Here is a 144,179-nt window from a genome sequence, read left to right as displayed (position 1 = left end):
TGAGGAAGCATAACCATCCTTTAATTTTTATATACTTCCTTTGTATACCTCATACAGCCATATGGTGGTTCTTGTTTATTGAATGTATCATAACATACCTACTAACCTTAATGATAGATTATAAGCAGGCAATGTGTTGAGAGACATTTGTACAGAAATGTCCACTCCCACCTCTAGACCAGTTTAAGACCAATTTGTGAGAATGTGACTTGAACACATTGGAGAGGAGCAAGAGAAGACATGGGTCAGAAAGCCCCACAGGTGATCTAGAGCAACTGTCCTGAAAGCCCTCAGAAGAGAGCTTCTTCTGGTTGGTGGCATGGAGCCTGCAGAGTGAGTGGCACAGTGACTGTGGGGCACACAGGGTAAAGGATGCCTTCCAGCACTTCTTCCTCTTGCAGTGCTGTTGACAGAGGTGACACCCTGAAGGAACATGGACAGGCAAGAGGCATGCAAGAGTCCAGACCTACAGCTCAAGCCCTTAGGGCAGTGGTCGGCAAACTCATTAGTCAACAGAGCCAAATATCAACAGTACAACGATTGAAATTTCTTTTGAGAGCCAAATTTTTTAAACTTAAACTATATAGGTAGGTACATTGTTATTAACTTAATTAGGGTACTCCTAAGGCTTAGGAAGAGCCACACTCAAGGGGCCAAAGAGCCGCATGTGGCTTGCGAGCCGCAGTTTGCCGGCCACGGTCCTAGGGCCTGCAACAGTTGATGGCTAGTCCAGAGCCTTGAACTGGTCCTGTGTCCAACAGGACCACCTAATAGATGTGTCAACAAGATTCTGATTGCCTAGTTGTGTGCAGCATCATTAAAGAAAGATTCACTGGCCAGCAGGGAGTGATCCACTGGCCAGGCTGCCCTCCTGGACATGTCCTGACCACAGGTCCCAGAACAAATTTATGGACTTGATCACCCAGGTTCATAGAAGCATCTCGTGGACTCCACCTGGAACAGCTTCACAAGGAAGGGAGTAGATTTTGTAGCGTAGGGATTGGGGACTGGATTACAGGAATCCTTTTCTGGAAAGCTTGGCAGATCTCAGGCCTAGACAGAGGAGGATTTAGAGAATTTTGAGGAAGGCAATTCAAAGAATGGCAGGGTCAGAGATATACACTCTTTCATGAATAAATAGAATACCCGCCACCCCCAAACAGGGGTAACAGGAAGAAGCTGAGCCCGTCATAATGTATTCTTCCCAGCTTTGACCATTGTTTAAATTGCCGCATCTACTCTGGGGCTGAGCGAGGGTTAGGGAAAGTATTCAAGACAATTTAGTGAAAATCCATCCTTATGGAATCTCAAGAAATGTGGGGAAACTGTTTGTCCTTAACAGTAGAGATAGCAACCTTTTTCTTTATCACCAAAATGAACTTGAGAAAATGTATGCACTTCTACTGTTACCTGCTAACACCTTGGTCCCTGTTATCCAAAGTGAATCTCAAAGCAATATGTTTATGATACTTGTTCTCTTTTGTTCACCTTATAAATAATACTGAAAAATCTGGTTTACATAAATTATAATTTTTAGCTTCCCCACTACCCACCTGAAGGCACAAATACCTCAGTTGTGCATGTCCACCTTCTAGTCAACAGAGAGTGTGATGCATATGAAAAGGAGCCTAATTAATAACCACCTGGAAAAGGCTAAATCCTACTTTTTTCCCTGCTTTGAAGTCCCTGCTTTATGACTGATTCCAGTCACAAAACACCCCTGACTTGTGAGAGGAGGGTAGCCTTCAAACTGAAATTTTGAATGTTGTCACACATTCCTGAGATATAACTCCCCTCGCCCTGTTTGGGGCTGTGCCACAGAACCCATAAACAAGGGGTCACACAGGCTCTCTTACTGCCTAGGGAACAAATTGTAGAATATAAAATACCCAATGCCATTTAAATGCATAAATATGCATAGCAGCTCAATGTGCTTTTCATTGGATTAACAACATGCTGTTACAACTGTGATATTGGCAAAAGGACCTGATATTTCAAAGCAGGAAACATTAGTGCTGGAGAAAGGGGCAGTAACTCTAGGTTATATCCATGATCCTTTTGTGAATATGTTTTCTGCTTCTTTGCCTAAAGCAGACAGAAGAGCATGTGGAAAACAACAGGATCCTGGATCAGCCAAGCCCAGGTCCTTCCCCTCAAACTATACCCTTTGTGATTATGTTTCCTTCTCCGCAAAGCAAATGTCATTATTAACACCTGGCACAATTCAGAGGCTTGAATGAAGTAAATTAATCTGAAGCACTTAGGTCACAGCCTGAGCCATCTACACTATAAAAGGCAGGGGCCGTCACAACCTAAATAACCAGATGGACAACCAGTCACCAGGAAGTGCATGGAGCACCTCTCAGTCCCTCCTCCACAACCCATAGGCTCCTATCACGGCAAGGCTGGTGGCTGGCGGGTGGGCAGGTAGCGGGGGGTGGGCAGGGTGAAGTGGGCACGGCGAGGTCATTAGCCTCTGGCCCAGGGCTGGGCCAGAGGCCTAACGACCGAGGCAGCTGCGGATCAGGCCCAGAGATAGGCCCAGAGACACTGACTGGCATAGAAACCAACCAATCAGAACAAAATCTGGGTGAACTGCGAAGGCAGAACCTAAGTTGGGGGCTGAGGAGGGGTTTTAAGGGCAACAGCTGTTTGGTGTAAGGTGTAAGAAAGCGGTTCAATTTTTTAATGACCGCATTGGCAGTATAGTGCATATGGCAGGCTATCAGTCCAGATTATGTATTTTTATCTGCCAAGAGCATCTCCTCCTGCTAAAAAAAGGCTTTTCCCTCCCATTTAAGTAATCCTATCCTATATAATCTATACTAATAAAAGGGTAATATGCTAATTAGACCAGGTAGACTGGCCATCTTCTGGACATCCAACTTCCTTCCAGACAAAGCCGTGGTTGTGGGGGCAAAGGCAGAGACAGTTAGGGGTGATCAGGTTGCCAGGGGAAGGAAGTTGGGTGCGAGATCAGACTGGCAAGGGAGGGTAGTTGGGGGCAAGATCAGGCCTGCAGGGGAGGGCAGTTGGGGCAACCAGCCTGGCAGAAGAGGGCAATTGGGGCAACCAGGTCGACAGGGGAGGGCAGTTGGGGGTGACCAGGCTGGCAGGGGAGGGCAGTTGGGGGCGATCAGGCAGGCAGGCAGAGGGGTTAGGGGCGATCAGACAGGCAGGTAGAGGGGTTAGGGCAGGGGTGGGCAAACTTTTTGACTCGAGGGCCACAATGAAAATTTTTTTTTTTTTTGAATGTTCAGCCACTTGTATTAGAAGGGTAATTCAATAAATTTAGTCTAGTGTTAGTTCAGAACTTAATTGTCTTTACATACATATCTTAATCACACTTTAAAGGAAACTTACACAGAGGAATAGGTAAGTCACAGTTCTTAAGGTTTTTAAAATGTTTACAACAAAATGATTACTAAAAAACTAAATGTAGGAATATATCAATATTAAACAAAATATAAGAAACATAGTAAAATGTTTTTCATGATCACTTTTTCTTTTCAAAAAAGAAACTGGACCGGAGGGCCGGAACAAAAGCATGGATGGAGTGTTTGTGTGAACTAATATAAATTCAAAGTAAACATCATTACATAAAAGGGTACAGTCTTCTTTTTTTTTTTTTTAGTTTTATTCATTTCAAACAGGCCGGATCCAGCCCGCGGGCTGTAGTTTGCCCATAGCTGGGTTAGGGGCAATCAGACAGGCAGAGTAGTTAGGAGCAATTAGGCAGGCAGGCAGGTGAGTGGTTAGGAGTCAGCAGTCCCAGACTATGAGAGTGATGTCCAACTGCCTGTTTAGGCCCAGGGATCGGACCTAAACCAGCAGTCAGACATCCCCCAAGGGGTTCCCTATTGGAGAGGATACAGGATGGTCTGAGGGACTTCCCTCCCCCCTGTGCACGAATTTTGTGCACCAAGCCTCTAGTCTATCTATCTATATATAAAAGGCCAATATGCTAAGTGTCCAACTGTCTGACAGGTCGCTATGATGTGCACTGACCACCAGAGGGAAGACACTTAATGCATGAGCTGCCTGACACACACTGGCACTGCGGACCCTGTGCCCACAAAGCAACACTCAGCTTCCCCCAAGTGGGACACAGGCCCTGACACCACCCCAGAGTGACAGCCCACCAAATCGCAGCCGATGCTGCCAAGACCCCATAGGGCAAAATGCATCCCACAGCCCAGCCCAGCCTGGAAATGGTGGCTATGGGCACCAGGTAATGATGTCACATAGCAATGCCTGGCATCCTCTTCCTCGTGATGACTAGCCTTTTGCAGTTTCTTCAGCCCAGGAACACGACTTGCTTCATAGCCAGGTGGAAACATTTCATACTGTAACCAAATGTCTGTGAAGCGTTTTCATGTGCCTCATCTCATTTGATCCTCACAGAAGTCCTGGAGTAGGTAGACAGGAGACTCTGTGGAATCCTATTTTCTTTTCATTAGCCAGAAAATGGATATTTAGAAAGCTTAGAAACTTGACCTGACTGAAAAGAAGTAAGAAATGGTGGACCTTGAAAATGACTTCAGGTTTTCTCACTGCGCAGAATGTAGTCAAACACCGCTGCAGTTAAATATTTCACCCTTTGTTCTCCCTGTGTGATCTACAATAATCTGCTTTGTGCTGATATTTACTGCTGTGTTGCTGACAATTACCTGAAAGAAAAGTTGGGGTGCTTCACTGAGCTGGAAAAAGTTTAGCTACATCAGAAAGCAGGTCTAATTAAGCAAGTTTATTCTATATACATAAAAGGCTAAGTTGACTCACGCATGCATGATGCATATAAAGCTCTCACTGGCGCCAATCGCATGATGTGTTTCGATCTGTCATTGTCAATCGTGAATTTGATTGACACTTCTATCATAGAGAAAGGGTGAATAGTGATGTTAAAATATATCTTCTAATTAATTTCCTTTCAATGTGCATGAATCCATGCACTGGGCCACTAGTAATAAGATACAAATAAACACTTATTACTGGTGTTATCGATTGCTACTTTCATTTGGGTACTGTAATGTTAGTATTTATAGCTTACATATTCATAGGATTAATATATGAAAAAACAAATTTTTATAAAATAGTCTAAGGTGCTAAAAGATACTGAGATTAAAGTAGTAAAATTGTCATTTACCTTGTGTTTATTTGACGTCAACCACCTGGACATTTCAGTCAGTTTAATGCAGTGATTCTCCAGGGTGGTTCTCAGTCCAGCAGAAGCAGCATTGGCTGGGGAATGATTTAGAAAGGCACATTCTTGGGCCCCAGCCTTGGCCCACTAAGACCCACTGAGTTGCGCTAGCCAATTTGGCTCAGTGGATAGACCATCGGCCAGTGGACACACGGGTCCTGGGTTTGATTCTAGTCAAGAACACGAATCTCGGTTGCCGGCTCAATCCTCAGTCTGGTAGGTACAACCAATCAATGTATCTCTCTCACATCAATGTCTCTTTCTCTCTCTCTGTCTCTCTCCCTCCCTTCTACTCTCTCTAAGAATCAATGAAAAAATATCCTTGGGTCAGTATTAACAAAAAAAATACTAAAAATAAAAAAGAACCACTGATTTAGTGTATTTAGAGGAAAATCAACCAAAACACTTTACTTAACATCATTTGGGAGAAAAAAAAATTGTATAAATGTTTCTTCTTCTAGAAATCAGATCTAACTCTATTGTTATAAAGTTGTAAATCTTTAACTATAAATGTTTCTTCTTCTAGAAATCAGATCTAACTATATTGTTATAAAGTTGTAAATTTTTCCATAATGCATTTCCTGTACTGTATTCTATATATAAGAAAATACTAATCCTTGGACCTTAATTACACCCAGGATCAGCCGTTTTCTACCCATATATCTTTCTTCACACCCCTTTCCTCCTGGACCCTCTCCCCCCCCCCCCCCCCCGCCCACAGCCCCCCTCACACACACACACTTTTTCCCTGCACTCACAGAGCTCTTTTCCCTGGAGTCGTCCTGCCCTGCTTCACCTTCCATCCAATCATGCTCACCTAAACAGTCCTCTTCTCTTTCCCCATTCAAAGAGTTGGAATCTTCATTGCTGCTAGGGAACCCAGAGAAGCTCCGAGTACCTGTAAAGACAAGTTTCTGTAATGAATGAAAATCATCTTAGCAGTGGTGGCTCTGTGTTCATGCTGCTCCTTCTGCCTACAACATCTTCACTCCATCTCTTCAGTAGAGTCACTCTTTAGATAGCACTTTCTCAGAAACCTTCTCTGACCAGCTCATCAAAAATAGCCACTATCCTGCCTCCAGGAACTCTCCAACCCATTCCTCTATTTATTTTTTAATTAATTACCTCTGTCCTATATTATACTAGTGATCCAGTGCGTGGATTCAGGCACATTGAAAGGAAATTAATTAAAAGGTGGCTAATGGGGCAGGACTGGGCAAGACAGGACAGACACTCCCTGGAGCCAACCTCCCTCGGTCCCTCCCTGCACCTGGGGTGGCGCCATGGCTCAAAAGGCATCTGTGAAGTGAGTGGGGTCCCTCCCGCAGGTGGGGTCCCTCTGCCCAGCCTGCAGGGATTGGGCTGAAACCCGCTTTCCAATATCGCCCAGGGGACCCAGAGTGCAAGAGGGCACTCTTCAAAGTTGCTGTCATACAGGGTGTGGAACACAAACGCAAGTGTGCAGTAAACCAGATTCAGGGTCAACAGTGCCCCAGCAACAACCTAACCCATGGCCAGAGGTGGAATCATGCGGCCCCACGAGGAATCGGGCTCCCTCCTCTCTGGTTTCAGGGTGCGTCACCCGAGAACCGCTGCTGCCAAGTCACTGCAGGTCTGCAGCTCCTGTGTTGAGTGTCTGCCCCCTGGTGGTCAGTGCGCATCATAGCGACCAGTCAGACGGTGTGACACTTAGCATATTAGCCTTTTATATAGATAGATAGTATTTTGACTGCCTCTGACCCTAGATTGTAAACAAGTATTTGCTCCAAACCAGTACATGGCACGAAACAGACACAGAGTGAACACCAGCATTCAACTTAACACTTTGAAAGACCCTTTTCTGCAAAAATAGTGTATACACAGTGCTGCTATCTAGGCATTTGACTAAGCCCTAAGTAGAAAAATAGTAGGATATGTTTCCAGCCCAGGTCCTTCTCCTCAAACTGTGCCCTTTGTGATTACGTTTTCTTATCTGCGAAGGGAGAGAGTGTGAAGCAGAGCAGTCAGGGTTAGTAACAGAAAAGTACACACAGTGGCTTGTGAATTCCAAGGCCAAATTCACAGCTCAGTAAAGGTTTTTAATTGGCGATGATAAAATTTGAATCTATTTAAAACTACTAAATTTGTTTCCAAAAGGCAGTAAATGTTCATATGTCCTATAAGTACTATAAATGGCATGCTTTACTCAAATTAGGTCAAACAACATTTTCATATGTTCAGTAGCAAAATAGATTTATCTCATTTATTCTTTCTTTTAAACAAAAAGCTTATTAAGTTAAAAGCATTACCAAATATGTCTTCCATCCACCTTTTTGTTGGAGTCCTTTAATATCCTCAGATACTTCCAACATAAAAATCAAAAAGCCATTCTGATTTCTCTTTGAGTTTTCACATCCAATCTATCTTAAATCAGATCCATTGCATTCCTATGTTTCTCAAATCCATTCTCTCCATGTGCATTCCCATTACCAGCGCCTTTTCGTTTCTTTCTAGACAATTATAAAACTTCCTAATTGGTTTCTCTGACTGTAGTTTTTATCCCTCCTCCCCAAAAAACATCTACAGGATAAATCAGAATATATTCTGTAAGCACAATGAATCAGATCACATTTCTCTTTTTTTAAACTCTTTATCATTCTCCCTGTCACTAGAATAACCATCCACCCTAGTTTGTCCAAATGTAGACAGCTCAGTTTTACATCTGCTTTCCTAGAGTGATTATTTGTAGTGCTCCCTTTTGTCTTACAAGTGTCTGGTTTGAATAATAAATCATATAATTACCCTTTTCATTGCCTTCATCATTTAGTTTGAATTCTATAATTTTACATACAAAGCCTTTATATATAATCTGAGTCCTTCTATTAAGAGAAGCAAGATTGATTTCACACCCTGATTTCTCTGCTATAAAATCAGAGTGCATCAAAATCATGGCTTGTGCCCTAGCCGGTTTGGGTCAGTGAATAGAGCATCAGCCTGTGGACTGAAGGGTCCTGGGTTTGATTCTGGTCAAGGGCACATACCTGGGTTGTGGGCTCGGTCCCCAGTAGGGGGCGTGCAGGAGGCAGCCAATCAATGAATCTCTGTCATCATTGATGTTTCTATCTCTCTCTTCCTCTCCCTTCCTCTTTGAAATCAATAAAAATATATTTTAAAATAATAAAAAAAACTTTTTAAAAAATCATGGATTGTGTCTTAAACATATTTGTACTTCTAACATTCAATACCACATCTGCCATTGACTAGACACTTGAAGATTATTGAATTCAGAATAGTTTCATTTAAAGTTAAAGTTTTTGTTATTAATGTATTCTATGTGTATCATCTTTATATTATTGGGTATAGCTATATTTTTTACATTCTTTTTAACATGTTAATTTACTCCTTCCACAAACTTCTATTGGCCACCTAATATGTACAAATTGAGCAACGCTCAGGCAATGCTTGAAGCCAGAGAAACTTTAAAAAAAGAGACATTGAACCTAATAAGGACATATGTGTTATAAGAAGATGCTGAAATTAGATTGAAGGTACTGTGAGGGCACAAAGGAGGAAGTAATTGAGTGTGAGGGGATAGAGAGAAAAGAATGGCTTTATGAAAGAAATTACTTGCTCTGTTTGAGTATGAGCAGTTGTTTCTCTGACAGACAAGTTGGGAGAGGCTATGCCAGGCCTGGGCATGAAGATATGAAATTACCATGCACATTCAGGAAGATGTAACTGTTCAGTAGAACTGGAGTAGGACAAAAGAGAAGCCATGGATGAAGCTAGATGAGGGCATAGAGCTCAAAACCCAGAGAGAGTTATTGGTCCATTCCTATAAACGATTCTCTGACGAGTGTTAGATGAGGAAAGGGCATGAGTAATATAGAAATTCAGAAGGACCAGCCTGGCCTCAGTGGGGTGGACATGTTGGAGGAGGGAGGTATTGTCCTTGCACCGGAAAGATTCTTTCAGAGATCCAGAAAAGTGAAAAAGAGTGTGAAGTTAGACTCTGCTATTGACAATGGGAGGTGATTACTGATAGGCAAATATTAAGAAGGTAGATTTGAAATACTTCCTCACTAACTGGATATGAATGGTGAAGAAAAAGATAACCATAGGATAAATTCCAGGTGTTCATTTTGGGGAGTTTGGTGTTGATGCTTCCATTCACCACAATAAGGACATTAAGATGAGAATAGAGTGTTAAGGGAGTAGAGACTAGAGAAAGATAGCCTATAAAGAAGACTATCAAGAAATAGTTGTAAAAATTTAGTATTGGAAGATTTCAAACTATAGAGGGTTATCAATCATTACAGGGGCTACAGACCAGTCTAGTATTGTAAGGGCTGAAAAGAATAAGAAATATATTCATTTACAGGCCTCTGAGTTCAATAATGCCTTGGAAAACTGTGTAAAAGTCTATTTGGTTATACCCTGCACTTACTGGGGTTCTTCTCTGTTTTAGGGTCTGGGCTAGGGACTGTGACTATTGATATGAATAGGACCAAGTCTGCCCAAAGGACTCATGGCTCCAGAAGGGCCAGGCAAACATGTAAGCCATGGTAGCCAAATTATGGAGCAGTCTCACCTTGACTGAACATAAATGGGAAGCTTTTAAATTTTTTTCTTTATTGCCTTTGGACCTACTGCATGCACTTTCTCTTTCCCACCTCTTAACAGAATCTGGGTAAAAATTATAAATTTCTGAAAAACTTCAGTTATTAAATTTAGTCCAGGAGACTAGCCAGATGTTATTCTGTCTTTACAATTCTCTGAAGAGAGATGCTGAGTAGCTGAACATATGTCCTGAATCCACTGCTGATCTAATTACATAAGGCTAGGGTGTAACTGGAAAGGGCACAGAGCCGTTCATGGGGGGAGGCTGTGGACAGAGAAAAGTCTCTTCCGTGGGGTGTAAATGGAAAGGAAATGGCAAGGCCACTTTCAGACATGGAGAAAAGAAACTTCAGAAAAATGAAGGATTTGGGCTTAAGTACAGGCTTAAGGAAATTCATTCTATGTTGTTCTGGGAACTCCAAATTATTGTTTGTTTGTTTTTTCAATTGTTGGAACATAAATTGCAAGGATGATGGAATGGCAGTAGATGTGGGAAAAGGCACAAAGCTATGCTCTAAAGTACTGTTTCTGAATTTCTATATTACTCATGCCCATTTTGAAATTGTGATTGATTTTATTTATGAAGACTTTTTTACTTATAGTGGGGACTGGCTCTATTAATAGGCAGAATAAGTAACTATCTACAGAGAATAATGTGAGAGCATGCTCTAATGGTGGTAGGTAACAGGGTTTAATTGCCAAAGATGGGCCCCAAAATGATCTACTTACAAATGTAGGTTTTATGGTCATAAAATGCTACAACATGGCAACAACATTAAAGTACGTAAAGCACCAGAGCCAAAGATCATCTCCCCAAAATGGGTCCACATAGGTCAGCCATGAACGCCTACTGGGAGTGAAAACAAACAGGGAGCATGAGAGTCACTATGACTCACAATTTTTTAAAAAATAAACACTTTGCCCAACAATGGCTAGTTCCAGTGATCCTGGAATTGGCCTTACCTGTGTAGAGTAAGAGGTCTGTCTACCTGCATGTCTCTGACACCTGGCCAAGCATGAAACATACTGATTAAAAGTGTTGCTCGTATAACCATGAGTCTGAGGTAAGTTTCAGAGGAGTTTTTATTAGATTGTCAGCATTTTTTGTTAATAACTGTGAGATTTATTATTTCCATCTAATCTCAGTGAGAACCCTGGAAAGCTATACCACTGGGGGTCATTACAGAAAAGAATATGTCTATGTGACTAGCAGAGTATAAGAAACCCAACCTACTTTCCATTTTATGCTTCCTGGTTATGAGGAATTCTGTGCACGTGTAGATTGTTCCTAATGCAAGTGAGAAAGTAGACAGACCCTAAAAAAGGAGGATAATAAGAGCCTACATCTGACCACTTTAGACACTTAAAGATACAGTCTATGGCTTTGATGCATTTACTTACTTTAATGTTGTTTCTATCAAATCACTTTCCTGCAATAAAACATAAATTTGTAAATAGTATCATTTGGGATACTGTCAGAATTTTCTGACAGCTAGAGTCAGTGACAATGTTGAGTTTAATTGTGGTAGCAAGTATTTCACTATTCTAAATAAACATGTGAGCTTATGTTACCTAAAGGGTCATAAAGCTTTCCAATATATGTAAATATTTCAAGTTGGTTGATAAATTGTTCTGAGCTGCTTTGAATCTTTTGTTTGTTTATCTGTTTGTTTGTTAACACTCATCCAAGGATATTTTTCCATTGATTTTTAGAGAAAGTGGAGGGGGACAGAGAGAGAGAAACATCAATTTGAGAGAGACCTCATCAAATAGTGGCCTCCTGCACAAGCCCAACCAGGGCCGGGGATCGAGCCTGGAACCCAGCTATGTGCCCGTTACTGGAATCAAACCTGGGACCCTTCAGTCTGAAGGCCGATGCTCTATCCATTGAGCCAAACAGGCTAGGGCTAGGCATAACATACTGGAGGGTCAGTGCCAGTTAGATATAGGGCTGGGGAAGAAGGTGTCAGGAGATGGAGAAAAGATACTTCCTGATGATCCTGGGTGATGACACCATCATGAGGGTGTTGAGTCAGTAGTCTTACAGGAAGTTATTACTTCAGGGACAAACAAAATCCTACCTTAAGCACTTGAAATGTTATTTTTATTTCTTGTGAACATTTCATGTTTACTGAGAAACTTCCTGGAACCGGCCATTTATCATTTCAGTCACTTAAAATCTAGCTTTAAGTCTAGCATTATGAATTTAAAACTTTTACTGCTAGTTCCTCTGAACTCAGCATTCTCCCTGAATAGAAACCACCTGTCACTTTGTCCAGTGGAAATTCCCCATATTTTAAGTAAACACTGAGTATTAGTGCATGTCAAATCTCCTTTTGCCTAATTGAGGTTTAAAACACCTGCTGGCTCTAAAAGTTAAATGTTAAATCAGGTGAAAACACTGCAAGTTTTTAAAAATTTCAATGTCAAAGGATTGAAGACATAGTTTAAGAATTTTAAAAGTTCAAGTGTTTTGTCAATAAGTAATAAACAGTAATTTGTTATTTAAAAAAACAACAACAAAGAATGTGTGAGACATCTAAAGCATTCAAGCGATGACTCTATTAAATTATTAAAATGAGTTCAAAGAAACATAAGGACTACATATTAATATCCTTGATGTTTATGAAAAGAGTATGAATTAAAACTTTTCTCAGCAATTTATACTAAAAATGTTAGTTCAGACACAAATAAGAATTTAATTTGCTATTATTAATTAAAATCATGTACTTTAATTCAGACTGTATGCCAGTTAATAAGCAAAATGGATTTACTGTGAGACTGGCCATTTTAAAAACTAATATGAATGATGAAAATGGCTATTGTTATAAGTTCCTACTGGTCACTGAGTTGACCATAAATATATGTACACATGTATCTATACACCTCTCTATATATATGTGTGTACATATGCACACACATATGCATATCCTATATAATAAAAGCCTAGGTGGCATCACGCATGATGTCATCACAAGATGGCCACCACAAATAGGGCCACCACAAGATGGCTGCCCTCACGTTATCACAAGATGGTCACCACAAGATGGCTGCCCTCGCGTTATCAAAAGATAGTCACCACAAGATGGCTGTCACAAGATGGCTGGCAGGGGAGGGCAATTGTGGGCAATCAGGCCAGCAGGGGAGGGCAGTTGGGGGGTGACCCGCCAGCCCCGCCCACCCACAGTCATTACTGTGACACCGTGATGGACAATTTGCATATTACCTCTTTATATATATACTAGAGGCCCGGTGCACAAAAATTTGTGCACTTGGGGGGGGGGGTGCGGAGAGGAGGTCCCTCAGCCTGGCCTGTGCCCTCTCGCAGTCTGGGACCCCTCAGGGGATGACCACTGGCTGGCTTAGGCCCGCTCCCCAGGGGATTGGGCCTAAGATGGCAATCAGACATCCCTCTGGCAGCCTGGCAGCCCTCGGGGGATGCCCACTTGCCAGTGGGGAGCAGGCCTAAGCTGCAGTCGGACATCCTTAGCACTACTGAGGAGGCAGGAGAGGCTCCCACCACCACCGCTGTACTGGCAGCCGTCAGCCTGGCTTGTGGCTGAGCAGAGCTCCCCTATGTGAGAGTGCCCTGACCACCAGGGGGTAGCTCCTGCATTGAGCGTCTGCCCCCTGGTGGTCAGTGTGTGTCATAGTGACCAGTAATTCCCAGTCCTTATACTGTTAGGGTCAGTTTTCATATTACCCTTTTACTATCTAGGATAGAGGCCTGGTGCACGGGTGGGGGCCGGCTGGTTTGCCCTGAAGGGTGTCCGGATCAGGGTGGGGGTCCCGCTTGGGTGCCTGGCCAACCTGGATGAGGGGCTGATGGCTGTTTGCAGCTGGTCACACCCCCTTCAGGGTAGGGGTCCCCACTGGGGTGGCTGGCCAGCCTGGATGAGGGGATGATGGCTGTTTGCAGCTGGTCACACCCCCTTCAGGGTGGGGGTCCCCACTGGGGTGCCTGGCCAATCTGGGTGAGGGGCTGAGGGCCGTTTTCAGGCTGGCGGGTGACTGAAGCTTCCAACCTCTCCTTCTTTTCTTTTTATTTATTCTGGGATTTATTTACCTTCTATGGCTGTCACTGGAACTGAGAGCCCACTTTAGCTCTGAGACCTCGGCTGATGAAAGCAGGTATCTGGGTTTGTTTGGGTTCTATAATTGTAACACTGTTGCAGTCCTGCTAGCTCCAGCTCTGACGGCTGAAAGCAGGTTTCTGGGGTTTATTTACCTTCTATAATTGCAACATTGTTTCTTAGGCTGCAGTTCAGAGGCGGGCAGCGGCAGACGGGGAACCTTGGCTTCCTCCATCACTGGAGCAAGCAAGCCTCCTGTTCACTTCAGTTGCCTGGCTGCTGGCTGCCATCTTGGTTGGCAGTTAATTTGCATATATTTCTGATTAGCCAATGGGAAGGGTAGCGAAGTTACAGTTAATTACCATGTTTCTCTATTATTAGATAGGATACTAGAAGCCCGCTGCACAAAGATTTGCACAATAGGCTTTCCTTCCCCTGGCTCCTGGTACCAGTTTTCCTCCAGCACCCAGGACACAGGCCTTTGGTTCAGCCTCAGCAAGGCTTGGCTTCTCTGCTGCAGCTGCAGCGAAGCCTCTTCAGTCTTCAGCCTTCAGGCTTCACTCCAAGCTTGTGTATGCAAATTAACCACCATCTTTGTTGGGTTAATTTGCATAGTTGCTCTGATTGGCTGGTGGGTGTAGCAGAGTGACACCAATTTGCATGTTTTTCTTTTATTAGTGTAGATAGACTAGTGGCCCATCGCATGATATCACATGCAGTAGGCCATCCATCGCTTCCACAGTATTGGGCCTAAACTGGCAGTTGGACATCCCGTAAATAGACCAAATAGCGGAGCACCTAAACAACTGAACAACCAGTCGCTATGATGTGCACTGACCACCAGGGGTCCCAGATTGGAGAGGGTGCAGGCCGGGCTGAGGGACACCCCCTGCCCCCATGCACGACTTTTGTGCAACAGGCCTCTAGTATGTAATAAATGCTATGTACTACATGAATTTAAAAAACAAATATGCAGCTCTGGCTAGGTGGCTCAGTCAATTGGAGCACCATCCCACACACCAAAAGGTCATGGGTTCAATTCCCAGTCAGGGCACAAACTTAGGTTTCAGGTTCAATCCTATGGGAGGTGGTAGATTCTTAATCTTTGTACATTTTCTTGTTTTACATGCAGGTGCACATCATAGTGACTGGTAGTTCTGCTGGTTGTTCAGTGAATTTGCATATTAGGCTTTTATTAATAGGATGTCAAAACTTTAAATATTTATTAATAAATTATATCTTTTATTTTAGGACTCTATAAAATAGTTTACTATTATTATAAATTATTATTATTATTATTATTATTATTAATAAATTCTTATCTACTGCAGATATCCTGTGGTGTTTATTCATACAGCAATATCCTGTATTTTGAATCTCCCCAATGTTGAAATCAAGATCCCTTATTTACTATATCCAATGGTGGAAAATGTGACAGTAATTTTATTATAAATATTGTTTTTAGTATATAAGGAGACTAGGCCTTCATGTTGCCATGAGGTCTGTAATCATCTCTATTTCTGGTGCTCCTTTTTAGCACTTATGAGGCTGCAATTATTTTAAAGTTTCACTTGAATCACCATTTTGTCACTGAGTATACCCAACATGACACAAAGCACATTCTACTGTAGTTGTAAAGACAAGAAATTTGAGAGATATAGTATCAAACTAACATGGTACCTAGAGAAGCCTAATTTTTCCCAAAGGACTCATGAATCTACTGGATGGCAGCTCTCAAGTTTTCATTTTCTTTTCAGGGCCCCAGTAGTTCTGTCTTTAAAAAGTGTTTTTGTTATGATTGATAGTTCCAGAACTGAGTCTAGGAAATGAACCATCTAATATCCAGGTAATAAAAATGGAGAAAGATGAGTGAGTTTCGCCAACTTGTTCTTTCTTATTCTAGTAATTTTCTTCACCTGACAAAAATCAATAATTCTACTGTCTGGATAAATTGGTTTCATTAATAGAAGAGTAAGAATAATAAATTTAGTAAAGGTGAAACGTGTGGAAGAAAAGGAAAAGAATTAAAGTGAATGGGTAGGGTCTCTAGGTCTGTCTGGTAATCATGGTCGATCTGTGGGGTGACCAGCGGGGTGATGGGGGTTGCAGGGGCGGGGCACTGACACTGCCTTGGCTGGCCTGGGGCCTGTGGGCTGGGGGCAGCTCCTGCATTCAGCGTCTGCCCCCTGGTGTCAGTGTGTACCTCTCCCCAGCCACCCCCACCCCCCTAGTGTCTGTGTCCATTGGTTATGCTTATACTAGTATGCATGCATACAAGTCCTTTGGTTGATCTCTTACCCACTCCCCTGCCTTCCCTCTGAAGTTTGACAGTCTGTTTGATGTTTCTCTGTCTCTGGATCTGTTTTTGTTCATCAGTTTATGTTGTTCATTATATTCCACAAATGAGTGAGATCATGTGATATTTATTTTTCTCTGACTGGCTTATTTCGCTTGGCACAATGCTCTCCATGTCTATCCATGCTGTTGCAAATGGAAAGAGTTCTTTCTTTTTTACAGCTGCGTAGTATTCCATTATGTAGATGTACCACCGGTTTTCAATCCACTCATCTACTGATGGGCACTTAGGCTGTTTCCAAATCGTAGCTATGGTAAATTGTGCTGCTATGAACATAGGTGTGCATCTGTCCTTTCTGGTAAGTGTTTCTGATTTCTTGGGATATATTCCTAGAAGTGGGATTACTAGGTCAAATAGGAGTTCCATTTGTAATTTTTGAAGAAACTCCATACTGTTTTCCACAGTGGCTGTAACATGCATACTTTCTACTTAATTGCCTGGGCAGTTTAGAATGGAAAGGCCTATAAGTTATGAAGTTCAGAAATTAATAATGGATGCTTATGATCTTCCAGCTGGTTATAAAAAGGATGGTAGAATTAGAAAACACATTCTTTATAAACTTATTATAATTCAGTTCTTTAAATTCTTAAGCCTTATTATACTAATGATTTTTTTAGGTTAACTTCCCCACCATTACTTTTTTCAAAGAATGAGAGCTGAAATGATAATAGTCATGTGGTACTGGTGTGTCTGGGTTTGGAGCCTTAAATTTAAGCTTTGAAACTTTATTTCTAGTTGTGCATATTTATCTGAAAGTATTCACAGTGCCAGCTTTTGCTCTGTACCCCCAGGTTTTGTTCTCCAATCCCTGAAGTCTGCAGAGTACAAAACAAGCATTTTTTAAAGGAGAGGATGGGATGGTGCTAATTCTATGTCTTCTATGTCCTGAAATATTTGGTTATGAGAGAGTGGACAAAGGGACTAGTATATATGGTAAAAAATATGGCCTCCACATCATCTATGGGTCTGATAGTGGGTGGTCAATCTTGGGCCAGTCACATAGCTTCTACACACTTCCCTGGACAAGGCTCATCGTGTAGCCACACCTTGAAGAATTAGTTTGCTAGGGCTACCATAACTAAGCATCACAGAGCAGGTGGCTTAAACAACAGAAATGTATTTCTCATGATCCTGGCACTAGAAGTCCATGATCAAAGTGTCAGCATGGTTGGTTCACTGTCACATCTGTTCTTGTTGGCTTGTGGATGGTCATATTCTTCCAGTGGCTTTACATTGTCTTCCGTGGGTGCCTGTGCTCTGATTTTTTTTTATATGGACACTAGTCGTATTGGATTAAGCTCACCCCCACGACCTCATTTAAACTCAATTACCCCTTTAAAGATGCTATCTTCAAACAGGGTCACATTCTGAGGTTCTAAAGGTTAAGGCTTCAACAGATGAATGTGAGAGGGACACAGTTCAGTTCATACGCTTGGGATGTTACACCCACTGGTTATCCATGTCTTGGTAAATGAATTTCTACCACTTAAATCAAGACCAGTACATTTATTTTAGAAAGAAAAAAAGCCATGAGAAATAAAAGGAAAATACTGAAAGAATAAGATGAAAGAGGGAAGTAAAAATCCTGGTTAAATGAGAGCCTCTTTAGTTATGTGCAGCTTCTAATTTCTGTCTTCTGTGTATTCAGAGAGACTTCTGTATCGCTCTTCACCTTCATTAGGTGTCTCAATATGTCAATCAGAAAATGCAATCCACATGTGGGAAATTGTCTCATAATCGCCCTCTCTAAATCCATAGAAACAAATTAATTTGCATATTTGGCAAGGGTGCAAAAGCTCAACACCATTTCAACATTGACAGAATATTTGAAAGGATTTCAGATGAGATTTGTCATATTATTACTGGCTCTAATTAGCGCTCTAAAAAGTATAACATTTTTTCTATGCAATTAGGCCTTATTTGAGAAGTGTTAAATTCATTTTTCCCTCTTGAAGAAAAAGAAAAATGTGGAAGAAATCTTGAGAAGTAGGACTATAGTGATCATGAGAGTACTAGTACCTGTCATCCAGGCCATAACCAATGCCTTAATAGAGAAAAATATTATGTATAAAATAATTCCACTGATGTTGCTAGCTAATTATTATAAGCGGGAATCAATAGAATACCTGTTTTGCAATGTTGTCTTGTTTGGGTAGGAAGTAAAGAGCATGCTCCTCTTTCTGATAGGGACCAGGGACTCCATACAGATATTTCTCCTTGGAGATCAATTTCTGAGATGCTGACCCTTTCCACAATGGAGAGAAACACGTGCCCTGTGTCACCACTTCTCTCCTCTGCCACTCCGCTAGGTCAGTTTCAGGCCATGATATTCAATACAAGATGCCCGAGAGCCTCTACTCTTCAGATAAGTCGCTCTGTACCACTGCAAGATAATTCCTGCAGCTTTACAGTAAAAATAGGGGAACCTCCCCACTTGCAATATTAGCAGTCAAGATTCAAAACGTCCTGAAATAAAACACTGTAGTTTATATGCAACTCTTTTAATTACATATATATGGTTGTTAATCAAATATTGTACACTTTAAAACAAAGTTGTAAGCTCATTAACTATTTCAGATGTTGACAGCCAAGATGTACCTGACAATACTGATGCAATCTGATAGGGTTTTTTTGAAACTATTCTAGTAGAGCTGCCTTTTCTGAAAGAGAAGGGAAAATAATTATTTTAGACAGAAGAGATGTTAATGCTTTCAAATATTGTCATCTCTGATTTAACTTTGGCTCTTCTAATTTGTTTCAAATATTCACACTTGCTTAGATTTCTAGTTGAACATATGATGGTGTATGCTATATGCTATAAATGATTGAATTCTCCCTCTCTCAGCCTCACATTCTGATGCCAATCATTTCTTCAGGAATTGTAATTTTTAAGACAATAAAATGGAATGTTTTTAAACAGATTATTTTGAGAAATAAGTAATAAATACGAGATACACTCGGGCCAATTCTTCTTTTAGGTAGAATCTTCTTGATGTATGACCTTTGTTTTTGTGTTTTTCTAGCTAAATGAAAGTTTTTATAACCTCACTCTCTTTTTATCCAATAGTAGCTTTTCTGTGTACAGAACTAAATCAATCCTTTATTTCTGCAAGCATTATTTTGTCATATGAAGCATTTGTTATAGGAAATGGGCAGAAATAATAATTATTCTTCTTGTTTCCCCCCTAAAATATGTTTTATAAGTAGAATCAGTTCTTTCACATATCATCATAATAGTTATTTACAGGCATTAGTTCCATCCATTTTCACAAATTTATGAGGTAGATTTAGCTAACCTCTATCTCTTAAAGAGTAGAGAGAAAGTGGGGAAAAGGTCAACTGCAAGTATTTGCAGCTGTATTGTGTGCTGTTTAGAAGAAAGAGTATGGGGGAAAATGTACCTCATCATTTACCAGTTATGTCACATATCACATAAGGAATAAGTGGCCATAGATAAGTACTTAATCAGGAACTTTTGCAATGCATTAATAAAAACATTTTATTTATTTATTTATTTTTAATAAAAACATTTTATAGAAAATGCAGGAGCATTCTTAAAACTGCATTTTTAAAATACATAAAATACATCGTTGGGTATATAACGTTTTCTTAGTATATTTCCAGAAGTAGAATTGCTTAGTCAAAAGGTATGGGCATAGTGAATTATTTTGATACATATTTTTAAATTAATTTTTAATAAGAAAGTCAACAGGTTATCACATGTTGCTGGACATACTGATATTCTACAGGCATATCTAGTGGCTTTTTTAGTTGTTTTTAAGTATGTTTTTATTGATTTCAGAGAGAGGAAAAGAGAGAGAGAGAGAGAGAGAAATATCAATGCTGAGAGAGAATCATTGATTGGCTGCCTCTGGCACCCCCCGATTGGGGATCAAGCCCATAACCCAGGCCTGTGACCTGACCAGGAATTGAACCTCCATCTCCTGATTCATGGGTAGATGCTCAACCACTGAGACACACCAGCCAGGCTACACCTCATTTTATTGTGCTCTAATTTATTGCTCTTCACAGGTGTGTTTCTCACAAAATATAGGCAATACCCTCCAAAAGCATATAGATCATGACTCACTTTATAACAATGCTTGCTTTATTGCTGTGGTTTGGAATTAAACCTGCAGTATGTCTGAGGTATGCCTGTACTTGCTTATTTCAGTTTCTGGAATTAAATCTTCAATATGTCTGAGTTATGCCTGTATTTGTTTTTTTCCTTTTTCCTATATACATTTACGTACTTAAAAAAATGAGCATGTGCTACTTGTGTAACAAAAAATAAAGGAAAGTCATATTTATTGAATGTTATTTCAGTCAGTCCTGTCATGGAAATCCAATTCAATTTTTAACATATCTCAAGAGTGTTATTTTTAACAATTTAAAATGTTCCCTGCTGGTGAAGACCATAATCCAAAATGATTAAGGAGATTAAATTCTCATTTAATTGATTGCTGATACTCATCCAGAGAAAAACTAAGCCACTAAACACAGCCCCCTCTTACATTTGAAAAGTCTTGGCAAATCCTTTCACTACTATTCTTCAGCTGCATTATATGTTAATGTGTGTGTATTATATTCTTTTGTCTCTATCTTAATGATCATGTAGGCATATGCTAGCGCCTTACTTGAAAATCAGCAGTACAATTTGAGTGACATCAGAGACATTTTTATATGAATTAATTTTTCTTTCTTTCATTTAATCTGTTGATTAAATGATGTGATGTTTAAACACTATATTTTCTTTGTTATAAATGTATTTAAAGACATATCTGTGAAATATGAAGTTAAATTTTCCTGTAGAAATTGGAGACATATATTTAACCAAATCTATTTCTGAACTTTAAATATTAATAATGTAAAATAAAAACTTAAAACTTTATTTTTTGACCATTCTGATTACTTGTAGTTTCTCCTGATCCTGACCAAAAGTACCCAAAAACAAAACAGTTTTTAGTCTAACAGATAATTTAACAAGAATTCAAATAGGAGTAGACTGATAAAAGAATCAGAAACACTTAAAGAAAGATCATGGTTTATCATAGAGAAGTTGATTTAAGGGGAACTCAATAATATTTAAATATTTTCAAGAATAATTAGACTGGCCCTGGCTGGCTTGGCTCAGTGGATAGAACGTCAGCCTGCGGATTGAAGGGTCCCAGGTTCGATTCCAGCCAAGGGCACATGCCTGGGTTGCGGGCTTGATCCCCAGTGGGGGGCATGCAGGAGGCAGCCGATAAATGATTCTCTCTCATCATTGATGTTTCTATCTCTCTCTCTTTCTCCCTTCCTCTCTGTAATTAATAAAGAAATATATATTTAAAAAAGAAAAAAAAGAAAAAGAATAATTAGACTGAATATTCAGGCAAGCTTTTGTCCCATTCTTGTGAGCATAATTAAAAAGAAATTGAACTCAAGGAATTTTCATAAAATTTAAAAATAAATTAAAAATAGACAACTGATTAATTGTCTACATCATACAATGTAATGTTTTATAGTAAAATGACACCACAAATCTGTATTTGTTAACGTAGATATGTTTTAATATTAAACTATTTATCAAGTAACCATTAAGAAGTAATTTATTCTTTGAATAATTTCCTTTTCTTAATCTCTTAATAAGGTGGCATAACAAGCTTTTAAAACATTACTGATAAGCTTTTTTAAAATATATATATGTTTTATTGATTTTTTACAGAGAGGAAGGGAGAGGGATAGAGAGTCAGAAACATTGATGAGGGAGAAACATCGATCAACTGCCTCCTGCACACTCCCCACTGGGGACGTGCCTGAAACCAAGGTACATGCCCTTGACCGGAATTGAACCTAGGACCCTTCAGTCCCCAGGCTGATGCTCTATCCACCGAGACAAATCAGTTAGGCATGATATGCTTTTTAAATAGTGTTGAAGATAATTTCTTAAATGCTACTTCATGCTCTCAAATCTAAAGAAGGAAACACATTAGATGCCTGGGTAATTTCGATGTTATATAAAACATGCTCATATTATTAAATTGCCATGATTTCCCTATTTACAAAGGCATTATAATTTTAGTTCAAAATACTACAGAAAACATTATAAATTCCTTTGAAATTATTTTTTATCAATTTATTTTTCTGCTTTTCTGAACATAGTTTCAATTAAAAGAAGAATTAGATCTGTCACTCTCATCATTCTTTCCGTTCTCCACTCGCCTGGAACATTAGAGGCTGGTTTATCTCTGAATTGGATATTCCTTCTGAAGCCTTTCAGAGCCACTGTCACGACAAGTCTGGCAAACTTGGAACACGATTTGTTACATCCTTGATTTTTCTACCTTGACAAATAAGCAGAATTCACACGGAGCTCGGCCGCTGCCCCTTTAAAGAAACTAGGTCCCAAGAATGTAAAACAGTTAATAATATAAAGAATTCTAATTCTATCACTGTCTCTATATTTCTTGAGGCTACTGATGCAAGCTGCTGGAGTGATGTTATTGAAATCCATACATTAGGGAGAAAAAAGAATACTTGGCAGATTTTACATTAATAACTCCTACCAATGCTCCTTGAATCTCCCCACTCTATCTCCTCACAACTTCCATTCCTGGTTGGAAATATTTTACCTACCATAGGAAGCCAACGTTAGGGAAGGAGAGGCATCAGATACCTGAGGTATGTTTGGGGTGGGATGGGAGGTTGGGAAGGGCTGGGAATAAGGTTGAAAACTACTTCAATAAGGAAAGCATTTTCTAGGGCACCATGAAACATGGGGGCTAGGTTATAATGACTATTTGTAATGAGAGATTCCACTGTGCTTCTTCTTTGCTAACATTACATTTATTCCCTAAAACCATATTACAAATTCCTGACAACAATCACACGCAAGTAAAATATTATCCCCATTTTATAACTGAGAAAACGAGAGATTAGAGAGGTTAGCTACTCACTCTGATCACTGCTACCAAGTTTAACTTGTGCCAAGTTCCTCCACTCAGAAGTCTACCATGCTCCCCAGAGTTTAGTGAATTTCTTGAGCTCATAAATATGTGTTTCCTTCTAATATTAAAGTCATTTGAACTTTTTAGATCTTAAAATATTTAAATATATTTTCTATCTGACTTTAAAGTCTTTAATCTTGGAATCTTATATGTCTTCATATTTTTAGTACCACAAAAGTCACAGGGATATTTAAAATTATATACAGTTTGGCCAATAGACATATAAAGATTCTCAACATGGAACAGACTGTTGAATCTCAGGTGGGGGGTTGGGGGGTAGGAGGGTGGGGGGTAGATGGATGGGAAGAGATCAACCAAAGAACTTCTATGCATATATGCATAACCCATGGACACAGACAATAGGGTGGTGAAGGCCTGGGGCAGGGCGTGAGGGAGCGGCGGGGCAGGAGACTGGCTAGAAGAGGTCAATGGGAGGAAAAGAGGGACATATGTAATACTTTCAACCATAAAGATTTATATTAAAAAAATAAATATATACAAAAAAAAGATGCTCAATGTCATTAATCATCAGAGAAATGCCAATTAAAGGCACAATAAGATATCACCTCACACCAATCAGGATGGCTGTCATCAATAAGTCAACAAACAAGTGTTGCTGAGGGTGTGGAGCAAAGGGAACCCTCATGCACAGCTGATGGGATTGCAAGTTGGTGCAGCCACTATGGAAAGCAGTATGAAGGTTTCTCAAAAAATTAAAAATATAACTACCTTGTGACCCAGCTATTCCACTTCTGTGTATTTATATAAAGAAATCCAAAACACCAATTTTAAAAGGTATATGCATTCCTGTGTTCATTGCAGCATTATTTACAACAACCAAAATGTGGAAGCAACCTAAGTGTCTTTCAATAGATGGTTGGATAGAGAAGAGGTGGTACATATAGACAATGAAATATTACTCAAGCATAGAAAGGAGTGAAATCTTACCATTTGCAACAATATGGATGGATCTAGAGCAGCGGTTCTCAACCTGTGGGTCGCGACCCCTTTGGGGGTCAAACAACCCTTTCACAGGCGTCGCCTAAATACATCCTGCATATCAGATATTTACATTATGAGTCATAACAGTAGCAAAATTAAAATTATGAAGTAGCAATGAAAATAATTTTATGGTTGGGGGCCACCACAACATGAGGAACTATATTAAAGGGTCGCGGCATTAGGAAGGTTGAGAACCACTGATCTAGAGGGTATTTTGCTAAGTGAACTAAGTCAAACAGAGAAAGACCATATGATTTTACTTATTTGTGGAATCTAAAAATAAATAAATAAATGAACAAACAAAACAGAAACAGACTCATAGATACAGAGAATAAACTGATAGCTGCCAGACAGGAGGGGGATTGGAAGACTGGGTGAAAAGGTGAAGGGAATTAAGTACAATATGGTAGTTATAAAAGAGTCACAAGAATGTAAAGTACAGCATAGAGAATATAGTTAATAATATTGTAGTAACTATGTGTGGTGCCAAGTGGGTACTAGACTTATCAGGGGAATCACTTTATCCTATATAATAAAAGTGTAATATGCAAATTGACCAAACGGCAGATGGCAGGGGACGGGGCCAGTGAGCAGGAGGTGCCAGGTCAGCCAAGGCATGTGTCAGCAGGTGGATGGAGGGGATGGCAATGGGAGGGGCGGTGGTGATGACCAGCGGCAGCAGAAAGGCAATTGGGGGGGTGGGGCTGGCCACTCGCTGGCTGGTGCTATCCCCTGATCAGCCTGCCCAGTCACCTTCCACAGAGGAAGGCCACTGGCAGTGGTGCAGGGTGATGGGGGGTGGGGCCAGTTGCTCACCCGCCGGTGCCATCCCCTGATCACCAGCCATCCCCTGATTGGCCTGTTGGTCGCCTCCTGCAGAGGGAGGCCAGACTGTGGGAGAGGGCCTAAGCAATCAGTCAGATATCCCCTGAGAGCTCCTGGTATGCAAGAGGGCGCAGGCCAGGCTGAGGGACCCCCCCCCAAGTGCACGAATTTTCATGTACCTGGCCTCTAAAAAGCTATATAAATGTCTAACTACTATGTTACACACCTGAAACTAATATAATATTTAATGTTAACTGTAATTGAAAACTAAAAATATATATAAAATGATATGCAATTTAATTTTACATATTTTGCATGGCACATTCTTGTCACAATTTCTACATTGTTGAGGATATACTAAAGTACTATTTGCTAAATTACATTGTACTGTAACAAATGTCCATTTACTCTGTGCTGCCAATGAATGATATTATGGGAACATGAAATTGTCCATGGGATCAAACCAGAGAACCTTTTTTGGACGCTATACTCCCTTATCATTGCTCTTCATATTTATTTGGAGTAATCCTATTGCCCTGTTTGAAGCTCAGCCTCTTTCCACCACCGTACAAAATGTCATCTCATCTGTATGCATTAGGCTTTCCCTCTGTGCCCACTATGAAATTATAGGAGAACCTGCTGAGATCTCACTACCACATGTTTTTCATACATTTGCAGATGAGAGGAAGATGCAAATAGAGGATAAGAAACAGATTAAAGCTTCCTTAATCACTTGGTCATATGCAGCTTCCTTATTTTTCTTTTCTTTTTTAAATTTATCTTTAGTGTTGAAAGTATTACAGATGCCCCCTTTTCCCCACACTGATACTTTCTAGCCTGCTCCCACTCCCCACCCCAGGCCTTCACCACTCTATTATCTATATCCATCAGTTATCCATGTAAGTTCTTTGGTTAATCTCTTCCCATCCACCCATCCACCCCAGCTTTCCCTCTGAAATTCATCAGTCTGTTCCAGGTTTCTATGTCTCTGGATCTATTTTGTTCATCAGTTTATTTTGTTCATTAGATTCCACATATGAGTGAGATCATGTGATACTTGTCTTTCTCTGACTGGCTTATTTCCTTAGCATGATAATCTCCAGGTCTCTCCTTGCTGTCTCAAAGGATAAGAGATCCTTTTTTTTTTTTTTTTTTTTTTTTTTTTTTTTTTTTTTTTTTTTTTACTGCTGCATACTATTCCATGGTATAAATGTAGCATAGCTTCTTCAGCTACTCATCTATTTATGGGCACTTGGGCTGTTTCCAGATCTTAGCTGCTGTAAATTGTGCTGTTATAAGCATAGGGGTACACACATTCTTTCTGATTGGTGTTTCAGGTTTCTTAGGATATATTCCTAGAAGTGGTATCACTTGGTCAAATGGCAGTTTCATATTTAAGTTTTTTGAGGAAACTCTATACCAGTGATGGTGAACCTATGACACGTGTGTCAGAGGTGACACATGAACTCATTTTTTTGGTTGATTTTTCTTTGTTAAATGGCATTTAAATATATAAAATAAATATAAAAAATATAAGTCTTTGTTTTACTATGGTTGCAAATATCAAAAAATTTCTATACGTGACATGGCACCAGAGTTAAGTTAGGGTTTTTCAAAATGCTGACACGCCGAGCTCAAAAGGTTCACCATCACTGCTCTATACTGTTCTCCATAGTGGCTGCACCAGTCTGCATCCTAGCAGTATACCAGGATTCCCTTTTCTCCACATCCTCGCAAGCACTTTTCATTTGTTGATTTGTTAATGGTAGCCATTCTGACAGTGTGAAGTGATACTTCATTGTTGTTTTAATTTGTATCTCTGTGATTATTAGTGACAGCATTTTTTCATGTCTCTTGACCAACTGTATGTCTGTCTACTTGGGAAAAGTATCTATTTAGGTCCTCTTCCCATTTGTTAATTGGATTGTTTGTCCCCCTTTTGTTAAGTTGTATGTGTTCCTTATATATTTTGGAAATTAACCCGTTATCAGATGTATCATTGGCAAATATGTTCTTTTTATTTTGATATAGTTCCATTTCTTTATTTTCTCCTTTGTTTCCCTTGGCCTAGGAAAGCACATAGCTACTAGAGGCCCAGTGCATGGATTCATGCACCGATGGGGTCCCTCACTTGGCCTGTGGGGATCGGGCCAAAACCAGCTCTCCAACATCCCTCAAGGAGTCCCAGATTGTGAGAAGGCAGTTCTCAGGTGACACACCCTGGAATCGGGCTTCCTCCTCTCTGGTTCCTGGTGCGTCACCTGAGAACTGCTGCTGCCAAGTCATCGCAGCTTGGCAGCTCCTGTGTTGAGCATCTTCCCTGGTGGTCAGTGCATGTCATAGCTACTGGAAAGTCAGCAGGTCATTTAGGCTTTTATATATATAGATGAGAGATGTCTGATATTTTGCTGCCTCTGTTTTCTTCTAAGATTTTATGGTTTCATGACTTATATTAAAGTTTTTTATTCATTTTGAGTTTACTTTTGTGTACAGTGTAAGTTGGTTTAGTTTCTCTCTTTCTCTTTTTTTTTTTTTTTTTCTTTTTTTTTTTTTTTTTTTTTGCATGTATCTGTACAATTTTCCCAACACCTTTTAATAAAGAGACTATCTTTACTCCATTGTATGCTCTTGGCTCCTTTGTCAAATATTAATTGAGTATAATCACCTGAATCAATTTCTGGGGTCTCTGCTCTGTTCCATTGATGTTCCAATGCCTGTTCTTGTGCCAGTACCAGGCTGTTTTGATTACAGTGGCTTTGTAGTGTAACTTGATATCTGGTATTGTGATTCCTCCAACTTTGTTCTTCTTTCTTAAGATTGCTGTGACTATTCAGGGTCTTTTTTGGTTCCCCATACATTTTTGGAGTATTTGTTCTAGATCAGTGAAATATGCCATTGGTATTTTAATAGAGATTGCATTGAATTTATAGATTCAGTGGGTAGTATGGACATTTTAATGATGTTAATTCTACCAATTCATGAACACAATATATTCTCCCATTTTTTTATATCTTCCTCTACCTCTTCAATGTCCTGTAGTTTTCCAAGTACAAGTCTTTTACCTCCTTGGTTAAGTTTATTCCTAAGTATATAAGTGGTAAAAGCAGACATCCCTCTCTTGTTCCTGTTCTTAAGGGAAATGGTTTTAGTTTTTGCCCATTGAGTATGATGCAGGTTATAGGTTTGTCATATATGGCCTTTATCATGTTGAGATGTGATTCTTCTATTCCCACTTCACTGAGAGTTTTTATCAAAAATGGGTGTTGAATTTTATTGAATGCTTTTTTCTGTATCTATGAGATGAGTATGTGATTTTTGTCTTTCAGTTTGTTTATGTGATGTATCACATTTATTGATTTGTGAATATTGTACCAGCTTTGTACCTCTGGAATAAATCCCATTTGGTCATGGTGTATGATCGTTTTAACTTATTGCTGGATCCAATTTGCTAATATTTTGTTGAGGATTTTGGCATCTATGTTCATCGAGGATATTGGCCTATAATTCTCTTTCTTTGTAGTGTCTTTATCTGGTTTTGGAATTAGGATAATGCTGGCCTCATAAAAAGAATTTAGAAGTGTTCCTTTCTCTTAGATTTTCTGAAATACTTTGAGGAGTATAGGTGTTAGTTCTTCTTTGAATATTTGGTAAAACTCCATCTGGACCTGGGCTTTTGTTTGCCTGGAGTTTTTTTTAATTATTATTTCTATTTCATCAGTTGTTATTAGTCTATTCAGGTTTCCTGATTCCGTTTTGGGACACAGTATTTTTCTAGAAATTTGTCCATTTTATCCACATTGTCCAGCTTGTTGGCATATAGTTGTTCACAGTATTTTCTTACAATCCTTTGTATTTCTGTGGTGTCAGTGGTTACTTCTCCACTTTCATACCTGACTTTGTTTATTTGGGTCCCCTCTCTTTGTTTATTGATAAGCCTGGCGAAGGTTTATCAATATTGCTTATCTTTTCAAAGAATTAGCTCTTGGTTTCATTGAACTTTTGTATTTTTTTTTTGTATTTTTAGTTGTTTTAGTTTCTATGTCATTTATTTCCACTTTGATATTTATTATTTCCTTCTTTCTACTTACTCTCAGCTGTTATTGTTGTTCTCTTACTAATTCTTTAAGTTGTAGGGTTAAATAGTTTATTAATAATTTTTCTTGTTTTTTGAGGTAGACTTGTAATGCTATTAATTTCCCTCTCAGAACTGCTTTTGCTGTGTCCCATAGATTTGGAGTTGCTATGTGTTCATTTTCATTTGTTTCCAGGAAGTTTTTTTATTTCTTTCTTGGTCTTATTGGTAACCCATTCACTGTGTAATAACATGCTATTTAGTCTACACATGCTTGAATTTTTTTGAGTGTCTTTACTATAATTGATTTCTAATTTTATGCCATTGTGATCTGAGAAGATACTTGATACGATTTCAACCTTCCTGAACTTGTGGAGACTCCTTTTTTGTCCTAACATGTGGTCTATCTTTGATAATAACCCATGTACATTTGAGAAGAATGTATATTCTGCAGCTTTGGGGTGAAATATTCTATAAATGTCAATTAAATCCATGTGATCTAGTGTATCATTTAGAGTCACTGTTACCTTGTTGATTGTTTTGTCTGGGATATCTATCCAGTGAAGTCAAGGCAATTGCTCCCCCCACCCTTCAGGCAAAAGCTACTTGGATAGTAAAGGTCTGCCTGAGAAAGATGTCCTCTGCAGTATGGGGCAATGTTTCAATACAGGAAACTGGGGTGGCTGCCTTCGGAGCTCTGACCCCAGAGACCCCAACCCTGAAATCTCCTCCCACAGCTCCAGTCCACTCTGTCCTCCTTCTGCCAGAGCTCAAAGTGAGTGGTTGCACACACAATTTTATGTGTTGGCCCTTTAAGAGGCCCTGCAGAGAGCAACACCACTGGTTTTCACAACTAGATGCTATGTGGGCACCTTTCTCAGTTCTGGTGCTTAGGGCTGGGAATACCAGCTTGGGGTTTAGACCCCAGAGCTCTCAGTGGGAACTCCCACAGCTGAGATATGCCTCCTGAAATTTAGCTGCTGCCTTTGGGATCCTGGGCAGCCCCCTCTCTTGCCTCTGCACTTCCTACCAGTCTCTGTGGTCTCTACTCTCTGTCCTTGGTTATAATAGTTCTCTCCAGTCTTCGGTTCATTATTCAGGATGTTTTTCCTATATTTTAGTTGTAATTCCAGTTTTATCCTGGGAGAGTGTCAATGTAGCTTCCACTTACTCTGCCACCTATTTTCACAGCTTCCTTATTTTTTATGCCATTTTATTCTACAGCACAAGCTTACCTCATGGCACATCTAAAAATCAGTTGTTTTATGGGGAAGACAGAGAGAGTTTAGGTTTACCTATGCATTTCATAGAATGTTGCTCTGTTAGCTAACTGGCTATATTAAAACCAAATAAAACAATACTATGAAAGAATAACAAAATATTCAGAATTTATTTATCAAAGAGGAAACCAAACATGTATGATTGTGATGATGCTGTTGTAATAACCTAGTTATTATTTAACAGCAAAGGAAAAAAAGGAAGACTGGACACAGGCATACCATTTATACAGCTTTGCCAAACATTCTCCAAGTCTGTTCCCTGCTGATCGATGGTGGAAGGGCCCAGACAAAGGCAGTTTAGAGGCGTGCCCATTCGGGTCTAAGTGATGTGGGAAGATGCCTGCCTGTTTGCCAGTCACACCTGGGAACCAATTAGTGGCCATGATTGGCATGGCTACTGCAAGCCAGCTAAACCTGAATATTTAAAACTTCCAAACAAAGGGAGTTCCTGCTCTTCACTTTCTCTTGGCTCCAGGGCCCTAGGCTCCTGTGACTCCTGTGCAGTGGGCTTTGCTTCCCTGTGTGCATGTAGCTCATGGCCATGTGGGACTCCACACATGGACTAATGGACTTTAATTAGCTTGGATGCTGAACCACACCGGCTGCAACATGGAATGGAAGCTCTGGACACTGGCCTTGTGTCTGGCTTTGCTGAATACCCAGCTGCCCCACTTTCAGGACTGGCTTAAGGGAAATGGGACATTGCAGTCGGAAGAATGTAACTCCATGCCAATAAAATCACCTCGCATTCTCCTGTGGGGACTTCTGAAAGTGCCAATTTCAGCAGTGCCCTAAGAACCTCACTCCCACGAACAGTGGAGGATTCCCACTCATGTACTCCTCTGGCAGCAATGGCATTAACAAAATGTGCACATTAGTAATACTTCCCAATAGGTTGTTCTTCCATATTCCTTATGAGGTACAAACTATTCAATTAGATTGAAGTTTAAAGTTATATTTAGAGAGTTAAAAGTGTACTCAAGGACATGCTTTTAATCAATGAAAAAAATCTTTATTAATTTCCAGTTCTTTTCTTTATTCTTGAGTAGTTCTGCCTCCTTAAGTATACAGAGCTAACAGTCTATAGTTAGAACAAAAGCAGTGTCATTATCAGTAATTAAAAGTGTATTGAATGCCTACTGTCTGCAATGCACTTTAAGGGGTGAAAAGGAGAATAAAACATAGAATTATAATTTAAAATAACAAAAATTGTTTTACAATTCTTTTTTCCCCTTTGTTGTGGGTGGTGAGAAAATCATCTCCCCCTACTTAAATTAACAACATTGAAAAGGCAAAATTTCGAATATGAATATACTGTTTTATAATAAAATAAATTCTTGATTTTCATTGCCATATCCAAATTCAAAAGCCAATTCTAACATAGTAAGATCTCACATTTTTTCTCCTATCCAATATTACACCCATTCTGTAAAGTTTCAGAGAGTAACAGCCATTTCCAGAGATAAATATGCCTTCTGGACCAGTTCCTGCTATATTATCTCAGCTCTGCCACTTTAGAGCAAGAGAGTCTAGGCCTGTTACTGAAATTCTTTGTGCCTCAGATTCCCTGTGTATAAAAGGCACATGATAAAACTTAAACTTACCTATTTGTTATGAATACATGATACGGTGCACTATTCCTTTGCCAAACATGAAGTACTATTTAAAGGTGTGGAATCATGCTGTACTATATATAATAAGCACAAAAAAGTAATTTCTCAATGGATTCAAGACAGTCTCTTCAACAAATGGTGATGGGAAAATTGGACAGGTACATGCAAAAAAAATGAAGGAAGACAGGAAACCATAAAAATATTAGAGGAATCCACAGGCAGCAAGAGGGCTCCTGGACTGCAAGAGGGTACAGGCCAGGCTGAGGGACCCCACTCCAGTGCATGAATTTTGTGTACCGGTCCTACTAGTCTGTCAAGGTACCTAGTCATGATGGGCTACAGTGGAAACCACTTATTATTGGCAATAATAAAAAGAAACATATGTCATAGCAATATCTTTACCGATACAGCTCCTAGGGTAATGGAAACTAAAGGAAAATAAACAAATGGGACTATATCAAAATAAAAAACTTCTGCACAGCAAAAGAAACCATCAACAAAACAACAAGAAAGCCCACTGCATGGGAAATCATATTTGCCAATGTTATCTCCAATAAGGGTTTAATCTCCAACATTTATAGGGAACTCATACAACTTAACAAAAGGAAGATAAAAAACCCAATGAAAACATGGGCAACAGACCTAAATAGATACTTTTCGAAAGAGAACATACAGAAGGCCAAGAGACATATGAAAACATGCTCAAAGCCACCAATCATCCAAGAGATGCAAATCAAAAGGACAATGAGGTACCATCTCACACCTGTGAGAATGGCTATCATCAACAAATCAACAAGTGACAAGTGCTGGTGAGGATGTGGAGAAAAGGGAACCCTCATGCACTGCTGGTGGGAATGCAGACTGGTGCAGCCACTGTGGAGAACAGTATGGAGTTTCCTCAAAAAACTAAAAATGGAACTCCCATTTGACCCAGTGACCCCACTTCTAGGAATATATCCCAAGAAACTAGAAACACCAATCAGAAAGGATATATTCACCCCTATATTCACAGCAGCACAATTTACCATAGCTAAGATTTGGAAAGTGCCCATCAGCAGATGAGTGGATTAAAAAACTGTGGTACATCTACACAATGGAATACTACACTGCTATAAAAAGGAAGGAACTCCTACCACTTGCAACAGCATGGATGGACATGGAGAGCATTATGCTAAGCGAAATAAGTCAGTTGGAAAAAGATAAATATCACATGATCTCACTCATTTGTAGAATATAATGAACAACATAAACTGATGAAAAACAGATCCAGAGTCAAAGAAGCATTGATCAGACCATCAAACCTCAGAGGTAAGGCAGGGGAGAGTGGGGGTAAGGGGGAAAGAACAACCAAAGGGCTTGTGTGCATACATATAAGCGTAACCAATGGACACAGACACCATGGAGGTGAGGGCATGAGCAGGGGTGAGGGGTGGGGGGTGGGGGGAGGCAATGGGGAGATAAGGACACATATGTAATACTTTAATCAATAAAGAAAATAAAAAACAAAACAAACAAAAAAAGTAACTGCTCAAAATAATATTTTCATTGGTCTTCAGTGAGTGGGGCCTAAAATATCTATTGTATTCCCCATCTTTGTTTTAAAGCCCTGGGTCTCAAGGAGGTCCCTGTTATACTATAAATATGCCATATGAAATAATCTATATCAGGGGTCCTCAAACTTTTTAAACAGGGGGCCAGTTCACTGTCCCTCAGACAATTGGAGGGCCGGACTACAGTTTAAAAAAAAAACTATGAACAAATTCCACACTGCACATATCTTATTTTGAAGTAAAAAAACAAAACTTCAAAAAAAAAAAAAAGGCTCTCCTAACTTCAAAAAAAAGGCCCTACCAACTGCAAAATAAAAAAAAATAAAAAAATAGACCTCCTAACTTCAAAAAAAAAAAATCCTAACTTGTTCTTACCTCGGTCCTCAGGCAGCAGCATGCTCTGCACAGGCAAACTCGTGACTCGTCCGGTCACACCCAAGACTGAGAGGAGGAGCGGAGAGACAGAGAGAAGGAGGGGAGTGGGAGAGTGCAGTGCACATTCCACACCTGCGCACTGCGGGCCAGGACGAGTCGGCTGCTAAGCAACAGGCAGTGGCGGCAAAAACACCCGGTGGGCCAGATAAATGTTTTTGGCGGGCCACATGTGGCCCGCGGGCTGTAGTTTGAGGACCCCTGATCTATATAATAAAAGCCTAAGTGACCAGAATGACCAGTTGCTATGATGTGCACTGACCACCAGGGGGAAGATGCTCAATGCAGGAGCTGCCCCCTGGTTGTCAGTGCGCTCCCACAGGTGGAGCACAGCTCAGCCAGAAGCCAGGCTCACGGCTGGCAAGTGCAGCAGCAGTGGCAGGAGCCTTTCCTGCATCCATGGCAGCGCTAAGGAGCAGGAGCCAAGCAGTTAGGAGCAAGGGGTCCCAGACTGCAAGAGGGAAGTCCGACTGCCTACTTAGGCCCGCCCTAAGCTGGCAGGCAGACATCCCCTGAGGGCTCCTGGACTGCAAGAGGGTACAGGTCAGGCTGAGGGACCCCACTCCAGTGCATGAATTTCGTGTACCGGTCCTAATAGTCTGTCAAGGTACCTAGTCATGATGGGCTACAGTGGAAACCACTTATTATTGTCAATAATAAAAAGAAACAAGAGCAATAAATGGAAACAAACTACTGATACATGCAGCAACATGAATGAACTTCACAAATATTATGCTGAGTGAAAGACACCGACGGATACAAAAGAAGTTCATACTGTATGATTCCATTTTTGAAAGTCAAAAATACATAAAACTAAGGAGGGCATGAGGGAACAGTCTCCAGTGATGAAAATCTCCTATGTTTTCAAAATGATGTGGATTACACTAATGCATGTATTTTTGAAAACTGATAAAATTTACTTAACTTTTTTAAAAAGACCATCTAAAATTATTATGGTTATTTTTTATTCTTATATTTTGTGGGTGCCTGCTGAAATACATACAAATGCAAAAGATGTAATTCTTGGAATTTAGTAAAAAATGTAGAGGGGGTAGTGATAAAAATTGGGGAGTGGGTGCCTATAAAGATGAAACATGACTAGCCATATGTTTAAAAATGCTGGAAGTTGGGAGACATACACAGGGGGTCTCCATTCTCTCCACTTTTGTATATTTTTGAACATTTTCCATAATAAAAAGTTGAAAAGAGAGGCATCATCAGGGTTCATTGCATTATAAGAGAAAACTGAACAGGAGGAGGACGGAACTTGCTCGAGGTCTCAAAGCCAGACAGCAAAGCCACGTGCAAGTTTAACCTTCTTCCTCTGACCCCACTGGAACAAAACATGAGTCTTTTGGGAAAGACTAGTTTTAGAAAGGGCAGGTCCATAATAGAAGGCATTGTTTAAGCATACATATACTTATTTCCTGTCCCTGTTGCTTTCAAACAGGTTTTTTAGATTTAAATTGCATATGATTCGAATTTCAGACCCAAGTGACTGCCAGGGTCAGAGAAAGCATTCCTCCACCCCCAAATAAACACAAAAACGAAATAAGAACACAGCGGAGGATTGGCTTTCTTTCTTCCGGTGCTGAAATCATCCTCCCAGGCAAAGCAAGCAAAGGCATTGGGTGAGAGGGAGGAGCTTGGTTCTCCGTGCTGGTGTGATGGGAACAGCTGCGTTCCCTCCAGCTCCCAAAGGGTGAAAACGCGTTAAGCGATGCAATGATCGTCCTGAAACCTGCGCGTGCGTGTGTGTGTGGGGGTCTGTGTGAGCGAAGGGGTGGGTGTCAGCTAGCTCCGAGGATCCGAAGTCAGGAAGGTGTGCAGCGTCTGGGTTTCAGAAGGGGCGAAGGGTAAACTGGCTGTGGCGGTTCAGGAGGACACACCCACGCTGGATCCGTCTCCTCCACGCAGGCACTTGAGCGTGGAAAGTAGTAAATCCCATTTCGAGAACGAAAACCCTAACGACCGCTTGGTTTCGACGGCTGGGGAATATTTATTCCTGGTTCAGCTGATGGGAAAACCTGTGCCTGGCAGCCCCTGATTGGTGGAAAAGAAAATGGTGATAGTGGGGTGGAAAGAGGATTTGACCAGCCTCCTCCTGCCTCCTCCACCTGTAACTCATCCACCCGCGGGACCCTTTCAGGCTCAGGCCAGGTGAAGAGCAAACGGAAATCTGGAATATATTTAAGCAAAAGCAGCCTTAACCTTGTGTCCTATGACCATCCATCAGATCTGAGCCACCGGAGGGAAGCGTGCTCCAGGTGGTGCGGCTGGGAGCGCCTTTCGGAGCCTCCCGCCTCCTCAGCAGCTCCCCAGAGATCGGCTCTACCTTTGGTGGTGGATCCCCAGACCCCGCGCCCCCAGGTTGGCTCTGACGTAGGGGTCCCCGTGAGGAGCCAGAAGGAGAGGCGGAGAGGGGAGGAGGAGGTGGGAGATGTCAGCCCAATCCTAACCGCTTGGATCGCCACGAGAGTCCCCGTGACCCTGAACTTGAGGCGAAGCGCAGAACACCCCCACCTTCCTGCCTGGAGCTGAGGTACAGCCTGCCCCCCAGCCACACCCCCACCCCCATCCGAGGAGCGGAGTGAAGCGCAGCTGGCGCGGGGCGAGGGGCGGGGAGAGGCGCTGACAAATCAGCCGCGGGGGTGGCGAGTGGAGGGGAGGGAGGAGGGAAACGAGGAGCAGGAGGAGGAGGAGGAGGAAGATCCCGACGAGAGAAGGGGACCCAAGAAAGGGAGCGAGCGACCGCGAGCGGCGACGCGGGGTGAGGTGGGTGCTGGCTTTAGAGCAGACCCGGGACCGAGCCTGGCCTTTAGCATCCTTCGCTCTCTCCCGCCTTCCCTCCCGACCCCCGTCTGTTTCTCCGGGACCCTCTCGTGCTGGGGACAGGGAGTGGCAATTCGACGACCGGTTCGTGGGCTCGCCCTCCGCGACCCCAGCCTCTCCACGCTGGGCTGTGCCGCCTGCAGCACGCTCTGGGGACCACCCCCTCCGGGTGCCGCCTCTGCCCTCCTGATGCGCTCCGAGTCCCCCCTCTTCCCGTGGAAATCCTATTTGGGGATTGTTTAATGTTCTGAAGAGGGAAGGGGGAGTCGGACGCCTGGGCAGCAGAGGGACCGAGGTAAGCGCCTGTGCTTCCGAAGGGGCAGCTTGGTGCGTCCTGGCGCACCCTGCCCGCGCGGAGGGGCGTCTCCGCGACACCTGGCGGGGGCTGCGCGGCCGGAGGACCCCCGGGGTCCTTTTCCCTGCGCTGAGCCTGCGGAAAGTAAGTTGACCAGGCTTTCCTCCCGCTACCGACATTGCCTTCCTCTCCCAGGCTGAGAGGTCAGGCTTCTCCTAGAGCAGCTTTTCCTTCGGGAAAAGCGAGGGTGCTGGAGGGAGCGAGAGCATCCAACTTTCTCTCTCGCCTTAACCCCCCGCTCGTCCCTCTCGGTTCTCTCCGAAAACGAGCTGTGTTGGGCAACTAGTTAAATGGAAGTGCAAGCAGGGTAAGTCAACAGGTTAAGGGGTTAACAGGTGCGGGAGCGGTTGGACGCGAGCTCGGAGAACGCCCCCTGCGGTGGCGGGAGCGCGTCTCTTGGCTGCGGGCGGGCGGGCAGGGCCCGGCGCCTGTTCTGGGTAGATAGCTGGGGCTGGGGTGGCTGGTGGGGTGGATTAGAGCCAGTGCGGGTGGGCTCCCCGTTGGCCTGAGGTTCAGCCACACCCAGGGTGCGCAGGTCTCTTCCCTCCCCGTTCCCGGACTGCCAATTAGATCTCTTCTGGGGTTCATTTTCAGAGAGTCCCTGACCCCACGCCTCCAGCTCCCTTTCTTTCCCTGTGATCTGTCTTCTGAACGTACTTCTAACTCACACTGTCAGCTTTTGGACCCTGGGAAGTTGAGAGAGGGGTCCATCTTTTCCTGCAACTCCACTTGGGAAATGCAGTGAGAACAGCTGAGATGATTCATCCCAATCCATGTCTAGGCAGCTAGACTTGGACTAGCCAAGATGGATGGGGTATGCTCAATTTTTAATGCAAAAGCTAAAAAAAGGCTTTGTCCAATGGTGGAAATAAGGGTGCACTTCAAAGAGCCTCACACTTTTGGGAGTTCTACTGATCTTTCAGGGTGTTTCTAGTTTTGTTTTACCCCAAAGTTCTCTTCAAAATGTATTTTGTGTTATGCAGAGTGGTGTAAAGGAATTCATTAGCCATGGATGCATTCATGAAAGGACTGTCAAAGGCCAAGGAGGGAGTCGTGGCTGCTGCTGAGAAAACCAAACAGGGTGTGGCAGAAGCAGCAGGAAAGACAAGAGACGGTGTTCTCTATGTAGGTAGGTGAGCCCCGAGTGTCATTTTTATATTTATTTATGACTGATGAGTTAGGATGATTGATGCTCTAAATGCTGATATTTCTCCCTTGATTCATTTTTACGTCATCACTTGTCAAAAGGATGGATGGAGTCAGTTATGTGTGGGTAGATAAATGTGTATATTTGAGCTAATAGTAAAAAGTGAGTGTAATCTTTTGTGTGTCCCCCTCCCCCCCCTAGATTACTGAATTTTGCAATAATGCCAAGGACTTTTTTTGTTTCTTTTTTAAAAAAAATGTTTATGTGCATAAATGACTGTTTTGGAGGGTTTTTTTTTAAAATCAGTATTTCAATATATAATCAACAATATTTTTAAGAATCTAAATCATTCCGGGGTTTTTGGTTTCTTTGTCATTATGAAGAATATTTGCTAATTTTAGAGCATTCTTTTTTTTTTTTAAAGACTTTGATATGGTCCCGGGGTACCTGCCAAGAGACCTGAAAAGGAAAGGACAGAAATGTCTTAGGTGGAGTGATTCCCCGAGATCACTTGACAAGCTGGAGACCAAGAACTCAAGAAAGTACTTGAGGAATGCTAGTAACATCTCAGCGACATTTATATAGTTCATTTCTCAAATGATACACAAAATAAGCAATGAGATTGATGCTTATCATCTGTACCTTTCCCTAAATCCCCACCTTGGAGCATTCATGAAGACCTTGACTCCCTTTTTCTTATCTTAAACTATGTTAGACTGAATATTATTTTACAAACTTCAGATTCTTTGGGAAAGAAACAGACACACATATATAAACACTTATCCACAGGGACATAAATGCATACATGCACATAAATGCACACATGCACACACTGCCCATTTCACCTCTCCTCTTTCTCCTCTGAGTTCTTCCACAGTCTCTGTTGGGCCCTGTAGCAGCAGTAGCCACAGGATGAGCAGGAAGGTGGGGGATGAGCCTAGTGAGTGGTGTAGGGTTCTATGCCCATATCTGTGGGGTGAAAGAATGCTACACTGTCTCCAATATGGATGGGCTGAAGAAAAGTTATTCTTAGAATGATTTTTATGGATGTTTCTCATATTATTTTTTTCTCATGGTTTATAGACTCTTTATATTGGTTGATCTTTACACAAATCTTCAGTTTAATTACTTACATGATCTTAGAACATTTTCAGGAACTCATTGAATTAAGGTGTTACAAGAGAACAACATTGATAAGTTAACTTCAAGTTTTTTCTTGTGAAGTGTAAATTATGTCTTTTTAGATGGAATTTGTAATACTGAATAGTGACATGCAGGTAATCAATATCTTTATAGTTGTCCTCAGTTTTCCAAATCGTGCAACTGCATGCTTACAAATAGTCTTTGATTTCAGTTACTTTATAACTTAGTAACTTTAAAGTTTCTTTATAATAATAACATTCACTTGATTAGTTTTTGTGGAGAGCGGCTACAGTGTTTAGACAGGTTCAAGCCTCAAACTAATGAGAGGGCACAGTCCTCTCATTGCCACATGCAAGTCGCAGAGCCCTCCCAGCACAATTATAGCCAACAGCTATAGTAGTTGTAAGCTTGAACCTATGATCCGAACACGTGGCCCCACGTGTCTGAGTGATGTGGGCTTGATAGAGTTCAGGTGCATGTAATTGAGTAGGATCGAAACCCATGAGAATGTTGTAAACATCTTGACCACGCCCTTACTTTGCCTAGTGGACTCTGGCTATAAAATAAAGGCACAGCTTATGGTCCGTGGCGCTGTCGCTGGCTCTCCATCAGAGAGGACGGCGTCCCACCCAGACCCAGCTTTCATTCTCTTGTCTGTCTTTTCTCCATCTTTCACCGCCCCCACTCAGGCTCACCGAACCTGGCTGAGCTGGCGTGGCACATAAGGCGCCCAATGTGGGGCTGAGTATGCCATGGCCGTGCCAGCCCGCCACAAGTTTTTAGTGAATCCAGAAACTATTGAATATTAAATTAATACATTTGCTCTTTTCTAGGTAATGAACAGGTTTTTCTTATCTGGAAAACTTTTTATTTATTTTCATTGTTATTTATGAGTTTGGATAAATAAAATTTTATTTTCAGAGATTCTGTTACTCATTCTAAGATTATTATATAAAATAGTAATTTTTTTACATGTCATATTTTTTAAAAAGTCATCTTCAATGCCTATTATGGTATTTAAAATAGAATATGTTCTATAAATTATTTATTAGTTGTCATCTAATTAAAAGTTGAACTCAAACACAGAACTTAGGATGAGAAATGACTATGAGAAGACATAATGGTATTGTACAACTGTTGGTAAACTTTTTATGTAAAGGTTTAAATAATACGTTTGTAGGCCATAATATCTCTGTCTCAACTGCTCAGCTCTGCTGTTGTCATGTGAATGTAGCCGTAGACAATACTTAGTGTGACTGTGTTCCAATAAAACTTTATTATTATCAAAACTGGTGGTGAGTTAATATACCTCATAGGCTATAGTTTTCTGACTCCTGGTAAAGTAGAACATAAACTTTATATTAGACAAAAGTAAATTCTAGTCCAGACTACACCACTTATTACCTCTAGGGTACTAGGGAAGTTATTTACATTTCTCAGTACCACTTCTCTCACTTGTAAAAATACAATTTAGACAAATGCACCTACCTTGCAGAGTTTTTGTGAGAATGTCATGATAAAACAAAACATATGAGTAACAAAGCATACTTTAAAAAATTTAAACACTTTATTATTTAGAGCAGTTATAGGTTCATAGAAAAATTGAGAAAAAGGTACAAAGGTTTCCTATGTACCCCCTAACCCTACCCATACATAGCTTCCCATATTATCAACATCCCTCACCAAAGTGGTACATTTGTTACAATTAATGAATTAATTGACAGAGCATTATAACCCAGAGTCCATAGTCTACCTTTCAGTTCATTCTTGGTGTTGTACATTATGTAGGTTTGGGCAAACGTATATTGACATGTATCTATCATTATAGTATTATACAGAGTAGTTCAATGCCCTACAAATCTTCTGTGCTCTATTTATCCCAGGGCAGAAATTTTAATGAAGCCTACTTAATTGATTCTTTCATGGATTGCCTCTTCAGTGTTGTATTTAAAAAGTCATTGCCATACTCAAGGTCATGGAGGTTTTCTCCTATGCTACATTCTTGGAGTTTTATAGTTTTGCATCTTACATTTAGAGCTGTAATACCTTTTGAGGGTTTTTATTATTGTTGTTTTGTGAAAGGTATAAAGTCTCTGTCTAGATTCCTTTTTGTTTTTGTTTTTACATGTAGATTTCCAGTTGTTCCAGGATCATTTGTTGAAAGGATTATTTGTGCTCATTGTATTGCCTTCATGCTTTTGTCAAAAATCAGTTAACTATATTTATGCAGTTCTATTTTGGGGCTGTTTCATTGATCTGTCTATTCTTTTGCCAATTCCACTCCCTAGCATTATAGTAAGTCTTAAAGTCAGATAGTGTCAGTCCTCTAACTTCGTTATTCTCCTTCAATATTGTATTGGCTGTTCTGGACCTTTTGTCTCCCCACATAAACTAGAATCTTTTTGTCAACATCCACATAATAACTTCTTGGGATTTTGATTGAGACTGAACTGAACTATAGATCAAGTCAGGAACATTTAACATATTGACAATATTGAATCTTCCTATTAATGACCAAAGAATCTGTATATATATATATAAAATGCTAAGCGACCAACCAACCATCCAACCGGCTGGTAGGTATGATGTGCACTGACCACCGGGGGCAGACTCTCAACGCAGGAGCTGCTGAGCAACAGCAACTTTGCAGAGTGCCCTCTTGCACTCCAGATCCCTCAGGGGATGTCAGAGAGCTGGTTTCGGCACGATCCCTGCAGGCCTGGCCGAGGGACCCCCACCTGCTGGAGGGATCCCACTCACTCCACAGATACCCTTCTTGCTGTGGCGCTGCCCCAGGTACAGCCAGCCAGGGAGGGACTAGGGAGGTTGGCTCCAGGGCATGTCCAGCCCATCTCTCCCAATTCCGCCCTACAGACCACCTTCTAATTAATTTCCTTTCAATGTGCATGAATCCATGCACCAGGCCAGTAGTATCTCTATATTAATTTAGTTGATTTTATTAACCAAAACTTGTACAGATCTTATATACTGTTAAATTTATACCCAAGAATTTTATCTTTATGGTGCTAATGTAAAAGGAATTGTGTTTTTAATTTCAAATTACTCTTGCTCATTGCTAGTATATAAGAAAGTAATTGACATTTATTTGTTAACCTCATGTGCAATCTTGCTAAAATTAATTATTAGTTTTAGGAGTTATTTTTTAAAATTATTCTTTTGGATTTCTACATAGACTATCATGTTATCTGTGAATGAGGACAGTTTTTCTCTTCTTTCACATTCTGTATACTTTTTATTTAGTTTTCTTGTCTTACTGCATTAGCTTGGACTTCCAGCATGATGTTAAAAAGGATTGATGAAAGAGGGATATCTTTGCCTTAGTCTTGGTCTTAGTAGGAAAGCTCTTTGTCTCTCACCATGAAATATAATGTTAGCTGTAGGTTTCTTATAAATATTCTGTATCAAGTTGAGGAAGTTACCCTCTATTTCTAGTTTACTGGGTGTTTTTGTCATGAATTTTATCATATTTTTCATGAATTTTGCATTTTGTCAAATACATTTTTGCTTCTATTGATATCATTATGTGACTTGTCTTTTAAACCTGTGGATATGATGAATTACTTTAATTTTCAAATGTTGAACCAGCCTTGCATACCTGGAATTAATTCCATTAGGTTCTGGTGTTTAATTCTTTTATACATTGTTGTATTTGATTCGCTAATATTTTGTTGAGGATTTTTGTAAAACATACTTTTATATGAAGGAGCCATGGTTATTATCAAATAAGTTCTCCAACAGAATAATTACTTAGTCAACATATATATTTTTATCCTTACAAAACCTATTATCAATTACTAGTTTGGAAAATTGGAAGTGACTAAAGAAAAAATTCTAATTTTATTGTGGCTAAAAAAGTTTTGCGCACTTTCATAAACCTCATGAAAAAGTAATTTTTTTCCTTTGTAGTATTACTAGAGGCCTGGTTCACGACATTCATGCACTGGGGGGGTGGGGGGGAGCGATGGGGGAGAGGGGGGCATTCCTCAGCTCGGCCTGTGCCCTCTCCCAATCCAGGACCCCTCAGGGGATGTCTGCCTGCCAGCTTAGTGCTGCTGCGGAGGTGGGAGAGGTTCCCACCACCACCGCTGCACTTGCCAGCCCTGAGTCCGGCTTCTGGCTGAGCAGTGCTCCCTCTGTGGGAATGCACTGAGCACCTGGGGGGCAGGGACGGGGGGGGGGGCAGGTGGAGGGCAGCTCTTACATTGAGCATCTGCCCCTTGGTGGTCAGTGCATGTCATAGCGACCAGTCATTCCACCATTCGGCTGATTTGCATATTAGCCTTTTATTATATAGAATAATTTTGGCAACTACCTTTTTAAAAAATATTTTTAATGATTTCAGAGAGGAAGGGAGAGAGAGAGAAACATCAATGATGAGTGAGAATCATTGATCAATCATTGGTCCCCTACTGGGGACCGAGCCCACAACCCAGGCATGTGCCCAGGACCCTTCAGTCTGCAGGCCAATGCTCTATCCACTGAGCCAAACCAGCTAGGGCAGGAACTATCTTTTGATTAATTAAAGAACTATCATAAGAATCAATGTTATTTTTATGATTTTTCTTTTTGAGTGATACACACAAGTTTTCAATCAATATATTTCAATTTAATAGACAAAGATATTCTCAGTCAAATGGCTGAGAAATTATAAATTGAGAGTCAAATTCAAAAGCAGATGGTTCCCTTTATATAATGATAAGTATTATAACAGTCAAGGAAGAAAATAATCTTTAAAAATGTTCTAACACCACTTTGCTTACTAAGCAGTAGTGGTTGTGAGTATGGATTGGTATAAAATTCTCACAATATGTCTCACCTGCACCAAGTTGATAAAGTCAACATGAACAGCGTAGTTGAGTTCTGGCAACTGGTCATTACTTCCAACCTTTTTCACTCTGCAGTTTTGTGAACTGAGGGAGAGGATGGGATGCGTGTAGGCCACCTCAGCTCAGGAAAATTACTAGTAGTTATGTCCCTTCAGCTTTCATATTTTTCTAGTCACATAGCCACTTGGCACCTATTTTGTAGCAATATTTTTAAAATTACTGGTTACTCAACAATTAAAGCTTAATTATTAATTAGATACTAATAAATTATTGACAGTAAACAATAGGTCATTTGTTTGATAAGAAGCAATATTATCAAGATTCTCATTTATCTTTAACTCAGGATACATTCCATGACTTAGCCAAAGGTCAAATTCTCAGGTACTACTGAGGAAGAGAGGGAAGACTACAGACCCCTGTTAAACATTTCTTTCTACTAGTCATTTTTAAACATATGGGTTGCAAAGAGGGACAGGTGGTTAGTGATTGGAAATATTCTCTCTAATACAGGCTGTTTTCACTTAATATAGTTCCAGGATACATGGATTCAGTAACTACAGTTAATTAAATAACATGAGTCCCTAACAACACAGTTCAAATTTCTGTTACCATGACACATGAACTGTGAGTGACTGCATAAAATACAAACCCTGCTCTTAGCTCTTCAGTCCACAGTCACTACATAAATAACAGAAACCCACTGTGATACATGACCAAATCACATTGCTTCTTCCAATGCCTATTGGTGATTGGTCACATCTGCTAGTCAGTTCATATAGACAGCAAAGCTCATGGTTATTTAACACCCATGTGATATTTTACAAAAATGTATAATTGAATTAGGAAATTGGCCCTAAATGATGCAAGTGTAGCAAAGAAAGTGAAAAATGCTGGAAGTAAAATTTGATTCAAACATAAATTTATTTATGGATGAAGTAGCTGACTGTGGGAATATTGACATCACTATAGTTCAAGAGACTCTAGATGTGCAGCCAGAGGAACTTATTGAAGCTGAAAGGATCGACATGCACATAAAAGCGGTTGTGATGAATATGGTGAAGATGCCCCAGAGGAAGTGGTCCCCAAAAACACCTCACTTTAAAAGAACAGAGACATATGATGACATTAAAAGTACAAAGGGTAGCCGAAACCGGTTTGGCTCAGTGGATAGAGCGTCGGCCTGCGGACTGAAGGGTCCCAGGTTCGATTCTGGTCAAGGGCATGTACCTGGGTTGCGGGCATATCCCCAGTGGGAGATGTGCGGGAGGCAGCTGATCGATGTTTCTCTCTCATCGATGTTTCTAACTCTCTATCTCTCTCCCTTTCTCTCTGTAAAAAATCAATAAAATATATTTAAAAAAAAAAAGTACAAAGGGTAACAATTTAGAAATTGATCCAAATTTACTAATTTACAACTAAGGTTTAGGAAAGGTGTTGCTCTATATAGGAAGTTATACAATGAGAATAAGAATACATGCAGTGTTTAAACTACTTGTTAAATTTTTTACAAATAAATAAAACATTTATTCTCAATATATTGAATTATAATATACTAAGTAAATATTAGTTTTACTAATTTTATTCCTCTGCATTTATAAATGACTAAGAGCTTTTAGTGTTTTAACAAAAAATGGTAAAGGTCATGGAACAATGCTAATTTTTACCACTGATTAATTGATTAATTGTAATTTTTATCATTGATTTTTAAGATCACATTCCACAACTTCAATTCAGCTTGTACATAGTCATTTTATGATCTCATAATACTATTCAAAGTGAGCATTGCCTGAAACACACACACACACACACACATACAGACACACACACACACATACAGACACACACACACATACAGACACACACAGACACACACATACAGACACACAGACACACACAGAGACACACACAGAGACACACAGAAACACACACAGAGACACACACATACAGACACACAGACACACACAGAGACACAAAGAGACACACACAGACACACACACATACAGGCACACACACATACAGACACACAGACACACACAGAGACACACACAGACACACACACACAGACACACAGACACATACAGACACACAGACACACACACAGACACACACACAGAGACACACACACAGACACACACACAGAGACACACACACAGAGACACACACAGACACACACAGACGCACGCAGACACACACACATACAGACACACACAGAGACAAACACAGAGACAGACACACACATACGGACACACACACAGAGACACACACACAGACACACAACATCGTGTGTGTGTGTGTGTGTGTGTGTGTGTGTGTGTGTCCCAAGAAAATGTATACACACACTTTGAATAATTTTAAAGGCAGTGTTTATTAAAATATATTTCATTTTCACAATTAAGCTATCAGCTGTTAAATGTGTATACATTTTTTGGGACACCCTGTATGTATGCATGTGTGTATATGTATGTATTTGTATATATATAAAATACTATCCTATATTCTGTAACATATTTAACATCTGTACAATTTCATTTATATGATTTTATGATCCAAGAAAATCTGAATCCAGAGCTTATGTTCATAAGTACAAAACTATAGTTTATTTTTTTTTGAGAATTTTTATGAGTCCATTTGATCCAAAATTGATGACATATGCTGGGGAGCAAGATCTCAAATGCTCCTTTATGTTTTACTTTTATTGGAGATCTTAAATATTCAAAAATTGAAAGTTCTTAAATATATATATACATATATATATATAATTTTATTAAATTATTAAAAACTTTCCTTGAATGTTTTGTATAATGGGAATTTAAATATGATGCATGCAAATTTTACTTAATATCATATCAATATATTTTCATAAATATATTTAATGAACATGTTCAATATTTTTCTGCATATTAATTTAGATCAACTTATCGAACATCATATTATTGAAATCATTAATGTGTACTTCTAAAGTTTTACATAAATTTGGAACTAGAAATTGCCTCAAACCAGTGTTTCCTAGATTTGACCTATGAATTACCTGCTTTAGATCATGAGGGTTGTTAAAAATGCAAATATTTGTACATTTACTGAGTATTTGAGGCTCTGACTCAGTCGCCAGCATTTTTATCTATCTTCCACCCAGTTAATTCTGCTGTACTCACTCCAGTTTAAGAACCAGCTTCTCAGAGATTATTTAATTAATCTTACATATGAATTTTATTGATAAGGAAACTGAGGCTCCCTTACACTTTTTTCCTTTATTTGAAATGTGTTTACAGGTATTTCTAGCATACTTAGTAAGGGTTTGCAAAACAGTGCATTTTAAAACTAAAGATTGGTAAGCAGCTTAATATCCAAAGATAAGTTTAAATATACACATATTTTTTCTTCATTTCTTTATATTCTTCTATGTCTGATAGAATTACATTATTTGACTTATTGTATGCCGTGGTCGGCAAACTGTGGCTCGCGAGCCACATGCGGCTCTTTGGCCCCTTGAGTGTGGCTCTTCCTAAGCCTTAGGAGTACCCTAATTAAGTTAATAACAATATACCTAACTATATAGTTTAAGTTTAACAAATTTGGCTCTCAAAAGAAATTTCCATCGTTGTACTGTTGATATTTGGCTCTGTTGACTAATGTGTTTGCCGACCACTGGTATAGTGAATCTCCAATCCATTATTTTTCTCCAAAAATATTTTATTAGAAAACTGGTATGAATTACACTGAAAATGCTAATATTAGAGAACATATAAATAAAATTATTAACAAACTTAGTTTTAATAAAAATATTAATACATTATTTGTATAAAAGGTGGTCAAAATTTGGAGGAAGTTCCTCTCTTTTGCCATCTTGAAACTAGTGTTAGTAATACTTGAATGATAAAATACTCAATTCCTTCTAAAGGTTTACCTGGCTTAGTGGAAAGAACATGAGAATCATTGAGACCTTGATTTGAATGTGCTTGTAGCCAGTTATTACCTATGCAACTTCAGAAAAATCATTTAACGTTTACTTGTAATTTCTTCATATATAAAATAAGCATAATATACCTATGAGAAATGTTACAAATATCAAATAAGATGAGATATAAAATGACTTTTACATAATAGGTGTTCAACACCGATTATGATTCTTTCTTTCCCTACCCCTTCTACTTGTGTTTCATGGGTGAACTAATCTTGGTTGTGCTGGACTTTAGTAAAGCTGCCACAGTTCTGAATCTAAAATCATCTTTCCACTCACCCAGCATTATCTCATCCCCACCTCTGTAAGTTGATATGTGAAGTGGGACACAGTGGGATAAAAGGCATCATGTGCACTAAAAACTTAATTGGAGAAAGCCTCCTGTGAGCTTTCCTTCCTTCTACTTGTAGTGATAGCTGAATTTCCTTGGTTTGGGTCTTTTGGCCTCGAGGATATCTTTGTGTTTGGGCTTCTACAGGTTGAAATTTTGTTTGGATTAGTTGTATTTAAAATGAGCTATTAGCAATGTAAGTCCAGTTTGAGACTTATGTTTATGAATTTGTTTGATTTTATAGGCTCCAGAACCAAGGAAGGAGTGGTCCACGGTGTGACAACAGGTAAGCTCCATGGGCTGTATCCCCGGATGATGTGGAAAATGCCTTGCAAGCTGTGTAGCCCCGGCACTAATCATTCAGAATGTCAACAACCACTGTGCCTGCGGAGGAGCAGTCTAAGGAAACATCAGCTCTGTTTGATCTTAGTTCTTTATTAAATATTTTAGATAGGTAAATATTTATTATAAATAAATAAAACAATATATTTAACTGTCAAGAATGGTGAATCTGAATTGACCAACTATGTTTAATTTACAAAGTAGTATAGAATATGAATATTTTGACTTAGTTAGGCCAGGAGTTTTCTACCTACAATATCCAAGGAAAAGAAATTCTCCCAGCCCTAACTGGTTTGGCTGAGTGGAAAGAGCATCAGCCTGTGGACTGAAAGGTCCCAGGTTCGATTCCGGTCAAGGGCATGTACCTTGGTTGTGGGCACATCCCCAGTAGGAGGTGTGCATCGATGTCTCTCTCTCATCGATGTTTCTAACTATCTCTCGCCCTTCCTCTCTGTAAAAAAATCAAAAAAATATAATTTTTTTTAAAAAGAATTTCTCCCAGTTAGCTAATCCCAAGATAAAAACCTAGAAAACTCAACCTTTAACCCTGTCTTTTTTATATCAGGACATTATTATTTCAGTTGTCAACTTCATGTATCACATTATAGGCAAATATGATAGTGTACTTAATCTGGTCTTATGGAATGATATCTTTGAAGGTGCTTTAAAGATCAAAACATAAATTATGATATAAGCTTACTCAGTTTTTCCCTCCTGAGTGTATGGTGTAAAAAACTTCCTATTGAGATTTTCTGAAAGCGTTGATTCTTATAAACTGAAATTTACTACATGATATCGAATACACTTAATTTTTAACATGTCCTAATTTAAACTTTCTTACTAAATTGCTTTATAATATAAATTTCTTTATTTTTCTCAAATTTTTAATTTGTATGCCAATTTAAAACTAGATCTTAATTTTATAATTTTGCTTAATGTCAAAGGTTAGATTTACTATATCTATTCTAAAAGTTAGTGCCACATTTCCTTCCTGGAATTTTATTAAGTTAGTTAAAGTCAAATATAAATCTAATTAATTACAGATATACAGATAATTCTTTATAATGGATTCAAAATTATTTGTTGAGTAACTATTGTGAAATAATATAAAGAAAAATACAACAGTATCTCTGATTTTAATGAACTCAAAATACACTAGTGGAGGTAGATAGACATACTGGGAAACAAATCAAAGAGATATATTTATTATTCAGATATAATAAATATATCTGAAGTATTGAATTTGCTGAGTAGGCAGGGCTACTTGGTTTAGGGATGAAGGCTCCCAGTCAGATGAAGCTGTATGAACTAAAATGGGAAAGACTGGTACATTTGGAGGAAAACATAAGCAACTTAAAATATGAGACTATAATTGGTTGGGAGGAAGGTATCCTTTTTGATCCTGGTTATAATATCTTTTCCCTTAATACAAAACATTTATTAGTCCTAGCTTGTTTGGCTCAGTGGATAGTGTCAGCCTGCAGACTGAAGGGTCCCAGGTTTGATCCCGGTCAAGGGCACATGCCTGGGTTGTGGGCTCAGTCCCCAGTAGGAGGTGTGCAGGGGGCAGTTGATTGATGATGTTCCTCTCTCATCAATGTTTCTATCTCTCTCTAAAAATCAATAAAAATATATTTTTTAAAAAATTATTAGATGTAAAATGTACTTATTTGAATGTTTCTTTTGTCTTTTTATCCTTTGTTTGAAAGACCTTACTAGGGGAAAAATAAATGTCAAGGTTAATGGATAAATCCACTAGATAAATCAAGTCCTACAGAAATCTTTTTAAATGTATCTATTATTGTTACATGTATACTCTGTCATTTTATAATATAACTAATTTACTTATTCTGACAATGATAAAACCTAATGAAAATGTAATAAAGCACAAAATGCATTTTACTATGCAGTTTATATGTATTAAAATAGGTTAAGGTTTATACATCTATACTAATAAAAGGGTAATATACTAATTAGACCGGACATCTTCCGGACAAGGCCACGGTGGCTGGGGCTGAGGCAGAGGCAATTAGGGGCGACCAGGCTAGCAGGGGAGAGCAGTTAGGGGGGTCAGGCAGGCATGCAGAATGGTTAGGGCAGGAAGTTAGGTGAGCAGTTAGGAGCCAGAGGTCCCAGATTGCGAGAGGGATGTCCAACTGCCGTTTTAGGCCCAATACCTAAACCAGCAGTTGGACATCCCCCGAGGGGTCCTGGATTGGAGAGGATGCAGGCCTGGCTGAGGGACACACACCCCCATGCACGAATTTTGTGCACCAGGCCTCTAGTATATAAATAATTACCTAAGTGTTGTAAAAATAAAATTTCGTGACTGGCAAAAAAAAAAAAATTATGAATCTGTAAAAAGATCACAATTTACTTTTGTCTTTGCTCTTCCCTGAACAAAGCAAGCATACCCTTGCCCTGGGCTTTCCCTCTGTCTGAAAAGCTCTTACCCAAGATCATATACTTGGCAAGCCCCCTCATCTCCTCCAGTCTGTTAAATGACACCTTCTCAATGGGGTCACCTGGACCTGTTTAAAATTGGCACCATTCCCTTCACCTCTGGTAGGCCTACTCGCCCAACCCCCCGCCCCGCCCACTCTTAATTATTTTTTCGCCAAAGCACTATCACCTCAAACTAGTAGATAAGTTATAACATGAAAATGTTCATTATCAAGCAAAATTTTCTATTCAGGTTCTTGGGGTGGTGTGTGTGTGGGCGGGGGTGGGGGGGTGGGGTGGTGGTTGTGGTGATGATAACCCAAAGCACATAATTCACTATTTTTAAAAGATCAACATTCTAGAAATGTTTAAAAACATGAAATTTGCAGTACAGATTTCACTGCCATTTAAATTTGAACTTTGCATTGCGAACAGCCATTACTCCTTAGGAGGCATCACTCATGTCCCAGAAGTGGCAAAAGGCAAATATCAAGCAACACCTGCTGTGCGCTCTTCCTGGGCTTAGACTCCAGGGTCACTTTTCTCAGATAGTGTCTTAGAGAATTTTTGATATTAGATTAAATTGCTGCATCTAAATATAATCTTAAACTATTGATAGTTTTCTAAATATTTTACTTATTTTTAAAAATCTACTGAAGGACCATATTCTATTTTGCTTTGTGAAAAGGAATTTTCAGTGTGTTCAGCAAACTTCTTCATTTTCATATTTTACTTAATGTCTGACTCTCTTGTTCCCATTAAAATATTGAAAATTAATCATATTAAAAACCTTTCTGTTTCACCTACCTGAAGTTTTATGAAAGGGCCAAAGGTTCCTCATAACCATCCCTTACTCTCCTGTTTATTTCTGATAGTAACATGTGTGAGCATGAATGTGTTATGTGACTCAGAAGGTATGGCGAAAATTAACCTCTTGAGTGAGATAAAAGAATTGGCACTGAGCCCTGGCTGGCATCATTCAGTGGTTAGAGAATTGCCCCACACACCAAAGGGTCATGGGTTCGATTCCCTGTCAAGGGCACATAACTGGGTTGTAGGTTTGATCGGGCACATGCAGAAGGCAACCAATCGATGTGTCTCTCTTGCATTGATGTTTCTCTCTCTCTCCATCCCCTTCTTCCTCCCTCTCTTCTATTCTTTCTAAAGATCAATGGAAAAATATCCTCAGGTGAGGATTAACCAAAAAAATGGCACTGAAATTGGAATAAAGAAATAAATTTCATGCTGAGTCTGATACAGCTGTAACTGCACCTGTAACCATAGCTTTCTGCAAACTTTCTTTAAGAAAATATAAACCCAACTCAGATTGCTCATGGCTTTAAATTTGCAGTCATAAACTTCAAGCACTTTTTAGTGATTAAAACAAAGTATCTTAGCCAAAATTCAATATTCGGTCCTATGCTCACTTTGAAATCTTTACAGCTTTCATTTTTTTCGACTCTTCAGCTGTCTGTGGTATGTGTACATAGAGGTCCTGAGAACTGGATAGCTAGCGGAAATAAAATTACTTTAAGTTGCTGTTGTTCTATCCATCTCTTAATCTGTTGTTGCTCTTGATGCACCCCAGTGGCTGAGAAGACCAAAGAGCAAGTGACGAATGTTGGAGAGGCGGTGGTGACAGGGGTGACCGCAGTCGCACAGAGGACAGTGGAGGGAGCAGGGAACATCGCGGCCGCTACTGGCTTTGGCAGAAAGGACCAGGTGGGCAAGGTATGGATGGTTACACACGTTTCATGTTACACTTGTAAGCTTATGAGGCCATGGTGCTTTTCCATGCAAGGCTCTAGAAAGGAATAAGATGCTTACTGGGGGAGGGATAACTGGCCCTCTCCATTCAAAAGTACAGCCTTTATATGGGTCCTCTTTTTTGAGGTATTAACCCAGATAAATGCCAGGAAGACTGCATAATGATCATGATTGTTTCATTTTGTGGAAGAAAGTTCATGAAATGAACAATGTAATAAATGTCAAAGGAAGAGTGACATTTCAGAAAGAATGGGTGCTTTCATGTTGGCTATGAATCTTGGAATTTCTCTTTGTCGGAATAGAACAAATCACTTTGTGCCCAATTTCTTAATTTTCAAAATGAAGATCTGTTACTTGATTTCTTTCTAATGACATCGCCTCCGTTTAAATGACATGTTGAAATATCATGTAACAGTTTATTGCCAAAAATATGTTTGTGGGAACTGAGCGACTTAAAGTGCATAACAACCAGACATCATAGTTCTGGGGTGATTTAAAAATTCTCAGAAGAATTTTGACCTTGCATCTTTGATGCAACTGTGACTCTAGCATGATTATATAAAAGATATTATGACTTTCGTTTTAACCAGGTAAGTAATAGAAAACGAGGTGTCAACTGGAAGATGAAATTTTATAAATTTCATGACCACAGCAGCAGAATGATTTTTGCTTTTCCCTTTGCTCTTCCTTGAACAAAGCAAGCATACCATACCCTTGCCCTGGGCTCTCCTTCTGGCTGAAGAGCTCTTCCCCTAGGCCAGTGGTCGGCAAACTGCAGCTCTCAGCCACGTGAGGCTCTTTGGCCCCTTGAGTGTGGCTCTTCCTAAGCCTTAGGAGTACCCTAATTAAGTTAATGACAATGTCCCTACCTATATAGTTTAAGTTTAAAAAATTTGGCTCTCAAAAGAAATTTCCATTGTTGTACTGTTGATATCTGACTCTGTTGACTAATGAGTTTGCCGACCACTGTGAGGCCTAGAGCTTTTTACTTGGTGAACTCCCGCATCTACTCAAGTCTTTGTTAAATGACACCTTCTCAATGGGGCCTGCCTGGACCTGTTTAAAATTGGCAACATTCTCCGCACCTCTGGTAGTCCTAATTCCCCTACTCTTTATTATTCCTTTCTTTTTTTGCCAAAGCATTATCACCTCTAACATAGTAAATAAGTTGTTATTTTTTATGTATGTTATTTATTTCTCACCTTCTAAAATACAAGCACCATCAGGGTAGAATATATGTTGTTCGCTGATATTTCACACATGTCCAGAAAGCACCTCTATTTTCTGGCAAACTGCCCTGAGTTCCTCTACTCCCTGTGATCCTATGTGCCAGCTTACCTTGATGGATCATGAAAACATTGATTAAAAAGAACAGGACTAAACACTATGATATATTTAGATTTTTTTGCATGGAGTTCCATTGTCTGGGGCAATTGATGCTAATTACGGAAAATCTGGACTGGGCTTTCACTGACGTTCTTCAGCTAACACTTGAATGTATGGTTGCTGATGGGACTTCTTTGTGCAGAATATGGCTTTCAAATAATCTTATCCCTTGAGCTAACAGCTACAATAATCCCTATTTTGTGTCTAGAATCATAATTACATTTATTCCTTTATTACATTTCAAAACAAGGGAGACTTCAGATATCAGTACAGAGATAATTAACCTGTTTTGTGTCCCAGACACTTTTACCAATCTAATAGAAGCTATGGGCCCCCGTCCTTCCAAAAATGTACACTCACATACACACACAAAAAGGCTTAGTGGAATCATGGAAGCCCTACTGACAGAGCCATGATTTAGACCATCCTCTAATTACACAAGTGGGGAAAGTGAAATTTACAGGGGAAGTTAGTCCAACATCACATAGCCAACTATAACAGACTGGATACCAGTAGTGCGTTTCCATCCATCACATCCCTTCCTCATAACCTAGCATCCTTTGGGTTTTTATAAACTGATTTATGACAAGCAGATTTAACTGGAGAAATTCTCAGCTTTAGAATATTAAGAAACCATGGAAACATGTACCCCCACCCCATTTAAAGCATACAATATAAATTGCAAATAAGGCATGAAAGTGCTTTATTTCTTACAAAATAGGACTTGTGTTTTACTCTTCCAAAATATTTTATTTACTTTAATATTTTAAAGCAGAAATTTTAAATGATGTGACAAAATTAACCATTTGGAGATATTCTCTTATGGGTACTTACAGGTTCTCACAAATTTCTAATATGAAATAAAGTCATAAAACCTAGAAGTTGCAGCATAGTTGTAGGGAAAACAACATTGAACTGGGAGTTGAAATGGCTGGTTTTCATCCCTGCTCTGTCGCTAACTGGCTGGATGACCGTTTGCAGATCTCCTAAGACTCTTTCTCACCTAATAAGGAAACTATAATAGAAAATTGGGTTAAAGCCCCATTTAGCAATAAAATTTTGTATTTCTATAACTTAAGGAAGACACCAATAAACTTCTTTCATTGTGGTCACTTCCACTTCTATGAGATGCCAAAAGTTCTGGGGAGTTTAAATAAAATGGTTGAATTTTCTCAGTATAAAATTTGAAATACTTTAATTTTATCATTCAAATTCTTATCAAAGTGATTCTGGTGAATGGAAATAAGCAATTTATTGTTGTTTAACCATTTGTTATTGACTCATTGAGAACTTATTCTCATTAAAACAAAACAAAACAAAAAAAAAACAACAACAACAATGCTATTCCCAGAAACTTTGTTAGATGTTGAGGCTAAAATAATGAGAAATATTCTAACAAACAAACAAACAAACAACCAAGAATGGAAATCAATAAACAATCAGGAGTTGAAGGAGTAGCATTTCAGGCAAAAGCAAAAACATGAGGGAATCTCATGTGGTGGGGGGGGTTCAGTGGCCAATCAAAGAGGGCTGTGTGAAACTGGTTTGGCTCAGTGGATAGAGCGTCAGCCTGCGGACTGAAAGGTCCCAGGTCGATTCCGGGCAATGGCATGTACCTGGGTTGCGGGCATATCCCCAGTAGGAGATGTGCAGGAGGCGGCTGATCGATGTTTCTCTCTCATCGATGTTTCTAACTCTCTATCTCTCTCCCTTCCTCTCTGTAAAAAAATCAATAAAATATATTTAAAAAACAAAACAAAACAAAGAGGGCTGTGGCTGGAGCCCTAAGAAGCTGGAGGAAGAGGCTAGAGCAGTCGTGGGCAACTACGGCCCGTGGGCCGGATCTGGCCCGTTTGAAATGAATAAAACTAAAAAAAAAAAAAAGACCGTACCCTTTTATGTAATGATGTTTACTTTGAATTTATATTAGTTCACACAAACACTCCATCCATGCTTTTGTTCCGGCCCTCCGGTCCAGTTTAAGAACCCATTGTGGCCCTCAAGTCAAAAAGTTTGCCCACCCCTGCTATAGAGTATGCTGGGGCCACATCATGGCTGGCCATATTAAGAATGCTGGTCTTTATTCTAAGAATCAAGGAGCCTATCAAAGCTTTTTAAGCAAGGACGCCAGGTTACAGGTTTGCATGTTGAAAAGATATCTCCGCCTTAATGTGAGGAATCAGCTTAAAGGGGTCCGAGTGGTAGCCCAGTACCAATTGGTGGGTTGTGGTGGGAAGAGGAGATGACTGCATATACCAATCAAATACAGTGCTGGTGGGGGAAGAGAAAAAACATGGATCAATTCGAAGACTATGTAGAAGATAATAGCAACAAGATTTGGTGGTGTATTTCATGAGATTTGGAGTAACAGGGATGTAACAAGTAGGGCTACTAGATGTTAGGTTGTAGAGTGGAATCATGTTGGTACTGTTCTCTTGGTGGTTGGTGCCTTTCTTGAAAATCAGGAACACAGCAAAAGGAGTAGCTGTGTTAGTGTTCAGCTTTCATACATTTTAAGGATATTTGGCCCATTACTCCCTGACTGAGGAAACAAAGCCAGCTTCCTTCCTTCCTTCCTTCCTTCCTTCCTTCCTTCCTTCCTTCCTTCCTTCCTTCCTTCCTTCCTTCCTTCCATTTTTTGCTTTCCTGGTTTGTTTGTGTTTAAAACAAGAGCTCTAGTAATTTTATCTCTCTCTCTCTCTCTCTCTCTCTCTCTCTCTCTCTCTCTCTCTCTCTCTCTCTTTGTAACATGCTAGATTTGGTGTATTCTGTCTCCTTTTGATGTTAACAGGGAGATATGACAACAGATACCTAAGTGTTTTTGTGAATTTGATTATAATATAAATGAAGCCACTCTTAGTAATCATTTCTAATGATCAGATATCAGATTAAAGGACAAATAAGATGTCTCGAATTTTAAGAATTTGCCTTATCAAATATTATTAGCTTCTTTGATTAATACCTCTGAATAATACATCTTCTGATCTGTATTTTTACCTGAGCACACAAGTGGTTATCAGCCATACAATTCATTTTTTGAAGCTCAGTCATTTGATTGGCATGATAGAACAGACCACGAATGCATTGGCAGAATATTCAAGTTAAGTTCAAACAAACAGTGATGTTATACAGAGAAAATTTGTTGCCCACGTCTATCGAGAACAAGTGATCTGCTAGTTCCAATGATATTATGTATAGAAAGTAGCTTGCATTAAGACTTGTTCTGTAGTGCCACTGTTTAAAGTATACAGCTCGTCACTAGAACATTTGCTCCATCTCAACCTCAAAAGTGCTTTGCATGTCCTTCTGCTCAAATCCTTGCTGAACAAATGAGTTTCTTTCATGCTATCTGGAATGCCCTGGAAGAGTTGGGTCCTCAGTATCCCTGAAGTTTATAGTTTTGTAATTATCTGGGTTCACAGAGAGTAAAAGTCTTGAATAAACTAAAAGCCACTACCTGACAAATAGTACAGCAGTCAGTTTCATTATCACATTCCAGTTAGGCACTAACCAATCTACAAAGATTCTTTTTGTGCAAGAAAAAAGTTTGAAAATATTTATAGCCTCAGATATTCCAGTTCATCTGTTTTCTCTATTTTTTTCTTCAGAATCAAAGTGAAGTTTTCTAAACAGTGCCAATGTGGAAAAATTAGATCAGATTATAAAACACTTTTTCTATCCTCAGCACAGAAAAATGTTGATTTCAAATGGATAGATGTCCACATTCTCTGTAATCCTGCCATAATTCATAAGAGAATAGCTAACCAAATGTGTGCTCAGTGACTAAACAAAGCAGGCCAGAAGCATGTCAGGTTTGACATTACGATCTATGACTTTTAAGCATCCTTCCGCCTAATTCCTTTGACTTACTAGAGCTATCATGTAAGCTTGATGCAATTTTATTTTTAAACACTTGAGTGTTATGGACATTTTTATTAAATGATTAATCAGATGATGGATGTTGCCATCAGCTAAGTCATTTTAGGTTGACTTCACAAGTAAGCCAAAGGTCACAGACAACCTTTCAGATTTCTTTGAAGAAGCATACACAGATCACAGATGTTATCTTCGCATCGTTTATGAGAAGGTAATTAGAGATGTCAAGACTAGTGAAATATTTTACAGTAAACTTTCTCCTTAAATGACTAATCAAGATTGATATACTGTCTTAAATAATTAAAAGTTCGAGTGTTGTCCTTGTGCTTGATCTCAGAAGATAACCAACATGACTATTGGTCATATTTACGCCTAAACTAAAAGATCTGTGGCACATGACTGATTTGTATTCCTGGTGGGAGTGGCATGTAATATTGATAGCATTGTATTCTTAGATTAGAGCACAATGTGGTAATTAAAGAAAAAACCTAATTGACCAAATCAATTTTATGTGTGTGTATATATATATATGTATATATATATATATATATATATATATATATATATATATATTCTGTAAAATTTTGACATGTGGTATATAAAATCAATATTTTATACTCATGTGAGAGTCAACTAATGTAGATACACTATCTCCACTTAGAAACACATCCATTATGATGGGCTTTTGTTGTACCTAATAATATTTCAAATATTTCACTGGGTCAGGGATGGATGAATCATGGTTCCTAATGACCCTTAATCCTGCAAGGTAGTAAATAGGAAAGTACGTTTTAATTATATACAAAGAGGTAAGGAAGATAGGCTTATGGTTATGTCTTTTATTAAAATTCAGTAGCATTCAGTCTATTAATGGGTACTTTATATGTGCTGGACACTCTGCTGGGCACTGTTGGGAATGCAAAAGTGCATAGCTTGTGGATGGCTCCTGCCTTCAAAAAATATACAGTCCGGGGATGACAACTGACATATTTGCCCCTGGGGCAAAAGACCATCTCTAGTCTTTGAGAACATGTATGTATTTGTATCAAGTGTACATCCATCATAGAGAAAGAAATGGTTTTTGTTAGAAATGAGAGAGATCTATTTTCCAATACATATTATACTTTAAATTTTTTGTCAGTATACTATAAAATTACTTCATATACGTAGAGATAAGAGCCATATTATTTTAGCTGTTTAGACAAAAAAAATAAAAGCACGTCCATCGAGTCCTAAGACCAGTGGTTAATAATCTGTTAGCATTACATCCATGCAGTTTATACCAGGTGTACCGGTTAATGCAGATTTTTTTTCAATAGATGGAGTTACACATATGTTGATATGTATGTGATTTGATATGTATGCTATTTTGTTGTATTGACAACAAGCTTCAAAACTTCATATGTCAAATTTTCTGAAGGTGTTAACATCATAGATATTTTTACGTTTAAAAATGTCAAATTTCATGCTAAAAAAAGAGCATTTACAGGAAGTTTTAATTCATTACTTTATTTTGAAGAAAAGTGCTGCTGAATACTTTGGGAAGCTTATGGTGAACATGCTCCATCTCAAGATACTTGTGAACGCTGGTTTAAACACATTAAAAGTGATGATTTCGATGTGAAAGGCAAAGAACATCCAGGTCAACCAAAAAAGTTTGAAGAACAACAATTACAAGCATCATTGGATGAAGGTGCGTGACAAACTCAAAAACAACTTGCAGAAAGATTAAACGTTGCTCGGCAAACAAATTTCCGATCATTTGCAAGGAATGGGAAAGATTTTAAAGGAAGGAAAATGGGTACCACATCAACTGAACGAAATGGAATACCGAAAAGTCATCAGTAAAATGTTGCTTCAACGGCACGAAAGGAAGTCTTTTTTTGCATTGAATTGTGACTGGAGATGAAAAGTGGATTTATTTTGAGAATCCCAAATGCACAAAATCATGGGTTGATTTAGGTCAACCAACAACATCGACTGCAAGGCCAAATCGCTTCAGAAAGAAGACAATACTCTGTGTTTGGTGGGATTAGGAAGGTGTGGTGTATTATGAGCTTCTAAAACCAGGTGAAACCATTAATACTGATTGCTACCAACAACAAATAATCAATTTGAACCACACTTTGATTGTGAAATGACCAGAATGTGCCAGAAGACATGGCAAAGTAATTTTGCTTTGTGATGACGTACCATCACACACTTCAAAACCAGTTAAAGACATGTTAAAAGATCTTGCCTGGGAAGTATTAACCCCATCCGCTGCATTCACCAGACCTTGCTCCTTCAGATGACCACTTGTTCTGATCGATGGCACACGCACTTTCTGAGTAACACTTCAAAACATACGAAGAAGTGGAAAATTGTCTCTCTGAATAGTTTGCCTCAAAACAAGAAAAGTTCTATTGGGACTGTATCCACAAATTACCTGAAAGATGGATGAAAGGTGTAGCTAGCAATGGACATTACTTTGAATAAAGCACTGTTAATGTTTCTCTTGAAATTATTGTGTGTGTGTGTTTTTTATTACAAAATCTGCATGTTAACCGGTACACCTGATACATGAGTGCAAATCCAATTTCAGTCTTCAAAGAACTGATCATGGTGATAGTTTTGTTTGGTAGAGGAATTTTAGTATTTTAGCAAGAGTATGATAAAATTTTGGTATTTTAGCAAGAGTATGATAAAACTGCTTCAAGGCATACCATCAACAGCTTTAAGTCATATTTGTGCAGTTGGTTTATTACTTATATATGCTTAATGTAGATTAAAATTCTGAATGTCACTTGAGAACAATGATCATACTTATATAAACCCATCTTTTTTAAAATTTTTCTTTTTGTTAATCCTCATCTGAGGATATTTTTCCATTGATTTTTAGGGAGAGAGGGGGAGAGAGGGAAAGACAGACAGAAACATCAATATGAGAAAAACATATATATTGGTTGCTTCCTGCACAAGCCCTGGGCTGAGGAGGAGCCTGCAACAGAAGTATGTGCCCTTGACTGGAATCGAACTCGGGGCCCTTTGGTTCACAGGCCAATGCTCTATCCACTGAGCAAAACCAGCTAGGGCTGAACCCATCTTCATTGTGTATGTGCTAACATCTATTGGTAATGTCCCTTCACATACAAAGATAACATGATATTTTTATGTTTTGTTAATCAGATGCTATTATATGAAGGGTGATATCAAATTTAGGTGGTTCTTCTTTTAATCTCTGTTATCATCTGAGCTATTTTTATTTAGGTGACAGGCATGCTTGCATATCATGACATGCAATAGTCTTATCACAAACTTCAATGAAAATCAACTTGTCTGTCCCTGAAAAGAAAGAAATAACTTGATTTTTTTCTGCTTCAAAAATTATCTTTTAGTTGATTTTTTAATTTTCAGGGAGACAGTTGATGGTGTGTTTGCTTTAATAAAAAGAGGTTCTGTGGTTCTCAAATATTCAAAATATACAAAAATCTAGGACAAAATATGTTCACTTGAATTAAAAATATATAAACAAGGTAAATGAGATACCAATTATGTTTTGCATGCAAATACATAAATATGGGACTAGAGTTGGATGACCCATCTCATCAACCTAATTGTTCTTCTGTAAGGGAAAAATAAGCAGTTTGTCAACTAAAATATAAAGTAATTCTTTTATAAGGAACTTTATTAAATCTTCACCAAATGTTTGAATATTTAAGTTACAATTTAAGTACCTCTCTAACAGGTGATTCTGGAGCCACTAACAGATATTTATGAACATCCCCAAAGTAGTATTTACATCTTATCAAGGCTATAGTATATATATATTAATGCAAAGAACACTGAACCATAAATTATGTTGGCTGAATAAATGATTAAATGAATGTGAATAAAATAAAAAGAAGGAATATGTATTTTATCTTTCTGATTAGAGGTAGACACTGTCTCACCTTTCTTTTGGGCCCTTCATACTAACACAGTATGATGGATCTATTTGGAATTCAGTTCATAAGAATAAATTCAATTGCAACTTTATGGATTGTGAAGAATAATGTGAACTTTTAATTTAAGAAAATCATAGATTTTAACTATCTATGCTTACAAGGAAATGATATAAGTCTGATAATCCATAGTAGCAAATCACCTCCAATTCATATATATTCCTATTTGATTATTGGAAATCCCCCCAAAATAAAATAAAAAATTCTTTCATTGTACATTAATGCCACACAGATTTTCTGAGTATGTCCATATAGCTTTACCTAATTTTTGCTCATGGATTGTGTATTTTTTACTGTCTCTAGGAGAATTGGAGAAGATATGCACTTCCTATTATGTCACTGAGTTTTAGGATTCACATAATTGCCATACAAAGCAAATGATATCAGTTAATAATGTTTTATCTTTAATTTCTAATACTATATGTAGAGTAAGCTCCTTTAAAAAATAATCTCTTTTGGGTAGTGAGCACATGGTGCAATATACAGATCTTGTAACACAGAAACCCACCCCTGAAACCTATATGTTCATGTTGACCAATGTCATCCCAATAAATTTAATTAAAAAAATAAATAATTTAGAAACAAAAATAACTAAATAAACATAAATTTTAAAAAATTAAAAATAGTCTCCACCAAATTTCTGCAAAGGGGAATTAACATTTTTGAAACCACACCAGTTCATAAGTGTTCTGACTAAAGCTGCCCTGTATCCGTTTTGATCCACCATGAGAGCCAGCTGGCCTTTATCTGCCTATGGGGCTTCTGGTTTACCTGCACCATTTGATTCGATCATCTACAGGGAAAGCATGGCTTAGTGTAGAGGGCATGTGAGTTTCAAGTGAGGGAACATGAAGGTGCTATTGTCTCTCTCCCTGTGCTAGATTTTGTCATCACACCTCTCTGAGCACAGATTTTCTCATCTGTGAAATGAAAGTGTTGGATTAAATGAGTTCACAGTGTTTCAAGTCTGTGTTTAAGGGCTTGAATTTTAGGTTCATTTGTTCAATTACACATTGCCAGACCTCTGGCAACTCATTTAACCTTTCCAAACCAAAGCCACTCATCTATCACTGCCCATTCCCGGCACAGAGTCAGAGTGTGAATTACATGAAACAATGCAGACAAAAGATAAACAATCAACTGTAATGCATTATACAGTTAAAACATTCTGCTAAGAAGAGTCTGCCTTTTCTCTAAAAGTTGTGTTAGATAAATGATGGTAGAAGGTCTTTTCCATATTTGTTGACAGTTTGATGACTTTTAGTAAGCAAATTGTACAACACAAAGAGGGAAAAGCTATTCCCTAAGCATTCCACTTTAACTAAATAAAATGAAGTCACACTACTATTTGTCCTTAGAGTTTCCCCCAAGTAATGTGGCTTCATTGAATATTATACTCCTGTTGTGATTAGAAAGAAATGATTTGGGGAAACACTGGAATAAACAAAGCTAAATTTTTTCTCTTTTAAACTGAAAAAAATTTCAGAGCCCTAATATGTTAGGGTTATAGGTCTTTCCTAATGCTTTTTTTTTAAATGCCAAATCCAGGGAGAATAGTTCTGGGTGTTCAGTGAAACACAAGACATATTTGCCAATGATACATCTGATAAAGGGTTAATTTCCAAAAAGGAAGACAAATAATCCAATTAAAAAATGGGCAGAAGACTTGAATAGACATCTCCAAAGAGGACATACAGATGGCAAGGAGGCATATGAAAAAATGCTCGCAGTTACTAATCATTAAAGAGATGCAAAGTAAAATGCCACCTGCCAGAATGCAATCATTAATAAATCAACAAACAACAAATGCTGGAGCGGATGTGGAGAAAAAGGAGCCCAGAACACTGTTGGCAGGAATGCATACTGGCACAACCACTATGGGAAGTATATAATCAGAATAATACATGCACCCCTATGTTCATAGCAGTGCAGTTTATAATAGCTAAGATCTGGAAACAGCCCAAGTGCCCGTCAGTAGATGAATGGATAAAAAAAAAATCTGCGGTACATCTACACTATGAAATACTATGCAGCTGTAAAAAACAAAGATCTCTTACTCTTTGAGACAGCATGGAAGGACCTGAAGAGTATTACGCTAAGTGAAATAAGCCAAACAGAGAAAGCCAAGTATCATGGATCTCATATGTGGAATCTAATGAACAAAATAAATTACAAAATAGAACCAAAGACATTGAAGCATACAACAGACTGACATATTTCAGAGGGAAGGTTGCGGGCGGGGAGGATGTGAAGAGATTAACCAAAGAACTTATACGCATATATACATAACCCATGTACACAGACAAAAGGGCAGTGAATGCCCAGGGAGGAGGAGGGAGCAGAATGGAGGGGGTTAATGGGGGAAAAAAGTGGACATCTGTAATGCTTTCAACAATAAAGATACATTTAAAATAAATAAATAAATAAATAAATAAATAAATAAATAAATAATAAAATCTCTTCAACTAAAAATCTCTTTTCTTTTTCCTTTTTATACTTTACTGAGGGAAAAATAGAGAAAGTGTCTGGCTAAGGATTTAGTTTTGTCGCCTCAACTGTGAGCTTATTTCCCAGCAATCCTTACACTTTCTACTCAGATGTAGGATAGGGAAGGACCAGCTATTATCCAGGGTTTCATATTTTCATTAATTTTATGTTACGTATGAGATGTCCACTCAATCATTAATAATGTAGTTGGAGAATATATTGATAAAAATTATTTTTGTGAACATAATGAAAATCTATATTGAAATTATGCATATCCTCTGACTCAACAATTTTACTTCTAACTTTAAATGATCATAAATTTAAATATAAGGATGTTCATCTCAGCATTGATTATAGTTGAAAATCCGGGGGGGGGGGGGTTGAAAAACTAGAAATTTGACAATAGGTACTTAGTTAAATGCACTATGATTGATCCATACAGTGGTGAGCAGCCATTAAAATGTTGGTGTAGAACAATAATTAATAGAGTGGAAGGATGCTCTTGCTGCACTAAGTGAAAAGAACAGATTATAAAACAATATGGACAGTTTACATAGTATAGCCTATGTAAAAAAAACATCCAAATGTGACATATGTATGTATAACGACCTGACGTAAGTGCACCAGGCTCTTGGGTTTTTCTCAATTAAGCTCTGTTTGCATTTCCCACTGACTAATTATTTGCTTTGGGGAACTGTGTCATTCACTATAGTTTGGTTCCCAGCCCCAGGCCTTACTTGTTAAGGGCCAGTAGTGCCTCCCAGGCTTTGTAACAACCACAAAATGCCCTCCCACATTGTCCTTGAAGAAATACTGCAACTACGTGACTATTTCTGAGTCATGGATCACATCTTATCATCTCCCTTATATATTTATAAAATTTTCTTTAATAAGCATGCGTTTATAACAAAAGCCTAATAAGCATTTATAATATTTCACCCTATTCAACACTTATGTGACTAAGCATTCTACTGTTTTAACCATAATTAGAACTCGAAGATGCTAATTTTCCTTTTTAGCATCTTAGTTCCCACTCACATTTATTCAACTGATTCAGAAAATTATCTTAGCTTCTCGGGTACTTAAAAGTACGGGTATAATGGCCCTGGCTGGGCAGCTCAGTTGATTAGAGTATTGTCTTGATGCACTAAGGTTGCAGGTTTGATTCCCGGTCAGGGTACATATAAAAAAGTCAACCAATGAAGGAATAAATAAGTGGAACAACAAATGTCTCTCTCTCTCTCTCTCTCTCTCTCTCTCTCTCTCTCTCTCTCTCTCTCTCATCAATAGATAATAAATAGATAATGAAAATAAAAGTACAGGTATAGTTATCCATTTTTCAGTTCATTCATGCTACCCACATTTGTTAAACTTCACTACGTGTAAAATACTATGCTAGGAACCCTTACATAAAAATAGAAATATATTTATATGTAAGACCAATTTCTTGCATTCTAGGCATTGATATCTGGTTGTTAAATCATGATCAGTGTAGGAATGGGTTAGTCTGTTAATATTATATACCTTGCTTAAAGATTTCTTCCCCAACCTCCTTCTTTTCCAAGTTTCAAGGAAGGCTATCTCTGAGTGAGTTATCTCATAGCACCCATAGTCTCTTATAATTTCTCAAAAAAAATGTGGTTATAATATATTTCTTTCATTTATTCCTTTTGGTCCTAATTATCAAACCAAATTAAAATACCACCATTTCATGCTTTTGGTGCATATTAGTGACTTAGTATTTTGTAGAATATGAACCTATTCTAATTAAATTACTTGTATCTTTCATATTTATAATAGTTCTTGCTTTTCCACACTTTTATAACAGTTGAGTTGATTATATATGGATACATGAAATTAAGAACAAAGCAAACATTTCACTCACGACATAAATGTTGTATTATCTTAAAACAACATTATCACTACACATTATTCCTTTTCCATTAAATATTTTCTCAGTAAACCACATAAACTACATTGACTGTTGGACAGATGGGCAGAACCACATGCATCCAATATTAGGCAGTTGGTGAGGCACAAAATGCCAGAAAGAAGATTAGGAATATCAAGATAGAAAGCTTCCGATTGCTCTTTGAAACGATGGCCCTTTGCTCCTGACTCTCCACTCTGTGTTTCCCTTTGAAAGTAATGCCCTACAACTTTTCATGTTTTATATCCAAACACATGCTCAGTGACTTCCTGTTAAGTTATATATTAATAACAATGAAATGTTTAGGCAGAGTGAAAAAGGAATTCCCCATGTCTCCGCTTTTTATGCATGGATGACAGCTATGAAATGTATGTTTGCTCAGCCAGGAATGTGATACTGTTCAGCTGCAAGGGGAGAGGGAGAGAAAGGCTGCAAACGGAGGGGTAGTGTGGCATTTGTCACTGCCAGGGCTCATCAGCTGCGAGGGCCTCGGGGAGACCAGGCTCCTTTACTGATTTCTTTTGGAATACTTCAGCGATAAAGGTCTCATCGGAAGCAGAGAGAAACACAAAAACTAGTTAGCTTTTGTGAGGCAGAGCAGTCATCTCTAAACCTTGATCGAGATTCAAGTTTATAATTCTTTTATCCAGAGGCTCTACTGAGGTATCTAAAACATTCCAATCTCAGAAGCTCCTTTGAGGTGTGACAGATCTTGTTAACAACAAGTGACTATCCATTCAAAACAACAGATAAATTCTGCCTACTGTGATGTTGGTCTGGTTGAAACCCTTTTAGTCTAACAGTTCCTCCTTTGTAAAGGGAATCAATAGACAACTTACAGCAAATTATGTATTAAGGGCTACTAGCTTGACAGTCAATGAAAAGCGTGCATATATTTGCTCTTTCTTAATCCAAAATATCTCTCTCAAATCAAGATGGCAGTGAACATTGTGTGAGCAAGATGGCTTGAGGGCCACAGCTCTTTTCACTTCCTATTCTCAGACCTCTTCTGATTGATAGAGTAAAATTGGTAGAGCCCTCAAGCAGCCCATTGCAGCCCCATTCATTCTGCCTCACAAAGGAAGATGTAAAAGCAACCACAGTGATGGTGGTCAGTCTCACTATTTCATGCTCAGTATGAATATTTGCTTGGAAATAATGCTTTCCGCCACATTAAAAAATATTAGAAAATTGTTTATGTAAATCAGCATGCCAGATTATTTATCTATTTAATGATTTATTTATTCATTGTATTTTGTGTGGAATTATTTCAGCCCGAAATTTTCATTTCAGTTGTTCTCTACCCAAACTTTTAACTGAACCCAAACCAGCTAAACACACATGGCTTTTACTATCATGCAAATTAATCCTTCTTTAAAAATAAAAATTTTAAATGCTGGTAAATATGCTTTTGAAATTTTTCTTTCCTTTTTTAAAATTAAATTTATTGGGATGACATTGATTGATAAGATTACATAGGTTTCAAGTGTACATTTCTATGCTACACCATCTGTTAAGTGTATTGTGTACCCACCACCCAAAGTCAAATCATCTTCCATCACCATATAGTTGGCCTCTTTACCCTTCACTATCCCTCCCACCTCTCTTCCCTCTGATTACCACCATGCTGTTGTCTGTATCTATGAGTTTCGGTTTTACATCCCACATGTGAGTGAAGTCATATGGTTCTTAGCTTTTTCTGACTGACTTATTCACTTAGCATAGTATTCTCAAGGTCCACCCATGTTATTGCAAATGACAGTATTTCATCTTTTCTTATGCTGAGTAGTATTCCATAGTGTGTGTATATATATACCATATCTTCTTTAACTACTCCTCTATGGAAGGACACTTTTTATTCATGATTTTCAAAAACTTATCTCCCTTTTCTTTTTTTAATTTAAATTCTTTATTGTTTAAAGTATTATATTCTCCCTTTCCTTTAATTATGTCTATAGCCTTCATTTTTCAAATTGATTTTGAACCTGCTTTTAATGTTAGTTCTTATGAACTCCTCTCTCAATTCTAAATATTCCTGTCTTAATTTGTTTTCTATACATTCCTTTTCACAGTCTTGAAGAATATTTGTTCATTTGTTAGAATTATATGTGTTACTTAAGGGAATGCATTTTAAATACATGCAATCACCAGTTAACACAGCATTGGAGTTTTCCTGTTAGAGATGCACTGTTTTCTGTATATTTCACTGGGAAGAAGTTGGTGTGACATTTTTATAATGTACTTGATTGATATTAACTTTTCTAAGATGCATTGTTTCTGAGAATGCTATTGTTTGGTTTCATTCAAGTGCATTTCACACAAACTGATTCTTTTAGTTACTTATTTCAGTACTATTATTGCACAGGCATTAAAACTTGTCATCTTTTATCTGTCCAGTTCAGATTCTTTATGTGAATTAAGTTAGATACACATTTACATTTTAAGTTGTCATTTTTTTAAACTTTGTATTTTGAATGAAGGTTGAAGGTGATCCACTAGAAAGCAATCAGTAATAATTTCTAACAGCAATGCTATTTAAAAACCTTATAGGTAAATACAGAACACAAGTGAGCCCACAAAAATTATATGAGGTCCTGTTTACATCACTACTTCCCTTCACATCTAACACTCAACTAATATTTAACCAATTTCTATGCAGTATAATATGCTATGATAATTATAGGACACAAGAATGAATAAGAAATGTTCTTGAATCATTTTTCAAATGGAACACAGCATATCTGTGTAAGAGTTACTCCTACAAATCTCAGTAATGCTAAAGGAATCATTTTCCCAGAGCTATTTTAGACTCGACACTTAGTTCACTGTCTTTCTCTCCTTATCAGGCTGGAATCATTCCAAGCTTTTTAAATTCTGGGCAGCCATGAAAATAAGACAGAGAGGATACTGAATCTGCCACAAATGTGACATTCGTTTCAGTCTTGTTTGGTACTGAAGGTCACGAATAGAATGAGGTTTTGTGTGTCTTGTTTTTCCCCCCTGTTTTTCTTTTTCCATTGATATAAGAAAATAATTACTAAAACCAACAACATGAGCACTAGGCCAAAGACTAAAACTAATTCTTAAGTAAATAGGAATCTTCTTCTTAATGATCTCCCTGTATTTAAAGAGATCCCATGTTTTCCCATTGTCTGTGAACGGTGGAGTAATCTATTATATGTGGCATAGTTTGAGTTCCAGAAATCTGAGTTCTGGAAATGGCCCCTGCAGTTGTATAAGGATATATAATGTAGCCCTCTCCAAGTTTCCATGAAAAATGGAACTGCACTAAGTTTACTAGTTGTGTGATCATGAATAAATTGCTTCATTATTCAGTTACATCATCTGTATATAAAGAGAAAAATAAAATTCGTATCTCAGAGGTGTGGCGGAGTTTACACATGATAAATGTGGGCTCAGAGCCTGGCGCAAAGAGCTTAACTTGTAGTCCATCCTAGTTTTCCTCAGTATTCCCAAGGACGTTAGTCGTATCCCATCTACAACACTAATCCACTTGTACTCTGGTTAGTGTGTGCTTCCCTGCCACATTGTGGGATAATTTGGGATAAGGTCCTTGCTGATACACCCCATATTTTACCTAGTGCTTTATGATTTTCAAATTGTTGGCATAGTGACAAATACACAGCATAGTTTTTAGGTGCTCATTATTGTCATTCTTGTTACAGCAGCTTCCCCGTAAGATGGGCAGAAAAAAGAATATACTTTCCATTTTATTTTTTTTTATTTTTTTTAAATGTTAAGTATTCCAAATCTTTATTTTTTAAAAATCTTTATTGTTGAAAGTATTACATATCTCCCCCCCCCCCACCCCCATTGACCCCTTCTAGCCCACCTCCACTCCCTCCTCAGGCCGTCACCACCCTATTGTCTGTGTTCATGGGTTATATATATATATACTTTCCACTTTACAAACACATTTTCAATGCTCAAAGAAATCAAATGAACTCAGGTCACATGTAAAATGAGTGGCTCAGATTAAACAAACTGAAGTCCACTGTTTCTAAACTCAGTGCTCGCCCTGCTTAGTATCCTAGAGGCTCCTACATAGCTCTCATCTATGTACGTGTACGTATCAGAAGAAAGTATCCTGCTACTCAACATTGCTAACAGTTAACAGGTACTGACAGTCATTGGTACTTAAATGTTTACCAAATGAAATATTGATACCCATGCAAGAATGGACAAGTTAATATTTATATCTTGTGTATATCACAAATCAACTTTTTTCAACTATTCATTAGTTAAACATCTTAACTGCTAGAAAATTCTTTATATTTAGCATACAGCCTTTTTATAATTTCAACCCATTTCCTCACAACTTCAGCATGAAAGCAGACTCTCTGGTCCTCTGATCTTTCCTTGGTCATTTGCCTGTTCCACAAAATATCTATCAAATTGTAAACCCACAACACACTATTAGAATTCAGAACACTAACAGCACCTAATGTTGGCAAGGATGTGAAGCAGTAGGAACTCTCATTCATTGCTGGTGGGAACACAAACTGTTATAGGCACTTGGAAGGCAGTTTGGCAGTCCCTTATGAAACGAAACAAACTTTTTACAACACAATCCAGCAGTCTCATTGCTTGGTATTTACCCAAAGGACCTGAAAGTTACATGCACACAGATGTTTATAGAAGCTTTATACATAATTGCCCAAACTTGGGAGAAACCAGGATGCTCTTAAATAGGTAAATGGGTAAATAAACTGTGGTGATTCCAGACAATAGAAAATTATTTGGTAATAAAAATAAATGAGCTTACAAGCTGCAAAACACATGGAGGTACTTTTAATGCATATTTCTAAGTGAAATTAGTCTGAAAGGGCTACATACTATAAGATTTCAACTTTATGACATTCTGGAAAAACAAATCGATGGAGACAGTAACAAGTCCAGTGGTTACCAGGAGTTCGGGGGAAGGACAGAGGGATTAATATGAGAAGCCCAGGGCATGTTGAGATCAATGAGGCTGTTCATTATTATACTAGAATGGTGGCTACATGATATTATACATTTGTTGGAACTCATTGAACTGGACAACACAAACAGGGAACTCTAAAGTAAACTAGAGCAGATCAAAATTGGTTCATCAATTTTAACAAATGTACCACCCACTTAAGATGTTAATAATAATTTTCTGTAAATCTAAGATGGCTCTAAAAAAAAATAAAGGCCATTTAAAATATTGTAAAGCCCAGATTTACGGGGGAATTATTTGAATTTCAAAATAATCCTTAATTAATGTGCTACTGCTAACGTAAGCCAGAATGGAGCAGTTAATGCTCATTTAATCAAAGAAGATTGATGTATGTCAGATACTCCAGGAATGCAATTAGAAACTGGGGGAAGCATGCTATACTGATAGTTCCCACACAGCACTGTGAGGTATCATGGTTTGTTTGTTTTTCTTTTCCTTTTTCCTTCAAATTCCACTTAATCACACATTCGATTCATACTTTTGTAAGCCTATGATGTGGCCCTCACTAGCACTGAGGATACTGTCTTTGTCATCATGGTGATTCAACATACGAATGTCATTTTCCCCTATAGTCTTTGTGGTTTTTCTTCACCTCAGGAGAGTATAAATCCTTCTAAGGGTAAAGTCTACTTCTTAATCACCCTTTCCATGGAATCTAGCACAATGTGTTCAAAAACAACAGGCTCCAAGAATTTGTTGACTGCATGAGGGCTGCATGACTAATGTAATGAACAAACATCTACTTATCCTTCCCTTGCTCATTGATAAGGTGTAACTATCAAATAGTGAAACTCTCATTTCTTCATGATCCTAATACCTCTTCCCTGGGATAGTACTGTTTTATAGTTCTGCTGGATTGCCACCCTTTCTTGTCAATTCATATCCCCATTTTACATGAGAGTAACAAGAACAAAGACGTGTGGTTTTTTTTATCTTTTTTTTTTTTTTTTGCTTAAAGTATTATAAAGGGTATTACATATGTGTCCTTTTTTTTTTTTTCCGCCCTTGACAATCCCCTGGCCTCCCCTACCCCCCAGTGTCTTATGTCCATTGGTTATGCTTATATGCATGCATACAAGTCCTTTGGTTGATCTCTTATCCCCCTCCCTCCTGCCCCCCAACTTTCCCCGGCCTTCCCGCTGCAGTTTGACAATTTGTTTGAGGCAGCTCTGCCTCTGTATCTATTATTGTTCAAAAGTTTATAATGGTCTCTACTATCCATGAATGAGTGAGATCATGTGGTATTTTTCCTTCATTGACTGGCTTATTTCACTTAGCATAATGCTCTCCAGTCCCATCCATGCTATTGCAAATGGTTAAGAGTTCCTTCTTTTTTACAGCAGCATAGTATTCCATCGTGTAGATGTACCACAGTTTTCAAGACATGTTTTTAATGATCTTTTTACCCATAGCTAGTTTTCATTGCTCATATCAAAGTATAAAAAGTAATATAGGTATTAATCAGTGATTAATATAAGGCTGTATTATAAAACGTTACAATGATTGGGGCTGATATGGAGAAAACACCTCAATGATTATTTGGTATTTTGCTTTTCTGTAAATATTTTTATATGTACTCACCCTGTATCAATTACAATTTCTGCAGGAAGCAGATGGTACACACAAATTAGGTAGTTTGCAGAGACGTTTATAAAGTGACTAATATGAAGGTTTGGAGAGAGTTCGGAAACACAGGAGAAATAGTGTAGTACCTCAATAGTAACAGGGCACCACTGCAACAAGGGCTGTGTGAAGCGGGCAGCCTGGCAGGAGCTGTGATCTTAGGAGTAACAGCCCGCCTGCACTGACTTGGCAGGGAGTAAATAGTTGGGGGAACAGTGACCTGAACTTACTTTTCTACCTCCCCATTTTATCTTCCTGGGGATCCCATTGGCCAGCACACACGATAACTGAAAGGCAAAGGAGTACATTGATGCAGCCCAGTGGTTCTCAAACAGGGGTGATTTCGATCCCCGGGAACATTTTTGGCTGTCACAACTCTAGTGGAGAGGGAGGGGGAATGCTACTGGCATCCAGAGGAGGGAGGCCAGGGATTCTGCTAAATATCCTCCCATGATAAAGGAATATTGGTTCAAAATGTCACTTGTGCCAAGGTTGAGAAATTCTGATATAACCCATACAAGGCATCTTTTCAAGGTGTAGAGCAAGAGAAGGGGTGGAGAGAGTTTCTTATGGGGAAAAAGAAAGAAATAGAGCACTCTACAAATAAGCCATGCAATAGCAGATGTGAGAAGAAATCGCTGTGGGAAATACAGAAGTCTCAAAAATATGTCTGGTAGAGTTTTATGGAATTTATAAAAATTCAAGTAGGGGTGCATAATATTTAGCAGGCCAGGTTTGTTTTTAGAGAAATCCTTGTGAGATTTGTATAAAGATTTACTAATAAAGGGCACAAACTATACTCAGTTGACAGCCAGTCATGTTACACAAAACATGGACAAGAATATAATAAAAACAAAGGATTTCATGACTACACCGGAAATCCTCCATCACTTTCATTTATGTACTGATAACGGCTGTAGTGTACATAGTAATATAGCTACAGTGCAGCTTTATATGTTTGCACACACTAATATATAATGTCTTTCTATATAGTCAATATTTAATTCTTTTATTCATTTCTATTTTATTCACAAGAGCATTCTCGACAAAAACTGTCTCTCACAATTTTTAAAAAAAATGTTTTTATTGATCTTTAGAGAGAGAAGAAGGGATAGGGAAAGAGAGATGGAAACATCAATGAGAAATATCAACATTCATCAGCTGCCTCCTGCATGGCCCCTGCCAGGGATGGGGCCACAACCCTGGCATGTGCCCTCGCCGGGAATCGAACCAGTGACCTCTTGGTGCATGGGTTGAGGCTCAACCACGGGACACACTGGTGGGGCTGTTTCTCACATTTGTACAATGTAAGCCTTTAATCTGCTATATAGATTCCTGCCTCATTCTCTGACTTTTTCTCTTTTTCCTGAATAACATCATATGTTCTCATGACTACTTATCCCTTTATTCATGACTAGTGGGATCTGTTACCTAATCTACACTCTCATATTTCTCATTATCCCCTGCTCATTTTTACTTATACATCACAGTTTGATTTCAACTGGTCTAAAGTTGAACTTAATCTCTCCCTCAGGCAAGGAGCCCTTCCATATCAGTTTCATGCCAATTCCATTGACAACTGAAATTTCCCTATGACCCACAATATTGATCTTTAGTGTATTACAATCCCCCTCTTTCTCACATTTAGCCATGAAATTATTCTAGGATCCTTATTTTTTTTTTTTCATTTTCCCATCTTTCTCCCTCCTCTTCCATTATGTTTGGAAAAGACTCTCATCAACTCCTGCCTACTTTAGTACATACAATAGGCTCATAGTGCATCTACCTGTGGCTTACCTTTTCCTCCCAGTAAACTTTCAACTACTGTATGTACCGCTTCATACCTTACTCTCCATTCAAACGTATTTAACTGGCTCCTCACTTATTAGAAGCCAATGTTTATGTCATTAAACTGTCTACATTTTTTCTTAGTGTCTACATTATATCTTTTGTCATTTGTTTATTTGTACTCCTTTTAGTTGGCTAACCTTTGAATACCATTATTATCAGATCAAATTGGGCTTTTCCTACCTTTGTGTATGTGTATATGATCTATGCCTAAAACACACCCTCAAATCTCAAATATCTAAGATACACACTTTTGTCCAAGATCACAAAAATCCTTACTATGATTCTTATAGCACCTGTTGCCTGTACTATGCCTATTGAACCTGTCAGAGATGGCCACACATGTTAATTATCTTTTCAGTACAAAATCTTTATTTACATCTGCATTGTAATTACTTTAGCTTTGGACTGTAATATTTTTCCTCTTGTGTTCCCTAGTACAATTTCTTCCATATAATAGGTATTAACTGAATATTTCCTGTTGATCTCTACACTTGCATTGCCCCATGCTATAGGCACAAGATTCATGTTACTATTAAGCTCTTGAAATGTAGCTAGTCTGAAATGACAAGGAATATAAGATAAGGTAGGAAGTGTCTCAGGCTGCGGTGCAGCGCTGAGGAAGTCTTGGCCTCCAACAGGGAATTCTGGTACAGAGATTGCTTGTTAAGGAGAAATGCACCAAGCAGAAATGTCCAGGCCCTAGTTATATTGCCGTTCTCAGTCACTGGCAGAAGGCTGGCCTTGGTTCAGAAACCCAGCGGATCCTATAGCTGCTTCAGTATGTAACTGACAGCAATTATTGCAGCTAATTGGCTTTGGAATAGGGATCCAAACTGTGTAACTTCATGGCTACCATCCAGGGTCAGGGCCGAGGTTGCAGAGGGGCTTAACAAGAAAAAGGCACAAAGGAAATTTGGGGGAGATAATAAAAAATATATGATTTCATGATTAGAGTGGTGAAGATATGGATTTTTAAATGCATCCAAATTCTAGAAATATACATTAATAATGAGGTCACATTTTTGAAGGCAAATTATACTTCTGCATGGTTGGCTTTTTAAAATTACATCTCATTGATGTATGAGAACAAGCTTAAGGTCACCCCCCCCTCTAAAACTTAATTGTCTTGTGATCAGCAAAGCAGAAGGTAGCTTGTAAAAGATGAAACCCGTGATATTTAGCAAAGGAGGGGAAATGGGCCTTGTCCTAAGTTATCCTAGTATAAAATTTTGGATCTATGAAGGGGCTACACTATTGGTCCAGGTGAATAAAATATTGAAGATCTATTAAGGGGTCTGGAGAAATAAAATGAGAAAGATTGCTTCGCTAGATGACATATTTAACTTTCAGAACATGTGGAATAAAGTTGTGTAGGTTATGCAGGGTCATATGATGAATCAGTTCTTCCACCTAAGCTTGCTCCTCCTCCCGTGATGTTTTTTCAGTCACCTTCAACTCTTCCTCTGCCTCACCCACCTCACTCACTTGTCGTCAGTCACCAAGTTCTGCAGTTTCACTTTCTACATTCCATATGCCTGTAATTCATCTCTGGATGTCAGAATCTTTTAGGTGGGCAATTGCAGTTATATCCAACTGGTTTCTTTTTTCCTCTCCCCGCTGCCATTCAAGTCCAGGTCTCATAATTGTCAGAGTTGCCCCCAGCATCCATGAGCAGCTCTCATTGTGTCAATTTCATGACACAAGCCTCTCTGTGTGCCAGCTCAGGCTCTCTCCCACCTCATCTCTCGCATCTATTGGTCTATGTTTTGCCCTCGGATTGGCTGGTGCTCCCCTAGCATATCTTTTCGTGAATATTTTTTCATGAATATTATGGCTTTTGATACAAGGTACCTTTGTTTACTAACTTATCTCCAAAGTTTGACAAGGAACTTCTTGAAAGTAAGGATTGTCTTTCTCATTTAAAAACAAATTCTCAGCATTTTATAAACTCTTTGAACATAGTAGAGCCCCAAATGGAATAAATCAATTGTTATTTAGTGAGTTACTTCTCTTTTGTTTTATATGGTTTTTAATAAAAAGTAAGTTATAACCTTTTTATTATGTAAGATAACGCTGAGTTTGACATAGGTGTTAGAAAAATTGGAGATACTTCTTAAAATTTTTCTATCTATAATCCCCCTATATATTTTTTCATAAGGTGCAAAATAGTAGGAAAAAATCAAGACTTTCAGTATCTTTCCATGAAGTAATGTTATGACAAATAAGGCCTGGGAGCTATTTGAATTCTCTACACCTTCAATGGGGCAAATTTCATTCTAGAGTTTTCTATTCTCCTGTAAATGAGTTTCATTGGAATATTGCACACAGCCTTCCAAATTGGACTTTGCTTTTTCTTTTTTTTCTGGGGTAGTTTTTTTTCTTCTTCTCCTCTTGGAAAATTACCGAAGGTGACTTAATTTAAAATCAGTCTATCCCTCCCTATATATTTGAACCAATTTTAGGTGTCAATCCTCCATCCAAACAGAATAAGACTTACTGTGACCTGTAAGTAGTAGTGGCTACTTCATGTGAAGTAAATAGCTGCATTTTATCTCCATTTGAAGGTCAATTAGCTCAGGGTTCCTTCCAGCACCCTGACAATAAAAGAAAGAATATTATGTGCATTGTATGACTTGGTAGTATTTCTAATTATAATACAGAATTGCAGGGGTAATTGAAGCAGTTCCGTGGGAACACATATTATGGACTTTTTAACAGTTGTTAAGTACACGCTTTTATAGGTCAAGGAAAGCCCCAAGTAATAATCGTGGGGAAATGAGATTATAGTGATGAGAACTAAAATAGCTCTGTGTTTATTATGTGGGAAATAAATGTAGGAAAAGCATATTAAAGTGTTCTGGAACTTCTATTCCTTTCTTCACAAATTCTTCTCATAGTCATTACTTTTCTACTCTTCATTTTAAATAATACACACACGCACACACGCACGCACGCATAATCTAGATCTACAGAGGATATGGATATTGAAGTCAAGGATGATTTATTCTCCCTCACTCTTTAATGCACCGAGACTACTGACTTGGCCTTGCTTAAGTGTTCTCTCTTACTCCCTCACTTCAAAAAAGCTCACCTCGCCTGTAATAACTTTCTAACTGCTTTCTGTCACTAGAGCGTATTCCTGCTACACAACATACTCTATTGTATTATAAGTCACACACTGCAACCTCTAGGAAAGAGACTGTCCTAAGGGTCTAAATCTGAGACTTATGAACATCTGTTAAATGAATGGGCAAATCTTCAGATTTGGACATTTAAGCAAAATGCTATGACTAGGTAGGGATATATAATTTCGGGGAAAGTATTCATGGCTTTTACTGGGTTCTAATAGGGTTAAATAAAACATAGGACATTAAGAGTTCAAAGCTTCTTCCATACCTATCACCAACTCAACCACTGTTCTACATCCCATATTGAATTCTGAAACAAAATCTTTAAGAACATGACAGCCATCAAATAGTGGGCACAGCCTTACGTGGGAGAATAAAAGTCCCCTAAGGTTCTTTTCTAATTGTAACTTAGTTCAACAAACATTTCTCCAACTACTACTATGTACCAATCACTGTTCTAGATACTAGAGATACAGAGTGAAACAGAGATTTTGCTTTTGTTGATTAAGTAAGAATAAAGAAATAAAAAAGCAAAGTAATTTGGATAGCTGTAAGTGATATAAAGAATATAAAACAGAATACTTTTAAATAATAACAATAATAGCATCATTTTTTTCATACTGTGTCAGACACTATGCTACTGGGTATTCACAAATATAACCTCAATTATTTTTCTAAATAATATCTTGATATTAATACCCCTAGTTTACATATGTGAAAATTGAGGCTTAATGGCTAGCTTTCCACAGGTAACATAGTTACTATGTGACAGAGCAAAAAATTGGTTCATTTATTCATTAATCCAAGTTGACTGAGTGCCTATTATGTATCAGGCATTGTTTGAGACACTAGGATACCGCTATGAACAGAACAAGTAAAAATTCCTGCCCTCGAGGAATTGACATTCTCATAGAGGTTAGGCAAACAGTAAACATAAAATGTATAATATAGACTGTCCCCAAATTCACGCAAGAAGTAATTTTGATAGAAAACACAGGTTTATAATTAAAAATTGTAAATTTTTTATTGATTCATAAAGTATACAGTATAGGGTTATGTATGGAATAGCACATCAGGTAAATGGCCTCCACTGCTTTGCTGGCACATATGCAAAGCCGTGGTGTTCATTGGTCTTCATTGTCCCTGTTCCTGGGCCATAATTGGTACTTGGTAATGCTTATCAAATTGAAGGTATTGAAATCAAAGAGCAACAGATATTAGAATCTGATTCAATAAACCAAGTAAGATTAGACTTTTGTTTTTTGTTGTTGTTAATGCTCATGCAAAATTCAAATCTTGCGTTAATTTTGAGACACCCTGTATATAGTTTCCTGGCTCATAGTAAGAGCTATGAGTGGCCTTGAGAAGCTAGAAAAGGCAAGAAAACAGATCTCCCCTAGAGCCTCCAGAAATGAAGAGTCTTTCCAACAACTTGAAGCTCCTGTTGGACTTCTAACCAGCAGAACTCGAATCTAATAAATTTGTGAGCTTTTAAGCCATAAAATTTGTGGTAATTTATTATAGCAGGAATAGAATAATACTATATCAAAATATTCATAAAGTAATAAAGTATAAATGTGACATAATATCTAAGAAATTGTAAATGCTAAAGATAACAATTTAAAACACTAAGGACAATGTTTGACATAAAGAAATGTATGCTATAATGTTATCATCATTATCAAAATTTAGGGACTGAAATAAGTGGCATACATGTAAGAGATATATGGTTTCCTGCTGAAGTAGAGGTTATAATAGAGTGTACACGGGTAGATAACAGCTATCAAATATGGAAAGACTGAATGTTTTATTGGGTTAAATCAAATTTTAAAAGGAATGAAATAAGAGATCCACAGTAGGCTTTTAAAAGTAAAATGCAAGCTAAAGGCTAGTTTAAACTCTGAGCACTGTATATATAAGAATAAAGAGATGATAGAAACATAAGAGATGAGGTTGACACACTTTCTATACTAGTCATAGTCACAACCAGGGAATGAACTATGGGAGTAAAGAACCATAGCAGAAGTAAACCAAAGAGATTGTATTAATATGGGAGAGTGTGCACAGATGGCCAACATTGGGCTGTTAGAAAGGAATTTGGTGCACATTGCATCACTAGTTTTCACCAGGAGAAATTGAGCAGGATGGGCTTACTACCCCTGTTCTCCCACTAGCTTAGGCTTGCGCAAGTCACTCAGAGTCCTGTACCCTGTTTCCATTTGTAAATATGAGGATGTGTGTTTCAGGATCTCTGAGGTGTTTTCCAGCTGTAAATTAGTATAAATTTCTATTGTCTTCAAAGTAGAAATTTACTTTTGTATTCTAAATATTCTAAATATTTGGGATGTCAGGAACACTCGTTTTAAAAACAAAATCTAAAAAATAAGCATTCTAGAAATAAACACATAATGTTTAGATTTGTATGTCTATTTATCTTCAAAAGTGTCCACAATACCAGTCATCCAGAGTAGAGAAAAATGCCATGATGGCATTAATACACATTAGAAAGATCTGATTTCCTGAAGTTTGGAAAGCACTTTCCATTTTTGAACATGTTTTTTTCATTTTTTTCCAATGAAAGCCATTTGGAAGGGTCAATATCCATGTTTGAGGGTAGCCAGGTCATAATGACTTGTTTGCCACACATTTTTACCTGTAGGAACCATTGCCATATAACACATAGAAGCAATCAGTTCAGTAGTAGGTATATTTACAAGGATCTGGACATTTTTAAGCAGCATGATTTCGAGGCAACAGTATGTCATTAACTTTGAAAATGGTTGGGGTTAAAAACACTTCAACTAAGTGTTAAGGCTAAGTGGTGATGATGGGGGAGGGTTGCAAAGGAAGGGCATTTCTATTGTGTTATCTCTGTGGACAGAAACACATGCTTCATTTTTGTCACACTTCTAAGTGGCAGCTGTGCAGAATTTATTAATGTATTCTTCTGAGGTGAGCAAAAGCCACCAAAGGAAATCAATGACATGCTCTCCTCACACCTGCAAAACAGGGTGGGAAACATATCTACCACTGACTTTGTTTTTGACCTGTGGAGTAACTTCTCTTAAGAAAAACAAATTAATTCAATGACTCTCCTACTTAATCTTTGACCTTTACCTTAGAAGAGATTTTTCCATATGACATGCTGAGTTGTCTCAATTATGTCAGTGTGTCCCCTGAGGCTGGTGAGTTGAGATTACAGCTACTACAAAACACAAAATCTTTAATAGCAGCTATATAGCAAAACATTCCTTAAATATGCGTAAGTACACATAATTCTCATGTCAGAGAGCATGCTGTAAAATACTGCTTGAGGCTATTGTGTAGTAATTATTATTTTAAACTAGCTTGCAATGCTCCCTTTAGTGTATTAATAGCCGATAGATGTGTGTGTGTGTGTGTGTGTGTGTGTGTGTGTGTGTGTGTGTGTATACACAGATAGGTGATTTCCTTTTCCCTGAGGTTGGGATTCAGTTACTCACATAGAGTGCTGCTGGAATTGTCCTTTACTCTTCCATTGCCCTTACGTATTGCTTACACCTCTTCCTACGACATCACTTGTCACCAAAGATGTGGTTCCCCCTCTCATCCCCGCCCCCCCACCACCACCAATCTCAGCTGGAGACCTAGGACACAGATTTAGGCAGCATTCACTGTCTTCCAAGGACTGGACCAGGGATACAGCCCAAGGTTGCTCAGTCCCTTTCTGCAGCAATCACTACTTTACCCAGGATCCTCTCTTCTTATCTTACTATTGAGAACTAGAAAAGCTTACTGCTGAGAACTAGAATAACCAGTACAGTTAGAACTAGTAGAGAAACCTGGGTCTTGAGAGTGGGCTTTTAGTATCTCTTGGTCAGATATGTAGTACTGGTAATATCGTATTATAGTTTCAGGACATGAATGGATAAGAGAGCCTGTTCTGGACTTGCCTGGGGAACAAAAATCATCCTTAATGTAATTTGTGTGGTGAAATAAGGTCTGTGTTTTAGCAAAAGACTTACAAACACATTTTTCGAAGAAACGCATTTATATTTGAGGAGACAGTGCCGCAGGTAACAATTTATTTCCTGTAATAATTGTAAGTCATAATTTGCTTTCGTATATATCCTCACACATATTGAGTGGTTTTTTTTAGCCCAGTTTAGTAACAGTATTGCATATATTGGAGAAAACTTTTATTTTTGTGTTAATTTATAAGAGTACATTAATCAAGATTTTTACAAGGTTATTTAACATAATAAATAGATGTTAAGAATATAAAAGATTATTAAATAAGATATTGCTAATTGCCTCTGTCTCTTTTTTTTTCATTTGTGAGGATTTTTGGCATCTATTGTGAATAATCAAGAAAAGGAATGTATTTTTAGCAGGAATGTTATACCTCCTACATAGAAATGAAGCATTTACTGAAACATCTATGAGATAAAGTGTTTTTGTGTATGTACTATACGCTTCCTATTAATCCATTTTCTTCTGTAGCTATACTTCAGAGAAAAGTTTTGCTTCCACAAAAAGAAATCTTGTTGGCTGACACATATTTTAGAAGTTATCAGTTTTTTAGTTTATGATAAAGGAAATAAAAAGATAAAAGCATTAAGTATACATAAATAAGGCCTGGTTTGATAATCTGAGTTATGCTACTGGACAATTGAAATAGATATTAAGTGTTCAGACAGCCTTTAGATTGTCAAGAGCCTAGGAAGATATTCTACAACCCAAGGGACGAGAGGAGATTTAGATTCAAGCTGAGTAAAGAATTCAGCCTTGCATGCTGTTCAAGATGCCGGTCATCCAAGACTTATAAATCTAGGCAGCCAACTCTGATTTCTCACCCTCTCAACTCTTCTTTTCAATTCAGACAGAATTTTAAGTGAAATATAAATATCCACATTAGGTGGGGATCTCTGGGGGATGTTTTTACTACTCAAAAATATTACTTCCTGGCATTTCCTTTCATGTAGCATTATGTGAAAAATGAATTAATTCATCCATCTTTCCTTGCTCTTTCCATTTGCCTTCTCATTTTTCATCTCCCTCGCCTGGTGACATAGAGTCATGCAAACATGGGTGCTTGATGTCTGAATAAGCCTGAAGGCATCTGCAGTGTCTCAGCAGCCAAGGAAGTGGGAGGGGAAAAAGAGGGGTGCAGAGATGGTGAAAGAGGCAGCCAGAATGCTTATAACATTTGACACAATGAACAAATAATTGCTTTTTTTAAAATTGTTTTTTTAAATGAATGACAAAAATAATAAATTTATTCATTCAGTGACATTTGTCTATGGAATACCATAGAATAAATTTATATAAAAATACTTAAACTCAATAAATTTATTTCTTATTTATGTAAGTCCATGGTAGGTGTATTGGGCGGGTAGGTAAGTTCCCTCCATAGGGTTATTGAGGGACCCAGACTCCTTCCATCTTGCAGCCTCGCCATACTCTAGGCAGACATATCAAACCTGTTTGAAGTACATACATTATTGGATATGGCTATAGTTAATACAAGGTAGATGGGAAAATGTAGTACATAGCTACATGCCCTGTTAAGGAAGTGAAACAGATTTTGGTGGACAGCTGACAAACTGGTACAACCTATTATTAAGCATTACTTGTGGTTAGATACTAACTAGAAGATCCTCTTTTCTTCAGCAAACATATGTGAACACCTTTTCTTTGGTTGGAACTGAGCTAAGTGATGGGGATATGGAAATTTTATAAGCAGACATAGTCACTTCTGTCAGTGAGCTCAGAAAGGATGAATATCTGTAATATTATCATACCTACATAGGGCCTGTGTCACTTAAGTAAAATGAATAATCATGAGCATAATTTTAGCAATAAATTTCTGTGGGATGGTTAAAAGTCATATTTGAATGTTCTTATGTCAGGGAGAGGAAGGAGATGTTTTGGGTTTGGGATTAATAATTATAGTTTAAAAGAGTCTTAACTTTTTTAGTTTTATTTTACATGTTTAAACATATTTATGTCTGCTTTCTCATAAAACTGTTGGCCATGTGAATGTCTTCTTTGGAAAAAAAATATCTATTTGGATCCTTGGCCAATTTTTAATTGGGTAATTTTGTGTGTGTGTTTTGTTTTTGTGTGTTTTTTGTTGTTGTTGTTGTGGGTGTTTTTGCTATTGAGTTCTATGAGTTTCTAATATATTTTGGATATTAACCCCTGAATTGGATATATGGTTTGCAAGTATTTTCTCCCAATCCATAGGCTGCCTTTCAGATTGTTGGTTATTTTCTATGCTTTACAGAAGCTTTTCAGTTTGACGTAGACCCACTTGCTTGTTTCTTGTGCTTTTGGTGTCATATCCTAAAACAAAAATAGTTGCCAAGGCCAGTGTCAGGATTTCCCCCTATATTTTCTTCTAGGAGTGTTAGTTTCAAGTATTACATTTAGCCTTTAATTCATCTCAAGTAAACTTTTTGGTGTGTTATAAGATAGGGGTCCAGTTTCTTCCTTTGGCATACGGGAATCCGGTTCCCACAGCACCATTTTGGCAGAGACTAGTCTTTCCCCATTGTGTATTGTTGAAGCCTTTGTCAAAGATTATTTGATCCTATATGTGTGGGCTTATTTCTCTGCTCTTTGTATTGTTCTATTTCCTTTTTTTATTCCAGTACCACACCGTTTGATTACTATAGCTTTGTAATATACTTTGAAACCAGTAAGTGTGATGCCTACAGCTTTGTTTTACTCCCCTCCCCACAAGATTACTTTGGCTATTTAGGGTCTTTTGTGGTTCCATAGAATTTGAGGATTATTTTTTTATTTCTGTGAAAATTTTCATTGGAATTTTGATAGGGATTGCATTGAAGATATGTATATATGCTGCTAAAATTATTGAAAGCTTCCAATGTACAACAAATGTATTTTATCTCATAAATATTTTTTCATCTTTAATGTATTCATCTTTTTGCTTTTGCAATAGTTTCCTGAACAAACACATATAAGGTCACAAAATAGAGCAGACTTTTACAGTCTTATAGCTGAATATGTCTTTTGAAGTCAATGGTAGTAGCTGATCCTATAGAGATAACTTAAGAGTTATAATTAATATCACATAATTTAAGAGGTCTGTGACTTTATTCATGCCATTTACCCTCCCTGAATCTTATGTGTAAAGAGATGACAATATTATCTATCTACCAGGGTTACTGTAAGAATCAAATAGAAACACATGTGAAAATGCTGTGCAAGTGGTAAAACTCTATACAGATGGTACCTGACTTATAATAGTTGGATTTAAAATTTTTCAATGTGATGATGGTTCAAAAGCAATATGCATAATAGATTACATGAGAAATTCAACACTTTATTATAAAATAAGCTTTGTGTTAAATGATTTTGCCCAATTGTAAGCTAGTATAAGTGTTCTGAGCCTAAGATAGGTGAGGCTAAGCTATAATATTTGGTAGGTTAAATTTATTAAATTAATTTTCAACTTATGATATTTTCAACTTATAATGGATTTATCAGGAGGAAACCCATTGTGAACTGCCTATTTGTATTACTGTCATTAACTTTTGATAAATAAAATGGTCAACTTTATTGAATGACCTTTAATTTCAATTTCAGGTTATATTGGTTTCTCTCTACCATTTCTTCGGATTAATGAATAAGACATTTCTATTAAGAAATATATTAATCACTGTTTTTCTGTGAACATATTGGACATATTTCTACAGTAATATTAGAACATAGTGAAATTTTGAAGTTCTTTAGAGGACAGATTTATGAACAAGATTAAAAGCAATGCAGTGAACAAATGGACTTACATGAAACATCTCCAAAAACATTTAATTTCAAGAAAAATCTGAGTTGTTTTTCATGGACATTTCAAAATAAACCTAGCTTGTGTGGTAAGTTTAAAGAAGAAAAAGGGAAAAACCACCAGAGACTCTCTGGCATCCTGCCAGAAGCATAATTTGGCATTTTATCTCACCTTCTGGATGCAATTGATTGGCAGTAATTATATGATGCTAGAGGCCTGGTGGGACTAGAAAGAGAAAACCGGAGAATTCAGTGTTCTTGCTTCTGAAGAACAGCTTGTTTCTTTACTCGCAATTCAATTCTCCCACCCCAGGCTCTAAAACTGTGTGATTTGTGGATCGATCTCTTTTAAGTTGCTAGACTTTCACATCCTCTTCCCACACTATCTCAGAAGAGTACACATTGCTTGGTAAATATTGGTTGATAGTCCCATTCAATATTTCTTAAAAAAAAGTTAAAGGTGAATTTATGCATATAGATTAAAATGATGAACTCTTCAGATATTTCAAATAAAATATGTTGTTATTTCAAAAGGAAAATGGTTGGGTTCTAACTTTAATGGTCATGTAGAATGATCACCAGTTCTAAATGAGTTTCTAAGATGTGTTCAGCTTCCATTATCTGGGAAGGGAAACAAGAAAAGTTTTAATGAAGACATCTTTTCACATACACGTCAATGTTATGTATAAAAAGTACCACCAACCCTAACCAGTTTGGCTCAGTGGATAGAGCGTTGGCCTGTGGGCTGAAGGGTCCCGGGTTCAATTCCAGTCAAGGGTATGTGCCTTGGATGTGGGCTCGGTCCCCAGTGAGGGGTGTGCAGGAGACAGCTGATCAATGTTTTTCTCTCATCAATGTTTCTAACTATCCCTCTCCCTTCCTCTCTGGAAAAATCAATAATATATATATATATATTTTTTTTTTTAAGTACCACTATATTTTATTAATGCATATTGAGTCCCTGAAACTCTTGGAAAGCTTCAGAATTGTTAGGGAAGTTACCAGATATAACCATGGCTGCAGAACCTCCAGACTTGGCATTGGAAAGAACCATGTTGGCCCCTCGACTGTGAATTTATCTTTAGACCTAGAGTCATTAACTGACTAGCCCAATGTCACAAAGCTAGAAGGTGGTAGGACAGGCAGTAGGATAAATATTCTTTCCCTAGTGCTAACAATGCCCTATGCATAGTAATTTTAAAATAACATTTTCCTACTTTATGCAACAGATTTAGAAAGAATTTTGAAAAATGATTTATTTGCATTATTACTAATTAATGGACTTTTACAAAATGGTAGGCTAGTGTAGTGTTTCTTAAGGCCATCATTACAAATAGTATGTGAAACATTTGTTATTGGTTCTTTTATTGACCAAAATATCCTTTTCACTCAGAAGACTCTTCTAGAATTTTTGTCATCCTTAATATTTGCTATCTTTATATTTGGGTTTGGACTAGGGATGAATAGCTCAGAACAAGCAGAGAAAAGAACCAGTGGCCAAGGTATATAGCATAAGTCAGAAAACCCAGTGGCACCAGATGTCTACAATGAGGGTTTGCCTAAATGTGGCAAAGAATGTGGATTGGGATCCATGGAAGGTCTTGCTCAGGAATCCAGTGAAGACAACACACAAACACACACACCACCACCACTACCACCACCACCACCACCACCCCAACTGTAGTGGGCACCTGTGAGGCAGAAAGGGAGAGCCATGGTAGTACAGAAAGGCATCCTGTGAGGCCAGCAAGGAGCAGGTTTCACTTCTCACAGGAAAATGGCATGGACCCAACCTAGGTGAGCACAGGTACTTGACATGGAGAAGTAGGGTTCTAAGCAGGAGCCTAGTTTTACACAGTCAGGCACCTTGGGCAAGGGAATTACATCTCTGGAATATAGGCTTCACAACACCACGCTCAGGACAGGCATGTCTTCCAGGGGTTTGTATGTGTGCTGTGGGACACAGGTGGCAAGGAGATGATTCTATGAGCCAGGTTGGTGTCAACAGATAAATATTAAGGGGGATTTAGAGAAAAAGTTAGAAGCCTGACCCCCAGTGATCAGTTCTCAGGCACTTCCACAATGAACCTAATAGGAAGGTGACTTGTTGTCTATTGGGTGTCAGGTCTTGACTATCAGAGAGAAGTAAATGATATTTTACTTCTAGATAATAGACAGAGAAATAGGAAAGAGACAGTGAGATCTCAGAGAGGCATTTTAAGCTGTTAAGTGTCTAGAGCAGGGGTGGGCAAACTTTTTGACTCGAGGGCCACAATGGGTTCTTAAACTGGACCGGAGGGCCAGAACAAAAGCATGGATGGAGTGTTTGTGTGAACTAATATAAATTCAAAGTAAACATCATTACATAAAAGGGTACGGTCTTTTTGTCAATAGTTTTATTCATTTCAAACGGGCTGGATCCGGCCCGCGGGCCGTAGTTTGCCCACGGCTGGTCTAGAGCCATATTTAGGGTGGTTCTGGAATATAAGAGGTGGCTAAGCCTTGTGGGAAGTTAGTGATCCAGCAATTACAGCAATTTTGGAGAAATGGTGTTGGTTATTTTGTTGTTTTTGATTATAAAATCTCATAGTAGTTTGAAGCCCCAAATATTAAATTGTTGATAATGTGTTTTTTATTTTAGCCTTTTTGCCTCTAATTTTTAAACAGGTGTTTTTTTTAGATGTAATATTGTTTTCAAAGATTGTTCCAGAACACGTGCTTCTTAACATCTGGGACTTTTTGTCTTCTAGTTTCTTTGTGATTCCACAACAGAAAGTCATACAATTTTCAGATCCACTTAACCCTCCAATCTTATGCAACCCATATATTCACAGAACATTTGTGCAGTCACAATATGGATTGGAGATACAAAGACAAACAGAGGTTGTGACATCTCCATCAAATAATTATAATACAGTGTGATAGGTACAGTGATGGAATCAGGTGCAAAGTGATGTGGGAACACTGAGAATGAAGACTTGAACTCTAGACAGGAAGACTGGAGAAGGCGTCACAGAAGTGTCATTGGAATATCGGCAGCTTCTAAACAGGCCTTTCTTACCTTGGTGCCTTGGGCTGCTCTCTCCTTTGCCTTCTTTCTCTCAGCCAACTCTTTCCTACACTTCGGGACTTTCTGCTGGCATTGCGTCCTCCAGGAAATCTCCCTTAGCCCTCTCTTCCTGGCAGCCTCGTTTATTCTGTATCCTTCCTCTGCTCCCATGGCATCTGTCATTGCACTTGTCTATCTCCTCAGCTAGGTCATTGAGAGCAATGGCCGCTGTACTCACCATCATATTATCAACACTGTGCTGGGCCACAAGGTGAGTGGCTCTTTGTGCCACGTGAATTTGAACTCTAGCCAGTAGCAATATGGATAGATTGACAGTTTTTCAGCAGATTTTATAAAGGAAAATTTGAATTGTGTATTTAGAATTATGAGAGGAAATTAGAGACTTAAATTCCAATTCATAAATTTAAGCACACGTATGGGTGAGAGATCACTGAAGGTCTGAACCAGACTGGGAATGTGAGAATGGAAAAAGGTTAATAATGTAGGTGTGAGTGGGGTGAGCAAGAGAGGTGTGAAGAATGACTCAGTGTGGAACTGTTTTTAAGGAGTGACTAAACATTTGAGTATGTGAGCTTATCGGGCCTAATATTTTGAACAAAGTCAAATGCTTGTAACTTTTCAGTTCAGCTATGGACTGAAAAAATATAAATCTTTACTTCAGAGCCTCTTTCAGTTACCTTATTTGACTAAGGAGTCCAGCTAACCCCATTGCCTCCAAACTCCAAGCAATCCTAGGCCAACAAAACAAGTGACTTCTACTTAACTCCAGAATCCTATATGAAAAGTTTATTGTCCTTTTTCTCTACTTCTATCTGCTTGGATAGAACTTTTACCCATGTTTTAATAAGGTTAAGGTTTTCCTATAGCCATTGATCTTCATAAATATTTTAAATAAACAAACTATTTTCCGAATCTGAAAAATTTGCAACTGGGTAAAAGTATTTCCCCATTGAAAAAAAAAGAGATCTTATAATAAATATTTTTAGAATCATCTAATTAAATATATTTTTATTATTTTTTAAAATATTTATTGTTGAAAGTATTACATAGGTCCTCCTTTTTCCCCATTAACCTCTTCCAGCCCATTCCCATCCTTCTGCCCCACCCAACCACCCCAGGCCTTCAGCACCCCATTGTCTGTGTCCACGGGTTATGCATATATGCATACAAGTTTATTGGTTGATGTCTTTCCAACTACCCTCCCCTGCCTTTCTTCTGAGGTTCAACAGTTTGTTTATGCTTCTATGACTCTGGGTTCATTTTTGATCATCAGTTTATTTGGTTTATTAGATTCCACATATGAGTGAGATCATGTGATACTCATCTTTCTCTGACTGACTTATTTGATTCAGCAAAATACTCTCCAGGTCCATCCATGCTGTTGCAAATGGTAAGAGTTCTTTTTTATTGCCACATACTATTCCATTGTGTAAATGTGCCATAGTTTTTTTGTCCACTTATCAGCTGAGGGGTGCTTAGGCTGTTTCCAAATCTTAGCTATTGTAAATTGTGCTGTTCTGAACATAGGGGTGCGTATATTCTTTCTGATGAGTATTTTAGATTTCTTAGTATAATTCCTAGAATTGGAATGACTGGGTCAAATGGTAGTTCTGTTTTAATTTTTTTGAGGAAATTCCATACTGTTTTTCACAGTGACTTTGAGCATTTTTTCATATGTCTCTTGACTTTATGTCCATTTTGGAGAAATGTCTATTTAGATCCTTTGCCCATTTTTTAGTTGGATTGTTTGTCTTCCTTTTGTTAAGTTGTATGAGTTCCCTATATATTTTGGAGATTAGCCCCTTATCAGATGTTTCATTGGCAAATATGTTCCTCCATGCGGTGGGCTCTCTTGTTATTTTGATGATGGTTTCTTTGGCAGTGCAGAAGCTTTTTATTTCCATGTGGTCCCATTTGTTTATCTTCTTCTTAATTTCCATTGTCCTAGGAGATATATCAGTAAACATATTGCTACTCGAAATGTCTGAGATTTTGGTGCCTCTGGTTTCTTCTAGGACTTTTATGGATTCACATCTTACATTTAAGTCTTTTATCCATTTTGAATTTATTCTTGTGTATGGTGTAAGTTGGTGGTCTAGTTAAATATATTTTTTAAAAGTATGTAAAATATTTCAGATCACTTTAAAACTGATAGAATTACAAAAATACTTCAACTTTGTCTGCTAGCTATTTCTAGTGATGCTCTTCATATAATTTCATATTTTTATATCACTACTACTGGTCTTTTCTCCAAACCTTGGTCAGGCATACCTCTGTGCACCCATAGCCAGCATACTACAATCTACATTTACATCAGAATAAATACTATTATTTGAAGTTATTGCTAACATAGTTGTAAGATTATGCATAAACTTTACCTTCGAGTAAAAATTTTAATTATATTTTATGCACAATGACACAAATATAAAATTCATTTTCAAACCTATAGAACAGTGATAAAGGAAATGGCAGAAGACTCTGTGTTGCTTATGACAAATTTCAAACCTTTTATTGGTGACTTAGTGAATAGCGTATAGGGAGACTATGAATAACAACTATTGAGGCTGGCTACTACAGCCATCAGAAGGTCAGAGGGACATCTGTGCTCCCCTGTAACATTTTCCTGAAACTTTAAAAGACAAAGAAGAAAACTTGGGAAGCACTAGACATTTACACCTCCAGATCTTGAGGGATAAACAAGGAAATGGTCAGAGTACTGGCACCTTGTCCAGGCGGGCTGTCTTGGGACCACTTGCAATGCTGGCTGGCTGAGAGTGGGAAAAGAAAGGGACACTTGCTTTTAGCCCCTTTTTTCTTCAGGCCACACTAGTTCCCCTCCCTAGCTAATATCACCAGGTCTGACGCCTGAGAAAACGTGTCCATCTTATTTCTCTTTCTCTCTCACAACCTATCAGAAGTTACAATGGGGAAATGTTACTTAATGTCTGTTCTTTCGGTGAGTTAGTTTTTTCCATTTTCTTTTATTCCACAGTATTGTTGAGCTATCACTGGGTCCATTTCCTAAAGCTCACAGTTTAACAAAAAGTCCATAAATGAAAATTATGAGTCCACTTATTTAATCATCGAACATTTACTAACCATCTGTAATGGAAGTTGATTCCAGGACCTGGTGCACAGAAGCAGGGTGAGGTTGAACAAGAGCCGGGCCTTGTCTTAGCCTTGATGGGTTCCCCCTGAAAGCAGAGCCCGGCACAGAGTGAAGAAGACAGGCAGTGTATTGGGGTGGTAATCCCAAAGAACAGGAGCGATTACAACATGGAAGGAGAAAGAGCCAATATAAAGGTATATTATTGAGGGAAACCTCTGAAGAAGCATACAGACAGCTTCCCTGAATTAGCTGCCTGAAGGACAAGAGGAAGAAACGCTTATCCATCAGTTCCTGTCTCCCATTCATGGAGAGCTGCCAGAGGACATTAACTCCCTGCAATTCTGCGGGGTCCCGTCTTATCTTTGGCACTGGAGAAACCCCTAGGCAGAAAGCATAAAAAACACAGCATTTTAAAAGCAAGATGCTGGTAGAAAATGAATCAAAGCCCCTACGGAACTGTGCATCTGGTACAGGCTGGAACCTGAGGAATTGGCAAGGGAGCAGTGACACTTCTGATGTCCCTTTTAATCTGCCCTGTAGTCCTTCCTGTGTGCAGGTGAGCGAGGGCATGCTGGACAAATGGGATAACATGTGCAAAATGGTGGCAGCAATGAGCATAAGTTAAATTCATGAGGAGGCAAGGTGTGTTATGCCTTTTCTGGCCCTAAGAGTGAGAGAGAAGAAGGGGTTGAGGTAAGAAATGGGGCTAGACCTCACACTAGAGAGAGTGAACTTTATCCCACCGGGCTTGAAAAGGAGGGGGTGAGTAGAAAAAAGGAACAACAAACAAAAACAAACGACTTTCTCTTTCTCCCTCTCCTTTCATCCCCAATCTGTTAAATCCTCTTGATTATACATTGTAAGTAGCTTCATGCTTTGGAGCACAATGACATTTCCTTTGTATCTGAATTATAAAGTGCAATAAAGTGAAACCCAATAAAACGAGGTATGCCTGTACAGCTGAAGCAGCAACAAGCTCTCGAGCACACAGGCCATTCCAATAAAAATGTTCTCAGTTTCTATTGCCTGAATCTAAAAGTTGGCCTTTTCTGCAATAGATAAAAGTAAAATAACTGAAAAGAATCTGTTACAATTTTGAAATATCTGAAAATATTGGGGTAAAGCCAACTTCCCTTCCATTAGGGACAAATTGCTGGTTGGTTCCTATAGGTAGATAGGAGTAATGCCCTCTTTCTATATTAGCTCAACACCTCACCTTTTACTATGTACCAGCAAAGTAGGGCACCATAAATGGAGATACTTACTGATGGAGGTGATTTGACAAGGGACCCCTCTTGCAATCTGGGACCCCTTGGGGGATGGTAGGAGAGCTGGTTTCAGCCTGTTCCCTTCAGGGCAGGCCAAGGGACCTCACTGGTGCATGAATCCATGCACCGGGCCTCTAGTATGCATATAAGATCTTTGGTTAATCTCTTCCCGCCCTCTCCCCGCCCCTCTTCCCTCTGAGATTCATCATGTTCCATGTTTCCATGCCTGTGCATTGGGTGTCTGCCCTCTGGTGGTCATTGCACAGCATAGCTACTGGCCAGTGGGCTGGTCTGCAGGCGACCAGTCACTTAGGCTTTTATATATATGGATGAGAAGATTGGTGTGAACACAGGTGGTTTGGAATGGGAGGATTTGGAACCAAATAAATAATAGTTAGCAGAACCTGGTGCATGCGTGTGTTTGTCATAGCAGAATTCAGGAAAGAGAAAAACAGGCAGAGTTTTATCATCAAAAATTAGATTTTGGTGAAATCATGGAACTTTTTCATACTTTTGGAGACAAAGAAATCCCTGTAGAATATTGGTCACTTGGGGAGAGTACCCAGGATTATGCAGGTGGGTCCAATGTAGTCACAGGGTCCTTCCTCATAAGTGAGAGAAGGAGACAGGAGAGTCAATGTTAGAGTAACACTGCTGCTTGAGTAAGACTCAGCCAGACATCACTGGCTTTTCAAGATGCAAAGGGTCTTATGCAAAGGAATGTGGGCTGAATGAGGAACCTGGAACAGACACGGAAATTGTTTCTCCTGTAGATTCTCCAGAAAGAAATGCAGCCCTGCCAACACCATATTAGCCCGGTGAGACACATTTCAAACTTTTGACCTCCGGAACAATAAGATAATACCTTCCCATTGTTTTAGCCATTACATTTTTGGGAATTGTTTTAGCAACAACAGGTAACTAATATAATTAAGCTAAAAATCATAAAAAGAAAATTAAGTAGGCATAATGCTAAGAGAAATTAGAAAAGATTATAAGAATTTTGTTGTCAAACTAAGAATTAAAATTTGTTTCTGTTAAAACATTGTCCTTTCAACTACCTTTTAAAAATATATATATATTTTATTGATTTTTTACAGAGAGGAAGGGAGAAGGATAGAGAGTTAGAAACATCGATGAGAGAGAAACATCGATCAGCTGCCTCCTGCACACTCCCCACTGCACGCCCTACACTGCAGATCAAGCCCACAACCCGGGCATGTGCCCTGACCAGGAATCGAATCCTGACCTCCTGGTTCATTGGTCGATGCTCAACCACTGAGCCACGCTGGCCGGGCACTTTACCCTACCTTGATAGCAACATAAAATAGAATTTCAGTAGCTGAAGAAAAATTGGTCTCTGAGATTTGGTTAAAGATTATTTGGCTGGGAGCCTGTTGCTGAGGGAAGAAGTAACGAATTCCAAACATATTTTTAGAACCAAATGCCAAATTGTTTGTGCTTAGTATCAACACGCCAGGCTTATCCTGCAAAAATGATTCCAAAGCAAACACCACAAATCTTCAGGTTCTGGCTGCAGAATTCTAGTCACAAATAATAGGAAGAGAGAGGCAGCATCAAATTATGTGACAATCGTATTTTTCAGAATAAGGGCTCTTTGCTTTTATAGTCATTTACCATTCTGGTTTTCTTCACATTTTATGATTACTCAATAAGAAGATATATACATTCATTTTAAAAAATTCTGAAAGTGCTACAGATCTTGTAAAATAGATGTGGGTGAAAAAGGAACTGAAAACATTATTTCCCTGTACTGATATACTTTGGTGTCTGCTTTAAAAATTCTCTGTCATTAACACTCAATCTGGTGACAGTAGCTGTTACCAAGGGAACTCTGGAACTCCACCCAAATAAAAACAAATCTTTAATCTTGAAGATGAGTTGTTATGCCTCTGAGCTTAGATTTAGGGCTTACAATTGATTAAGGAAGAGCAAATTTGAAAATACACAACCATAAATATATAAATGAAAAGTAGAATAGAAGGGTTAAGGATAGCAAACCTCTTGATATTTACCAGTTAATAGATATGTGCTAATTGCTAAACATTTTTATTCTTTTAGATAGATAACTTTGTAAAACAATTGCTTCTTCACGCAAATATCAGGTATATTTTCAATAGGTTAAGACACTTTACAAGGTCATTTTTGTAGCAAACTATTTGTCTACCTTATTTCTTTACAAATCCCACTACCTAATATTTGGTTTAAATCTTTCAGCAAATATTAAAATGTTTGTGACATCAATCTTACCCTGTGGACATACTGGTAATGACAAAAATGCATGTGTCAGACTATGATAAAATGAAATGCCAATTTTCCATTGAGGAAAAGAATATACTTTTGTGCTTAAAATAATTCCTTTCATCTGTACTTTCAAATCTGCTCTTGTTTAATCAATTGTAAGCATCTTGAACAAACCTAATTTATATACCTAATGGTAACGCATAGAGAAGTAGTGATAACTCAAAAGAGATATCTACAAAGAATTACAATTAATTCTCATCACTTTCAAAATAGAGGACTATCTAGCAAGAAATTTAGCTCTGTAAGCACTTCAAATGTTATGATTCTTACCCACATGGGCAAAAACCTAAGTTATCCAAGTAAAATTTTTGCATGTTGGCTCTGTGCTGGCCAGCAGACGGGGTAACAGGGCTCCTGAGTACAACCACTGCTTGGTCATCTGCTTCTCTGACACTGGGGATATCCTGCGATCAGCAGATCTTTTGTCCACATATTCATCTGTGGCTCATGGAGATTATAGGAGGCAGGGGGTTTGCAATTAGGAGCAGCACCCCTTTCCTGTAAAGAATTAACACATTACCACATTAGAGTGAGAAAGGCCATTGATATCTTCAAGACCAAGAGGGTCACATGACTTGTAAAATCATAAATTTGTCTCCTGCCAGTGGCTAGGCACTTTACACTCAACCATTGCAACAAAAGTTCCTCAAGCGAATCCCTCCTCCATATTATTTTCATCCCTTGGAACCTCATCTGTTGCTACAGACAACTATGTAAGGATGTTTTCATGTGTGTGTTACCTCTACTCGACTTTGAGATCCTGGTTTAGGTCAGCGGTAGCATCTTATTCTTCTAGATTCTCCACCACTTCCCACTGTCTGTTCACAGGGAGATATTTGCTGAAGAGTTGAATACAAATATGTACAAGGGACAGATTTAGCATTGGAAAGGGGGATGTAACAAAGAGTAGCTTTGGAGGGTAAATCTTCAGAGCAACCAATAACATCTCTTCATCTCTTGCTTACTTGCACTTAAATTTCTGCCATTGGACCAAACATACAGCATAATACTATTTCCATTAGGCTCTTGAGTCTAACACCTAATAGTAAGATGTACTATGGATTTAATAATATTTTTCGAAGAGCTTGGAGAGAGAGAGAGGATAATAGAATACATATTAATTTTTTAAATTACCCCAATATAAAAAAAAATAAATATGGAAAATTGTGGGTCATTGAATAAAAAAAATTTTACAAAAATACTATAGCACTTTAAACTACTGAGTTTACTATAACTTGATAGCTAATGATTACAATCACTGACATATACTGAGTATTTAATATAGTCCAGGCACTGGGTTAAGGTCTTTACATTCATTATCTCATTTAATCTTCACCATAAGCTAGGATATAGATATTTTCAGAAGTTAAATAACTTGCCTTTGATCAAAGACTTAGTAATTAGAATGCACAGATATGCTAGGCTCCAAAGCTCATGCTTTTAACCACTATTCCCCCTACGTTAGCTCCCAAATTTATTTCCAATCCCCATCAAAGCTTCTTTCTCTCAAGATAGAGGTGCAAACCTGGCAGCCCCAGGTGGGAACTCAAATATGCAATCATTTAAAGGCAAGTCATAAACTTAGTCACACCAATGTATCCACTTACTAAACTGTATCTACAAATGGCAGTTTTATCTTAGTTCATAGATTAATGAGCATGTCATTTTTCACATTATATGACAAGGACTTATTTATAGATATGCAAGGGCATGGTTACAGATATATCTACTTCCTGTGCTTCTTCACAGTGGTGGAACATAACAAAAACTCAAACTTAATATGCAGATACCATAGGCCTGTGGTGTCTGAATAGTAATAAGCACACCTACAACAGAGAAAGCATGTGAAATATTCCAGTGAACAAAGGCCGTTCAGTCACAGACTCTGGAAAACAAAAACCACAAGACACTGAAAATTCCTCATGCAAACTTCATAAGAAGACTTCTTTAACAAACTGTGTGCTATAATTACTTAAAATACTGTTCGTCAAATATTCGATATTTTCCCTGAGATTGATCTTGCCTGTTTCTGGTTAATAGAACATAGTGCATTTTCTAATTAGCTTGGGTTTCTTAGGAGACACAAGGTAAACATATTAAAACACCAGTCTCTGGGTTGGGTTGCCAGCATTAGTCCACTTCCCACTTACCACCTGTACCATCTGGGGCAAGTCATCTTGCCTTTCTCCCAAATCTCTCAAATGGAGGACAGTAGGAATACCCACCTCAAATAAACAAGCTGCAATGTGTTTAGAAAACTGCCCCATAGCACTCAGTGAGTGTTGGGTTGGATTGCCTCTCTGAAAATGGAGAGTGGAATTATATAAGATATGGCCCTAAAATCCATCTAAGTGACAGAAATGAAGAAATTGCAGGTCTTGTGAAGAGAGTGTTTTGGAGTCTTAGCATGTGCTTTTAGGACAAGACGGTTGAATTCCAGCTTCAAATGAGAAAGCATATTTGAGTTCCCACCTGGGGCTGCCAGGCTTTGTGCCTCTATCTTGAGAGAAAGAAGCTTTGATCGGGAAGAGGGGGAGTCTGACCCACCCAGGCATCCAGGCAAGTAAAAGCAATTGTCTCCTCTAAACAGTCAAAATTCTTATAACTTGCACATATATTTTTTAAGTCAGGGAATTCTGTGTATAGTGGGTTTTTATGGCATACACCTGCACTTCCTGGGAATAAAATATTCGAAGCCAGGAACCAGAGTCAAAGCCACCTCTTGGGTCAGCATCTTGCCAAGTCAACTGTGTGTCACTTGCATAAAAGCCCTAACTGCTTCTCCCCTGGCTCTCGATCTTCATTTACTGGCTATTCATGAAGCGCCTGCCATGTGCCACCCTCTGTGCCAGTCCCTGCTTGATCTGCCTTTCCTTACATTGTCTTCTTCTGCTCCTCACACTCCTCATGCCATAAACAGATGAGGTAAAAATATGAAAATCTTTTTCTTTTCATCAAAACCAGTTTTTTAAACAAATGATATTTTTATTCAAAATAAAGAGTTTTATTCCTAATAAACTACTGTTAAATTTTTTGAGTGTACCATTCTAGCAATTGTTCTATATTTGCACATAAAGAATTATATATATGTACACAATTTTGGTTTTTTTTCTTCCATTGGTATGTTGCTTTGTACTCTGGTTTAGGTCAGTGTGCTTCTTGCCTGGTCCCTTGTGTTGTCTGACCTACTTGAGCATTAGCCTGGGTGAGCATTATGTGACTCCAGAGTCCTCCTAACCTGGGCTAACCTGTATGCTATGAAGCATGGCTTGCCCAGGATTTCATAAGCAGATCTAAGGAAGATACATTTTAACATTCGCTTTCCTGTTGAAGTAGTAGAGGTAAAGAGTTATCACACCTATTTTATTTTTGCAAGTACGTGTCTTGTATATCACATGATTTCAATTATATGGTATTGTGTGTGTGTGTGTGTGTGTGTGTGTGTGTGTGAGAGAGAGAGAGAGAGAGAGAGAGAGAGAGAGAGAGAGAGAGAGAGGGAGGGAGAGGGAGAGGCTGGGTTATGGACCTCCTTAGGTTATAGAAAAATAGCCACGATAATTTGTCATCTAAATTGGATCAGCTTCTATGGTTCTCTGAATGCTGCTTCAGTTCAAAGAGGAGTTTTACTTAGAAATACAAGAAACTATTTAAATCGCCTCCCCCCCTTTTTTTTTACCATGTTTTTGTTGTAAAAAACATTATGTGAAACAAGATTGTGACTAAGGTATGCACCAATACCAGGCAACATGTAGCCCACCTGTTCAGTCACAGCCCAGTAGCCTCAGGCTTCATCTTCTCTTCTGTTTCTTTGAACCACATATGTGGCGTGACTGGGAAATGGGAGTCTATTGCTTGGGAAGCAGCCACAGAGAGGGCTTAGTTCAGGCTGAGAGGACTGGGAGCAGGGCCAGAGCAAACCACCTTTCCAGGGCAGTCACCGTGATCGTCCTATGTGTTGGAGATCAGCAGTCAGCAGCCCCTCAACCCATCCCCCCCTCTATTCAATCACTAGGGTTTACCTACATATTTCACTTTCTAAACATTTTCTGATTCTGTTTCTCCTCCCAGTGTTAACATTAATGTAGTTCAGGGCCTCCTTCTCTCTCCCCCAGTCTTTAGTTAGAGCTCTTCAATTCTTCGTATTCCCAGCTACAACTCTTCAGTGATTACCCACCCAATCCTTTATAATAAAAGGCTAATAAATAGACTGAATGGCGGAACAACTGAACAGTCGGTCGCTATGACGTGCGCTGACCAACAGGTGGCATGTGAGGAACATGGCAGGTGTTGGCCGTGGCAGGATGGTGGAGCAGATGATGGGGGGGGAGGGGGGGAGGCGCGCCAGAGCAAAGCAGGGCGTCAGTCACTGTCATCGGGGTGAGCTTCTGGTGGTTACTGAAAATCATTTGCTCCTGTGCAACACGGTCTCACCAGGCACTCGCACCTGCTGCCAGCGCCGGCCTGGCTCTCACCTACTGCTGGTGCTGGAGCCACCACTTGCACCCGCTGCCTGTGCCCAGTGCCAGTCCCAATCACTTGGTGCCATCAGTGGGTGCAATCTGCAGCTGCTGGCCCTGATTGCCCCTGAGGGCTTCTCCACCTCCCCCCACTCCTGTGGGGCAATTGTGGAAGCAGCCGCCCCTTGCACCAGCTGACGGTGCCAGCCCCCCTTGCACCCACTGCTGGCACTGGCCCCAATAGCTCTGCACCATCAGCAGGTGTGAGCAGGACCGGTGCCATCAGTGCGTGGGAGCGGTGGGAGCAGGAGCAGGGCTGCCGGCAGACAGGGGATTGGGGGCCGTGATGGGAGGGGCCGAGACTGGCCCCTGTGCCTACTGCAGCCTCTCTGCCCACAGTTCCTTTCAAGGTGCATGAATTTGTGCACTGGGCCCCTGTGTAAAATACAGTCCAAACCTCTTATTAGCACATACAGGTACTCTATGGCCTAGCTTTATTTTCTCCTATAGACTAATTTTCCATAAATTGACTTTCAATGAAAATGGACACCTAAGGCCTTGAGTGCATGATAAGTAAATTTTACGCTGAAGACTCCAAATGTAAAGACTATGCAATGAATGAAAGACTCATAGAAATAATACAGGAAACCTTATATTATAGTATTTGAATGCCTGGCCTGCTGTCAGAAAGACCGTTTGCCAACTGTGAGACCTCAGGCAACATATGCTTCAGTTTCTTCTGGTGTGAGATATGAATAAAAGTTACCCCTACTTCATAATATTTACATAAAGTGTTTAGTATAATATACTTGCTAAGAGTTAAATAACTGTCTAGCATAACAATTACAAATTCAGTGGTGGTTATTTATTATAAATGGAAGACTACTAACTTTATATCCACGTTTAATGTATTCAGGTATATGGATATCCTATCTAATAATAGACAAACATGATAATTGACCATACCTTCGCTATGCCTCCCATTGGCTAGTCAGCATGATATGCAAATTAACTGCCAACAAAGATGGCGGCTAATTTGCATACTGCAGGCAGGGCGGGACAGCGCCATTCCACCTGCCCCACTGCCACCCGGGCCTGCTATCTGTGACCCGGGGTGGGGGGCGTCCGTGTGCAACCCGACCCGGGGCGGCTGGGCGGTGCAGCAGCGATTGGCAAGCCCGCCCGTCCTCCATCCGGGCATCCCGTGTGCGGCCTGACCCGGGGCGGTGCCCCAACCCCCAGATCGGCCCTGCCATGTACGTGACCCGGAGTGGCACCCCAACACCGGATCGGCCCTGCCATGTGCGCGACCCGGGGTGGCGGGGCAGGCACCGAGGGATTGGGCCTGCCATCTGCCACCCGGGGAGCGGGGCTAAGCCAGCAGGTGGTTATCTCCCGAGGGGTCCCAGACTGTGAGAGGGCACAAGTGGGGCTGAGGGACACCCTCCCAACCCCTCCTCCCCGCCAGTGCACAAATTTTTGTGCACTGGGCCTCTAGTATACCTATAAAATAGAGGCTGATAGAATGATGAGGAAGCCTTGGCCAAAGGATGATTAAAGATAGTAATGGAAGAATGAAAGAAGACTGCAGGAACTGGCATAGGGGAAAGATGGATCAAATAGCTACTCATGTGATGCTTTGTTTGTTTTTTTGGCCTCTTTTGCCAAAATGGAAATGAGAAATTTGGGGCATAAAAATTAGGGCAATTGTAGCATCTGGTTTCCACATAATTCTTATCCCTAAAAAAGAATCTGTAAGAAACCTACAAGAAAATAGGCAGTCATGGGTAGCAACACATTTCAAATAATCTTTTAACTATTAAATTTATACCTTAAGTTTCCAATATGAAAAATAGTTTTAAAATTTTAAAAAATGTGTTCCAATCTTGTGACCACTAACATAAGAATAGACCCTATTAAAAGATGAATCCCATCTCTTTAGAGATCAAGTACATGATTTATCAATGTCCAATCAAATCTTCAGCTAGTACATTTAAACTCATCATTTCAAATGTTACTTAATGATGCCAATTAACAGTACAATGTCTCTAAATACTACATAGTCTGAAAAAGATCTGTGCAATTTGATTGTCAGTAAAACTAAGCCATGAGAAATGTCCATATTCTGTATGAATGTATACAGAAATTGAATATCAATGAAATGTCTGTTGGGATTAAAAATAAGTGAGAATTTTCATATTTCATTTTTCCTCAAGGTAATGATCTTGCTTAAGATAGCTCCGTATAGTAAGGTGTGTATAAATAACCTTTAGCGAAGGTTTAAAAAAAATAACACATTGGTTCCAGCATAGCTTTTAAAATAAATTAGTTTGTAGTTAGGCAGCTACTAGTATCCATAGCTTTGGTCCTTTTATCATTTTCCATTCAACTTTACATAGTGGGGGTTTTAGGGTTGAATGTCTTTTTGCACCTATAAGCTTTATTGAAAGATGTCTTTATTTGTTTGGGTCTGCTGACTTTTATATTTGTAACAGGTATCTTGTGAGAGTAGTACATATGATTTATATTGTGTTAAATTTTGTTATTTTGTACATTTATAAGCTTTTCCTATGGAAAATAAATACTGGGTGGGGCAAAAGTAGGTTTATAGTTGCTCATTTGGAAAATACTATAATAATTAATATATAATACAAAAAATAAACTCTTCCACATACACCTACAAACCTACTTTTGCCCACACTGCATCGTTCTGAAGTTTCTTAAAAGACTAATCAAAAGTATTATAGTTTTAAATATTGTACAACATATTTTAAAAGTTAGGGTATGGTAGCTCATGTTCTGTAGTTAAATTAGAAGCTATAGATAATACACGTATAATTCTCACCTTTCCTCAATGAAAAGTAAGAAATTTAGTAGTGAAAATATAGCAATGCATTAACCCCCCCATAATTCAGCTAACTTAGAGATTGACTCTCTGGTTCTGGGTGTGTCACCCGAGAACCATAGCTGCCAAGTCACCACAGCTCAGCATCTGCCTCCTGGTGGTCATTATGTGCCATAGCTACTGGTTGGAGCATCTGCCCACTGATGGTCATTGCGCATCATAGCTACCAGTCACACGGTCAGACGATCAGTTAGGCTTTTATATATGTAGATACTAAGAAGAAAAAGAAAAGGTCTGAAGAAAGACTGAGGGTTAATTCATTTTTAAAAAATGACATTTGAGTCCTGGCCAGTGTGTTCAGTGGTTAGTGTTGGCTTGTGCACTGAAGGGTCATGGGTTTGATTCCCAGTCAAGGGCATGTACTTGGGCAGCAGGTTTGATCCTCAGCCCCGGTCCAGTTTCATGTGGGAAGCAACCAATCAGTGTGTCTCTCTCATATCAAAGTTTTTCTCCCTCTCCCTCTGTCCCCCCTCTCTCCCTTTAGCTCTCTCTAAGGATCAATGGAAAAAATATCCTAGGGTGAGGATTTTAAAATATGACATTTGAGGACTTTTTTAGTGCAAAACATGAAGTTACCATCTTTATTAAGAATAGATATTTCAGAAATAGGATGTGAAACTCATGATCCAATAAAGGTCATTGAACAGCAGGTAGGTGCACTGATAACACTGTTCCATGATCACCGAGCAACGTTGCATCGTAGCTGCATGCTTCAGATTTCATGATGGTTGATTCCTTCTATTCTCACTAGTGACTATTTGAGCTTTGGGATTTCCCATAGTACCTGGGGTATAAAGGCCTATTTATTTAACTGGGGGGAAAAAAAAAACAAATATTCAAAAAATACGATTGGCTTTGTCACTTTATTGTAGAAAAAAAATGTATCTTTGAGACTATATAACTGCTTTTTAGCCCGAAAATATCTCATGCCAAGTTTTACATGTTTTTGAGTTAAGAAAGGAATGGAACTTATGTTTTATCCACTATCATCTGTTTTCTTAGAAAAGCTCTCTGATGAATGAGTGCATTGTAAACATAGTAGATATATAATTATAAGCTTTCTTGACCTAGTTCCTAAATAGTGAATGCCATTTTAGGAGTGCCTCCAAAACTTGTCCTTTGCTGCAAACGATATCTAGACACACATCTAATCTACTTTCCACTCTCTTTCCTAGCCACTGTGACCATACTGTTTTAGACAGCACTTTTAGTCCTCTATTCATATAACTCATACCAGCTGGACCTGAGGATAGTGACTGGCTGTGCCTACTCATGTTCATGGCATCTGCCAATTATTATGGCTTTATGAGGAATGGCGTAAAGTGCCATGAGGAAGAATAACCCCTAAGACAACCTACTGACCCATTCATTTGCCCCCTCTTCTAAACTCTCTCCTAAAACTGGCACAGATCAAAGTCCAGTTTAAAGAGCTGGTGGTTCTTGACAAACCACTATCTTTCTTTGCATAAAGTCTCTTAAATGTTTTCTGCCTAATGCACTTAGATTAATATTTACATGTTTTATTTAACACAGTAAATATAATTATCCCAGAATATTAGCAAATAAATATGATTAAAATGGTAAATTAAATGAGAAATATGTGGAACTGTAAATATACATCTATAGAAATATCCCATTAATAGAAGAGAGTGTCTATGTCATAAATAAAAGTATATTTTAAAAAATGATTTTGGTTAGCAGTTTGGAAACATGAATAAATGTGAGTGTAATTTAGATTGTTCCCTCTGTGTGGATAAAACCTTTGTATTTTTCTTCTCATAAAAAGAATGCTGAAGTAAGTGACCTGATTTCTTTTTTTTTTTAATATATTTTTATTGATTTTTTACAGAGAGGAATGGAGAGAGATAGAGAGTTAGAAGCATCGATGAGAGAGAAACATCGATCAGTTGCCTCCTGTGCATCTCCTACTGGGGATGTGCCTGCAACCCTGGTACATGCCCTTGACCGGAATCGAACCTGGGACCTTTCAGTCCACAGGCCGACGCTCTATCCACTGAGCCAAACCGGTTTCGGCCTGATTTCTTTTTATAAATATTTCTGAATGGATTCCTCAAAAGAAGAATTATTGATGAGATTTTCTTACTGTAGGAGAATATATAGAGTCCTGATGAGGTCAGCATTCTTTATTTCCAGGAGGAAATAAATGAGGGAGCCATTCCCAGTGTAAATTCCTCCAAATTCACAATGTTGACTTATAGCCTGGTGAAGTCTTTGCCCCCTGGTTTGTGGGTACACAAGCACAGTTAAAGAGATGGGTAACATATGTCTAAAAATTCGGTAACAGGGATGTTCACATCTGGCGTCAAACAGATTAGTGCACTGGAGCATCTCTGTTTTTCACCACACACCTGTTTCATGCATTGGCCCCTTATTTCTGAGCCCACTTGGATTCTGGTGGCTAGAGAAGATGCTTTCCCTGGGGTAATATTTTGTCCTCTCGTACAGTGGTACTAGTAGTGCACAGAACAGCACTGAACAGTGGTCAGTTTCCATGGCTTACCAAACATCTCTTTCATCACCCTCTCTGAATGTTTTCAAGATTTTGTTCTTAAAGAACAGCCAAAGACCATCCTCCATGGTGGGATTCACATAGACAAAATTTAAAATCAGCTTTAATTGAAGGTCACAGTATAGTTCTCAGATAATGTTAATCAGATTGAAAACAAACCTGCCACTGCATAGAACTCAAGACACCACAGCTATTTGCCAAAGGAGATCTTTTTAAATGGGAGTGCTGGCAGAGAAGATGAATGTTCTGTCACGCTTGAGAGAATCCGGGTCCCTGAAGACTTATAGGCATGCTTAGCTATTATCAAACCATCTCTTCATAGATGACTTAGTAAATGTATGTTTTTGCATCAGATAATGGCTTGCAAGTTAATCTCTTCTAGCTCCTCGTTACACACACACACACACACACACCTTCTTCCTAAACAGTTTATAAAGTAGAAAAAAAGATTTTGATTTCTGATGTGAAATTGATAATATCACACAGGCTACCTGCTCATCATCTGCTAGTCACATTGGCAGAGTTTACAGTTTCAAAGACACTAGAAACAGTGCATATATTAGAAAATTTGCAGTTTTACGAAATAAGTTTTATTGTAACTTTTGAATCATCTAATTTATTTTTACTTCATGTTTCATGATATTTGATTAAAGAATTGGCCAATTCAATTTGAACTCAACTCTTTAGGGCTTTGCTATGATAGGTATTATAATACCTAAATTTCAAATCTTCCTTTTCTCTCATAAACATGTTTTACTTTAAGTACTATGGTCATCTCCAACAAATTCCATGTCACGATTCATTACATTAAAACATTGTTTTAAAGGCTATTTCAGCCCTAACCGGTTTGGCTCAAAGCATCGGCCTGAGAACTCAAGGGTCCCAGGTTCGATTCCGATCAAGGGCATGTACCTTGGCTGTGGGCACATCCCCAGTGGGGAGTGTACAGGAGGCAGCTGATCGATGTTTCTCTCTCTCTCTCTCTCTCTCCCTTCCTCCCTGTAAAAAATGAATAAAATATATATTTTAAAAACGAAACATTTAAAAAAATAAAAAATAAAGGCTATGTCAAGCCAACTGTCAGTTGTGAGTTAAGCTTACCTTGAAAGTGGTACAGAAGAGTCCTGGCTGGTTTTAATCAGTGGTTAGAGCTTCAGCCTGAGGACAGTAGGGTCTCGGGTTTGATTCCCAGTCAAGGGCACATACCTCAGTTGCAGGCTGGATCCCTGGCCTGGGGTGAAAATGGGAGGCAACCAAGCGATGGGTCTCTCTCACATCATGTTTCTCTCTGTCTCTCCCCCTCCTTCTTTCTCCCCTCCATTCTCTCAAAAAAAAAAAAAATCAATGGGCAAGAATATCCTTGTGTAAGGATTTAAAAAACAAAAGAAGAGGTTGGAACAGTAAGTTCCAAACTCTCAAAACATACATGTTTTCACTTAAAGATAACATTGTTCTTTCCTGATATATTGCATTATGCATGTATCCTTTATAATCATATAATTTTTACCAACCATTTCTGCATCCATCTTTGAAATAAACATCTAATCTTTTAATCTTTCTCATTCCATAAAAAAAGTCCTGTGTAGAGATATTGCTGCAGATGTGTATATTTGTGTTCAAGAGACTAGGGGTGAAGAGAAGGAATAAACCAAGCCATCAGTGTCAATGTGTGTGAGATAATTTAAGGATTATAGACTGAAATGGTTTCAACAAGAAATACAGTTGCCCCTCAGTATCTGTGAGGGATTGGTTCCAGTACCCCAGCAGGTAGCAAAATCCACAGATGCTCAGGTCACTTATATAAAACGGCATAGTATTTGCAAATAGAAAATATGCACATCCTCCTGTATACTTCAAATCATCTCTAGATGACTTATAATATTTAATACCATGCAAATGCTATGTAAATAGTTGTTATAGTTTATTATTTAGGGAATAATGACAAAAAGAAAGAATCCTGTACATGTTCAATGCAAACATAACCAGCGTAGGCCATAACTACATAGTACACATCAGCAACAACATAACTTTTTCTTTCATTATTTGAAATTCTTTGCATTTTTTAACATAAGTGCAGCAATTATCTACAAAACTTCCCCCACGTGTTTAATTTTATTTTCCTAATTAGAGGTTCAGCTGGTCTTAGCATAGATCTACCTACACATTGTCAAATAGCTTTACAAGTTTAAGAAATACTGTTTCACTGAATCTTGGCCTTGGTCACATCTTGAACAACTGATACACAAGTAATAGAAGTTAGGATGATTTATTTGACATTACTAAGGAATGAGATATTTCACATATGTACATTTTTAAAATGATAACCAACACACTGTCAACACAAAGGTTTAGAGCTGTAATCTTTCTGAATATTTTTGCTATTGGTTGATTCCATGGATGTGGACCTATGGATACAGATGGCCGGCTATATATTTTTCCAGTCCGGAGTGCCTAAGCCTCAAGATAAAAGTATGTTTCTGGTATTATACACCTGAATTTATTGAATGACTACTTGGCTCTCTTTATTATATACACAGAATTTATATTTTTGGTCATTATTGTAAATTGTGCCTAAAAGGTATTTGTAAAATACATGACTAGCAAAAAGAATAAATGTCTATACCAGTTATTTTCAACTCATGGCACATATAAACTAATTACTAAAATTCTGCAGCACACAAAATAATATTATTTTGCCAATCTAACAAAAAAAATAGGTATAATTTTGATTGACTCACACTGGATGGCTATTGTTGTGTTGGCTATTATCATTTTTTTTTTTAACAATCTAAGGGAAAACAGGTCAGTGCCTCTGACTAAATAGTCAGATATTGCATGTTTTAAAAAATCTTATAGTACACCGGTTGAAAAAAAATCACTGGTCCATACAAAATCACTCTTTATTTGGGTGTAATCCACTACTTTGAATTGCTAATAGCCTCTAAGGATGACAACCACAATTATTTGAATAAAGTATTATGTTAATTATTAGAACATTAGACATTTTATAAGTTCACATAATGCATAAAATTTCTATTTCACATTACTGCTGTTTAGGTTATCAGATACTAATTTATTTAATGATTATTTCCAGTTATTTCTCTTATGTGTTTGCTTACCCATTTGCTGAAGGTCAAAGTAAAACAGTCAAAAAGGAGGAGGGTATTGAAAATTACAAATAACTACACTTAAAACAAACAAAATGCATCATTTGTAAATTTATTTATTTTTAAATTGTATATCATCTAGGGCTCTTACAATGAAATGTATTATCCTTATAATATGCATTTAGAGTTAAGTAGTTTAAAAATTTAGTTGGTTTTAATTTGCCTTTGAAAATATTCAATTAAAAGTAGAGTCAAACTCTGCCTTCCACATTTATGTCCAAATATATATTTTAGCAATTTTGCTGGCTCCCTAGAAATCTATATATATTCCATTTAATTATTTAAATATAAGGGATATGTGTCAAAGGATATAGTTAAATTTTTCCTGAACTCTAGAGATATGTTTGCTTCTTTTCTATAGCATTGTGTCAGGAGTTCAGAAAAATGTATCTTTGCTTAAGTCTCACAGAGCATTTAGGAGAATAGTTAAGTTTAAATTCTTTTAAAGCTGTTATTTTCAGAAAAAATTTACATTTTATGCTTTGAGGTCATATTTATATTTATGATTTCAAACTATTGGTAAATTAATATTTTCTTTTCTAATATATTTAATAATTTAAATTTATTAAAAGTGTGTTTACACTTTTTCCATGCTAACAATCATTTTCAAAAAATTTAATTACCCTGTGGTCATATGGAATGTATTTTGTGGAGATTCACTCATATATTTGCCTTACTTAGTAGCACTGATGAAATGAAAATATGTTGACAAATATATGCTAAGATTATTTTCTATTCACATCTCATGGTAATTATATTAAACACAATATAATTGTGTTCAGAATCTTCTACATTAATTTCTCTTTCATGTGTGTATCTGTGCCTTTTTATTTTGAAAATAAAAAGGTGACTTTTTAGTTCCACTGAGTAATTTTTAACATGATGAAATGGATGAGTGAACCTTACTAGTCAAATCCCCCACTGGTATGCAATATGGCCACAATAGTGAGTTCACAGTTCACAGTGATTCAGTGCTGTAAATGCTTTCATAGTTTTCTTGGAATATGGAAATGGAGCTGTCCTCAGATGATGCTTCTTCCTTTGAGCCTCATTAGTATCACCTTCACAAGTTAATAAGACCTTAGATATTAAATTAGCACTTTAAGAAAACTTACAAAGTCTTGATGTTTTGATTCTGTGGGTAAGCAAAAACCCTTGGAGAAATGAAAATCTTGATCGTGTGCAGGAATACCCAGAAATATCAAATACATTTTTAAAGTTTAAAAATATTTACTGTTTTTTAAAAACATGTTGATATAAAATATCATTTGCTTTAATTATTTTCATATGAAAAAGTAAATACTTGCCAACATGTTTTAAATGGTGAGCCTAGTGATTAAAATAGTAATCTGTCTTTTATATCTCAGTTAAAAATAATCTATAATTTCAGTTAAGAACATACAATTTCTCCATTGACTGAGGTGCTGTTTCAAGTAGGTAGATCCATTTAAAAAAACAAGCAAACATTGTTCCCATGCTTTGTTCAATATGGCTGACTTGTGTCATGTTGGAAAAAAATTTAATCACTAGCCACAAACTTTTCCATTTTTACTTTCCTTTCAAATGCATCCTAAGATCCATAGAGGACTAGTAGAGAGATAAGATGGCCTGTGACAGGCCATCAACATCACAAGGAAAAAACTGACATGAAAGCACATGCTGTACTAGCAGCATCATATGCATGCGAGAGAGCATATTCCTAGTGTCAATTCAGTTGCAATTTCTCACGGTTGAGAGTCAAATGAAATGCTTAAATGCATTGCGTCATCGGCGGTAGGGACTAATTATAGCTAGATTTAATGGCTGTGCTAAAATAAAGCTAGTTGGAAAACAGATTTAGTTCCCTGATGATACCAGGTCTGACTGATGACTCACCTTAAATTTGGGGACCAAGATTTGCCCTCACTTCTTTGTTTGTCTATTTGACAGCTTGCCAATATCCATTAAGTAGATACCAGGAAAGGGAAAAGCACTACCTGGGTGCATGACAAGACACTGGGATGGAGTCGTGGCTTTTGATCATTCCTAGATGCTGTTATCTGGTTTAATATAGAGACAGGTCTGTAACTGGTGAGAATCATTCACTGTTACCATCCCAGGGGTCATTACTTAACCTGAGTATCTTCACACCTGCCAGCCCGAGAATAAACATGATTCCCTTCCATTGCAGAACTCCGACTGCAGGGCCTAAGCCTCCCTCGGTCTCCCAGTGATGTACTGCCATCTCCACGGGTACCTCACATGTGCTCAAAAACAAGTCTGCTCATTTTCATCTGCTTTTTTGAAATCTGCTGCCCTCAAATTACTAAGGGAGGCATCGTGCCACCGCCACCCTTGCCAGTGACGTTCTTGTACCCTAAGTACTTCAATTACCCAAATCAAAACAGTGCCTTCAGCATAAGCTGCAGTTCTCTCTTTCCCGCTCCCCCCTTAAGATCCTAGAGCCAAAATGGAGAACAGATACTATTTTCCCCTGTCACACCCCTATACCAGGACTTCATTCTCCTGAGACAACCTCCCTCTCACTTTATTTCCAAGCAATGCAACATAAAATAGATGCATAGAGAGTAGGTAATGAGAAGAAAAATCCACTGGACATTTAGATTCAGTCAGGCTGTCCAATATATGGAAATTAATACAGGAAGATCAAATTGAGATTAGAAGGGTGAGAAGGGGCCAACCTTGTAAGGAGAGAGGGCATTTGGGGAATGAGGTGAATGCAGAGCAGAAGCATCCAAAGCAGAACAAGATCACCTGTGAAGGCCCAGAGGATGGGAGAATCTGGTATTTTTGATGGCATGGAAGTGGCCAGAGTAGCTAGAACAGGGGTGGGCAAACTTTTTGACTCGAGGGCCACAATGGGTTCTTAAACTGGACCGGAGGGCCAGAACAAAAGCATGGATGGAGTGTTTGTGTGAACTAATATAAATTCAAAGTAAACATCATTACATAAAAGGGCACGGTCTTTTTTTTTTTTTTTTTTTTTTTAGTTTTATTCATTTCAAACGGGCTGGATCTGGCCCGCAGGCCATAGTTTGCCCACGGCTGAGCTAGAATATAGGGAGTGAGAGAGAGAGAGCAAGGGAGAGACGAAGGCTGTAGATGCAGACGAACTATTCCAGATTATAAATTATAGGAAGAAGTTTGGATTTTATGTGTAAGCTTGTAGGAAAGCATTGAAGTTTTATATGATGAGGATTATTTACATTTTCCTATTTATGTTTTTTTATGGTTAGTATGCAAAAATATATAAGAAACAGTCCCTCTCCCCCTCCCTCAGAAAGAGCAACAATAGAACCGTGGTGATGATTTGCGTCACAAAATGTGTCTATATCCATTTTCACAATGTAAAACCATTACTTTAAATTTTATTACAAATGTGAGTATGCATGAGTTTATGAATATCAAAGTTTATTAGGGAATATTGCTAAACACAGTGTTCATTGCACGAACGCAATGCACTATTGGGAAACATCGCAATGCCTTTTGAGATAATGCATGCATATTTTTAATCTTCCTGCAATGCTATGAGAAGAAATTGCCAGAAAATGTCCATGAAATATTTTGAGTTTCTTTGAAGAAAGTAGTTCTGTAAATACAAAGATTGTAACTGGTAGGTCTTGACAGCTTCCAAAATCGTCTCTCAAAAGTTAATGTGTTATTTATTTACTTACTAATATGGGCTTAGATTCAGTCAACTTCTGAAAAATATTTGCTTTCACAAATTTCTACAAAAAACAAAAAGATATTTTTAATTTAAATAGTCGTGTCCATCCCAGAGTAGAGAGATTTTAAATCTGACTGTATTTTGTTTTGAAAAAAAGTATATATTAACTGTTATATAAAATGATTCATACTACATGTAAAAAAATTCATTCTGTTTGTGCCTTTTACGTGTCTGCCTATAGCATCACAACCACCCATCTGTCCTCAGATTCCCAGAGCATATTATAATAGTAGATGTTTTAGGTTCAATTTTTATTTTGTGTAAGCCTCTTCCGGTAACATAATTTCCACAAATACAGTAGACACTGAGCACTAAATTTCATAGTTTTGTCCATACTTTTTTAAAGTGTGTATTCAGAATGTTACCTCATATACCAATCTCCTTTGGCTTTAAGTAGTCAAATCCAGTGCTTTTTTCCTCCCTCAAGAGTATCTGCCTCCCCTCCCATCAGTTTTGTATTTATTCACAAAGGACTAGTCTCACATAGGATGCTATTGTCTGTGTTTCTTCCTGGAACCATTGTTAATTAATCTCTTTGGGTTTGTATGTAGACTGGGGAAGGGGAGGGAGAGAGTGAGTAGTTGTCTGGGGAGTTAACCTCGTCTCTATGGAGAGTGGACAGATGTTCTACATGAAAGCCTTTTGGAGAGGAAATGAAGCAGCCACTTCTTCAGGGCTTCCTTGGTGGTCAGACCCCCCTATGGCTTCAGATTCCCCTGGCTTTATCCTGCCAAGGCCACTTATTGGACGGGGAGCGGCTGTTTGTTCATGTCTTGGCACACTGTCCCGTACTCTTCAGAAAAGATGCTTGTTCAGATACATGCCTTCTCTGAAACCGCCAGAGAACGGAATGCACTCCAAATAAAAAGGGAAGTGAAGAGACAATTTATAAAAATAATTAACAGCAACACCCCATGGGACGTGTGTTTAAAAAAATCCACCTAATCTTCTTGTTGAATGTGCTCTTTAGGAGTCATTATATAGAGTGTGGCTTAGAGGGCTGGAAAACAGTTCTTTTTAATGTGTTTGCCTTTAAGATTTACCTCCCTAATTTATGTAACAGGTTATACTACTTAGGAAGGCTAAACACATGAGCCTAACATAATTTCTGTGTTTTTGAATAATCTGAAATTGTATGGAATGTTAAAACTAAAAGAGGAAATATAATTCAACAATGCTTCCGTTGAACCTAGCAACTGGTCTTTCTACAGTGTGTTAAAGTATGGTTTTAAAAACATAAACACTTATGACTTTCACACAAAAATAAAATGAGCATATGTCAAATATTTTATTCACCTAATTAATATGAAAATCAGTAAGTTCGTAAGACTGGTTCAAAGGAGAAGTTGAAGTTAAAGATTTATAGAAGCAGTGAGTCAAAGGAATTCTGAAATTAATTGGCTAATAGATACAATACTGACATTTTACTAGCCAGTAGCCTTTGGAATTACCTTTAATACTGGACAAAAGTCTACAATTCAACATATTACTTCAAGCTGTTTGGGCGCCAACCAAAAAAATACCTAACTCAGCCCCGGCTGGGTAGCTCTGTTGGCTAGTGCATCCTCCTGATACGCCAAGGTTGTAGGTTTGATCCCTGGTCAGGGCACATACAAGAATCAACTATGGATGCATAAATAAGTGGAACAACAAATCGATGTCGCTCTCTCTCTCTCTCTTCTCTCTGTCTCCCCTCCTCTCCCTTTCCCCCTCTCTCCCTCCTCTCTCTAAAATCAATCCGTCAATCAATCAATTAAAAAATTTTTTCTCCTAGATAATTTAATAAGCATTGGGTGAGCCTATTAAAAGTAATATGTAGTAATCTTTATTACCAAGTTTTTAATAATTTTGTTCACGAGTGAGAGAGGGTGTTATAAAATTTTTAACTGATGACAATGGAGACATCATATAGGCCCCCAAAATCACCTCCAAGAAAGCACTCTAGTCTATTATATATGTGTGTGTACATGTGTATATATATGTTTATAGGTAATACTAGAGGCCCATTGCACGAAGAGATTCGTGCAATAGGCCTTCCCTTCCCCTGGCTGCCAGCACCATTTTCCTCTGGCACCCAGGACCCAGGCCTTTGCTGCTCCGGCCGAAGCCTTCAGTCTTCACTGCTCCGGCTGGATCCTTCAGTCTTTGCTGCTCCAGCCAGAGCCATGGAGCCTTCAGTCTTTGCTGCTCTGGCCGGAGCCTTCAGTCTTCACTCCACTGCTTTGTGCCTATGTATGTAAATTAATCGCCATCTTTGTTGGGTCAATTTGCATACTCTCCTGATTGGCTGGTGAGCATAGTAGAGCGACTGTCAATTTACATGTCAGTCTATTATTAGGTAAGATATATTAACCAAATAAAGCATACTGCAAGACTGTTATGAGCTGCTTTTAGAGAAAGCGAACTATACTTTTGTAGTTCTGAAAGATTGATCTATTTAATTACTTAAGTTCCGTGCATTCCTTCTTTATCCAGACTTCTAAGTTGCTGGGAGAGTCCCATAGACAACTCGGGGAATAGGACCTGGACCAAATGGCATGGGACTTAGGATCTTCTTTTGAAAGGAAATAAGGACAACGGGTGGCGGTCACTGTCACAGTCTTTGATGATGGCGTCACAGTGACCAGGGTTTTTTCAGAATGTGTGCTCTCACGAAAGTTGATTACCTTTTTATATTTCCCAGAGAAGAGTTTTTGTTTTGTTTTTATCAGAAAAAGGAGACTTATCAGTTAATGCTTATGTAAATTTCACAATACCAGATAGAAAAAATAATAATTACTTTTAATCTCTACAAATCACCCAATGAAAATTTTAAAAATTCAAATTCCTGTTGGTTCAACCCCAAATATTCTGAATAAGCAGTTAAGGGACAGATCCTGGGGATCTGCATTTACAATGAGTAGCTCAGGTGATGCCCATGCATACTGTTCTTAATGCTCTGTAGTTATTTATACAGAAGAGGCAGATAAATAAACAGAACTTCAATATCAAACATTATTACCTATTATATATCAAGTTGTGATATCTTATGGGCAACAGTATTTCTTCCTACTTGGTTCTGAATCCTAATTTCTGCTATAAATCACTGAAGGATTCCTATTTAATAACAATTCAATTGAGTCAAGTTTTTAGTAAATTTTTATTGTCTCTTTTTTCCACCGGTATCTTGTATATATTTATTCATCCTTTAAAAAAAAAAACAACAAAAAAACTTGGCATTATGCAAAGTACCAGGCAAAGAACTCTAGAAGATAAAGATGGATATGTCACCCCTTCTGTTAGGAACTCACACCTAATAGAGGACATTCACCTACACTAGGAATCTAAAAAAGAAAAATGGCCATTTATGCTGAACTAGATCCAGGGGGTGAGTTTAGGGGAGCACATAGGAGAGAGATTAGCTCTGATGGAGGATATCATGGAGAACTCATACACAAGTTGCAGTCATTTGATGAGTACTTACAAAGCACTGACTAGGTATGTGCATTGTTCTAGGATCTAAGGATTGAGTGATGAGGAAGACCTTAGGTCAGTCATCATGTGACTTTGACTTTTTAGGATCCTCTCAAATCCCTTCTCTTCTAGTGGATTTGTGAGCTGGCCTTAGAAAATGGTAATCAAGGAAATTGGTGAAAAAACTGAAGCAGTTCTTATCACTCAGTTTGCTTCCTTTGGCTTATTTTATTTTAACACAGCACGATGTAATAAGACACCCTCCAGAGTCTAGGAGTGGATATATGTTGGCTGCATTCCTGTAGCCAGGAGCCTGGTTCTCCCAACATCAATGATGAGGCACCTGTAGGTAGATGTATACCGCTCTCAGGCTAATCAGTTACTGTTTGCTTCTTGTCTCCCTGTTTTCACACCTTGGAGAATGATATAGTGTAAATATAACTTTAGCATCTTCATTGCAAATACCCAATTCCATATTTCTTTACTAGCTCAATTGAAATCAGGTAAGTACCTTACTGGTTATGAAATATGTACAAAATCCTTAATGGCCTCCATTTTAAAAATGTACAGAAATAAGTTCAAGGCATATTTCAGAGACCTATTTGAGAATATCTGTATATCAGAAAATTAGCTAAGAGGCAACCTTATTATATATACTAGAGGCCAGGTGCATGAAATTCATGCGTGGATGAGGTCCCTAGGCCTGGCCTGTGATCAGGGCTGATCAGGCTCCCTGCCTCCCCACCTTCCTTCCTCCTCCTTCTCTCGCCTCCTCCTTCCCTCGCCACCCACGTCCGCTGCCACCCATTCCAGGTTCCCTCTCCCAGCCCAGGGGCCTGGCCGGATAGGGCGATTGGGGCCTGCTGGCCGGGGGGAGGGACCAGGAGGTTGGCCAGCAGGCCCCATCGGTGATCGGGGCCTGAGGGCTGGGGGCAGCTCCTGCATTAATCGTCTGCCCCCTGGTGGTCAGTGTGCATCATAGTGACCAGTCGTTCCAATCATTCTAGTCATTCCATCGTAATGGTCACTTAGGCTTTTATATATAGATACTAGAGGCTCAGTGCACAAATTTCTTGCAAGGGTAGGGTTCCTAGGCCTGGCCGGCGATCAGGGCCGATCTGTAGGGCAATTGAGGGGGCCCTGCTGGCACCCGCATTGGCTGGTCTGGGGCCTGCGGGCTGGGGGCAGCTCCTGTGTTGAGCTTCTGCCCCCTGGTGGTCAGTGCACATCATAGCGACCAGTCATTCTGCCATTTGCTCGATTTGCATATTAGGCTTTTATTATATAGGATATATTGATTTCAGAGAGTAAGGGAGAGGGAGAGAGAAATAGAGATATCAATGATGAGAGAGAATCATTGATCGGCTGCCTCCTTCATGCCCCCCACTGGGGATCTAGCCGCAACCTGGACATGTGTCCTGACCGGGAATCAAACTATGATCTCCTGGTTCATAGTTTGACACTCAACCACTGAGCAGTGCCAGCTGGGCCACCCTTATTCTTCATGTACTTTTTGCTCCTTTGACAGTGAAGAACTAAAACTACTTTAAGATGCAGAGCAGCACCCCATCTCCAGTGATTCTCTCTAATTAATGTGGTGATCTATGCAGAAAAAAGAAACAATTGCAAGAGTCCTTTAATAATTATCTAGCCAAGGACTTCAGATAATTACAGCAGGAAGATTTTCAAGAAACAAAACACTCTGCAAAATTTGACCTCTCATTTTGATTTGGGCAAATTGATTTAAACCTCTTCTTTCATGTTGATGTGTACGCTTCACAAAGTCAGCCTAATGCCAGACAGATCTGCAGAAATGAAAACATTACTGAGTCACAGTTTAAAGATTTCAATATACTAACCCAGGCTTTTAGAAATCCCATAATGAGAATGAGAGGACTGAATGGGAAAAAAAAAATCAAGAAATTTGTGGGTAGAAATATAGAAATATAAAGTGGAAAAGTAAAACCTATTTAAAATAAGAAGTATTAACTCTTGGCAAAGAAAAAAATAGTATCAGACAAGGATATGTTCCATTTGTAAAAATGATCATTAATTAGTGGTCTTGCTGTAGGAAATACTGAAGAAAACGCTGAGCCATCATATTCATGAATATTAAAACTGCCATTAGCAAAACTTCCCATTTGCTTAATTTCATAATTGATAATACAAATAATCATTTTTTCCCATTGCAATAAAAAAAATAAGCTTAAGTCTTCAGATAAGTTTCTGGACTTTATAAATTTATTCAGTCAGAAACTGTATAAAACTGCATAAAAAAAATCTTTGTTTTTGTTAAAAGCCTGCTTGCCCTCATGATCTTTCTAAATTTTTAAAAATCTTACATCAGCTCTCTCTCTTACTTGAAAAATGGCAGTGTTTTCTGAAAAGGATAAACTCTATTTCCTTGGAGTCCCTCAAGATAGAGTATATAAGCCAACCTTAGTCCTTAGAGATTGAGCTCTAAATTGTCTTTTGTGATACAAGCAAGGACACTATTTTGTATTAATGGTCACAGTGTTAACTGTAGCCGAAGGCAACACTATATTTTCTAAACACCATATATTTTTTAAAAATGCCTGACATATAAATAAGATCATAAATAGACAAATGCATAGATGCTATATTTTCTATATTTTCAACTCCCTGTCCTTTTTTTCTGAGCTATTTCCCTATTTTGGCAGCCTTTTCTCTCGGTGCCTTGTGCCCCATGGTGGTGTGTGTTCACACTTACCACAACAGTTGTCTAACCTCCAGAAATAGCTTTGACATTTAAGAGAGGACCAGGGGAGAGAGCAGAGCTTAACACCCAAGGCTAAATAGCTAATAGTAAAATTGGGACATCAGTGAGAGAGAGATTTAGGGTGAATGGATATGCAGGTTTCTCTGTAAGTCATGTATGGAAATGATTTCTGTTCTGAGTATGATCAAAACTAGCTCACGTCAAACTTGTTTATTCGTTTATTAACTCATTCAGTACATGTTGTGCAAGGACATGAAGAAAATAAAACTAAAGGTCTAAGCTTTTGCATCTAGGCACTCCCCAAATACTTGTTTTACAACACCTGTGGGTATCTGGTGGGAATATGTATTTTGAAGGTATGCAGAGAAATGTAGGTAATCTAAGAAATTATAATAATTTATCAGTACATTGAAAGTGGCTTCAAGTTTCATAACTAGTGATACTCTATTATAGCATGCTGCCATTTTCCTGAATTAACATGCTTAAATTTTTCTTTTGATGGAAACATTTATTTAGTTGATCATTATGGTCTTCACACTTGCTGCAAAGATTCTGAATTCCTTTGACATGCCTAAGTCTCCTACCCCAGGGAGCAAGGGAAGGATGGGCAGGAACCACTTTCATCTGCTTACACAAATATTTCTTTTTCATTTCCTAAGAAGCGACAGTTATTTTGTACTTTACAATCATGCAATGTTAATGATGATACCTATGTTTTAAATGATTGGATCATCAAATCTGGGCAAGAATTGCTATGCTGTAATAACAGTCATAGAGAAACTCCAACCTATTATTTTCTGGGCATAACCCATGAGAACACCAACACGATTCTACCACCTGGCTTTGGGACATACAGTGGTTTTCAGATATTCCATATGCCTAGGAAAATTCAACAATCAGACATCATTCTCCAGGTTAAATTTGCTGAGCCTGCTAGGAAAATTAATTGTGTGCACTAGTTCTTCTGCTCTAGTGGACTTTCTAATAAAACCATTTTTGTGTTACCTACGTCTTGGTTTCCATAGAGATGAGATGCATGGGTACCCCCACACCAAATTATGGTTTGACATGTGAAAAGTAGTATAGGAAAGCCACAGCTCAGAAAAAAGAATGCCAGCAGTGGAAAAGTTAGGGCTAGAGAAGACTGAATAGTTCCCAGACTAAAATTGTAAGTACTTGGAAAGAAGAAAAAAGTCACTTTGACATAAAATTGACATGGATAAAGGAGACTGTGCATAATGCATTTTTAAATGAGATAAAAAATTAAAATTTGGCCGAAACCGGTTTGGCTCAGTGGATAGAGCGTCGGCCTGCAGACTGAAAGGTCCCAGGTTCGATTCCGGTCAAGGGCATGTACCTGGTTGCGGGCATATCCCCAGTAGGAGATGTGCAGGAGGCAGCTGATCAATGTTTCTCTCTCATCGATGTTTCTAACTCTCTATCTCTCTCCCTTCCTCTCTGTAAAAAATCAATAAAATATATTTAAAAAAAAATTTAAAATTTGGTCTTTGATATTAAAAACAATTTTATATAAGTCAATTTAATTATTTTGACTAAATATGTTTATTTTGCAAATAAACATATTTGCAAAATATGTTTCCTTCTATACAAATTTCCTTCTATACAAATTTTTACTGTTTTGCTTATCTTCATTTTAGGTTCCTCTGCTTTAAGAATTTGATTGAGCCAAAACCGGTTTGGCTCAGTGAATAGAGCGTCGGCCTGCAGACTGAAAGGTCCCAGGTTCGATTCCGGTCAAGGGCATGTACCTGGGTTGCGGGCACATCCCCAGTGGGGGATGTGCGGGAGGCGGCTGATCGATGTTTCTCTCTCATCGATGTTTCTGACTCTCTATCTCTCTCCCTTCCTCTCTGTCAAAAATCAATAAAATATATTAAAAAAAAAAAAAAGAATTTGATTGAATAGAAGGTAGTTTTCTACATAAATATGCTTTGGCGTTAGCTTTCAATGTAACACAGCTAGGCCACCTAAAATTCCTTGTTTATGAACTAGCCATGAGGCCTGGAGAGTCACCCAAGAGGAAATACTGACAGTAGAGCTCTCTGAGGCAGAGGTGGTGTTGTGTTTTTTTAATGGTTACCTATTGAACATTATTACATTGTTGCTGTAAAACAGTTCACAGTGAACTCACTCCATGTGAAAGAACCAAAACTTAGACTAAATCCTTTGTCTGCTAAAAAAAAAATCGATGGTACCCACATTTCACCTGGCACTCATTGCTTCTCAGTAATGGTTTTATTTCTATCTAATTGATATTTTATCTTATTTTTCAGTCTCCATTATAAAACCTTTCCACTTCCCTTAAGACCACAACCCTACTGGAGCGATTAAAAACTTATCTTTAGCATACACTGATATTATTTTGAACCCAGTTTGACTATTAATCACTTTTTTTATTTTTTTTACTTTAGGCAAAAATGCAATCACTGACATTCATGTTTCTTATCAATATAATGGGATGATTATCTACCTACAATATTATTCAATAAATAAATATTTCCTCCCCTGCCTTTCCCACTCTTAAAACCTTCCTCTTTATAATCGCGTTGCCTATGTCACTTAGAAATTAGCGACTGCTGCAGACTCCTTTCTGTTCCCTTGTCTCCAGATGTATGTACATGTTGACACTCCCCACCTCTCCTTAGGTAAACATCACCTGCCTTCTGGATTCCATCCCTTACCCCCTCATTTGAGACCTTCCTCGATTAGCCAGCCCTTCTCTGCCTTGTATCATGAAACTCTCCGTGTACTGATATCATTATCAAGTCTCTCCATTTCTTTAAAAAAAAAAAAGCAAAAAACAAAACAAAAACAAAACAAAAACAAAAAGCCTACCCCTCACAAATTGCCACCCTCAAAATTAATGCTCCCAACAACACCTTTCTCTACTCATAACTTCTCAAAATGTTGTCACCATCACAGCCTTCAATAGTCTTGCTTTTATTCGTTTGTCCCCTGAAATCTGACATTTCTTCCGTCTTTTTCGGACAAACATGAACATTTTTCTCAGCAAACGTGAACATTTATTAAACACATATGTATCCCCCATACATAAAATGCTTAGTACTAAAAGCCAACTGTGTGACTCCCTTCCTCATTTTCTTTTTTCAGTGTTTGAAACTGCCGGTAGTATACCAATCGCTAGTAAAAGGCCTCTTTCATCAAGCTTCTGAAAGATTATGGATTCCTAATTTCTTTTTATCTTCCATCGCTTACTTTGCTTTTGCTTTTCCCTCCTGTGCCTGCCTGTGTCCTCACTGAAAGGGTGTTTATGTGATGCCACATTGTTTTCCTTCATTTGCCTCATTTTGTCTTAGTTTTGCAAACTCTGATGACTTCCTCAAATATCTCTATGCAGTAAATATTCAAAACATATCTATAATTCTGAAGTCTCAGTTCTCATCTCATATTTTCAACATATATTTATGGGGTACCTCAGACAACATAAAAGTGACTTTGCCCCTAAAATCTACTTTGTCCTATTTTTCTCTATTGCTAATACGAATAGCCTCCATCTTCCTAGTCAAACTTAAAAGCCTAATTGTTTTTAACCCCTTGTCCTGTGTTATCTACCCATGTTTAAGCAGTGATGAGAGACCGGGGCTCTCACATTTCTGCACATTTTACAAGCAAGGCACTAACTACCTTTTGTTTGAAACTGTATTTCAAGGATTTTTGTATAGTGAACAGCCTTGGGAGACAGAAATAGTTTCTTCCTTTAAAGTAAAGGGCAGATGTGCTTATAGCCTTGGTTAGAGATAATGTTTCTGGAGCAAAGGAGAGATACGGTTGCAACCTATTACAAAAGATTCAGATTTCCTAAGCCCTGGATTCCTCTTCTATACAGCAACTCATGGGATGTCTAGGCCTCACCTGAACTTCCCTATGGGAATTGGGGCTTGGGGAATCAGCTCAAGAAAAATGAGGATACTCTGGTTACTGCTGTTATCTATAATAATAAAAGCGTAATATGCTAATTAAACCGGATGCCCTTCTGGATGAAGCCGGGGCTGCGAGGGAAGCCTGGGTCCCGGGTGCCAAAGGGAAGCTGGTGCCGGCAGCTGGGGGAAGGAAGGCCTACTCTTGCACAAATTTTGTGCATCAGGCCTCTAGTAAGTAATAGAGTCATTTGTCTCTGCCCCAAGACTCTTGTGTCATTGGCCTACATCCATGAAACTGGCAGGCTAACTTTCTAGTTTGCAAGAAGTAGAAAATCTCTGACTTATCACAGTTCTTAAACAACAGTTGCTATATTCTGTCCATTCATCTTCTACAGTATCTTACAACATGAATCCCTTTGTTCCATTTACACTCCCATTCCTCTGGTTACCTCATCACCTCTGTCTGGAATTGATTGCCTGCACGACCCATTCATCTCTGATTTCTTTCCTCCCAAACTGTCTGCACATCATTGCCAGAACATTCTTCCTACAACAAAATGTGTACCATATAACTTTCTCATGTGATAACACAGAACAACTCTTAAATGTTCAAACCTCACTTGGAAGGGTGATTCTCTATCTCTACACCCTAGTGACTAGCCAGATAAAATCACTTCTGGCCTGTGTTTTTGTCCATAATGTGTCCTCTCCCTGAAGTTCCCAGTCCCCATGAAAACATTCCAACCCAGTTCTAATGATATTTCCTCAAACCAGAAGTCATCCAACCCCATTCTGAACACTTTACTTTTCCTTCCTTATGCCCTGAATCACATTTACTCCCTTGTGTTATACCAGCTTTCATGTATCTCTTATTTAATAAGTATCTATATTTAAAGTTGCTTGAGGTGAAGGGACCATGCCTTGTACAACACTGTATACTCTACAATTGCTGGTATAATAGATTATACATAATAAGTATACTGCTAGAGTTATACTGCTATTTAGTTTCTTTTTTTAATTGAATAGGTTGAATTAGCAATAAGATTGCATATTTGGAAACTACATAACACAAAATATATGGAACCTCTATCTGAGAATGAAGAGAAATAACATTTTCTGTTTCATAGTATTTTACTATAATTTGGAGGTGCTGATTAATATATGATATCAGAAAAATAATCATTCTTAGGTCAGTTCTTAGTATAAAACAATTTTAAATTTATTATCACCTCCCAAAATTTTATAGCCCCTTAAACACAAATGTATTACACATTTTTGGTAGCAAGCCAAGGTGACACCAGTTATTGTGATATATTGTCATATATATACTAATGTGACACTGTTTATATTTATTTCTACAATCTTAGTTCTCTATATTTTCCTCAATGGTGTGTTTCCTATGTAAAAACTATAACTGATTGATATAGCAACCTAGAGTTTCATGAGCTCAGTACTGACCCATTGTTCAGTTTGACCCCAAGAGAATACAAAAGAGAAGTCATGGATTTTAATATATATCTTGTTTTGCTTCAATTTTAAGAATTTAGTTACTTCAAGGGTAGGATGTGCTTCTTTACCAGCATGAGAAATACCAAGGAAAGTACATTCAGCCTCAAGTACTGTGCTGTGGTCTAAATATAACAGCACTTCTGCTTATAAGTCTTCAATTTAAAACAGACAGTGTCTTTGTAGCATTTGCACTGATAGCTCCGCAGCATTTGCCTCTTATCTATGTCACTAGGATGTACTCAGTATTTAGCAAGGTCCGTCTGTCTTTTAGTACTGAAAGCTCTCAGCTGGATTTCTAGCCAGCCGAGAGAAAGGGAACAAAGAGGAGGACCTAAGTACCAGCTTGAAAAAAGCAAGCTACTAAGGTTCACTGGAGAGTCAGACGCAGCTAGCCAATGAAATAAGGTAAATGCTTCTATTCTTAAAATGTCTTTGGTTCCAGGCTTTTTCAAGGAAAGCTTTATAAAAATAAAATTAGCAATACGAGGAAAATATAACAATGGGGTCTATACATGATATACAGTTATTGGGATACTTAGATAACGAAAGTAAAATGCTAAGACAACCTAGCACTTAGTGCATGCTCAGTACATACTTGGTTTTATTATAACGGTATGCTGGTCATTATATGCTTTTTTTTATATATATCATCTCATCTATACTAATAAAAGGATAATATTCTAGTTAGGGTGGATGTCTTCCAGACAACCTTCTGGATGGCCTTCTGGACAAAGCCGCAGCGGCTGCAAGGGCCCAGGCTCAGGCCAGCAGTGGAAGCAGCAGTGGGGTAATGGGAGCGGCACCTTCCCCTGATCCACCAGGTCACCTCCGCAGAGGGAGGCCAGACTGCGGCTTAGGCCAGGGGCCAAGGCAGAGGCGGTTAGGGGTGATCAGGCAGGCAGGTGAGCACTTAGGAGCCAGCGGTCCCGGATTGTGAGAGGGATGTCCGACTGCCGATTTAATTGGGCCTAAACTGGCAGTCGGACATCCCCCAAGGGGTCCCAGGTTGGAGAGGTTGCAGGCCAGGCTGAGAGACCACCCCCCTGTGCACGAATTTCATGCACCAGGCCTCTAGTTTAATATAAGGAAGGTTTATTATTACTGTTTTCCAATTCAGATATCTAAATTGCTCAAAATATCACAGAAACCATCTTCTACTAGGTCAGTTGGCCACCAAATCCCATGCTCTTAAAAGCGTATTTCCTCCTGGACTTTCAAACAACAAATCCTATATAATAAAAGGGTAATATGCAAATTGACCCTAACAGCAGAACAACTGGGAATCACTGGTCATTATGACACATACTGACCACCAGGGGGCAGATGCTCAATTCAGGAGCTGCCCCCTGGTGGTCAGTGTGCTCCCACAGGGGGAGCTCTGCTCAGCCACAAGCCAGGCTGACGGCTGCCAGCACAGAAGTGGTGGTGGGAGCCTCTCCCGCCTCTTCAGCAGCGCTAAGGATGTCCAACTGCAACTTAAGCCTGCTCCCCGCTGGCAAGTGGACATCCCCCGAGGGCTCCCGAGCTGCCAGAAGGATGTCTGACTGCCAGTTTAGGCCTGATCCTCCGGGGAGCGGGCCTAAGCCAGCAGGTGGACATCCCTCGAGGGGTCCCAGACTGCGAGAAAGCACAGGCTGGGCTGAGGGACCCCCTCAAGTGTACACATTTTTGTGCACCAGGCCTCTAGTAGTTCTATAAATTTGGGTAGGGATTATGATCAAAATATTTAGAGTGATTGCATAACCACAGTTTTAGTTCCTCACCAGTGACAGAATTAGGAATGATCCTCAATATATAGTTTTCCAACACACGCACACACACACACTCACATGCACACATCCCAGCTTCTTTTGCAGCCATAGAGGCAGTTACACATCTTACAGACAGGATAGTCTGAGTGTTCTTAGTTTTCGTGCCTCTGATACATAAGTCAGGAGTTCCCACTCAAAACCAAGGGGAGATACACATGAGTCAAGGGAGAAAGAATGGTTGAAAAAACTAAATAGAGTGCTCCATTTTGATTTACTGAAAGTTTAATGATGTAATCCAGAAATAATGTATGATTTAAAAGTAATTGAATGAACATTCGGTGCTTGATTAAATAAACAAAAATTAGACAAAGCAAAGGGTATTCATTTGTTGAGATGAGGATATAATCTTTTATCTCCCTTCTGTGGAATAAGACAAGGTAAATAAACAAACATCATGACTAAGGATAACATCATGCCATGGACTTAATGGACCAGTATGTTTTATTGTAGCAATACAAATGAACTTGGTGCAGGGGCTTGGGAGAGAAGAGCATTTCCAGTGTGACGATAAGGTCTGTGACTCAGGCAAAAACTTTATTGGTTCATCAAAAGGAATGAAGAAACCCAAGCAATATATTTCAAACCATTCTAAAAATTGTAGTTTCGTGCCACATATTTAATGGGGGGAAGTGAACAATTTATTTCTGACAATTTCATCATCTCTATCCTGTTTGAACACAGTCTAATGAAAAGGTCTAAACCAGAAAAATGCTATGCATTGAATTCATAATAAGCTATTTTCCCTGTGACAAAAAGTTAATCAGTTTAACGTTTGCAGATTTAATAGCCATGAGATAAAAAAAATATATTCTGGTTTTGCACTTATAAATATATTACTCATGTATGTGTGTGCATATATGTATGTACGTATATGTATATATCATTTAGCCTCTTATTTTTTCTGATAGAAATGACAAATTACTACATGGTAGAGATAGCTAGATATTTAATCATAAAATGTTTTACCTTGTGTTTTGAGGTTAATTTTTTAAAACTTAATTTTACCTTGTGTAAGTAGCTCAACTTACTGTTTTTAGTAAGATTTTTTTTTTTCAGAAGCTTGACTAATAATAATTGCACAATAGCTAAAAGTGCTGGCTCTTTGCCAGGCTGGTTACCTCTGTTCATTCTTTGATACAATAGAGATAAGTAACTTCTTCAGATAGGGATTTTTTTAAATAAACATTTATTGTTGAAATTATTACATATGTCCCCTTTTCCCCCCATTGCCCTCTCCCACCCACCTCCCCTCACCCCAAAGACTTCAGCACCCTCTTGTGTCTATGGGTTATGCATATGTACATATGAGCTCATTGGCTGAACTCTTTTCCCCCTCCACCCTCCCCTGCCTTCCTTCTGAGGTTTGACAGTATGTTTGACGTTTCTATATCTCTGGGTCTATTTTTGTTCATCAGTTTATGTTGTTTATTAGTTTATGTTGTTCATATGAATGAGATCATGTGATACTTATCTTTCTCTGGCTGGCTTATTTCGCTTAGCATAATGCTCTCTAGGTCCATCCATGCTATTGCAAATGGTAAGAGTTCTCTCTCTTTTTTTAAGGTCAGTAATGTATGTGAAACTCTTGGGCTAGTACCCAGTACAGAGTAAGCACTAAACAAACCTTAGCTATTATTGTTATTTCATGTCAGAATACGATGAAAAATTAAACATCTTAATATTTCATTTGAATGACCTTTCAAGGATACACCCAGCCCATTATCTTTCTTGATAATCTTGTAAATAGATTCACTTTTATCTCAGATCTGTTGAGACCTGGATAGAGATTTCCCCGGGAACTTTTTCTAAGTAATCCAAAGAAAGTAATAACCACAACTTTGTGACAAAGCTTATAGATGAACGAATTTACAGGGTAGAATAATTGCAACAACTATTGAAATTGACTACAGTGGTCTGAGGGGCATCATTCATTTCTTGCCTCCTGTCTGTCATGGATGCTAAGCAAAGATATTCCAACTTGAAGGACTGAGATCCAGATCTTGAGAGCCCTTCTTCACACTGGATTGGCATCTCTTCCCAGTACTAAGAAGACTCCTGCAGCCTCCGGTTACCACGTGCCTCTCACGGCACTAGGCTCCTGCTCTGGCTTTCTCATGGCCCTTCCTAGTCTTTACTCTGAGATGAGGAAGACATCATTATCTTGCTCTTTAAGATTTTTCACTTGGGTTTTATAGCCACTGATCTTGAATCTATTGTCTTCACTCTCTGCTCCACAGCCCTATGAGTCCTATTCACCCTTTGAGTACTTTGTTTTGCCTGAAGTATTTTCCTCCAGTTAGATATTAAGACCAATTTCCCAACTATTTTTGAAAGCAAATGCCTGGACCCTGACTCACTACTAGTAAGACCTTGACAGCAGATTTCCTCCTTCCAGCAGCCTTTTAGCATTCCCTGCATTCCCCACTGATTCTAGTTTTAAGACTTGCCTCCATATATCAACTCATTTGCAAAAATGAAATGACTGTCTGCTTCCATACTCTACAAGAGTAGATCTTTCTCAGGTTGATCCACTTTCACTTTGATGTCTTAGTCAATCACTATCCAAGGGGCTGATATCCAAGAAGACAAGGGGCTGGGGGCTGGGGTGGGATGGAAGAGGTCAATGGGAGAGAGAGGGGGGACTTATGTAAAACTTTCAACAATAAAGATTTTTTTAAAAATCCTATCTTTACAAACTTAAAATAATAAGCATATATAATAGTGAACAGATATAGTATTTTTATTGATGGCGGAGGGGCATTAATCTTTAGACGTGAAACTAAAAATAGTTTATTTCCAGAATTCCCATTGTGAATTAGCATTTGCAACTAGGTCTGCATCCAAGTAAGGGGGGAATAGCTGGCAATGTTCCTATGCTGTGAACTCTCATTAGGTGAGTCATCTAATTGCATGGCACTGTCACAAATGTTGCAGCCACTGAGCTGCTAGTTTTGTTTATAATGAAAATGTCTTCTAAAAAAAAAAATGATTTCACACTGACTCCTGACTTATAGGCCAATTATTTTGTAATTTATGGTTGAATGTATTTAAAACTGGGTTCATATATAATACTGATAAAATAGCATACAAAAATAACCCCCAAATAGAATAAATCTATTAGTTTTGCTCTCTCCTCCATTCTCAAACTTTACAAAAACAGTCAAACAAACCAGTGTTCATTTTATCTTTCTTTCTGCCCCCTTCTTCTCTCTCTTTCCTTCTATCTCTCTCTTTTTTACTTTTTGTTGTTGTTAATCCTCACCCCAGGCTATTTTTTCCATTGATATTTTTAGAGAACAAGGAGGGAAGGAGGGGAGGAGAGATAGAGAAAAACATTGATGTGAGAGAGACACATCATGGGTTGCCTCCTGCACACACCCCAACTGGGGCTGTGGGTCAAACCTGGAACCCAGGTGCTGCAACCCAGGTACATGCCCTTGACCAGGAATCAGACCCAACACCCTTTGGTATGTGGGCCAGTGCTCTAACCACTGAGCAGGAGTTCTCTTTCTCTCTCTCTCTCTCTCTCTCTCTCTCTCTCTCTCTCTCTCTCTCTCTCTCTCTCTCTCTCTCCTTCCCTCCCTCCCTCCGTCCCTCCCTCCATCAATTATCAAGACCAAAGAAATAGAGATAAAAGACAAGTAACTAATATGGTAATAGATTATCCTAAGCAGAGCATGAATAGCTATGTAAGACTGGTTTCTCTAAAAGCACTGAATTAAAATAGATTTGCATTTTTACTGAGAATGTTTCCTTGTATGTATGAACTGTGTATAGTCACTATATGACTTAATGGTGCTCAATTTGACTCTTCTCAAGTGATTCAGATTGTTGATGACATAGTCATTTGTAAACTTGCTGAGACATAATCTGAACAGATATATTATACAGCTAATGAGGGGAGTAGGTCGATTTAACAATCAGAAAGCCTAGCAGATGACCAGGAACTATATCTTTATTCAGCCTTGTTGCTAGGTTTTGCTTATTGGGGCATATGCAATTTATGATGAAAATCATATGCTATAGTTAACATTTCATTTTAATTAGGAGAGTCAAGATAGTCTTAGGAATAGCCCCAGAGATAATCAGTAGTCTAGTGTAGAGTGTGTGTTTTCCCTCATGAGCATGTCTTTTTTTTTTTTAAATATATTTTATTGATTTTTTTACAGAGAGGAAGGGAGAGGGAAAGAGAGTTAGAAACATCGATGAGAGAGAAGCATCGATCAGCTGCCTCCTGCACACCCCCTACTGGGGATGTGCCTGCAACATGCCCTTGACTGGAATCGAACCCGGGACCCTTCAGTCCACAGGCCGATGCTCTATCCACTGAGCCAAACCAGTCATGGCATGAGCATGTATTATACAAGGGAGTAGTAAATGTTGGTAGAAAATTATGAATAGGACTTCTAAAACACAACAAGGCACTACATTGCCAAAACTTGAAATGTTTTATCTTGTTGAAAGTTAATAGAATCCTAAATATTGCTAAATTTAAATAGCAGTGCAAAAACATTCAAAGTACCATAATTATAGACTTGTCTCTATGACTGTACCACTATTATCACTCTTTAATTCCTACTGATGCCTTGCCCTTCTACTTACATCTATCTCACTACACAAGTAGATGTTCCAATTCTTTGCCCCTTGTCTACATAATTGCCTCCAAAGAAACAGATTAGTCCAATGTCCTTCAATGGACTCCAACCACAAGGCCCCTGTACACTAATGCTGGTTCTGCCATATTTGATGCATTCCTAAAGGAATAGAGCAGTGAATGGACCAATTCCATTCATCACTTTAATTCTGCCCTAGATCTAAACCATAACTGTATTTCACTCAATAATAAAAATTAAACTGTAATTAAACCATACATAACTGGGAAAAGAGATGGGGGTTTATGGAATGCCTCCTTAGCATTATTATTATTCTTTGGGTATTGGTTATATCAGAATGTGCCAATTTCCATGGTTTCTCATGTCATAGCATTTAATTACTAGAATGCATTGGAAAACTCCTTAAATCTTTTAACAGTAAATGTGATTGTTACATTAGCATTTTTATCTATAATAACATTAATACTTAAAGTATGGTGGTATTTCTAAACTACCTATATTGTTTTGGTTTTAAAGATTTAATACTTGTGCCAGGTTTTCTAAAATTTTTATTTTCTTTATAAAATTACTTAGCTGTTTTAAGAAAAATTGAAATTAATCTGATTTTGAATCAGATGCCCTTTGACCCCACCCAACTCCCCAAATTTGAATATATCTTAAGCTTACTTTTAAACAAGATTCTCATACCCACCTACTTCACTTTTTAGTTTTTCAATAAAATAAATGGTACTGTTCTTAGTGTAATACCCATCATATAATCTCAATTTTAAAAGGGGTTTTGCACATTTTTTAAAAATCTGTGTTATTTTCACTTGAATAGGAGTTCTGTGCTTGATTTCATGTCAAAAATGCTGGATTCCTTAAGATGAGTGATCAGTGGTGCCTTTTTTCCCCTCTTAAGTTAGAGTTCTTTGAGTAGTTTCTTAATTTATTTTAGTGTTACTTCCTCTCTCCTCCATCCCCATTGTGTGAACTGTTGAGTTATTAGGGGTTGATTATCATTGTCCCACAATGCAGCAAAATAATGGTTCCACACAAAATATCTCTCAGTGAGAAAGCAGTGGGGAAGAGTGCTTCTACTGCTGTGACTGTTTAAGGCATAGATGCCCTGTAGTGAGTGAAGCCCTGTTGTTATTAATATCACCATGGAATGTGTCTTAGAAAACCCTGACCAGTTGCCAGCAGTCTTTTACAGACTTCAAAATGGGAGACTTTTAAAAATTTGTTTCTGACCTATTCATACTGACAGCAAGTACACTGCTATATTCTGTACCAAATGACGCCACAGAGTTTACAAACATATGGTAATACTGGGTAGTGATTTCCAAGGAACATATCACACATTCACTGGACCCTAGGATACATCTTTAACAAGGCCCACAAATAATTGTAGGTTTTGGATAAAAAGGTGGTTTGGGGAAGCAATTTTATCTCCATTGTGAGTTACATTAAATATATAATAAAAGTCATGCAATTGAATAAAAGCAATTTTGTTACACAAAGTACTAATCTAGCACTTTTTGGTTTTTAATAACAAAGGTGGACAGAGGAAGGTGACCTTTAAACTTCTCTGCCCAGCTAATGTAGGGATTAGCTTTAGTTTGACCTTATCTGATGGTCAGTGACAGCCATTATCTTCTTCTTCTTCCTGTCACTTCCACCAGGAAGACATGAGGAGATATTATTTACATCAGGCATATTTCAAACATACGCTACATTGGTTGAGAGGCTGCTTGAACTCTTTGAGTAAGTCCATTTAGGCTCACCTTGCTTCTCTGCTTTGTAATTTGCAATGAACTTTATCTTTTCATAACTACTTTTGCTGGAATAAATGCAAAGTAAAAAAATAAATAAATAATGGTGTTTAATGAAGAACACTGATAAAACCATGACCATTTCAGGTTTTTTATAGTATCCTATTTCTAAGGGAGAGACCTGGAAAATTGTCTACTTATTTGATTTTTTCCCTCCAAATATATTTAGTTTAAATTGTGAAATTTCAGAAAAATATTATTTGCCATAATTTAAAAATAAATTACAAAAATATATGCTTTTATATAGTGGTTATAACTTAAAACTTATTTTTTAAAAATACTCTTTTCTTTCAATTGATTTTACCTTTGCATCTGAATTCTACACAATTGTGTCCACAATGTATCTGAATTCTACACAATTGTGTTCACAATGTATATAATACTTGATATACTGTCAAACATTTTATCATAAGTACATTTTTATTTTGTTATATAATTCTCATGTCACATTAATATATGTCTTCATAGTTATCTATTGAGTAGTTGAATAATAATTTTCTTAGCTCTTCTTCATCCATTGAACATTTAGATTAACAATGTTTTACTGTTGTCACTGATTCTGTGAAAAATATTTTTGGGCTATTTCCTGGACAGTGAATTACTTAGGCAAGAAAGCTGTTTATGTTTAGGGTAAGTAATACATGTTGCCACAATGTGTTTCCAACAGCGTTGTATAGATGAAGATGCCAGCAGTAATATTAAGTAGTGCCATTTTTGTGACATCCCTGCCAGTATTGTATATAGGATGTTTTCAAAATGTTTGTGACTTTAAAAACCAGAGAATGTACCTCATTTTATTCTTTTTGTGCTTCCATTTAAATATTAGAGTGAAGAAGGAGCTCCACAGGAAGGAATTCTGGAAGATGTGCCTGGGGAGCCTGACGAGACTTATGAAATGCCTTCTGAGGTAAAAGTTTATATACATAAAACTCCAAAAGTATCACTTAGGAGTTTTAGTTAGGTCTTTATGATAAGCACTATCAAAATCTGTCACTCTCAGATTTCCCTTACATTTCTCCTTGGTGAGAACAACTTACTCTCTAGTCTAGATGAACAAGTCAGCCAAATCCAGGATATGTTTTATGAGGACAACTTGCAAGCTAAAAATGGTTTTCACATTTGTGAAGGGTAGTTAAAAAATAAAAGTAGCAGCAGCAACGGAAGCCATATGTGGCTCACACACTAAAATATCTACTAGCTGGCCCTTTACAGGAAAAGTTTGCCAACTTGCATTAGAGAATTATTTTATTAGAAACCTTACATTCTAAAATAAAAATTCAAAATGGAAAGCTAGAGAAATCAACTAAAGGCCAAAAGAAAGCAATTATTGTTTGTCATACAGTCCCAGTGGGGTGTTGGCTTAGTAAAAGAGTTTACCAAAAAGTAATACAGTAGAAAGATGATGAATGATTTGCAACAACTGGTATAATTTAGTATAGCATATTAAATAGCATAACTTAGTAATTTTATTTTAATTTGAAAATAAAAGTTTCTTTCATAGAAAGTGCATCACAAGGGAAATTTTAAAAATACTTGTAGATGAATGAAACTGCTCAAAAGAACACAGAAAATCTGAAAAGATGTATAACAAGGTAAAGAGGCTGAATTATTGTTAAAAACCTGCCCACAAAGAAAATCCCGGGACCAGATGCCTTCACTGGTGAATTCTGCTGAACATTTAAAGAATAATTACAGCAGCACCAATTAATTACAATCAATACTAATTAAATCCTCTTCCATTTTATGTTCCAACTAATTCTATGAGGACAGTGTTACACTGATTCCGAAACCAGGTGTCATGGAAAAAGAAAATGTGTTATTGTTTTACTAAACATTGAGTTCAAGGGAATTGTAGTTAGATTATACATTATTCTTCACGGCATCATTAGAAGGCATATTGATAGTAATCCCATTTATAGAAATTGAGATTCAATTGCTTCTTTCCCTAATTAGATTTCACCAATATTGTGGGGACTTTTATGCATGGCACAATGCTGAACACTACAGAAAATACAAATAAGAGTAATTGAAAGCACCAGGATCCAGAAGTATGCACTCTGGTTTTAGGTTTGCTAAAAACAAATACAAATTCATTCCTTCATTTACTTGTCATGATTATTTTAACAAACATTATTGACTGTCTTCTATGCACCAGGTATCACAGGAGCAAAATGTCTAATAGTTTAATGGGTCTGTTTAGATCAATGGGGAGAGGTTTTATAGAGGCGATGATGTTGATCTGGGTGGGAGATATGATAGGCCAAAATGAAGAAAGGACATTCTAACACAAGGGGATATCAGAAGTGAAGGCATGCATATCTGAGAATGCATGAAGATGTGTCAGAGGAACAGTGAGTAATTAAACATGAGTCAAGCTTAGGGAGCAGAGAGAATAGTGACAGATAACAGCTTCAGCAATGGGTCAAAGACAAATTGTAGAGTACTAGAACAACCTTTTGATTTACATTTGTGCTTTATTCAGAAAGCAGCTTGAGATATTAAAGGTATGTTTGTTTGATTTTGAGCAGAATCCTGATATCAAATTGTTCTTTAGAAGGACTAATCTGATCACTTTAGTTAAGGCCATTAATATTTTTATTGTGGATGTATCCATATACTGTATGGCTGGGCTGGGTTGGGGGAACAGGAGTAATAATTGAAGCCAAAGCCCTGACCGGTTTGGCTCAGTGGATAGAGCGTCAGTCTGTGCAGACTGAAGGATCCCAGGTTCGATTCTGGTCAAGGACATGTACCTTGGTTGTGGGCACATCCCCGGTGGGGAGTGTGCAGGAGGCAGCTGAATCGATGTATCTCTTTCATCGATGTTTCTAACTCTCTGTCCCTCTCCCTCTCCCTCTCTCTCTGTAAAAAATCAATAAAATATTAAAAAATAATAATTGAAGCCATAAATGAAGATGAAATTTCAAATGGGAGAGTAAAAGGAAAGAAAACATAACTTGCTTTTAAACATCTTTGTCTCCTTCTAAGAATTAGAGCATCTTAGCACTGAAAAAAGCATTATAGGCCACTTGATTTGATTTTTACAGTTTGGGAAACTGAGAGCCAGATAGAGCAACCAATTTGTCCTGCAGGATGAGATTATATGATCATTCAGTGGCATATGTACAAGTAGAGCTCAGCTACCCTGACCACCAGCATGATTCACTTTTATATTTGACATGAAGACAAAACTACCAACAATATTGTGTGTAGCAGAATAGTTCCAGAACTGTTACGAGTATGACCTTTATTCAAAGTGGCAAGCCATATCCTATCTTATTCACCCTAAATCCTTGATTACTGATCACTTATACTAACTCTGCATGTTGTTTTTCTGATTCTCCTAATATTAGGGAGGTTATCAAGACTACGAGCCTGAAGCCTAAGAAATCTCTTTGCTCCCAGTTTCTCAAGATCTGCTGACAGATGTTCCACCCTGTACAAGTGCTCAGTTCCAACATGCCCAGTCATTTTCCCAAAGTTTTTACAGCGTATTTTGGATTCTTCCATCAGCAGTGATTGAAGTATCTGTACCTGCCCCCCACTCAGCATTTCGGTGCTTCGGTGAATATATGGTAGCAGGTCCCTGTGTGCTGTGTGGATATTGTGGCTTCAAATAAAAAATGTTAAAACAAATTAAAAACACCTAAGTGACTACCACTTATTCCTAAATCTTCACTATTTTTGTTGTTGTTGCTCTTGTTGAGGAGTTGTGACTTACTATCATATATTTTAAGATTTTTAGGTGTCTTTTAATGATTCTAAGAATAATGATGTATTGTGAAACTTGCTAATATATGTAATACTTAAAAATATGTGAGCATGAAACTATGCACCTATACATATTAACTATGAAATTTTACTGTTTTGTGGTGTGTTTTGTGTTTGTATATAAATGGTGAAAATTAAAATAAAATGTTATCTCATTACAAAAATCTTATTTTTTTATCCCATCTCACTCTAATAAAGTCATGCTTAGAAACTGGCACAGTTATCTTAAATACATAGTCGTTGAGAGCTGTTTGAAAGAGGAGAAATTTTCGAGGAGTTAAACAGATGAGATGGAGCACTAACCCTTTACTCTGGAAATTACCCCAACCATCACTGCCCAAAGTCTGTTCTGATGTGCGCTGGTGCCTTCAGAGGCTAGTCTGAAAAAGTGGTTCCAAGAAAGGATGAGTGTAACATCGGACTTTTACTGCACCACCTTTAGATATTCGTAAGACACATGAAAGGTTCTGAGGGAAGCACCCTAATTTTGTTTAGCCCAGAATTTTCTTTCTTAAAAAAAAAAAATAAAGATTTCTAGGAACTCCCTTAAGAAATGTTCATTCTCCAGATTTATAAAAATCTCATAGACCGCTTTCAATTCTACTAAATTTATTAATTCCAGAATACTTCTTTAGGAAAAGGTTTTCTATGCAGGAATGATCCATTAACTCCTCATGCGTACTGATAGTAAGCTTGACAGTGGAAACCATGTATAAATTAACTTATTTGGTTGTTCATTTTAATTTTTCAGGAGAAAAATGTCATGTTCACTTTTTTTTATTTTTTAAACATATTTTATGATTTTTTACAGAGAGGAAGGGAGAGGGATAGAGAGTTAGAAACATCGATGAGAGAGAAACATCGATCAGCTGCCTCCTGCACCAACCCCCCCCCCCACCACTGGGGATGTGCCCGCAACCAAGGTACATGCCCTTGACTGGAATCGAACCTGGGACCCTTCAGTCTGCAGGCCGATGCTCCATTCACTGAGCCAAACCGGTTAGGGCATCATACTCACTTTTAAAGGTAGTTAGATCAATGCAATAGAATAGAGCCCAGAGATAAATCCTTGCTTATATGTTCAATTAATCTATGACAAAGGAGGCAAATATATGCAGCTGGGCAAAGTCAGTTCTTCAATGAGTGGTATTGGCATAACTAGACAGGTACATGCAAAAAAAAAAATAAAACTGGACCACTTTCTTATACCATATACAAAAATAAACTCAAAAGGGATTAAAAACTTAAATGTCAAACCAGAAACCATAAAACTCATAGAAGAAAACAGAGGCAGGAAATTGACATTGCTCTTAGCAATGTCTTCTTGGGTATATATCCTTGAACAAGAGAAACAGAAGAAAAAAAAAACAAACAAATGGGACTACCTCAAACTAAAAAGATTTTGCACAGCAAAGAAAACCATCAACAAAACAAAAAGACAACCGACTGATTGAGAGAAGATATTTTCAAATGATACATCTGATAAAAGTTAATATGCAAAATATATAAAGATCTCATACAACTTAATATCAAAAACAAGCACTCCAATTACAAAATGGGCAGAGGACCTGAATAGACTTTTCTCCCAAGAGGACATACAGATAGCTAACAGATATATGAAAAGATGCTCAACATCACTGATTATCAGAAAAATGCAAATCAAAACTGCAATGAGGTATTACCTCATACCAGTCAGAATGAATAAATCAACAAACAACAAGGCTGGTGAGAATGTGGAGAAATGGGAACTCTCGTAAATATTGGTGAGATTGTAAATTAGTTCATCCACTATGGAAAACAGTATGAAGATTGCTCAAAAAATTAATAATAGATATGTGATTACCCAGTAATCACACTTTTGGGTATTTATCTGAAGAAAACAAAACCACTAACTCAAAAATATATATGCATTCCGCCGAAACCGGTTTGGCTCAGTGGATAGAGCGTCGGCCTGCGGACTGAGGGGTCCCAGGTTCGATTCCGGTGAAGGGCATGTACCTGGGTTGCGGGCATATCCCCAGTGGGGGATGTGCAGGAGGCAGCTGATCGATGTTTCTCTCTCATCGATGGTTCTAACTCTCTATCTCTCTCCCTTCCTCTCTGTAAAAAATCAATAAAATATATTTAAAAAAATATATATATATATATGCATTCCATGTTCACTGCAGAATTACTAGTAATAGCCAAGATATGGAAGCAACCTAAGTGTCCATGGATAGGCAAATGGATAAAGATGTGGTATATAAAAACAATGAAATATTATTCAGACATGAAAAAGAATGAAAATTGTCATTTGTGACAACATAGCATAATACCTTCTAGGTCAGAGATGGGAAATGTCTGGCCCTGCCCAAACCTTAGGGGTGAGTTATTAAAAGTTTGGCCAAATAGAGCAGGCTAATCTTTAAGTTGATAATTTTTTGTATGGCCCTCCCCTCCACCCTGCTCAAGGTTCATCTAAGTGAAAAAAAGTCAGATGGAGAAATATAAATAACACTAGAGGCCCAGTACACAAAAATTTGTGCACTCGGGAGGGTCCCTCAGCCTGGCCTGTACCCTCTCGCAGTCTGGGACCCCTCAGGGAATGACCGCCTGCTGGCTTAGGCCCGCACCCCGGGGGATTAGGCCTAAGCTGGCAGTCAGACATCCCTCTGGTAGCCCAGGAACCCTCGGGGGATGTCCACTTGCCAGCGGGGAGCAGGCCTAGCTGCAGTCGGACATCCTTAGTACTGCTGAGGAGGCAGGAGAGGCTCCCAGCACCACCACTGTACTGGCAGCCATCAGCCTGGCTTGTGGCTGAGCAGAGCTCCCCCTGTGGGAGCACACTGACCACCAGGGGGCAGCTCCTGAATTGAGCATCTGCCCCCTGGTGGTCAGTGTGTGTCATAGTGACCAGTAATTCCCAGTCACTCTGCTGTTAGGGTCAATTTGCATAGTACCCTTTTATTATATAGGATAGAGGCCTGGTGCATGGGTGGGGGCCGGCTGGTTTGCCATGAAGGGTGTCCCAGATCAGGGTGGGGGTCCCGCTGGGGTGCCTGGCCAGCCTGGGTGAGGGGCTGAGGGCTGTTTTCAGACTGGCCAAGCCCTGCAGCAAGGACCCTCACCCCATGAGGATGTGGCCTGCCTGGGTGAGGGGCTGTTGGCTGTTTGCAGGCTGGCCACAGCCCCCAGCCACCCAAGCTCCCAGTGGAGGCTGGCTGGAAGCATGTATCTGGGATTTATTTAGCTTCTATAACTGAAACTTTGTTTCCTTTTGCAGAGGCCACAGCTGGCCAGGGCAGGCAGAAAGCTTGGCTTCCTCCAATCGCCAGGCAACCAAGCATCCTGCTTGCTCCAGCTCTGTGGCTGCCGTCCTCCATCTTGGTTGGGTTAATTTGCATATAGTCACTCTGATTGGCTGGCACGTGTGGCTTGGGTATAGTGAAGGTACGGTCAATTAGCACCTTTGTCTTTTATTAGTGTAGATATGTTCTCATTTATATGTGCAATCTAAAAAAAACCCCACAAAATTAATGATAAACAAAACAGAAACAGACCCATAGATATAGAGAACAAGCTGATGGTTGCCAAAGGAAGGGAGTGGGAGATTGAAAATAAAAAGTCACTAGTAGAAAGTATAATTTCATGAAAGAATATTCCAAAAGTTCTAGGCAGATGATATGTAGTTGTGAGGAATTAGATGTAGATTAGGCACTGTTAAGGAAGGAGGAATGCATACAATGACTCTAAGTAAGAATGTTCTACATAGAAAGTCCTTTTCTTCCCTAATTGGAAAGAGACCAGTGTTATGCTGCCTGTGTCTTCTCAAACTGGAGAGACTTGGTAAGTCTCTTATTTCATTTACATACATTAATGAGTGTTACTAATTAGGAAAACACCATGGAAAGTTAAAATATCTTTGTACAAAAAGCATTCTAGTACCAACGTGTGCATAGAAAATACCATGGGAAGATATACACCCGTATTGGTTATTTTTGTGCCAATCACTTAAGCACAGAGTTGTGGAAGACACACAAGACTTTTCAGGAAGATTATCTCATGTCCACTGCTGACATATCAACCTGGCAATGCCCTGAGGGTCAGTCTTGTCTTAGGTTTATTTTGCAGACATCATTCCCTCAAATCCAAGTTATTCAGCTTTATCTGACACCAGGAAGGTTTTAGCAGAACAGGCCAGGGTGGGCTTGGCAAACAATTGGCAGCTCAAGAACCTATTGTGTGGTTTGGCAATTCAACTTGGATTTTTTTTTTAATATATTTTTATTTATCTCAGAGAGGAAGGGAGAGGGAGAGAGAAAAAGAAACATCAATGATGAGAATCACTGATCAACTGCCTCCTGCATACCCCCACCAGGTATCAAGCCTGCAACCTGGGCCTATGCCCCTGACCAGAATCGAACCCGGGACCCCTCAGTCCACGGGCAGACACTCTATCCACTGAGCCAAACCGACTAGGGCTCAACTTGGATCTTTTTAAAAATCTCCCCACCAGTGTGAGATGCAAGTTGTTTCCTCATCTTTTTGGCTTATCCAGTAGGTAACTACTGTTGGATTAAACACACACACACACACACACACACACCTCAAGGTAACCATTAATTCTGAGATGGCATTGTTTACATCTATACTGAGGAAGAAAAAAGCATTTTCTAACTGCAAGCTTGACAGACATCTCTGTCCCCATGCTTACAGCAGCCTGTTTTGTTCTGGGATGAGTTCACCCCAATGTGTTCTGTCTTGGCAGGAATGTAACAGGGGTGACACGTCCCTGTTTGCTCTGTCCCTGGAATTGGAGATAGTTTTTTTAAAATGACTATGTGCCAATATGTAATACTTTCAACAATAAAGATTTTTAAAAATTAAAATGCAATGGCTATAAATAGAAGACCATTTTTTAGCAAAAAAATAATAAAAATGACTGTCAGATATTGATGTGATTTATCAATATTAGCTCATTTATTCTCAAAATAACCTTAAGAAATGCTATTATTATCCTCATTTTACTTAATTTTAATAACATATTTTATTATAACTCAATATATCCAAAATGTTATTTCTACATGTAATCAATACAAAAATTACTGATGACATATTTTACTTTTTCTTTAGTACTAAGGTTTGAACCCCAATATTTATCTACACTTATAGGACTTACATCATATTTGGACTAACTAACCATATTTCAAGTGCTCAGGAGCCACATGTGACCTGTGGCCACTGGACTGCACAGTGCAGTTTGAGGGGAAGTGAGGTTTGACTCTGCCACTTGAGCTACCAAATCCCACAGTGGTTGTTGCTAAAAATTTTTGCTCAAATATCTTCAAAACAGTTTTAGCAATATATGCCTCCCTCTACCTTCCTTCCTCTGCCTCACACACACATTGTTAGATTGCTAACTTCAAGTTTTCCAAAGTCAAATAGTTATAAAGATATAAATTGCAGTGTAATTTTAAACATTGACTTTTTTAAATTTTATTTTTCAATTACAGTTTACAATATTATTTCGGGTGAATTTCAGGCTTATGTACAGCATAGGATTTAGACAATCATATACTTTACAAAGTGGTCCCCTGATATTTCTAGTACCCACCTGGCACTGTACATAGTTATTACAATAGTAGAGGCCTGGCGCATGAAATTCGTGCACAGGTATGGTCCCTAGGCCTGGCCTGCGATGAGGGCCATCTTCCCCGGCCACCTGCAGCTGGCCCCACCCCCACCCCCGATTCCCTGTTCGCCATCGGGCAATGGGAACCTGCCGGCCGGTGAAAAGGAACCAAGAGGTGGTCAGTACACCTCATAGTGACTGGTCGAACGCTCATTCTGGTCGTTCCACTGTTAGGGTCAATTTGCATATTACCCTTTTATCATACAGGATTATTGACTCTATTCCCTATGCTGTACAGTCATTTTATACATGAGCAAACCAAGGTACCCACAGGCTAACTAGCATTCTCATAGCCACACAGCTAGTAAATGGCTGAGCCAGGAGTTCCAATCCATATAGGGACAGAGTCAGTGCTCTCAAGCGACTGTCTCTCAGAGTGAGGGCACATAACTATGTAAGAGAACCTTCCAAAAGCCTAGGAAATGAGTAGTAGCCTTATTTTTCTACATATAATTATTTGTATAGTGCTATTTTTCTTCAGACGACTTTTTTGGAAGAAGCGATCTTCATATCTGTGGAGATATATTTCTAATTCTAGGAAAAATTATCCAGCCCCTGATTCCACTGATTGATTTTCTTATAGCTAAACTGTGCAGATACTGACCACAGAACTAATTTATTTTCAGGAGATAAAAATGCTGATATAATAACAGCAGTCCAAAATAAGACAGATTTTGTCATTTTTTATGTAGAATTGTGGGCACTTGGTTTCTGTCAAATGGTATATGAATACGGATATATAAAAAATAAAGTTTAATAAGATTTTTACTTAATGTATTAATGTAATTACTGAATTTAGACATTAAACCAGAAAAGGCATAAATGAATTAAGAATTTATATTTTTAAATACTATTAACACCTTAACCTTTTATAATAACCTTTAATTTTCTTGGTATATTTTTGGATATAGTAATGTTATATTTTATTCTTTGCACAAGCATGGATTTGAAGAATCCAAATACAATACAATAGATATAACACAAACTACTTCAAAATATGTTTTTAGTTCTCATATCTACTATAGAATTATCTAAGATTTCCTTAAATGTTTTTTTGCTGCTACACTAGTATCTTTGATTTTTTAAAATCCAATAACACAGATGGTATTTTAGAAGCAGCTAAAAAAATTTCTTTCTAAAAGCCCGAGTTTGGGCCTTTAGTAATTTTGCTGATATTCTCCTAAAGTCAGGTAGGATTGCATAGGAGATTTCCAAAGTTCATCCTGCAACTATAGGTTATTGCACTGGGATAGCTTCTCTTGTGAACCTTATGAAAATGTATCCTCAGATTCCCTTAAAGGTCAGTGACCAGAAATCCCCACTGTTTCTATGGCAACACAGCAAGATATGGTGCCTTGGAAATGTGCTGCATTTTAATTAGGTTCCTCTAGTGCAGTGGTTCTCAACCTTCTGGCCCTTTAAATGCAGTTCCTCATGTTGTGACCCAATCATAAAATTATTTTCATTGCTACTTCATAACTGTAATATTGCTACTGTTATGAATCGTAATGTAAATATCTGATATGCAGGATGGTCTTAGGCGACCCCTGTGAAAGGGTCGTTCGATGGCCAAAGGGGTCGCGACCCACAGGTTGAGAACCGCTGCTCTAGGGCTTCTTAACTGCCTTTTGCAGGTAAACTAAATGCCAGGTTGTCTTATAACTTGCAGTAAGGTAAAAGCTAACCCAAGTCTGCAAAGGTCAAAGCTAAGCTGGCTCTAGTAAAGTCAATCTAAACAAATACAGTAGCAAGTCTTTATGTTTATCTTAGAAGGGAATACAATACTCTTTATCTAGAATAGTCAGGGATGCTTGCCTTGCTTAACTAGACTGGCAGCAGTAGTGAAGATCCTGAATTCTAAAACTAGACTATGTAAGTTTGATTCCCAATTATGTCATTTACTACTATTTTTACTTTGATCAAGTTAATTAATCTCACAGTGCCTCTGTTTTCTTGTCTATAAAAATGCAGATGGTAATAATAATATCTCACTGCTTTTTTATACAGATTAAATGAGGTACTATAGGAGAACTAGTGCCCCAGTGCACGGATTTGTGCACACTGAAAGGAAATTAATTAGAAGGTGGCTGGTGGGGCAGGACTGGGCTAGAGGGGATAGGCACAC

At 38.4% G+C, this 144,179-nt stretch overlaps 1 protein-coding gene across 4 annotated transcripts; it reads left to right on the top strand.

The window, feature by feature from the left end:
* Positions 1 to 36,645: 36,645 nt before the first annotated feature.
* SNCA (synuclein alpha) lies at positions 36,646 to 136,541 on the top strand. 4 transcript variants are annotated; one of them, XM_036339661.1, is made up of 6 exons: positions 36,646 to 36,769; positions 38,165 to 38,310; positions 48,852 to 48,893; positions 52,980 to 53,113; positions 133,439 to 133,519; positions 135,966 to 136,541. In XM_036339661.1, exons 2-6 carry the CDS (start codon positions 38,190 to 38,192, stop codon positions 135,996 to 135,998), a joined length of 411 nt encoding a protein of 136 aa, XP_036195554.1. In that variant the 5' UTR covers positions 36,646 to 36,769; positions 38,165 to 38,189; the 3' UTR covers positions 135,999 to 136,541. The 4 variants fall into 4 exon arrangements, with proteins under 4 accessions (XP_036195554.1, XP_036195527.1, XP_036195544.1 ...); XM_036339634.1 differs by having other exon boundaries at positions 36,647 to 36,769; positions 52,980 to 53,122; XM_036339651.1 differs by having other exon boundaries at positions 36,689 to 36,764; positions 52,980 to 53,122.
* The last annotated feature ends 7,638 nt before the right edge of the window (positions 136,542 to 144,179 follow it).

The sequence above is a fragment of the Myotis myotis genome, unplaced genomic scaffold (genome assembly GCF_014108235.1).
Source record: "Myotis myotis isolate mMyoMyo1 unplaced genomic scaffold, mMyoMyo1.p scaffold_m19_p_1, whole genome shotgun sequence".
Lineage (NCBI taxonomy): Eukaryota > Metazoa > Chordata > Mammalia > Chiroptera > Vespertilionidae > Myotis > Myotis myotis.
This window is presented reverse-complemented; position numbering and strand designations above follow the sequence as displayed.

What these genes read in the sequence shown, in the direction of transcription:
- SNCA (XM_036339634.1), top strand. Translation starts at nt 38,190, where the DNA reads ATGGATGCATTCATGAAAGGACTGTCAAAGGCCAAGGAGGGAGTCGTG. An exon ending in GGTCCACGGTGTGACAACAG is followed by an intron (nt 48,894 to 52,979) that starts GTAAGCTCCATG and finishes GATGCACCCCAG; the next exon opens with TGGCTGAGAAGACCAAAGAG. An exon ending in GAAAGGACCAGGTGGGCAAG is followed by an intron (nt 53,123 to 133,438) that starts GTATGGATGGTT and finishes TTTAAATATTAG; the next exon opens with AGTGAAGAAGGAGCTCCACA.